This window comes from Narcine bancroftii, chromosome 2 (assembly GCF_036971445.1).
Source record: "Narcine bancroftii isolate sNarBan1 chromosome 2, sNarBan1.hap1, whole genome shotgun sequence".
Classification (NCBI taxonomy): domain Eukaryota; kingdom Metazoa; phylum Chordata; class Chondrichthyes; order Torpediniformes; family Narcinidae; genus Narcine; species Narcine bancroftii.
Window position 1 is genome coordinate 45,437,282 of NC_091470.1, and position 123,139 is coordinate 45,560,420.

The 123,139-nt window shown below is 40.1% G+C and overlaps 1 protein-coding gene and 1 long non-coding RNA gene across 3 annotated transcripts in view; both read left to right on the forward strand.

Moving 5' to 3' along the window:
• The first annotated feature begins 1,138 nt into the window (after positions 1-1,138).
• On the forward strand, positions 1,139-93,803 carry aspg (asparaginase homolog (S. cerevisiae)). Of its 2 annotated transcripts, XM_069916548.1 has the most exons (16): positions 1,139-1,455; positions 24,140-24,269; positions 25,193-25,304; positions 26,683-26,808; positions 32,994-33,077; positions 33,188-33,314; positions 50,805-50,917; positions 55,379-55,564; positions 58,182-58,295; positions 59,843-59,962; positions 62,999-63,094; positions 66,396-66,559; positions 70,575-70,661; positions 78,569-78,668; positions 78,891-78,956; positions 91,233-93,803. In XM_069916548.1, exons 1-16 carry the CDS (start codon positions 1,176-1,178, stop codon positions 91,242-91,244), a joined length of 1,917 nt encoding a protein of 638 aa, XP_069772649.1. In that variant the 5' UTR covers positions 1,139-1,175; the 3' UTR covers positions 91,245-93,803. The 2 variants fall into 2 exon arrangements, with proteins under 2 accessions (XP_069772649.1, XP_069772650.1); XM_069916549.1 differs by lacking the exon at positions 78,891-78,956 and having other exon boundaries at positions 1,140-1,455.
• A 17,973-nt stretch (positions 93,804-111,776) lies between these two features.
• Positions 111,777-123,139, forward strand: part of LOC138753484 (uncharacterized) — a 15,274-nt gene continuing 3,911 nt past the window's right edge. The window contains exons 1-2 of the long non-coding RNA XR_011351193.1: positions 111,777-111,880; positions 112,059-112,327. This is a non-coding gene — a long non-coding RNA (uncharacterized lncRNA). The remainder of the gene's footprint in view (positions 111,881-112,058; positions 112,328-123,139) is intronic.

Consider the following 123,139-nt stretch of genomic DNA (forward strand, 5'->3'; position numbering starts at 1 on the left):
ATTGAACCTGGTGTAGTTTTAGGGCCCATTTATGAACATGGCTGTGGCCCGTCCTGGGGGGTGCTGTTTCAATGCTGTACAAAGCTGGGTCAAATACACGGTCTCGGGATGTAGCCCAGTCGGAAAAAGAAAAAAGTTATGGGATTGTGGGAATCTAAAATTCCAGTTTAAATCTTGAATATGTAGTTGTACGAGATTACTGCTCCGACTACCCTGAATGTGGTAGTCTTGAGATTGGAAAGTGGGAGAGACAACAGAAGGGAATCCAGAATTAAGGTGGAGACTGTGATGGAGGAGTTTGGGTTATGAGCAAGTTGCTTCGGGGAATCGGTGCAGCTTCGACAGAAGACACAGGTCGAGAGGCTGAAGAGATCGAAGAACTTCCTGGGATGGAGAATTGGTCTCCAGTCAAAGAAATGTGAAGCTGACTCGTGTCTCCTGAGGTCAGTGTCTTGTGTGGAACAAAGAGCAATGAAACTTTTTTTTCCCAAGAAACCATATGACAACAGAAAATGAAAAACTGACTCAAGAATCAGCTGCTGTGCGGGCTGGAGGGCCAACTCGACGAAGATGTATCACTTTTATTTTTACGGGACTGCCAGCAGACCGAAGATCTTTAAATAGCTTCACTTTACATTGTCGTCTCATGCAAAAAGCGCAGTGGCTGCACGGAATGAGAATGCGGATCAGGGCTGTGTGCACGTCCGAGGACTGAATGTTTCAGAACATTGAAATCTTGCAATTGTGCATCATGGAGAACGGCTGCACTGTATATTGCAGGAAAGAGAATTTAATTTGCAATTCCATGCGAAGAGATGATTATAATGGAGATTTGGAAGCTTGGTGTAAACGAGAGGAGGGGTTTAATGAAATGTGTTGGCACAGCCAATGAAAGGGAGAGGATGGGTTAAACTTCCTCCCTCCCACATTGTATTCCTCTTGAAAATATCGTGCCCAGCAGTCTGAGAGGAAGATTAAATGTGACGACCTGGTGCAGGAGCCCGGAAGATGAGCTACGCGATCTGGAGTGAAAGGGTTGTTTATATACGAGTCTGCGAAGCCGCCAGGGGGGTGTGATTCTTGGACCGTGACGTCGGGCTCTGGTTTGATTGGCTCTGCCCACACCACCTCTTCCCCCCCCCGCCCCCCTCCTCTCCACTCCTGAGATTGCGCTGATGGCGGAAAGTCATGGCGTGGGGCGTTCGGCTTCCAGTTGCAGCATTTCTTCTCTCTCCAGCGCGCTGTCCAACACCCGGCTCGACCTGCTGGACTCGGAAAGCGCCGCCAGTCCCTGCGGTGGGTCGCGGGTGTCCCGACCCGCCGCCAACACCCAGGCACAGAGGCGGCGACGTCGGTCCAACAGCTACAGCGTGGAATCGACTGACAGTCCAATCGAGGTTCGAGTGCTGGTGATCAACACCGGCGGGACGATTGGCATGGTGTACCGGGATAACGGTGAGTGGGAATCCCCCAGACAGATCGTACACGTGTCCATAGCTTCCTTCAGGAATAGATTTCCATGAAAACTGTCCAGAACACATGATAGTAATGAGCAGGTCCCACAGCATCCATGATGAATGCTTGAGTTTCTCCAGTACTTCTGTGTTCTGCACTAGACCTCAGCATCTGTCCCGTTTCTTCTTCCCTCCCTAATGATCATGTTATATAATGTTCATGTTCCCGAATATCTTGCTTGCTGCATCCGAACAGGTACCCATAAAGAAAAACAATAAGAATAAATTACCTTAAAAGAGACCCTAACTAAATACCACAGATAGTAAATGGTCACAGTAATCCCAATGCAAAACTGTGACTTGCCATAAGGCAGACAGAGGTTGACAGGGCTTTTCTGTTTGGAGCTACGAAGGATGAAGGGCATAGACTGGGTGCAGGGCAGGACCTTTTTCACTGGGGACCTGTTTCAGGTGAGTGGAGAAAAGTTTGGGGGAGATGTCAGTGGTCTGTTTTTTTTTACACAGAGAGTGGTGGGTGTCTGGATTTCATTGTTGGGAGGTGATATGGAGGCTGGTACAAAATGGGCAATGCAATGCACACCGATGTAAGAAAAATAGAGAATTATGGGTGTGATGTAGGTTAGATTGCTGTGGAGTTGGTTTACAAAGGTTGGCACAACAGCATAGGCTACAGGGCCTATACTGTGCCCTAGTGTTCTATGTTCTGTAGCCAGTGTGGACTTGACCTTTTGAGTAAGAAGGCCAAATCTGACCTTTTCCCACAATCTAGTTTTGTAAAAATTGTTCACTCTTGCACTTCTGCTTCTTTTCTATCAAAATAGATTTTCTCACAATTTCCCACATTCATCCAATGTTGTTGCCTCTTTCCTCAGCTTGTCTATGTTCTCCTGCCCCTCTTTTGATCTTCATCTTCTCTTGTATTCCCAACAACATCTCATCAGCAAACACAGAAAAATTAAATTTTGATCACTTCCGCCTAATCATTGATCAGTGCTTGGATCATTGATCCCTGTGTTATTGCATCAGTTGCGGCCTGCCAACATTTTTTCTCCAACTCTTTGTTTTCTGTTAACCACCTTTTAATTCCTGCTAGTCCATTGGACTCCCCTGGCCTCTGTTTCATTTGCTCTCATCTTGTTCACCAATCTCATTTATCGAAAGCCTACTCCTACCATTACTGGGTGTAATCAGCAGGAACTTGAGTGGGTGAATCAAATGTGATTTCCATCGTAAATCCACATTGACTCTGCTCAATTATATTTTCAGATATGCCTTGATATCATATCCTTCAGCATTTTTCCAGCTATCTATGTCCTACTTACAAGTCATTGATTCCATTTTCTCTCTCCATCCTTTTTTTAAAAAAAACTCCTACCAATCTGTAGGGACCTTTCCAGAAGTTACAGTGGTATTTTTGAAAGATAACTGAGCACCCCCTATCTTATCAGCACCTCTTTCAAAACTCTTGAGATGAAGATCGATTTTATTGGTTTTCAGGCTCATTAGTATTATTTCTGTCACAGAACTAGTTTATTTTCATAATTTACACGATTGTTGGGCCTCTAGGCTCATTAGCAGTATTTCTGTCACAGAACTAGTTTATTTTCATAATTTACACAAGACTGTTGGTCTTCTAGAAGCTTCATGCATATTATTCGCTAGAAACTAAGTAGATGGGTGCATTGGTTACTTGAAAGTGCTGATGGATTGTTGGTCTTTATATCTACAGGTGTCAATTAGTAGAAGTTGTACACCGGCTGAAGATAGTCTTGATTAAACCACATTTGTTGTTCTGGGAACAGTTCAGACTACTACTAGGATGTTAATGTGGATCTTGGAGGGTGTTTAATACTGAAACTAAATCTTTTGAAATTTGTAAAGTTTGGATGAAGTTTATTCGTCGTTTATTGTTTGATTTCACAAGTACAACCTGATTAAAATAGTGTTCTCTGGTCCTTGATACAAAACATGTAGAAACACAACACATGCAGACAAGCAATACATAGGACAAGTATTCATATAAACAAATATTGCTTCATAAATATGAGAGTCTCAAATAGTTAATGTGAGCAGTCCCTTTGGTTGATCAACCTTCTCATTGCCCATGGGAAGAAGCTGTTTCTCAGGCTGGTGGCACTGGCTCTGATACTCCAGTATCTCTTAACTGACGGGAGTAGTTGAAAGATGCTGTGTGCAAGGTGGAAGTGGTCCTCAATGATTTTACTTGCCCTCTTTAAACAACGATCCCGGTAGATCGCCTCGATTGTAAGGGAGGGGGGTTGTGGGGGGAAGGTAGGTTCCAGTGATCCTCTCTGTCACCCTTATGGTCCTGTAGATTGACCTCCCATCCATTCTCTGCAGTAACCATACCACACTGTGCTGCAACCGGCCAGGATGCTCTTAGTAGAGCTCCTGTAGAAGGTTGATGTAATGGTGGCTGAGAGTCTTACTCTTCAGTCTTCTCAGAAGTGCGGTGACTGTTGTGCCTTCCTGACGTGTGAGGAGATGTGGTCTGTCCATGATATATCACTAGTTAAGTGGACTCCAAGGAACTTGGTTCTCTCTACTGCAGGGTTATTATGAAAGTAGCTGGAATTAAATGATCAGAAATGCCTCTTCTTGTCTAAGAATTTAATATTGGGATAGCTAGACTTGTCTTCTAAAAGGATTGGTTCTTTTTCTTTAAATTAGGCAACCTGTCTTCTGTACAATGGGTGGTAATAAAGCTCTTCAAATGACAAATGCTTTGGCAAATGGTAATTTTAAATCATGAGATTAAAGTCAGATTTTCATTGACAGGAAATGCTGTCCTTACAGAACACCTGTCTTGCAGAAATTTGACTTTGTGCAATTTTTCCCATAAATTCTTTGTTAGTCTGACAAATAATTAATTCATGGTATTCATTTAGAACTGAATTCATTAGTTTAATTTTGAATAGTGCTAGGGTCAGTGGTTCTCAACCCTTTTTCCCACTCACCTACCACTTTAACTATGGACAACCTATGGTATCCTCTGTGAATATATATGTTAGATGAAATGAAGAATCCCAGTAAGTGCAAGCAGATCCTTACGAAATGGGCAGCTGCAGAAAATGGATGGAAGTAGCATGCAGTGCTAATAGAAAATAGAGTGGTATTTCTGAAAGGGGAAGCTCAACAATTTTGGGCAATGGGTTTTTAAACTTAATGTAAAATGCTGGAGGAACTCAGCAGGTCTTGCAGAGTCCATAGTAGGATTTTTATGACTGTCACAGCTTCTGCAAACTTTTGGTGATGGTTTCATTTTTGATTTATGAAAAAACAGATGTTTTGACATTTTCCAGGAATGTAACCCAGAGACTGACTGTGTATGAAGTTGCATAGGTACAGATGTATACATTTTAAACAGGTTAACTGATTTTATCGAAAGAGTTTGAAGTGCCAAATAAACATCCCTCTCTTGTTCTTGTGTTTTTCATATTTATTTAAGGGCATGAGTTAAAACTTCAACTTCTACCGAGAAATAAGATTGAAGATCATAATGTTGAAATAAATTAAGGGAAAAGAAAATGTATTGTAATAAATTACATCTTTAATCAAAACTGTTACATAGAAAAAATAGAAATAAAATTGTTTGTACAAACAGCATCAAAAACCAATTAGAAAGAAGAATTAGACTCAGTAAATAGAAGCTGAGGAAAAGATGTCATCAGGATAATAGAAATATGAGACCAGATTGGCAGTCTGATATTGCAATCTAGTTTAAATCTCAGGGATTTGTGTCACAACTTTGGGTCTTAAAGGACAGGTTGACACAAATAAAATAATCATGAAGAAAGCCTCTACTTCCTCAGAAGTTTGCGGAGGAGCTAGTGGAGTTGTTCAAGTGAACCGGTATGGACTTGAAGGGTCGACATGGCCTGTTTCCGTGCTGTAAACGGTTATATGGTTATGGTTATATGTAGCATGCCAGGATTATCATTTGGTCAGTGTGGGGGGGGGGCAGAGGGGGGATTTCTTCCCATTATAATGGGGCTAGGTCTACTATGTGGATTTATTTATACAAGATCCAAAAGCCAGTCGTCTTTCAGGAGCTTATAATTGGCCAGAGATACCTTCAGTGGTTTTATTATATAATCTCAGCCTTTGAATGTTGTATGATAAACATGCCCAGGAATTTTATAATCTACAAGAAATCCAAAGTTTAACTTCGTTAATTTTTAAATTGGGCTATCAAGATGTTATTGCGGTAGTTTTTTTTACAAACAAGTGTGTCTGGATCTTGTTCTCTGTGATTAGTACTCCACTGGGGTCTGTATCACTCATCGCATTGCTGAGAGCTAGTCATGTGCAAGGGTCAAGTAGATTTAAGCAAATCATACAACTGAAGAAGGATGAAATTTGATATGCTCTTGGCTTGAAATGAACAGATACAAAATTTCTGCATTGCAGAAAAATCTTCAGTTAAAGTGAGCTGCTAATTGTTCACTGGCTCAGACCTTTGTTTAAGTGGTTACTTTCAATATTATAAGGGCGTAGCAGTTGAATGGAAATCTAATAACCTAGTGACGTAAGAAATTGTGCAGAGAATGCAAATTCCTATCCCAATCTTGTAGTTTAAAAAATCTTTTGAAAGTGGCTACAAAGCCTTTTGATTAACTAAAGTCTCCCCTGGTGTTCTTTTCATCCTACCAAATGTGATTCCAATTCCATATCAATGGGTATTTTTCAGTCATCCCTTGCTCAGGGGTTGTTGCCAGAGGAATCGAGGACAACTACGTGGTACTGTTGTTAATAATGCGGGAAAAAATGGATAAACTGAGTGATGAGACACCAACTAGTTTAATTGTAGGTAATTGTTGGAATCAGTTTTAAAAACCAGTAAATAGAGACACTTATTAACCAGGCAAGCTCAAAATGAAGCAAAAAAAAACTGCTGGAAGAACTCAGCAGGTATAGCAACATCTAGAGGCAAAGATGTGGTCAGTGCTTCAGTTCAGGACCCTGCTATAGAACTGAAAGTGCAGGGCCTTGGTCCTCAAACTTTTTTTTCACTTGCTTTACTAACCACAGAGCACCTATGGCATAGGAAGCCATAAGTGCTCTGTGGTTGGTAAGGAATTACTTAAGCTGGTACAGGTCGAGTGCCCTTATCTGAAGTTCCGAAAATGGAAAAGATGCAAAAACTGTATTTTTATTTTAGTGCTGACACGACGTCACAAGTGGAAAAAAAACATTCAACACCTGACTGGCCCATGTGGGGGTTCTGATGCTCTGTGGGTACCAGTTTGATTACAATAACAGTATATATATATATATATATATATATATATTTATTTATATATATATATATATATATATATATATATATATTAAAAAAACCAAAATCTTTGTTTCTGGCTGGGAAGATGTCAAATGGAGCTGGGTCCAAGTCTGCAGCATTTGCTGCAGCTGGAGTTGGCAGTTCCATTCTCAACGTCTGGTGTGGTGTTGCCAGCGTTGAAGAAGTCACCTCAGGCTCCCGGGCAGGAGTGGGGACCTCAGGCTCCCGGGCAGGAGTGGGGACCTCAGGCTCTCGGGAAGGAGTGGGGACCTAAGGCTCCCAGGCAGGAGTGGAGACCTAAGGCTCCCGGGCAGGAGTGGGGACCTAAGGCTCCCGGGCAGGAGTGGGGATCTAAGGCTCCCGGGCAGGAGTGGGGACCTAAGGCTTCTGGGCAGGACTGGGGAGGTGTTGGGGACCAGCAGGGAGGTGGTCTTCTTTTGTAAGCAGAGATCAATTTTTTTTTTTGGGTAAGTACTAAAGATTATTTCATGTGAATTCTTCACTTGTGCCTCAAAAAGTCTGCTATTGTTGTTGCTGTTTAACCCTAACCCTAAGCCTAACCCTAATGAATAACCTCCAGTCCCAAACATTTCAAATGAGTACATGACCTGTATATGACTGTAAAGAAAAAGGTTGAGAACCACTAATATAGAGGGAAGAAGCTGGTAGGTGATTAGTGGAACCAGATGATCACGTTGGAAGATGATGGGCAGTTGAAGGTTGGGGAAAGGGATAGTTATGAGATAATAACATATAACAATTTACAGCACGGAAACAGGCCATTAGGCCCTTCTAGTCCGCACCGAACCAAACACCCCTCTCTAGTCCCACCTCCCTGCACAATGCCCATAACCCTCCATCTTCTTCTCATCCATATACCTGTCCAACCTTTTCTTAAATAATACAATTGACTCCGCCGCCACTATTTCTCCCGGAAGCTCATTTCACACGTCTACCACTCTCTGAGTAAAGAAGTTCCCCCTCATGTTACCTCTAAACCTCTGCCCCTTAATTCTTAACTCATGTCCTCTTGTTTTAATCTTTCCTCCTCTTAACGGAAATAGTCTATCCACATCCACTCTGTCTATCCCTTTCATAATCTTAAATACTTCTATCAAATCCCCTCTCAACCTTCTATGCTCCAAAGAATAAAGACCTAATCTGTCCAATCTCTCCCTATACTCTAGATGCTTAAACCCAGGTAACATTCTGGTAAACCTTCTCTGCACTCTCTCCACTCTGTTTATATCCTTCCTATAATTAGGCGACCAGAACTGCACACAGAACTCCAAATTAGGCCGCACCAGCGTCTTATACAATCTCAACATCACCTCCCAACTCCTATATTCCATGCAATGATTGATAAAGGCCAGCATACTAAAAGCCTTCTTCACCACCCTATTCACGTGAGTTTGAATAGAAGCAAATCAGGGTGGGAGTTGGAAACAGACAGATGGAACTGCATGGAGCAGAGTAGAACCAAAACCTGACGGGCAGATGGAACTGGGTAGGGGAGAGGATAGGAAAGGAGAACCAAAGGAGAAGAAACCAAGGTAGAGAGGTCTGCCAATGAAATACAGATGGGACCAGCTGGGAGAGGGTCCTGTCAAGATAATGAGGGAAGGAAGGGATTGAAATGGTGAAGAGAGAACTTAGCTGGATAAGTGGGAGTGAGGCAAGAATACAGGAGGTATGGTTTACCTGAAACTGGAAGTGATTGGGATTGGGATTCAAATCCTGTGCTGTCTGAAAGGAGTTTGTGCATTCTTCCCATGCCTGTGAGGGTTTTCCCCAGGGGCTCTGGTTTCCTCCTCCGTTATAAAAAGGGGAGGGGGGGAGGTGTATGTTAAATAGGTACAAATTGGGAGGCACGGACTCATGGGACAAAATGGCCTTTTACTGCACTGTATGTCTAAATTAAAAAAAATAATTAATACCATGTTGGTTTCCCAAGTGGAAATGAGGTGTTTTTCTAGCTTGGTCTCACTGAAGGCAGAGGACAGACGGGTCAGTGTGAAAATGGGAAGAGGAGTTTAAACAACATGCTGCCAGAACTTCAAGATAGCCATTGTGAACAAAGAGACTTTGCAAATGATCATCTAGTCTAAGTTTGGTCTCACTGATGTGGAAGATCAGGGGATAGTAGATAGAATATAATTCAGACAAGTAAAAATACAAAATGCTGGAAAAGCTCAACAGGTAAAACAGTGTAGCATAGGCAAAGATACAGAACCAATCTTTTGGGCTTAAGCCCTTCATCAAAATATGAGAAAATAGAAGCAAGTGTCCAAACAAAAGGGTAGGAGAGGAGGGGTGTGGGGGTTGGTGGCAAGGCAGGAGATGATAGGTGGAGAAAGGAGGGAGGGAACAACAGCAATGGGGAGGGGGATAGTAGGGCTGTGTGGGTGAAAGAAATGGAAGGACAGGAAAGGGGGAAGGGGCTGAAAGGCAAGCAGGTTTAATGGAAAGCAGTAAAGACAATGTTCATACCACGTGGCTGCAGGGTGCCCAGCCGGAAAATTCTCATACTTTAATGAAGAGCTCATGTCTGAAACATTGGTGATGTACCTTTGCCGTTGCTACATAAAGGACCCTGTTTGACCTGCTGAGCTTCTCCAGCATTTTGTGTTTTTACTTCAACCGTGATGTCTACAGGATCTTGTGATTTATTTCAGACAAGTGTAAGGTGTTTCAATTTGGTAAGTCAAACCAGGGTAGCACTTGAGAGAGAAAGTTGTGAAATTAAGACCTCAGGGTATAGGTGCATCATTCCCTAACAGAGGCAGAGAGAGTGGTAAAGAAGGCAGTTGACACACTTGCCTTCGTCAGTTAGGGTATTGAGTACAGGTGTTGGGACCGCATGTTACAAATCTTTGGTGTGATTGCAGTTGGAATATTGTGGGCAGTTCTGGTTACCTAGCTGTAGGAAAGGTTAACTGGAAAGGGTGCAGAGGAGTTTTAAGAAAATGTTACTAATATTGGTGAGCTTGAGTTGTACAGAGAAGCTGAATAAGCTGGGACTTTTCTCCCTGAGGATTGGAGGCTGAGGAATGACCTTTAGGGCATGCAAAATCATAAGGGGTGAAGATAAAGTGAATGGTGGCAGTCTTTATCCCAGGGTAGAGTGTGTAAAACTGGAGGCTTAGATTTAAGTTGAGAGGGGAACGTTTTAAGGGACCAGCTGTACAACTTTTTCCACACAGTTTGTGGTGGGTGTAAGGAGTGAGCTGCCAGAGGAAGTGGTAGAGGTGGGTACAATTAAAACAAATTTTGAAAGATATTTAAAGAGGTACATGGATAGGGAAGATTTTAGGGGATATAGGAAAGCTTTAGATGGACTAAACAACCATTTTGCAGAGTACCTACGTCATGTCTGCTAGGCTTTAGGAAAGGTCTCACATGGCAGGATGGTCAAAAAAAACAAAAAGCCCATGAGATTGCAGGGAGAGTGGCAGATTTGATTCAAAATTGTTCCTGTGACCGAACACAAAGGATAATGATTGTCCGATGCTTTTGGGATTAGATGTCTATTGGCAATGGGATTGCACAGCACTTAGCTCTTGGTCTATTGCTTTTCAAAGGATAAATTAATGATTTGGACCAGTATTTTTGAATCTGTAGATGGTTTGTGGTGAAGCACCATAGATGAATATTACTGATGTAATAAACAAATAATAAGTAAAACAAGGTTGTAAATTTGTCAACAAAAGTTGCTGAAAATTCTCAAACATCTTGTTGAGGGGCTGGGAAGGCTCTTGAGCTGAATCTCCCCCACCCCCTACTGGGGTCTGTAGGTTTGTTCTCAGGTGGGTTTTATATATCAAATTTACTTTATTCACAAAAAAATATACAGTACAAAGTCTTTCTGCATACTTGTTTGTACATTCTGTTATTGTACATTGAAGTGTTAACCTTTGCACAGACTTTGTTAAATAAACCATTCACAGTATAAAATATATATTACAGAGCAAAGTTCTTTCACATTTATCGTGTCATATTTGTTTGTACATTTTGTTATTGTGCATCATACTGTTAACCATTTATGGCACAATTTCCACAAATGTGTTCTCCCAAGGTTTACTCCCACTTAGGTTTATGTATTTTTACTGTAAAGGATAGTTTGACCTGCTGATTTTCCTTCATCCCACTATGTTGTGCCAATCTGCATAAACCTGTTCCACAACCATCTGTTATCTCCACTTCACTTCTATCCATGTACCTATCTGAGAGTCTTTTGAATATTCCTATTATACGAACCTCTATCACCACCACAGCAAATGCATTACAGGCCCCCATGACTTTTTAAAATCTGGATGCTGACATCTCCCCTGAATTCCACCTTAAACTGATGTCCTCTGGTATTTGCCTTGTCACCCCAGGTAAAAGGTGCTGGTCCTCATAATCTTGTGTACCTCTATTATGTCACCTCCTTCTCTGTTGCTCCAAAAAGAAAAACCGGAATTCTGACAATTTTGCTTCATATGGACATGTTCTCCATCCAGGTAAATCTCTCTAAAGGATCTGCACCAGTGGTTTTCAAACTTTTTCTTTCCACCCACATAACATTTTAAGTAATCCCTAAACTGTCTCCTACAATTTAAAGTAGTCCATCGGACTTGTTATGAGCCCAGAGGACCCCAAATACCAGCAGCAATAGAAATTCACCAAGACAAATGGTTACTTAAACAAAAGTTGCTTTTAATTATCTTTAGACATGAAAATTGGATCAAACTTTAACTTATTACTATTAACTTAACCTAACAGCCCCCTTCTAATTCTAAGCGCACGTATATGTAATGTGTGTGTGTAAGTTCCGAAAAGTTATTTAATTCGCATTCCAATCTCAATTCTTATTCCTCTAAGTTTACTGGTATCAGGCAGTAAACATTCATTAATATCACATTCATGAATTTCACCAGGCTTTGCTGCTTGAAAGGTAATGGTTACCAATCAGGAAGATTCTTGTCAGTTTTCAGAGAGATATTTGTTGCTCGTTGGACACCCACAACTGATCCCTTCCAATCATCCACTTCAGTGTCTTGCTGAAGAAACTTGCCCCATCAGGGTTTTCCAGATGATAACCTCTTCCTTTCAGGTCACCACAGAGTTCCTTTTTGTTTTCCTTAATTCAAGTGAAACATTATGCAGCCAGCCATCTCCCCTTGTATGGACCACAAGGGCTTTGACCAGGCTGAACTAAGAATTCAAACCGATCTTCCACAAGCTTGTGCCAGCTTGTCATGTTCCAGTCCCAGCTGCAGCTGCTGAACTGTAGAATTGAATTCTCTCTCACTCAGAGAAAACCACATGACTCTTTTAGAACCGCACTTAGACTGTGGCTCCAGACTTAATCTTTCATGTTCGTTCATCTGTTGCTTTCCAAAACAATAATCCATTACTCTACAGCATGTCCAATTAACACCTACTTATGAAGTCCTCATAGGCATTCTTTAAAGTTTGTGCTAAGTCACTCGGAGCCTGAACTCTCTGGTTTGAGAAGAGCTCTGGCATTTTAAATGAGATCTATTTTGAAGTGTTTATATGTGACCCACACTCAACAAAACCTGCCACAATTTATCTCCTTTTCTTTTCTTTGGCTTGGCTTCGCGGACGAAGATTTATGGAGGGGGTAAAAAGTCCACGTCAGCTGCAGGCTCGTTTGTGGCTGACAAGTCCGATGCGGGACAGGCAGACACGATTGCAGCGGTTGCAAGGGAAAATTGGTTGGTTGGGGTTGGGTGTTGGGTTTTTCCTCCTTTGCCTTTTGTCAGTGAGGTGGGCTCTGTGGTCTTCTTCAAAGGAGGTTGCTGCCCGCCAAACTGTGAGGCGCCAAGATGCACGGTTTGAGGCGTTATCAGCCCACTGGCGGTGGTCAATGTGGCAGGCACCAAGAGATTTCTTTAGGCAGCCTTGTACCTTTTCTTTGGTGCACCTCTGTCACGGTGGCCAGTGGAGAGCTCGCCATATAACACGATCTTGGGAAGGCGATGGTCCTCCATTCTGGAGACGTGACCCATCCAGCGCAGCTGGATCTTCAGCAGCGTGGACTCGATGCTGTCGACCTCTGCCATCTCGAGTACTTCGACGTTAGGGGTGTAAGCGCTCCAATGGATGTTGAGGATGGAGCGGAGACAACGCTGGTGGAAGCGTTCTAGGAGCCGTAGGTGGTGCCGGTAGAGGACCCATGATTCGGAGCCGAACAGGAGTGTGGGTATGACAACAGCTCTGTATACGCTTATCTTTGTGAGGTTTTTCAGTTGGTTGTTTTTCCAGACTCTTTTGTGTAGTCTTCCAAAGGCGCTATTTGCCTTGGCGAGTCTGTTGTCTATCTCATTGTCGATCCTTGCATCTGATGAAATGGTGCAGCCGAGATAGGTAAACTGGTTGACCGTTTTGAGTTTTGTGTGCCCGATGGAGATGTGGGGGGGCTGGTAGTCATGGTGGGGAGCTGGCTGATGGAGGACCTCAGTTTTCTTCAGGCTGACTTCCAGGCCAAACATTTTGGCAGTTTCCGCAAAGCAGGACGTCAAGCTCTGAAGAGCTGGCTCAGAATGGGCAACTAAAGCGGCATCATCTGCAAAGAGTAGTTCACGGACAAGTTTCTCTTGTGTCTTGGTGTGAGCTTGCAGGCGCCTCAGATTGAAGAGACTGCCATCCGTGCGGTACCGGATGTAAACAGCGTCTTCATTGTTGGGGTCTTTCATGGCTTGGTTCAGCATCATGCTGAAGAAGATTGAAAAGAGGGTTGGTGCGAGAACACAGCCTTGCTTCACGCCATTGTTAATGGAGAAGGGTTCAGAGAGCTCATTGCTGTATCTGACCCGACCTTGTTGGTTTTCGTGCAGTTGGATAATCATGTTGAGGAACTTTGGGGGACATCCGATGCGCTCTAGTATTTGCCAAAGCCCTTTCCTGCTCACGGTGTCGAAGGCTTTGGTGAGGTCAACAAAGGTGATGTAGAGTCCTTTGTTTTGTTCTCTGCACTTTTCTTGGAGCTGTCTGAGGGCAAAGACCATGTCAGTGGTTCCTCTGTTTGCGCGAAAGCCGCACTGTGATTCTGGGAGAATATTCTCGGCGACACTAGGTATTATTCTATTTAGTAGAATCCTAGCGAAGATTTTGCCTGCAATGGAGAGCAACGTGATTCCCCTGTAGTTTGAGCAGTCTGATTTCTCGCCTTTGTTTTTGTACAGGGTGATGATGGTGGCATCACGAAGATCCTGAGGCAGTTTACCTTGGTCCCAACAAAGCTTGAAAAACTCATGCAGTTTGGCATGCAGAGTTTTGCCGCCAGCCTTCCAGACTTCTGGGGGGATTCCATCCATACCTGCTGCTTTGCCACTTTTCAGTTGTTCGATTGCCTTATATGTCTCATCCAGGGTGGGAACCTCATCCAGCTCTAGCCTTAGGGGCTGTTGAGGGAGCTGGAGCAGGGCGGAATCTTGGACTGAGCGGTTGGCACTGAAAAGAGATTGGAAGTGTTCTGACCATCGGTTGAGGATGGAGATCTTGTCGCTGAGGAGGACTTTGCCGTCTGAGCTGCGCAGCGGACTTTGGACTTGGGGTGAGGGGCCGTACACAGCCTTTAGAGCCTCGTAGAAACCTCTGAAGTCGCCAATGTCCGCGCTGAGCTGTGTTCGTTTGGCGAGGCTAGTCCACCACTCATTTTGGATCTCCCGGAGTTTGCGCTGAAGATGGCTGCATGCGCGACGGAAGGCTTGTTTCTTCTCTGGACAGGACGGCTTTGTAAGGTGAGCCTGGTGGGCAGCTCGCTTCTTTGCCAGCAGCTCCTGGATTTCCTGGCTGTTTTCGTCAAACCAGTCCTTGTTTTTCCTGGAGGAGAAGCCCAGTACCTCTTCAGTGGATTGCAGTATGGTAGTCTTCAACTGATCCCAGAGGGTTTCAGGGGACGGGTCCGTGAGGCGGGTTGCAACGTCGAGCTTTGCTTTGAGGTTTGCCTGGAAGTTTCCTCTCGCTTCGTCTGACTGCAGGTTTCCAACATTGAACCTCTTTCTGGGGTCTTTATTGTTCCTGGGCTTTGGCTTGAAGTGAAGGTTGAGCTTGCAGCGAACCAGCCGGTGGTCAGTGTGGCATTCCGCGCTAGGCATGACCCTGGTGTGGAGCACATCTTGTTTGTCACTTTCTCGCACCAGGATGTAGTCCAGGAGGTGCCAGTGTTTGGATCGGGGATGCATCCAGGTGGTCTTAAGGCTGTCCCTCTGCTGAAAAAGGGTGTTTGTAATGACAAGTCGCTGTTCTGCGCAGAGAGTGGGAGGCGGCGGCCCCAATCCAGGCACAGGGTGATCTGCGGCGGCCTCGGCCCCGGTCCGGGCAGTATGGACCGACCTAGGAGGGGAGGCAGGCCCCTCCAGCCCGGGTAAGAAACCTTCATAGGAGAAGGCCACTCCGATATAAAACCTACGACCCAAGGACCTCGCTGCCACGTCCCAGCTTGCTTGGCCACGGCACACGAACCATGGGTGTAAAGGGTGGGGCCAGTACTGCGCGCACTGCACTCCACCTAAAAGCTCCTTTGCGCAGGCCCGAGGACAGGTCCACGTCCTCCCCCTCCACGTCCTCCCCCTCCACGTCCTCCCCCTCCACGTCCTCCCCCTCCATGTCCTCCCCCTCAAAAGATGCTCACAAACTCAAGCTAGCATGCTGGAACATCAGAACCATGCTAGACAAGGCTGACAGCCACCGACCTGAACGTCGGTCTGCCCTCATTGCACATGAACTCCTCAGACTTGACATCGACTTAGCCGCTCTCAGTGAAGTCCGCCTGGCAGATGTAGGCAGCCTCCAAGAACGCGGCGCGGGCTACACACTACTGGTGTGGCAAGCCTTCGGATGAACGACGCCTATCTGGTGTAGGCTTCATGGTCAAGAGCTTCATTGCCTCCAAACTCGAAAACCTTCCGACAGGCCTCTCGGACCGAATCATGTCCATGCGACTCCCACTTCAAAACAAGCGTCACATCACCCTCATCAGTGTCTATGCTCCAACCCTCCAGGCGGAACCAGCAGAAAAGAACAAGTTCTACACCGACCTGCGCAACCTCATCCAACGTACCCCTACAGCCGACAAGGTTGTCATCCTGGGCGACTTCAACGCTCGTGTCGGCAAAGACTCAGAAACCTGGCCAGGAATCCTGGGCAAGCATGGCGTCGGCAAGTGCAACGACAATCTCCTTTTAAAATATATCTATATACCACATAAAATATAACATATTCTGTCACAGGCCCAAATGTCCAAAGTCAAACTATCTAAATTTTATGCGGATGTATCTCCTTGTTGTGATAAATGCAACAATGGAAATTCTTCATCAATTCATATGTTCTGAATATGTCAGAATTTTGCAAAATATTGGAACAAAGTATTTCAAACTTTCTCTGCACTTTTTAAAGTTAATTTTAAACAAAATCCTTTAACTGCTGTATTTGATATTGTTTGAGAGAGCAACATAACTTTAACGGCATCTGAGCTGCATGTATTAGCTTTTATTTCTCTTGTGGTTAGACAGATGGTGGTGTTCAGATGGAAGGATGTTACCTCGCCTCATCGTGCTCAATGGTTACGTGACGTCATGACATGTTTAAACTTAGAAGATTAGATGCTTAATTTCTGATTTGAATTTAAATTTTCAAACACTGTGGGGACCGATTTTGAATTACTTTCGTTATGAGCCCAAAGGACCCCAAAACCCAGCAGCAATAGACATTCACCAAGACAAGTGGCTTTCAAAACAAAAGTTATTTTTAATCAACTTCAAACATGAAAATAGAATAAAACTTTAACTTAACTCTATTTTCTTATATTATACTCTATACTAACCAAAATTACGCCCTTCTAATTCTAAGCGCATGTGAATGCAATGTGTGTGTAAATTCAAGAAAAGTTCTTTGGTTCACTGTTCAATCTCACTTCTTCCAAGTTCTCTGGTTGCAGGCAATCATCATGCTGTGCACAGAATTTAACATGTATAAGGTTCACCAGGCTTGGGTGCTTGAAAGGTAAATGTTTACCGCTCAGGAAGGTTCTTGTAGGGTTTGCAGAAAGAGATATTTGTTGCTCCAGGATTTCCACAACTGAGGTACCACCACTAGTCACCTCAGGGTCTCGCTGATGAAACTTGCCCCATCTGGGTCTTCTCGATGGTAACTTCTTTCTTCAAGCTACCACAGAGTTCCATTCCTTCCTCGATTTCAAGAGAAACATCAAACAGATAGCACTTCTAGCCATCTACTGCTCTGGAACTTGCTTTCATCAGTTTCCAACAGTTTTCCCTGGATTGCACTTTTCAGTTACTTGTCAGTGTCCCACACACTGACTGACTGAGCTGTTAACTCAACTCTCTCTTCCAACTTCAACTCCAAAGAGAGCATGTGACTCATGTCTTGCAAAACCCCCACTTACTCCAACAGACAACAGGAGTTCTTTCTTCTCAAGTTGTTCACTTGGGTAAACAATCCAGAATTGATCTTTCTGTGAGCACTTTGCAGAAAGGGTACTGATAGACAGCATGACTCCAGAGCAAGACAATGGTCAAGCATTTTATGATGTCAGTTCAATTAACACCTACTTGTGAAAGGTGCTTACATTCTCCAGAGATCTTGCAATGTGAATTCTTCAGTCTTTCAAATAAGATCTGTTTTAAAGTGTGTGTATGTGACCTACTCTGAATCTTATAAATTCTCCCCAAATATTAATATTGTTACACTTTTATAATCTTTGATTCTTTTTGAAAGTAGAAATGTTGACTAATGAGGTAATTTATCTCTCTGATTTTTAAAAAATCTGTCTTTTTTTTTGCCAAACAGCTTTTTTCTTGGCAGTGGGTTTAGATTTGCCTTTTTTTATATAATAAAATATCAATAGAATATAATCTGTTGATTAAAATGTGGGGTACCTTGGATGAAATGATGAAGTGTAATGTATCTTTTTGACTTTTAACACATGAACTCTATTTTTTAATGTGAAATTTCAGTTAATAAAAATATTGAAAAGAAAAAAAAGTGGGTTTTCAAACTTTTTCTTTCCACTCATATACCACCTTAAATAATCCCTTACTAATCATAGAGCACCTATGGTATAGGAATTACTTACAGTGGTATGTCAGCCTGAAGAAAACTGAGGTCCTCCATCAGCCAGCTCCCCACCATGACTACCAGCCCCCCCACATCTCCATCGGGCACACAAAACTCAAAACGGTCAACCAGTTTACCTATCTCGGCTGCACCATTTCATCAGATGCAAGGATCGACAATGAGATAGACAACAGACTCGCCAAGGCAAATAGCGCCTTTGGAAGACTACACAAAAGAGTCTGGAAAAACAACCAACTGAAAAACCTCACAAAGATAAGCGTATACAGAGCCGTTGTCATACCCACACTCCTGTTCGGCTCCGAATCATGGGTCCTCTACCGGCACCACCTACGGCTCCTAGAACGCTTCCACCAGCGTTGTCTCCGCTCCATCCTCAACATCCATTGGAGCGCTTACACCCCTAACGTCGAAGTACTCGAGATGGCAGAGGTTGACAGCATCGAGTCCACGCTGCTGAAGATCCAGCTGCGCTGGATGGGTCACGTCTCCAGAATGGAGGACCATCGCCTTCCCAAGATCGTGTTATATGGCGAGCTCTCCACTGGCCACCGTGACAGAGGTGCACCAAAGAAAAGGTACAAGGACTGCCTAAAGAAATCTCTTGGTGCCTGCCACATTGACCACCGCCAGTGGGCTGATAACGCCTCAAACCGTGCATCTTGGCGCCTCACAGTTTGGCGGGCAGCAACCTCCTTTGAAGAAGACCGCAGAGCCCACCTCACTGACAAAAGGCTAAGGAGGAAAAACCCAACACCCAACCCCAACCAACCAATTTTCCCTTGCAACCGCTGCAATCGTGTCTGCCTGTCCCGCATCGGACTTGTCAGCCACAAACGAGCCTGCAGCTGACGTGGACTTTTTACCCCCTCCATAAATCTTCGTCCGCGAAGCCAAGCCAAAGAAGAAATGTGAGTAGAAAGATAAAGTTTGAAAACCTACAATAGCGAAAACCTACCGGGGACAATCATTACCTAAGTTGATGGAAGGAGAAGGAAAGAAAAGAATGGACTCAGTAGAATTTCTGGTGTATTTTTGTTGAGTGACAAGATTGTCTGACTGTTTTAATGTATCCTAGATTGTATACCTTAAATGGATGGGAGGGGGGGTGGGTTTGGAGGAGGGAGTGGGGGGGGAGAAAATGTCACTGTATATGTGTGAAAAGGAAAAAGTGTGTATCATGACTAATGTGATTTATGGTGTGAAAAATAAAAAATTTTAAAAAGAAAGTTTGAAAACCACTGATCTACTACAATCACCATATAATGAGGCAACCAGAACTGATCCCAGTGCTCTAAGTGTGGTCCAGCCAGAGTTTTATGGAGCTGCAACATTATCTCATGGCTCTTGAAGTCCATCTGCGGACAATGAAGACAATACACTATACACCTCTTTAGGCATCCTATCAACTTGCACGGCAATATTGCGGAATCTCTGGATCTAGACCCCAAGATCTCTCTGTCCTCCACATTGTTAAGAATCCTGCCATCCTTCAAGTTTGACCTTCTAAAGTGCATCACTTCACACTTACCTGGATTGAACTCCATCTGCCACTTTTCTGCCCAAGTCCACATCCTGTCTATATCTTGTTGAAGCATATCATTTGTAATGTACTCATCCCTCCACTTCATCCAAGTCATTTATAAAAATAGTTATTGTTATGAGCAGGGGCGATTAATGTAATTTGATCAATTAAAAACCAAATATGGTTCAACTAATAATACTATCTTCTGCTATTTTCAATTAAGATCTATTTAAGGGACAAATTGGGCGCAATGATGATCTTAACGCAGTGAAGTAGAGACTCTGGTTTGAAAGGGGATGACAAATTTATTTCAAAAACACATTTCCTACTTCAAATGGGTTCCCCGAAACAGGGGGTTACATCAATCTAGACAAAGATGGAGGACCGATTTAGGTATACGGATTGATGAAAAAAGCTGGTCCCGACGGCATGACCAATACTATTAATGTGAGGTATAGATTGGCGCAGTACAATTTTTTTGCACCAACTATATCTTACACTGCAAAAATTACAAAACTTAAAATCTGAAATATCAGATCAAGACATTAGATGCTGCAAAGAAACAGGAACCTTTTTGCATCAACCTAGTCATGTTCCAAGGTGAGGCCTTTCTGGGAAGATTTAGGAAATCTTCTAGAACAAATCGCTAAGATCCAATTTATGCAGATACTGGAATTGTTTATATTGGGAAATATAGCAGATGTAAGACTTAAAATGAGGCTTACAAATTAGAATTTGTAAAGATTGCATTGGCAGTGTTGAGGAAACCTGGAAGTCTGATTCCCATTTAGATATAATTCATTGGAAATTGGAAATATATACTTGTATATCCCTGGAGAAAATTACTTATAGCCTTAGGAAAAAAATTTGGAGTCCATATCTTCAACACGTATGTGTAAATTCTTAATGATGCCTTGTCTCCCTGCATCCGGAAACCACCTGATATTCTGGGTAAGTCAGGATATTTGTCCCTTGGCAGGAGACTGATGAATCCAATGAAACCGTTTTTTTTGTCTCTTTTTTTCTTTTCTCTTTTCAATTCTATTGACTATTTCTCTCTTTTTTTTACCTGGGTGGATGAGAGTGGGAGGGTTAGGCATATTCTTTTCTTACTCAAAATTAACATCGAATTATAAGATTATTTTTATTTTCAAATCAACATGAATTTCATCAATTACATAAAATAAAAAGAAGTCTGTCACCTGCCAAGGCCCATATTCAATCCAGAAAAGTATCTCCTCGAGCTGCCTTGTCCACGTGCACTGTTAGGAACCCTTCTTGGACACACGTGACAAACTCTGCACATTCTGAACCTTTTACACTCAGGAGATGCCAGTTAATACAAGGGAAGTTAAATAAAGTCAAGTTTATTGTCATCTGATTGAATAAGTACAACAGTGTTCTCTGGTCCTTGTTGCAAAACATGCAGACACACAATCTGATATAACACACATACAGACCAACAATATTGGATAAATATTTAATCTATACAAATAAATAATATTGTTTGGATCTATGAGAGTCTCAGATGGTTAGTGTGAGCAGTTGCTTTGGTCGTTAAGCATTCTCACTGGCCATGGGAAATTGAAGTCTCCCATGACAATAACTGCTTTTTTTTACACCTTTCCAAAATCTACTTATCTGCTCCTCAGCATCCTAGTAGCTATTTGGGAACCTTTAGATTACTCCCAATAGAGTAATCACTCCCTTCCTGTTTCTGCCTTCTACCTACAGTGACTCAGTCCCTCCATTACGTCCTCCCTTCTGCAGCTGATACACTATCCTGATGAGCAATGCTACTCCCTCTCCCCACCCTTTACCTCCCTCCTTATCCCTTTTGAAGTGTCTAAACCCTGGAACTTGCATCAGCCAATCCTAAATGGGAGAATATTGAGTCATGGAGCAAAATTAAGGGATATTGGAGTCTCCATTCATAGGTCCTTAAAGAAAGCAAACAATGGAAAGCTTTTCTTGCATCATTCAATGCAAAGACCATAAGGAAACCTTTCAATAAGACTGAAAGAGTGGAGTGAAGATTTACAAAAGACTTGAACTGAGTTACAGGGTTAGGTTAAATGTGTTAGAACTTTATTCCCTGGAGTGTAAAAGAATGAGGGGAGATTTGATAGAGGTGCACAAAATTAGATAGTAGATAGAGCAAATGCAAACAGACTTTTTGCACTGGGGTAGGTGAGATACAAAACAGAAGACATAGGCTAAGGGTGAACATTAGGGAGAATTTCTTCACATAGATGTGGAGTATGAAACGTGCTGCTAGATGAAGTGGTGAATGCAGTGTTACGAGCCCAGAGGATTCCAAAACCCAGCAGCAATAGAAATTCACCAAGACAATGGTTACTTAAACAAATGTTGCTTTTGATTATCTTTAGACATGAAAACAGGATCAAACTTTAACTTATTGCTATTAACTTAATCTAACTAACCCCCTTCTAATTCTAAGCACACGTGTATGTAATGTAATGTAAATTCAGAAAAGTTATTTGATTCACAGTCCAATCTCACTTCTCACTCCTCCAAGTTCACCAGTATCAGACAATTCTTGTACTGTGCACAGAATTTAACATTTATTAATTTCACCAGGCTTTGGTGCTTGAAAGGTAAATGGTTACCTCTCAGGAAGGTTCTTGTCAGTTTTAAGAAAGATATTTGTTGCTTGTTGGAAACCCACAAGTGATCCCTTCCGATTAGCCACTTCAGTGTCTTGCCGAAGAAACGTGCCCCATCATGGTTTTCCCAAATGATGACCTCTTCTTCCAGGTCACCTCAGAGTTCCTCATTTCCCTTATTTCAGGAGAAATACTCTAGCCAGCCATTTCTTCTTGTAAGGACTACAAGTGTCTTGACCAGGCTGAACTCAGAATTCACATCCCGTCTTCAAAATGGGGTTTTCGACAAGCTGCCAGCTTGCCATTTTGCAGCCTCAACTGCTACTGTAGAACTGACTTTTTCTCTCTCTCTCTCTCTCTCTCTCCCTCCCCCAAAAGAGAAACCGCCTGTCACTTTTTCCTCTCTCGCTTTTAAAAACCATATGACTTCTTATAGAGCTCCAAACCCAATCTTTGAAAGATCTTATCAGTATCTGAGCATGGACTTTGTTCCATTTGCAATTCCTTATGAAGTTCTTTTCAAAGCAGTTCCATTGTCTCTGCAAAATCAATGGTGACACAATCTCTCACTTCAGCAAAGCTCTTGCATTTTAAATGATGTCTTTTGTGAAGTGTAACCTAAATTAAACCCCCACAACCTATCTCTTTTAAAGACATTTTACCCATAACTATTTTAACATATCCTGTAACAGCAGGCTCAAATGTAACATTTAAGAAAAATTTGAATGATGCGTGGATGGCTATGGTCTGGGTGCAGGTTGTTGGGATATGGCAGAATAATAGTTTGGCACTGGCTTATGGGCCTGTTTTTGTGTTGTGGTGTTCTATTGATCTGTCAAAGCAAGGATAAGCTGGAAATGCATAGGATACTGGTTTGAAGTTATGTGAGTGTAAAAGGTAAGGCTAGTGTTTTTATTTTTCACCAAAAATTCCACATAGATTATTGACCTCTGAATTATTGGTTCCTCTGGTGGTCCTAAGATCATATTGAAAAAGTGAAAATAATTTTTATTCATTCTCACAGCAGTTTAAAAATATGAGAAAGGGCATTAACCAAGGCACAGATATGGACCCCATTAGTATGCCAGATAGAATTTAAAAATTTTTAACTTATACAGCATGGTAGCGGGCCATTTTGGTCCACGTGTCCATGCTGCTCAATTTACACCCCATTAACCTACACCCCTGGTACATTTTGAATGGTGGGAGGAAACCCATGCAGACAAAGGGAGAACATACAAACTCATTAAAGACAGTGCTGGATTAGAACCCAAGTCCAGTGCCGATCACTGGTGCTGTAAAGGCGTTGCACTGACTGCCTTTGCTCCAAAACTAACTAATCTCTTGTATAAGCTGCTGCAGTCTACTTAACATTGGCACCTACCTTAACATTGCCCTGTTTACATATAAAACCAAATCCAACCTGGATAATTTCCACTTTATCAGCCTGGTTACAATCATCAACAAAATGAAGCGATTAGCAACTTTACTATCACCACTTGCGAAGGACACCTCACAAAAGAAGCATTTATTCTACCAGAACAACCTGCTTTTGATTTCATTATAGATTTTGTAGAAAAGAGCTGAAGAGAAGTAAGATTATATACATAGAGTGTGCTTTTTTTTTGCCCAGGTTCAGCCACAGCTCACTTTACTGATACAAAATACAAAAGGAAATAGTGTTTTATTTTGCATCTGTAACTACAAAACATGTGCTCAGTAATACCATGGAGTATGGCATTAAGGCACAATCGTAAGATTGAAAATGGAGGTGGCGGAGTCATGACTGGAACCTTGGAAAGTTGATTCTGGTCATCAATTCAGTTTGCACATGGTGCACTCGAATTGTCAGGAAGCAGCCACCTAGAGTCATCCTTTGGGATATTGTATCCAGGTATAATGCCGACCTTGCATTGATTGTGCACTTAAAGACAAAATTTTTTGGCCTGAAAAAGATGATAATATTTAGTTGGTAAGGTGATTTTGGAGATCAGACCCCAATAATTCCAGCCCCGTAGCTGGAGTTCCTTGGACCATTGTCCTAAATGTAGTCAATGTCAGCTGGTTCCTTTCTGTTTATTTACTTTGTTTCATTTCTATTCAGTGCTAGCACCACACGCAAATGCTTTTGTCAAGGCCCTTCGAAAACTGCCGAGTTTACATGATGAAGATTATGCTCAACAAACCAATCTTTATAATTTTTGCGAATTACCAGAAAATACCTTGGTGCTTCCGTAAGTAATTATCTTTAAAATTTTGGAAAAACTGATCTTTAGAAACCTGTGGATAATAATCTATACTTCAGCTAAAACCATATTGGACTGATTTCTATTAAAATCTGAGTAACCTGGATCACTTTATTGCAAGTGGCTCAGTTCATTGGACTCTTGTTTCATTATCAGAGTGTTTAGTTTGAGCCTCTGCCCATCAGTTTAGTGTGTAATATAGGCAGATACTTTTATATAATATTGAGGGAGAACTGTGTGGCTGGAGTTGGTATTCTTTAAAAATAGAGATCTTAGGACTTGTGCAGCATTCTGAAATGTGTGGAATTCTTGTTAATGTTCTGGCTATTGTATTTTGCACAACCATCTACAACTAAGGAGCACACTTTTCATTATGGTTTTGACAGAACCACAGCTTACTTTACTGATTCGAGGCAAAATAACTTCTCTCGGTGTCCTAATATATTGTATATTGTATGTGGAAACAATAAATTGCTCCAATTTTGAAGGTGACTTCTGATATCACCAAATTACTATGGAACCACCAACCATTACCGAGTCTAGTTGCCCAATGGAGCACTGTCTCTGCTCATAATACTGGAGACCTTTCCACTGTATAGACAACTATATAAATCATAATAACTATCTTGTTTTGAGGGATTATCTTATTGACATCTTTTCCAATATTTAATAATTGACAAACTATTTCAATATGACCATTATCTAGGTTGGATATTGATGAGTGAAAGGGCATAATAGATTTTATTGGGAGAGTAGCTTATTTCCAGTCTTGTTTCAACTCTTGCTGACAAAGAAGATCCTGAAGGTTGGATACAAAGATCATGTTTAATCAATTATCTATTTTTTGAATGTATAAGGTGTAAAAATGATGTTGTAAACACAAATAGCATCCTATTTCTTCTACTTTGCAGTTGTTCAAGGTCAAACAAAAGGATTGTGTATTCAGTAATTGAATATTCACCTTTGCTGGACTCTTGTAACATGACCACAGATGACTGGGCTAAAATCGCCATTGACATTGAGGTAAGTTGAAACGTGGGTCAGCAATTTCAGGCAACATTGGAGTTGAGTTGAATAGAATAGTAATAAATAACAAAACCTTGATATTCATACATTGAGGGAATGATCATTTGGGGCAGATCATGTGGCTCAAAACCTGGTCTGCTAGGTTTCTGCCCCTCTAAGCTCTGTGTGCGATCTGATTAGAGAGAGGAGGGGATTACTGAACTAGTCACTCTTCTATCCCAGGTTAATTTTGGATAGTGTCTGTTCTTTGGGGCATGCCTCTCTTGGGTACAGTTGCTTACAGGAAATAGTGCTTACATGGTATGTGTTTTGAAGCATAAAAGTAATTTAACCTTGGTGAATTAGATTTCCTTTGTGATCGGCAGAAAGTCAGCAATATCGGGCTCTCAGTTTTATTGAATTATTCATTGTCCATGTGCACTGGGATGGAATGAAAAACTTTTTTTAAACAAGGAAATCTGCGGATGCTGGGGTCTAATACAATTCACAAAAGTTCTGGAGAAACTCAGCACATCACGCAACATCCTATAGAAACTGAACTGCTGAGTTTTTCCAGCACTTCTGTGGAATGCACTTGGTTTTGTGTGATATTCAGACAAGTCAACCCATACTTTACAACAGGTTGTGCAAATTAAAGCAAAAATGCAGACGACAGCAAAAATGTTCAGTTGAAACAGTGCTTTGGCATTTTACTGAAAGAAAGTCCTTTTAATAGGCTGATAAACAGTGGGGAAGGAACTGTTTCTGATGCTGGTCTTAAAAACCAGGAAAGATTTTCAAACTTTAAAAGGTCATAGTTTAGATTCGGTTTTAGTAGGATTATAGATTGCCAAAAGAAGGAATGATGCAGGAATATTCCTACAGCAAGATGTCAACAAGTGTTCCCTTTTAGATAATTATTTCATGATGTAGGTATAAAATCTGAAATGTCGTGAAATGCTTAGCATTCTATTAGGTGGATGATGGAATTGGTGGATAATTTATTCATTTGTTTTAATATTTTCAAAGATCTTTAATGTGGTGTTAAATATGTAAATGTAGATATTTCTGACTGAATACCGATTTGAATGTGTCAGTAGATTTGCAAATGAGGCCAGGATCCTGAGCTTTATCTCAGACACTTCATAGATCTATAAAGTGTTAGAAACTCTATCATTTTTTTTAACACACAGGAAAGGGGCATTAAAGAGTGGGTAACAAATCAATTAAACCTCAAACTGAAATGTCTGGCATACAGCATGAAAAATGAAAGGGGGGTTTGCAGTGTTGAATAATATTTAACATCTTTATTCCTTACAATCCAACTTGCAAACCATTCTTACAGATTGGAATTTGTTAAGACGTTAATCTTGCTGTTTGTTATTCTCACCCTCAGACTAACTATAAAGGATACAGTGGCTTTGTGATACTTCATGGTACAGATACAATGGCCTACACTGCTTCTGCTCTTTCATTCATGTGTGAAGATCAAGGAAAGCCTATCATCCTGACTGGTTCTCAAGTAAGTTAGATCCATGCGATCATAGAACATTACATCACAGAAAACAGGTCCTTTGGATCTTCTGTCTGTACCAAACTGTTATTTTGCATAGACCCACTGACATGCACCTATTCCATACTGCATCCATCCATTCCCCTGTCTGATTTTTTTTCTTAAATATTGAAATTGAGCCTGCATTCACCACTTCAGCTGGGAGCTCGTTCCACACTCCACGACTGTGTGAAGAAATTCCATCTAATGTCCCCCTAAACCTCCCTTTTCACCCTTAACCTATGTCCTCTGCTAAGTGTCTCACCTAACCTCAGTGGAAAAAGCCTACTTGCAGTGACTCTAACTATACCCCTCCTAATTTTGTATGCCTCTATCAAATCTCCCCTCATTCTTCTGCCCTCCAGGGAAAAAAATGTCCTAACCTGTTTATCTTTTTTCTGTAACTCAGTTTCTCAACTCCTAAAAACATCATAGTAAATATTCTCTCGTTGCTCTCAATAGTTAGGTGGTCAAAATTGCACATAATACTCCAAATTTGGCCTCATCAATGTCTTGTACATCTTTAAAATCCCAACTCCTATTTATTCTCAATATTTTAATTTGTGAAGGTCAATGTGCCAAAAGCTCTCCTTGCGACCCTCTCTACCTATGATAATACTTTCAGGGAATTATGCATCATATTCCCAGATCCTTTGGTTCTACCACACTCCTCACTGTCCTACCATTTACCGTGTATGTCCTATGTCCTACCTTGGTTTGTCCTCCAAAATGTTACACCTCACACTTGTCTGCATTAAGTTCCATTTGCCATTTTGCAGCCCATTTTTCCACCTGGTCCAGATCCCTCTGCAAACTTTGAAAAGGCTTTCTCACTGTCCACTACACCTCCAATCTTTGTGTCATCAGCAAACTTACTGATCCGATTGACCATTTAGATTATTATCTAGATTCTAGATCATTGATATAGGTGACATGACAAAGGACCTGGCACCGATCCTCGAGTCACACCACTAGTCACAGGCCTTCAGTCTGGAGAGGCAATCATCCACTACCACTCTGGCATCTCCCGCAAAGCCACTGTTAGAACTTTCCTGATTAACCTCCCATGTGGGACCTTTTCTAAGGCCTTACTAAAGTCCATGTAGTCAACATTCACATCCTTTTCTTTATCAACTTTCCTGAAAAGATCTGTAAGATTTATTAAATACATCCTACAATGCACAAAGCCATGTTGACTATCCCTTATTACTCCCTGACTTTCCAAGTACATGTATATCTGATCTAAGGACATTTTAAATGTATCTGCCAGGGCCCTTGCAATATGTTTTGTACAGGCCTCCCTCAAAGTCCAAGAGAATACCTTGTCTGGCCCAAGGGAATGATCCATCTTTGTTTGCTTTGAGACAGCAGGCACTTCCTCCTCTTTAATCTGTATAGGCTCCATGACCTTGCTGCTTGTTTGCCTTGCTTCGCTAGACTCTTTACCAGTTTCCATTGTAAGTAACCATTTAAGATCTCCCTCATTTTTTTTCTGGTTCCATACAGAACCAGACCACTCTGATCTTCAAGAGGACCAATTTTTTCCCTTACAATCCTTTTGCTCTGAATATACCTGTAAATGTCTTTAGGATTTTCCTTCACCTTTACTGACAAAGCAACCTTGTGCCTTCTTTTAGCCCTCCTGATTTCCCTCTTAAGTTTATCCTTCATTTTTTATTTTCCTCAGGCACCTCATTTATTCCTTGTTGCCTATACCTGCTATATACCTCTCTCTTCCTCTTAACCAGATCCCCAGTATCCCTCAAAAACTAAGGTTCCTTATGTCTGATAACTTTGCCTTTAATCCTAACAGGAACATATAAACAAGAACATACAAATTCCACCTCTGAAGGCCTTTCACTTATCAAGCATACCCTTGCTAGAAAAAAAAACCTGTCCCAATCCACACTTTCTGAATCCTTTCTCATTTCCTCAAAATTGGCCTTTCTCTAATTTAGTATCTCAACCAGATGACCAGACCTATAATTATCTATAATTTTCTTGAAACTAATGGCATTATGATCACTGGGCCCAAAGTGTTCTCTGACACATACTTTGGTCACCTATCCTGTTATGATGCTTCAGGCAGACTTTGTTTATGGTTCTGTATTTACAAGGAAGAAGATGTAGTGATTTAGTTTTTTTGCACTACATTAATAATGTTACATGGACATGGAGTTTGTACAAACCATATAGATCATCATTAAGATCGTTAGAATTCTTTGTTTCCAGTAGACTTTGATTCACAAGGGCTAACATTCAAGTGTCTGTTTCCTTCACTAAAAGATCCAAAAGTAATATGGTAGGAAGCATTGTTCTGCGTAGAGCACTTTATATTGACTCTGATTTTGCAGGCAATAGCAGAAATAAATGTAGCCTCTGGTGTTTTCTTGGCAGAGCATTCCACAGATTTATTACCATCTGGGACAAGCAGTTCCTCCTCATTTCTATCCAAAATATCCTTCCTTGAAGGTTATTCCCTGAGTTCTAATCTCATCTCCAGTGGAAACAACTTTCCTGTCTCTCTATCTTCTCTATCCTTTTACTAATTTTACATATTTTTATGATTCCCTCTTCTCCTCCTGAATTCCAGTGAGTGTTGGCCCAGATGACTCAACCACTCCTCATAGGCTAACCCCTCACCTCTGAAATTAACCTGATGAACTTCCTCTGCACTGCCTCCACTGCCAGTATATCTTCTCATGTATGGAGACCAGAATTGCATGCAGTACTCCAGGTGCAGTCTCATCAGTTCTGTATAGTTGTAGAAAACCTCCAAGCTCTGAAATTCATTCCCTCTAGCAATGAAGGCCAACATACTAACTTGCCTTGATAACCTGCTCCACCTGCAAACCAACTGTTTGCAATTAATGCACAAAACTTCAAAGTCCCCCTGCCTAGCAATATACTACAAGCTTGCACCATTTAAATAATAATTTGATCTTCTATTTTCCTTCCATCATGTATGACTTCACATTTACCAACATTGCCCTCCATCTGCCAGACCCTTACCCACAACTTAACATATCTTTGCCTCTCTGCATATTCTCCATATCCTCTGCACAATTTGCTTCTCCACTTGATTTAGTGTTATCAGCAAACTTGCGGTGCCCTCCATAAAGCTTGGGACAAATAATTTTTTTTCCTTTATTTGCCACTGTGCTCCACAGTTTTAAAGTTGTAATCAAGCAATTCACATGTAATTAAAGTCAACATCCAGATTTTATTCAGGGTTATTTGTATACATTTTGGTTTGACCATGTAGAAAGTAATCCACTTTTTATACATAGTTCCCTCATTTCAGTGCTCCATAATGTTTGGGACATTTGGTTTTGCAGATGTTTGTGAGTACTTAGATATAAGAGAGCTAGGCTTGCTTCTAGGTTTATGATTACCTTTGGAGTCTGTAGTTGCCATTTTTCAAAACAAGGACCAGAGTTGTGCCAATGGAAAGCCAAGAATCCATTTTAAAGCTTAAAAGCAAGAATAAAGCAGTAAGAGACATCTGGAAAAAGGTCTTGTAGATAGATGAGATCAAGATTAACCTATATCAGAGAGATGGCAAAAGCAAACTGTAAGATCTAAAGCATACCACCTTTGCCATGGTTTGCATCTTGAAGCGTAGTCTCAGTATTCCTGTTCATGAAGTATTCCATGGACAGTAGTCATTGACATATCTATACCTGCCTCCTGAAGAGTGTTTTAGATTTGTCTGGCATGTTTGTGGATTTTTCTTCATTATGAAAAGTATTCTTCTGTCATCAGTAGTGGAGGTTTTCCTTGGAATGCCAGTCCCTTTGTGATTAGTAAGCTCTCTGTCCCTCTGTCTTTCTGCTTATTAGTTTCAACCCCCCCACCATATTAGTTTAGATCAGTGATTTTCAACCTTTTTCTTTCCACTCACATACCACTTTAAATAATTCCTATACCATTGGTGCTCGGTAATTAGTAAGGGATTACTTAAAGTGGTATGTGAGTGGTTATGAGCCCAGAGGACCCCAAAACCCAGCAGCAATAGATATTCACCAAGACAAATGGTTACTTGAACAAAAATTGCTTTTAATTATCTTAAAACATGAAAACAGAATCAAACTTTAACTTATCACTACTGACTTACTTTTAACCTAACTTAACCCCCTTCTAATTCTAAGCGCACGTGTATGTAATGTGTGTGTAAGCTCAGAAAAGTTCTTTGGTTTACAGTCCAATCTCACTTCTCATTCCTCCAAGTTCACGGGTTGCAGGCAATTCTTGTATTGTGCACAGAATTTAACATTTATAAAGTTCTCCAGGCTTTGGGCTTGAAAGCTAAATAGTTACCGCTCAGGAAGGTTCTTGTCAGTTTTCAGAGAGAGATTTGTTGTTCCAGGACATCCACAACTGATGTACTTCCATCAGCCACTCCAGTGTCTTGCTGATGAAACTTGCCCCCTTCAGGTTCTCCAGATGATAACCTCTTTCTTTCAGTTCACCACAGAGTGCTTTTTTGTTTCTCTTATTCCAAGTGAAACATTAGACAGCTAGTCCTCTCCTCTTGCATGAATCATAAACCTTTGACCAGGCCGTCTTCAAAAAAGGCTTTCCACAAGCTTGCCAGCTTGTCCTTTTCCAGTCCCAGCTGCTTCTACTGGCTGTAACACTGTACAAGTGATCTCTCCCTCTCTCTCTCTCTCTCTCTCTCTCTCTCTCTCTCTAACAACAATCTATTAGTGAAGTCTCTTGTGCACTCTTCAAAGCTCTTGAAAGGCGGTGGAGGCGATATGTCTAGCATGGGGCAGAGCTCCAGTATTTCAAATAAGATCCATTTTAAAGTGTTTGTATGTGACCTACTCTAACAAATCTTTCCCAATTTATCTCCCCAAAACATATCTATATACTCTGTCACAGTGGAAAGAAAAAGTTTGATAAACCACTGTTTTAATTGTACCTAATTGTGTGCACAGTTTCATAATTCCAAAGGGAATGGGCCATTGAAAATTTTTCCAAGCAAAATATTTCAGTTACAATTGGGTCCAGAGCCATGGTTCTCAACCTTCCCTTCCCACTCACATACCACCTTAAGTAACCGCTTATTAATCACAGACACCTATAGCATAGGGATTACTTAAAGTCGTATGTGAGTGGAAAGAAAATGTTTGAAAACCATTGGTTTAGATCCTCTCCAACAGCAATAGCAAGAAAACCTACCAGGACTTTAATCCTGGTCCTGCTAGTGATAGAATGTCGAGTTTGTGCTGGTCCCACTTCCCCAAGAACTGGATCCAGGAATTTGAAAACCTCCCTCCTGCACCACTGCTCAAGCCATCTAACTCTTATGCTATTCCTACTTTGATGTGCATGTGGCTTGTTCATAAAATTAAAATTACTACTTTTTGAGGTCCTAATTTTAACCCATCTCCTTGCTCCCTAAGCTTGGCTTGTGGGACTTCATCCCCCTTTATTCCTATTTCGTTGGTACCTCCATACACCATGACAGCTGGTTGTTCACCATCTACTTTCAGACTGCCTTGACTGTTCCTTCATATAATGCAGACAAACATGCTATGGAAGTATGCACATAAATATAGCCTGGCCTATTTTCACTTGGGTTTTCAAAATAAATTTGAATCCTGGAAAAATTGATGAAGAGAATATATTGATCAATTAACTAACTTGATTTTATAGAGACCTTTTAATGATCAAAAATGCTTTTATTTAAGTTGTCAGTTTTGCAGATATCAGTATTGCATTGACATTAAAAGTAACAATTGCTTTTTAAAATCGAACATATTATTCATTTTCAGAAATTATATTCAGAAATAAAGCCATTCTGAAATTCTTCTTTGGGTCAAGTATCCCAGGAAGTTTCTCTGTTACATTTATAGCTATGGACTTCATGGCTTTTTAATGATGGCTTGTCAAATTCCTTTTGGATGTCTAGTATTTTGTCCAGCAGAGCACCCAAAAAAATTAACCAGCCACTGGATACTTCTAACAGCTATCAAGTTGGTCTCTGCAACCAGAAAAAAAAATTAGGAAAATATAATTTTGTGACAGACAAGATAGAAGATTGAGGTTTATTTGAAAAAAGTTAGTTCCTCCACTAATTTCAAATTATTTGACCTGATGATAGGTTTTTCCTTTGTCAAATCTGTTTGTGCCATTGCTTTTCTCAGGTTCCCATCTATGAAATGCGAAATGATGGCCATGATAACTTACTTGGGGCATTGCTGATTGCTGGCCATTTTGTGATCCCGGAGGTGAGCATGCATCTTCTTTTGAAATGAAAGGTTGCTCTGGTTGATGTAGTAACCTAAAAGCTGATATGTAACCTCTTATTTGCATGACTGAATTGTTTTTAATTATTTAGGTTTGTCTCTATTTTCAACACAAGTTATACAGAGGAAATCGCGTGACAAAAATAGATTCGGCAAGTTTTTCTGCATTTTCGTCCCCAAACATGCAGCCACTTGTTAATGCTGAAGTAGAAATTAAAGGTAAATACAGTTACGCATCTTGATTGTTCTCCAAATTTGAGTATTTTCTTTCTGCACAATGAATTTGGAAAAGCGAATTCACAAATTTTGGATGTGATTTATTAACTTGGATTTTTTTAAAATGTTGGAAATCTAGAATAAAAATAGAAAATCATTGATGTGCATATTTTGAATACAATTTCTTCTATTGTATGAATTTGCTGGGCGCAAATGCATGTATTATGCCGGAGTATATTTACTTTTACATCAATTTACTTAGTTAATTAAAAACTCCTGCATAATATACTCATTATTGCAAGAGTATATTGACTTAAAAACAGGGCAGCATGGTTGGTGTAGTGGTTAGTTCAATGCCAGTGATCAGGACTAGACTGGGGTTTGAATCCCACGCTGACTGTAAGGAGTTTGTACATTCTCCCTCTGTCTGCGTGGGTTCCTTCTGGGGGCTCCAGTGTCCTCCTATCTTTTGAAACATACCGGGGGTGAGGGTTAATGGGGTGTAAATCGGGCGGCACAGACTCATGTGCCAAAATGTAACCATGCTGTATGTCTAAATTTAAATCTGCCACAGTTCACCAGTCAGCAGAGTAAACTTTTCAGAATTAATATAAGTGCATTTTACTCATGAATTCACCCTACAAATATGTTTCGTGAGATTAAGTACCGATGATAATTTTGCTTTTGACTTGCCAAAATTGATGTTGTGTTTTACGTGCACTATGGGAAGCACGGTACATTTTTAGAGTACACTGGATGGATTTTATCTTGTGTTGGTGTCATTTCCTTTTTTGTTTGAGGTAAATGCAAAATATGTTTACAAAATTAATTGGGCTTTTTAGTACATTGTAATTAAAATTTACATTTGTTATATGCTATCTTTCACAATACCACAACAGGATGGGGTATCTTGTCCTTGCTTGTACCTAATCTTTTATAAATGTGCTGAAATGGTGCTTCTTTCTAGCAACTAACCTTCATTGTAATGATACACTTTGGTATTGTCTAATGAAGGTGATTTATTAAAAAAAAATTGGAATTGCCAGTCTTTCCTTTCTAGGTAAGTCTTTAGTGTCTTTTTCGATTCAGTTTGCCACTTCCTTGGAAAAAATGTTACGAAGAATGAAATAAAATACATAAGGAGAGTGTTAGCTAAGTTTTAACCATTTAGACTTCATGTTTATAAAGTGTAGTGGAGGTGAGGGAGCATGACTGTCACAGGTAAAGACTGCAAACTGTATGATTGAGAAAGGGAGCCTTTGTGGTGGTCTGGGGTAATGTTTAATGATGATTATTAAAGCCACACCGAGGTCATTGGAGGGGTGCGAGTGGGAATTGTGGCTTTGAGTTGTAATCAAAAACTGCCACTAACAAACCAACATATAGTGTAACATCCAGAAGAGAAAGAGAGGTTAACATTCTGGGTGTGTCATTCAAGTAAGATCCAATATGACTTTTTTCAGCATTGATGCTCAATCCTGCTGCCCAAAGTGTATAGCATTTACTGAAAACTCTGGACACAGTACATCATGCAGTACCTGATGAGAAAGAACAACAGCTGATGTTTCAAGTTAATGTTCCTTCATCAAATCATTGACCCGAAACATCAATTGCTTCTTCACAGGTGTGGCCTGACCTGCTGAATATGACTAGGATTTACTATTTTTTTTCCAGTGTTTAGTATCTGTTGTGATTTACTTTTCATTCATAATATTTAACTCTGATAATAATCCCTAAATTTATCTTAAATGTTAATAGCATTGAATATTAAAGGTAACAATTTCCCTATTCTTGAATAAGATACATTTTCTCTTTCCATTTCTTACTGACTTACTGTTTATCATTAGATCTGTTTAAAATGTTTGTTTTGAATTGTTTTGACAAACATGTAGCTGTTAGACCAACTAGTGCTAAGATAATGTCCGTAGAACTTAACACCTATTGTAGAGAAGTTATTTGAACCTATAAGCAAGGAAAAATCTAAGATGGAGAGTTTCTTGAACCTATAATTGTGGACAGAGGATTGCTCCACTAGAGAAACTTTAGCTAACTTGACAGCTGATATGGATTTGTAACACAAGTGCTCTGTCTAATAAGTGTGAGCGAGTAATTAAAGTATTAAATGGAACATTTGTTTTATAAAAGACTTGAAAATTGAAAGCAAATTATTGATCTTGTGTAATATTACAAAGTTATTCTTAATTGTTCAAAACAATTCTAAATTCTAATTGTAATTCTAAATTCTAACTAACTAACTGTAGAATTAAGTTGAGTAACATTGAGAAAACAGCCACTATGTTTTTCATTCTTCTGTCCACGTTGTCACCCTGGGTTCTACTTCTCCGTCTTCCCCCCAATTTTAGATAGAGAGACTCCTACTCTCTGTACAACACCTCACCTCTCAAGCGGGGATCTCGGTGTGTGAGCCTGCCTCACCCCCTTTCAGCTAGGTTCTTGGCTAGGGCTGTCGCCCACTTACTCCTACGGGACCCTCAGTCCCAGATTCGTGATCCTGTCAAATAGGATCCTGCTCGCAGCGCTAAATTTGTTGCGGAGAAAGAATCAACTGCCTACACCAGGGTATGCTTTGGAAGAGTTTTATTAGCAAGATATCTTGGAGAGCATGCCCAGCACCCAACCTGATCTTGCTCTGCTCACAGCCAGTTTTAACAGAGTTTATATACAATAAATGGCAGTGCATTCCTGCATGTGGGCTTCCTGTTGCGGTCAACCTGACAATATTTGGGAGTCAAGTGATGGTGTAGTAGCTGGTAGGGGAATACCAGCCCTCTTCAGAAAAGAAGAAATAAAGTGAAGAAAATACAAAGTTCAAGAAATGCAAAATATAACAAAAAAAGATAAAGTAGTAGAGAAAAGAAAGAAAATGGCATCCAAGAAGGAAAAAGTAAAAACCACGGGAAGAAAAGAAGTAAAGAAGCTGGAAGAGAAAGGAGAAGGTCTTACCTGCATGAAGAAACAGGGAGCCGTCGTGGAGAAGAGAGCCCGTTCTCCGAGGTTGGTGACGACCCTGCAGAGTCACGACACCCCGACCGCTGGACTGCGGTCTTTGGGCTCTTTGGGCCAAACAAAAGTGCGCAACCCCGCACCCTAAGGAGAAGGAGAACACCGATGGGAGGGGGGCTCAGCAGAGGAGCGGGCAAACACAACGTGACCAGCTGAGGGATGCCTTACGTCAGGGCTCTCAGCTGGAAGAAGCGGAAAGCGACAGGAAAGGGAGTGAAAGGAAAGAAGAGCAGCAGCAGGAGGCCCAACAGATGAGTAGTTCAGAAGAAGAGGACCAACAGTAAGAAGCAAAGCAAGAAGAAGCCAATCAAGAAGAAGCCCAGCAAAGTGAGACAAGCAACTCATCAGGAAAGTCAGAAGAGACACAGATACAAGGAAGAGAAGAAGACACAAACACAGGTACAGACACAGAAGAAGAGGATGAAGAAGACCAAGTCTGCACAGAGAAATAGAAATAAAACAGATGGACAGAATATAGATAATTTTTTTTCAAGAACAAATGAGAGCATTAAAAGAATGGTTGACATTAGAATTTAGTGAAATTAAAAGAAAAATGAAAAGTACAGAAGTTAAAGTGAATAGATTAGAGCTGATCATGACTGAAATAGGGAAAAGATTAGAAAATGTGGAGGAGCGAGAAACGACTGTGGAAATGGAAGTGAGGAAGAAAATTGGAAGAAAGTGATAAAAAAGTTAAAGAGTCACAAGAGTTGTTAGCTCAGAAAATTGATATGTTGGAAAATTATAGTAGGTGAAGCAATATAAAAATAGTGGGCCTAAAGGAAGATGAAGAAAGAATTTATAAAAGAGTGGATCCCAAAGGTCCTGGGAATGACAGAAATACAGGAAGGAATAGAAATAGAAAGGGCACACAGAGCACTAACTCCAAAACCACAGACACATCAAAAACAAAGCTCCATTTTTGTAAAAGTTTTGAGATATACAACAAGAGAAAATATACTGGAGTGGGAAAGGAATAAAATTAGAGAAAACAATAAACCATTGGAATACAAGGGTCAAAAAATATTTTTTTACCCAGACATAAGTTTTGAACTTTAAAGAAGAGGAAGGAGTTTAATACAGCATAATTGATCCTATCATAAAAAGGTTATAAATTTATATTAAGACATCCAGATGTGCTTAAAATGTTTATCCCTCGGGAACAAAACAGACTGTTCTCGGATCCGGAGGAAGCATGAGAATTTGCAGAACACCTGCAGTACGGAAGGAGATGAAGAGTTGTAACAAGAATGAAGAATGATGATAAAATATATATAAAGATGTAAAAATAATGTATATGTAAGAACTAAAGAAGGGAAAGAGAAGGGAAGAAAGGAAGTAAGGGGAAAAAAGAGGGCGAACTTTGTTATATGTGTAAAAAAAGTCTTTTCTGGGGGAGTTGGGTGGGAGAGAATAACCGTCACTGAGAAATCAATTGACGCTGGCGAGCGGGTTCGCAATCCAAATGGACAGGGGAGTTGTGGTTGCCCGACAAGGGATAAGGGCCAACTCAGAGATGGGGGAACATTTGGGACTAAAGGAATATTGTATGTGGGAGTTGTTGAAGTATTATGTTTTAAATGTGTTGCCATACATTGAGTTTAAAAAAGGAAAACTAAGAGATGAAAATGGGGAAAAGGGGGGTGGTGATGGTGAGAAAGCAGAAATTATGTGTAAACAGGATATGATATGGCCATGTTGAATTATAGGACTATAAATATTAATGGAATATATAACCAAATTAAACAGAAGAGGCTATTAAATTTACTGAAAAAAGAAAAGAATAGACATAGCATTTGTGCAGGAAATGCATCTAACTGAAGTGGAACATAATAAATTAAAGAGAGACTGGGTACAGCACATAGCAGCAGCATCATATAATTGAAAAGCTAGAGGTGTAGCTATATTAATTAATAAAAATGTACCAATCAAAATAGAAGAGGAAATAATAGATCCAGCAGGGAGGGATGTAATGATAAAGTGTCAGATATATTCAGAATTTTGGAATTTGCTCAATATATATGCACCTAATGAAGAGGATCAAAAGTTTATGCAAGATATTTTTTTGAAGATTGTAGATATGCAAGGGAATATAATGATAGGAGGGGATTTTATCCTTAATTTGGATTCAATGTTTGATAAAACTGGACAAAAGACTAGCAAAAAGAATAAAGTGGCCAAATTTATGGTTAAATCAATGCAGGAAATGAAACTTATGGATATATAGAGGAGGCAACACCCAAGAGAGAAGGAAATTTCATGTTATTCAAGTAGGCACAAAGCTTACTCAAGGATTGATACGTTTTTGTTGTCAGCCCATATTCAAGGGAGAGTTAGGAAAACTGAGTATAAAGCTAGACTATTATCAGATAATTCACCCCTGTTATTAGCAATAGAACTGGAGGACATCCCACCAAGAACATATAGATGGAGGTTAAACTGCATGTGACTTAAAAGGCAGGAATTTAGAGAGTTTATTGAACTCCAAATTTAAATGTACTTTGAAATAAATACGGAATCAGTGAAAGAAATTTATATTATGAGATGCAATTAAAGCTTTCATCAGAGGGCAGATAATAAGTTATGTAACTAAGATGAAAAAGGACTACAATCGGGAAATAGAACAGTTGGAAAGGGAGATAGTAAGTACAGAAAAGGAACCAGCAAAAGGGATGATATGACAAAAAGAAGTGTTGGCAGACAAAAAAAAATATGAAACATTACAAACATATAAGGTGGAGAAGAACATAATGAAAATAAAGCAAAAGTATTATGAACTAGGAGAAAAAACACACAAAATGTTAGCCTGGCAACTTAAAACAGAACAAGCTAAAAGAATTGTATTGGCATCAAGGAAAAACGACAAGCAAATTACATATAATCAAATGGAGATTAATGAGAACTTTAAGGAATTTTATGAACAATTATACCAAACTGAGAACAAGGGGAAAGATGATAAAATAGAAAAGTTTTTAGCTAAAATTGAACTGCTGAAATTGCAAGAAGAGGAACAAAACAAACTGATAAAAACCATTTGAAATAGACGAAGTACAGGATATATTAAAAAAGCTGCCAAACATTAAAATGCACAGAGAGGATGGATTCGCAATAGAATTCTATAAAACATTTAAAGAGTTATTAATTCCTCCTCTCCTGGAAGTAATGAACCAGATAGAAGAAACATAAAACTTGCCAGATTCACATAAGACAGCAATAATTTCAGTAATATCAAAGATGGGGAAGGATCTACTAACACCAGCGTCATATAGACCAATATGTCTACTTAATTCAGATTATAAGAAAACAGCGAAATTATTAGCAAACAGATTGGCCGATTGTGTACCAAAAATAGTAAAACAAGATCAAACTGGATTTATTAAGAAAAGACGAACTGCGGATAATGTCTGAAAATTTATTAATTTAATTCATGCAGTTCAATGAAATAAGATGTCAACAGTTGCTGTTGCTTTAGATGCAGAAAAAGCCTTTGACAGGGTAGGATGGAATTATTTATTCAAAGTATTAATGAGGTTCAATCTACCAGAAAAATATATTAATTGGATTAAAAAATCCAGAGATCTTTCTTCAAAGTTATATAAGAAGTAAGGAATTAGGCTTCAAACTGGATGAAGCGCAAAAAAGATTTATTATGATAGCATTAGCTGTAGCAAAAAAATGTATAATATCAACTTGGAAATCGGAAGAGAGCCTGAGAATACAGCAATGCTACATGGAAATGAATAAATGTAGTCCATTGGAAAATATAACATACAATTTAAAAAATAAAATCACATTATTTGAACAAATTTGGGAACTGTACATGGAACATAACAAAGAGGGCTTGCCTCAGACTTCCACCCCCTAAAATGATAAGAAGACAAAATGACTTGATCCAGTGTGTAAAAGTAGATGACACATTTTTCTTGTTTATTTTTCATTGTGTGATGACATTGTTTAATGGTTTTATTGTATTGTCTATGTTGAATGTTTATTAGTGTTGGAGGGGTGTGGGAGGGGGGAGGGAAGGTAGGGGGGAAATAGGGAGAAAATGCCACTGTGTATATTTAAGAGAGAAATGTTTGTCTGTATTTTGGTTGATATGGTTCACAGTGTGAAAAATAAAAAAATATTTTTTAAAAACCCCAAAAAAACAAACCTGACAATAGTTTATTATTGTGAACATTTTGCAAAAATTTAATCGTTTCATAGAATTCCAAAGCTCATCATGTCTGCAGATAAATTGCAACCTTGAGGTTTCCTGTCTCGACTTAAGCAATATTCAACTGATCTCGTATGTTCTTGTAAGCAACTGATGGGTGAACCCTTAACCCTTTGTGTTCAGATTTTCCTCCACATACACCACTAGCCTACTGCAGGGGACGATCTCTGTACCTGCAGGAAGTCCACCGGAGGACAGTCTACACCTGGGCCACCTTGCCCCTAGGGGGCTAACTCCACCTACACGGCTGTCAATCGCCCAACTGGGATATAGTCCTGAGCCAGCCTCTCCTGAGCAGTCACTCAGAAGCTACCATCACGGCCACTACTGTAGCAGAGACTTTTAGCCAAATAAAGCCTGTTGTACAGTCTTCAAGTTTGTGTCTGCTTACTGCTGCTGCAGTGGATCATATATACATAACAAAATCTTCAGTATCACAATTCAGTATACTTTTTCATACAGCGGCGCCATTTTGGCCGGCTGCCCCACCGCGTGGCTTACAAGCGGGGCCGGTTCGTCTGCCTTGTGGTGAGCCGCCACACTAAAGTAAATTTATGCTCTTACAATCAGCTGATGATTCCTATAGTAAAGTGCCATTTACAAACTTTGTATTATTTATGAACTTATTGTTATTTTGTTGAGAAGATCAAATGTAATATATTCAAATTTGTCAATGAAGGAAATCTGAATGGCAGTTGTGAGGAAAATGCAGAGAACATCAGGAGGATAGACAAGTTAAGTAAAGATAGGGTAGGAAGAATATAAATTGTGAAAAATGAGAGGTCATCCATTTAACATAATCTGGGTCTTTTTTTCCAGTTAGGTTGAAGGATTTGGATGATCATGTACATAAATCACTGAAAGTTAACATGAAGATATAGCAAACAATTAGGAATGCATGGATTATGTCGATCTTTATTGTGAATCGAATATAAAAGTGGAACTACCTTATTCCAGTTATATAGGATACTGGAGAAACAGGGTTAAGAATATTGAACGCAGGTCTTGTCTCTTGAACTCTGGAAGTATAAACTTAAAACAGGAGTGCAGTAAAGGTTCACCAAATTCAGTCCAAGGATGGTAGAATTTAGAAGAATGACAGGTAATCTCATTGAAACACAAAGTTATTCTTGTCAGAATAGATCCAATGCAAATGACTCTCCCTAGAAAGCATGTTTTAAACTATGGATTTATTGTTTTAAAATAAAGTGTTGGGTATTCTGGATAGAGATGACAAACAATTCTTTTCTCAGAGGGTTTTTTTTATTATTTCATTTTAAAAATAAATATACTGTGGAGATACACTGTTGCGGAGAAAGAATCAATTACCTACACCAGGGTAATGCTTCGGAGAGTTTTATTAGCAGATATCTTGGAGAGCATGCCCAGCATCCAGCCTGACCTTGCTCTGCTCACAGCCAGTTTTAACAGAGTTTATATACAATAAATGGCAGTTCATTCCAGCATGTGGGCTTCCTGTTGCAGTCAACCTGATAATAGTTTATAATTGTAAATATTTGGCAATTTAATAATTGTTTCACAGAATTCAAAAGCTTATATGTGCAGATAAGCATGTCTGCAGATAAATCACAATCTTGAGGTTCCCTGCCTCCAATTAAGCAATATGCAACTGACTCTTGTATGTTTGTGTTCAGATTTTCCTCCACTATGAGGTGGCATGAGGTGGTTCTGCTGTCTGATACCACCACAGAAACCTGCACCAAGGGACTCATCGACACAAGGGTGTCCAGATTTGGAGTCCCTGAGTGCCTAACCTCAGACAGGGGGGGACACAATTTACCTCTGGGCTCTGGGCAGGTCTGGCTAACTTACTGAGGACACAACTCCACCACAGCACACTTATTACCCTCAGGCCAACACATTGGTTGAGTGGTTCCACAGCCACCTCAAGGCAGCCTTGATGGTCTGGCTCAAGGTTCCTAACTGGGTGGACGAACTGCCTTGGGTCCTGCAGGGGATTCGTACTGCGCTGAAGGAGGACTTCAATGCCTTGGCAGCGGAAATGGTCTACGGCATGCCTTTAATTATTCTGGGAGAGTTCCTGGCCCCCAACCAATGCCCAGAAGACCCTGTGGTGAACCTCAAGAGCCTGTGGCAAAAAGTGGGGTCCCTGTTCCCGCGGAAACCCATACCACATGGTCTGCCCAAACATAATGTCCCCAGGGACTTAAAGACTTGTTACGATGTGTTTGTGAGGAGGCTGCACACCGGCTGCCCCTACAACAAGCCTATAAGAAGTCCTACAGCGTCATCAGGGACGGTGGCTTCACCTTCATCCTCTACATTGGTGGTAAGAAGAAGAATTTTGCCATGAACTGCCTGAAGCCGGCATACATGGACTGTAATGAGCTAGTCTCCCCTCCTCCCCTGCAACGCAGGGGCAGACTGTACAAGGCTACGGACAATGACCTGGTCACCAGTTCTGGAGGAGGGGGCATTGTGTAGCGGCCCACGCACGGAGGTGTGGACCGGCCCACAAAATGGCCAATGAAAGCGGCGACTGTGTAGACCTGGGTGTGACCTGCTGCACAGTGGGAATTTGTGGAACTCTGGTGGGAATGCTGGCCAATCCCAGGCTGGTGCTCCAATGACGCAGGGTCCTGACGTCAGCGTTTTGGGCCCATGCAAGTATGACGGACAGAGCAATAAACCAGTCTTGTTTCCAAGGCTTTGGGGTACATGTCATTCTACATGCTTGCGCAGTGTGAACACTACAGGCCTATGCTTCAACACTGAATTTGATAGACTGAAATTTGAAGTAACTTTCTAGATTTTGGCCTGGACTGTAATGGTTTGGGTATATCACGTACGCGCTTGGCTGGGGAGGGATTGAGTGTTAAGGATAGTTTAAAAGTTAAGATCATAGTTTAAGAGTAAGAAATAAAATTAGTGTTTTACAATAAAGCACTGTCTGATTCATTGTCTATTGCTGCTCGTTATGTGTGGTTCATAACAATATGAAATCCCTTCATTCCTGGAATCATCCTTGTGACCACATCCTTTCCAAAATGAGGAGCCCAAAACTGCTCACAGTACCTCCAAGAGAGGTCTCACTAGTGACATATAAATCAAAGGAGAATAATCAAATCCTATCCTCCAGTTTGGATTCTGGGGACAGAATCAAAACCTGATTCTTTTGCTGTGCTCGCAAGCCCCAATTTCTTAATGTTTTGTCTTATTTTTCAATTATTGTATGCTATTGCCTGAATATTGTCCTCTTCCAGCACATTTAAAACAAAAGCTGGCCTTTTCTTTATCTTTTGCAAAGGATATATTGATTTTTTTGTAGTTATTTAAGTGCTCCTTGAAATTTATTGCAAACTTGAATGTAATCCAGGTTCACAGAGTGTGGCCAGATCATTGAAATTAGTTGACCTCTGATGACCATAAGAAATAGGACACCATAGCAACAGAAGAGAATGGAGTAGCAGTAAGCCATCTGGCCCCTTGTGCTTCCTCTGCCATTCAATCAGATTATGGCTGATCTTGCAATGGATTCAGATCTACTTATCTGCCTGTTCCCCAGAACCTTAATTTCCCCCATTAATCAAAAAATGTATGTCTTGAATACATTTCATGAGGCAGTCTCTTCTGCTTCTTTGGGCAGAGAATTCCACACATTCACTAGACCCTGGCAAAAGCAGTTCATTCTCAACCCTGTCATAAATCTGAATCTTGAGCCTATCTATATCTCCTAGTTCTTGCATCATCTGCCAGTGGAAACAACCTCTCTGCTTCCATTTGATCTATTCTTTTCATCCTTCTAAACTCCAGGGAGTATAGTCCTGGGCTACTCAATCTTGACATTATTTAACCGCCTCATTTCCAGAATCAGCCTGGTGAACCTTCTCTGCACTGCCTCAAAAGCCAGTATATCCTGGAGTCACATGATGGAGTAGTGGCTGGTCGAGTGAAACCAGCCCTCTCCAGAGAAAAGAAAAAAAAAGTTTGAAAAAACAGAGCTCAATAAACATAAAATACAGGAAGAGAAAGTTACAGAGAAGAGACAGAAGATGGCACCCAAAATTATTAAGAATTCTGTTATTAAGAATAACAGAGAAAAGGGAAGAAGGAAAATCACTGGAGAAGAAAGAAGAAGGGCTTACCTGCACGTCGGAGCAGAGAGCCACCGATCTCTGATGTTGGTGAGTCCCCACAGGAGCGGTGTCCTCCCGACCGACGGTCTTCAAAAATGGCTCTCAGAGCCAAGAAGAGGTGCGCTACTGCACATGTGCGAAGAGTTGCGCATGCGCAGTGCGCAAGTAAAAGAAAAGGTTAACGCTGGCGGGAGGGGGATTCAGCTGAGGAGTGGCCAGCTGCGGAGTGGCCAGCTGAGAGACGCTCAGTATCAGGGCGTTCAGCTGGGGGAAGTAAGCAAGAAAGAAGAAGAGAAGAGTAGTGAGAAAGAGAATGAAGGGCTGGAAGAGGGTGAGCGGCAATGGGCAGGGGACGACCTGTGGCAGGAAGCCCAGCAGTGGGTCGGCCTGCAGCAGGGGGCCCAGCAGTGGGTCAACTTGCAGCAGGAGACCCAACAATGGGTCGACCTGCAGCAGGAGGCCCAAAAGCTGGAGGCCCAGCAAGGATATAGAAGCAGCTCACCAGAGAAGGATGAAGATATACAGATACAGAGAAGAGAAGAAGATGACACAGACATAGATACAGACACAGAAGAAAAGGAGAAAGAAGACCAAGAATTTCAAAGGAAAGAAGAAGGTTAAATAGAAGGACAAAGTTTAGATAAAGCTTTTTTTGAAGAACAAATGAGGTCATTAAAAGAATGGCTATCACTAGAATTTAGTTCTATCAAAAGAAAAATGAAAAGAGCTGAAGACAGAATGCAAAGCTTAGAGTTGGTCATGACTGAAATAGAGAAAAAAGTAGAAAATGTGGAGGAATGAGAAACTGCTGTAGAAATGGAGATAAATTAATTAAGAGGGAAGTTGGAAGAGAGCAAGAAAAAAAAAATTAAAGAGACACAAGATTTATTGTCACAAAAAATTGATGTATTGGAAAACTACAGTAGGCGAAACAACATAAAAATAGTGGGCCTGAAAGAAGGCAAAGAAGGGTCAGATATGAAGGAATTTATAAAAGGATGGATCCCGAAGGTGCTGGGAATGTCAGATTCACATAAAGAAATAGAAATTGAAAGGGCGCATGGAGCACTAGTACTGAAACCGCAACCACATGAAAAACCGAGATCCATATTGGTAAAACTTTTAAGATATACAACAAGGGACAACATACTGGAGCAGGCAAGAAAGAAGGTTAGAGAAGACAATAAGCTGTTGGAATATAAGGGACAAAAAATATTTTTTTACCCGGACATAAGCTTCGAACTTTTAAAGAAGGGGAAGGAATTCAACACGGTAAAAACAATCTTATGGAAAAAAGGTTATAACTTTATATTAAGACATCCGGCAGTACTCAAAGTATTTTTTCCTGGGGAACGGAATAGACTGTTCTCGGACCCAAAGAAACCCCAAGAATTTACTGAACATTTGCAGGACAGGAAAAGAGAGGAGGAGGAGTGACAAGAAGGAAGACTGGCAAGAAAATATACAAAAATATGTAAAAATATAAAGTAAAGATAATGTATATATAAAGATTTAAAGATGGATAAGAGAAGGGAAAGAAGGGGAAAAAAAAGAGCTTTGTTATATGTATAGGAAAATAGTGTTCTTGGGGGGGGTTGGGGGTGGAGAATAATGGTCACTGCGAAACCGGTTGACGCTTGCGAGTAAGTTCGCAAACCGAATGAAGGGGAGTGTGGTTGCCGTCAAGGGACAAGGGGCAATTCAAAGAGGGTAAGTTCATTTGGGGTTAAAGGGTTATTGCTTGTGGGGATTGTTGGGGTATTTCATATTTCATGTCTTAAGTGCGTTGTCATATATTGAGATTACAAAGGAAAACTTAAAAAACAGTAATGAAAAAAAAAGGAGATGGAGGTGGTGAAGAGGCAGAAAAGAAGTGAAAATAAAGATATAAAATGGCCACGTTGGACTATATGACTATAAACATTAACGGAATATATAACCAAGTTTAAGTGTATCCCATTAAAAAAAAATCACATATAATTTAAAAGACAAAGTTACATTGTTTGAAAAAAAAAACCTGGGAACCATATATGGAACATAACAGAAAGAGCAGGCCTCAGACCACCACCACCTGAAATGATAAGAAGATAAACATGATTAGATTTAATGTGTATAAGTAGATGACACATCTTTTTTGTTTGTATTCCTTTTGTATAAAGGTATTGTTTTATTGTATTTTATATGTTCAATATTTACTGGTTTTGGAGGGGGGTGGGAAGGGGGGATGGGGGAAAAAAAGAGAAAATGTCACTGTGAATATTTAAAGAGATGGATCTGTAAATATATTGGTTGATATGGTTCATAGTGCGGTAAATAAAGAATTACAAAAAAAAAGCCAATATATCCTTAAGAGATCGGAACTATACATCGTACTCTTAAGTGCAGCCTCACCAATACCCTTTACAGTTGCAGCAGAACCTCCCTTCTCTTAAATCTAATTAGTCACAGCCAGGGCTACCCTAACAAAACAGATTTGAAATTTAATCAATATATTGCTCATATCCATAAGGTTGCTCAGAAGATACAGCTCTGGGTCGCATGTGAGGGCCACTCCTGTTACTCTTGTTAGTGTTTCAGCAATATCATGCCAGAATGATCTTACCTTAACACGACCATGTAGAATGTAGAAAGGTTCCAATTTCGACGCCACACCTAAAGGATATTTCAGATTTTAAGTTATCAATTTTTTTGTGGCGTAAGATATAGTTTTTTTTTGAAAACTATTTATAAATTTAAGATACATGCACAAAAAAACCCCACCCCTTCTCCCCCAACCCCAACTAATTCCTCAAGGGGAGCAAAAAAAAAACACATATCAATTAATTGCATCAGCTGTGTGATGTGTCAAACGCACAATACCAAAAAAAATTAGGATATTTCCAAGCCAATAAATTTCAAATAAGGCAACCACATCTGAAAAAAAAAGGTAATTATTATACAGGTTATACGTTATCTTCTCCAAATGAATACAGGATCTTAACTCATTATGCCAATGAGGCATATTCAATTCCACATTATCTTTCCATGCAATCGCAATATATTTCCGTGCTTCTGCTAATACCAGACGAACAAACGCCATCTGAAACTTATCCAAATTTAAACCATAAGTCAAAGATACAGTATAACCCAATAAAAAATTAATGGATCCAATGGTAATTTAATCTTAAATAAATCTTCCAAAAAGTTTTTAATTTTTATCTGAAATAGTTGAACTTTGTCACAAGACAAAACTGCATGTAAAAATGTTCCAGTGTGAATCCCACATCTAAAACACAAATCTGAATTACTAAAACCATATATTTTTAACTTTTCAGGAGACAAATATAACTGATGTAAAAAGTTATAATTGACTAAGCTATACCTTACATTATCACACTCTCTTGACACATAACTTCCCATTCCTCCTGAGAAATATCAAAAGATAAATCTTCCTCCCATTTAATTCTAGGTTTACTTAAACCTGGTTTACTCACCTTATCTTGTAACAAAGCATACATTTCTGAAATAAACCCCTTTTTTGATGCACCCAAAATTAAAATCTCAAACTTAGTTAATTTAGGTAGCATCATTTCTCTTCCAAAATTATCTATCACTAAAGCTCGCTCCTGATAATATACAAATAGGGAATTTGATGGTATCCCAAACTTCTCTCAAAGCCTAGTAAAAGAAAGAAATTGTCCATCTTCAAAATAATCATCGGCCACCGTAATACCCTTAGAGTCCCAAATCTTTAAATACGCATTATTTATTGAGAAAGAAATAACTTTATTCTGATATAACAGTGTTTGAGCTGTAATTTTACCCCTAGAACCTATAATTTTTTTTCGTCCAAATCTCCAACAATCTTTATATAAATTAAATTATGTACCTTTATTAAAAAAATAAAGTAGATTTGAATAAATGAAAAGATCTTCCCATAACATTAATATGCCATGTGAATTATATTAAGATGAATATTTTTCCATGTATTTAATATCTTTTTCAATCAATTCAATGTGTACTTCCAAAGGTATTTTTTTCGGGAATTGAATACTGCGGTGAGAATGTTTTTGTGGAAAGGTAAATTAGCTGGGGTAGCATTGCAGAAATTGACCTGGAAGTATGCTCTAGGTGGACTTCAATTGCCTCATTTTCAGAATTATTATGAGGCTGCTCAATTAAAATTTATTAATAGGATGGGTGGGTATAAATATTCAGATGAATCACTGAACAAAGTGTGAAGTTTTGGATTGTCATTCATGAAATAAATGGAGGAACTGAAAGCTCTAATTTGTTTTGTCCTCTAGATGGCTTCTTGGTTTCAAAAATTATGCTCACAGTCAAATACTGCCGACATATGCTTATACCTTGGGACCAAGCCAGGATCTGTAATTTTTTTTAGCAGTTTATGGCTTTAAAGATATGTAAAAATTCACAAATTAAACAAAAAAAAATTTTAAGCTCATTCATTAAATCATCTGGCATGGGATCCGTGGAACCTTGGCTGTGTGGATTTGGAATTAGCTTGCCTGCAGAAGGCAGAGGGTGGTAGTCAATGGAATGCCTTCTGCCTGAAGGTTGGTGACTAAGGTCATATGGATGATGGAGAAGGTTGTTGTAGGTTACAATAGGATAAGACTGGATATACAATTGGGTGGAGAAGTGGCTTATGGAGTTCAATCAGAAAATTTTTGAAGTTATGCACTTTGGAAGGTCAGACAAAGATGGGGTACATGGTTAATAGCAGGATTCTTAATGGTATTGAGGAACAGAGATTTTAGGGTCCAAGTCCTTACATCCCTCAAGGTTGCATTTGGTGTGCTGGTCTTTGTTAGTTGCGGAATATTGCCAATCTGTTTGGACCACTCTTGGAGTGTTGTGTTCAGTTCTGGTATCCTCGTTACAGGAAGCTTTGAAGAGCAGGCAGAAGAGATTTACCAGGATGTTGCCTGGATTGGAGAACATGTTACATGAAGCAAGATTGAACAAACACGGGGTTTTTGGAACAACAAAGGATGAGGTATAGGTAGGGGGAACAGCCAGTAGCTTATTCCTGGGGGCTACAAATAGCAAGTACCAGACATCTGTTTAAGATGGAGGAAAATTTAGTGGAGATGCCAGAACCTTTTTATATCGAGGTCCTTTGTTGTGGGCCAAAGAGCCTGTACTGTGCTATAATGTTCTATTTTTGTAGAAAGTAGAGGCATTGATGTGCATTCATCTTGATGTGCAGGCTTTAGGAGAGATTTTCTAATTTATGGACTGCACCCCCCCCCCCGTCAGGAACTTGGAGTACTTACTTTCTCTATTGCAGACTGGTGCATGGGGACCCTCACCCCATCTTCATTCAATCCACAATAAGCTGCTTGGTCTTGTTGATGTTGAGAACAAGATTATTGCTCTGGCACCACACAACCAGATTCTTGATCTGCATCCTCTACTCTGACACATCGTTCTCCATTATTCAGTCAACAACAGTGGTGTCGACAATGAATTTATAGATTGTGTTTGAGCTGAACTTGTCTATGCAGCCATGTGTGTGCAGGGAATAGGGCAGGGTACTGAGCATGCAGCCTTGGGGATGCCTGTATTGATGATAAGCCTGGAAGAGATGATGTTGATCTGCACTGATTGAGGTAGGTGGATGTGGAAGTCAAGGATCCAATTGCAGAGGGGTGTACAGTCCTGGATCCCTTAGTTTGATCACATTTTGCTGCTATGGTGATGCTGAACACTGAGCTGTAGTCAATGAGCAATAGCCTGATGTAAGTGTTCTTGTGGTCCAGGTGATCTAACGCAGAGTGGCATCTCCAGTTGATCTGTGTGATAATAGGCAAATTGAATTTAATTTGTATAAAAATGTCACATTCCAAAAATTTAAGGTGACATGTCTTTCTAAATGCTTTCTATTTGGGTAGAACAAGTAAATCTGTCACAACTTTCCTCTGTATATTTTCAGTGCCCCTGCTTTCAATTTGGGCTAAACTGCTATTAATTTGAGCCAAAGATGAAATGATGATCAGTTGTTGAACTATTCTATTTTTATTTGATTACTTGCTTCCAAGTTGCAGGTTTTGTGCTTGTTCTCTTTCCAAAGTCGAATTAATTCAATGTTGTTAAACAACAACTAAATCATGTTTGTTTTCCACATAGTAAACTGGGAGGCTGTTTGGAGACCAACTTCCACTAAGAAGTTTAAAGTACACACCAACATGAATCGAAATGTGGGATTATTGCGGCTATTTCCAGGAATTACTGCGGCCACGGTAACTGTAATTTTTTGGATTGATTTAGCTAAAAATATCTCGATAGTCAAAATGAGATGCAAATTCTAGCCAAAAAAATTTGAAAGGAAAAAAAATTATGCAGCAATATCTCTGGGATCCAGAATTCAAGCAACAGGAAACCCAATTATCTGCCAAAAAATAAATCAAGGAAATAAATGAATAAATAAATAGACAGTGGATAAGAATAAATACAAATTTAAATAAAAATTTAAAATTGTAAAATTAAATATTCTCCATGCAACACCACCCCTTGGTGAAGATGGGAGCAAACATTCAGCCAGTGGAGCACCCCAGTCATGCCCCTGCCTCAGCAGCTGTTTGAATAAAGTTGTGGATGAAGAACTGGCCGATGGCGCTGGGGCAACTCTGCCAAAGTGTCTCCCTATCCCTGCCTAGTAAGAGTATTTATCTTTATTAATATTAAGTATATTAGTTAGGCTTTATGTGTAAACTTGGAGGTGGGGGTGGGGTTAATTATGGTGGAGGCAGTTAGCGCAGTGGTACAACACTGTTATGATTTGAATTTAATTTTGCAAGTTACGGGAATTAGCTGATTAAAGTGAACTTTATGTAATTAAAAGCTACATTGCTGAATCTTTTCAAATTACATTTTGCACTGTCTTCTCTTTTAAATAGTGTATTCTTAATGCAGGTGTATTAGTTAGGCATTGGAAGAGTTTGTCTCAGTCAACTGGAAAATTCACATATCTGCCATCCACAATTCCCTTAGGTGTTGGATACCAGGAATTTTACTGTGTATAAGTATTTCCAGAACAGTAATGGTGCGACATTCACAACACTATCTGGTGCTATCAATGCCTAGGTGAGACATGAAATCTGTTCAAGTTCACAAGGAATCATTTGAAAATTATCAAAATTGTTGACACTAAATGAACAACAACAATTCTGTGTCCAAGTGGGATGGGATAGGCTGAGGGATTTGTGATATTTGATTATCAAAATGCAAAACTTTAAATTTCTCATCAAATTCTTTTCTGGCTGAAGTTATACTTATGAAATTGACTTTAAAAACAATCAGGAAAATAAAAATACCACAGATGTGGAAATAAAAAAATAAAAATTGGAAATGCTAGAAACACTCAGGAGGTAAACAATATCTGTAGAAATAGAAACCATTTAACTCTTTCCACAGATGCTCCCTGTTGTAGAGTTATGCAGCAGGGAATAGAATCTTTGGCCCAACTTATTCATGCCAGGTAAGTTACTCCCATTTGCTTGTGTTTGGCCCCTTTCCCTCTGAATCTTCCGTGTCCTTGTACCTGTCTCAACTTTTAAATGTTGTAATTGTAACTCCCTCTACCATTTCCTCTGGCAGTTGATTCCACCTACTTCAGTGTGGGAAAAGCATGTCCTTAAGGACTCCTTCTCACCTGAAACTTAAGCTCTCTAATTTTAAATTCCCCTGCCATGGGATAAAGATCCCTCAATCTTCTATGCTCCAGAGAAAACAGTTGCATCCATTCCAGTCTCTTGTAACTTAAGCTGACAGTCCTGGCAACATCCTTGTGATTTTTTTTCTCTCTCTGTACACTTTCCAGATTAGTAACATGCATCCATAACTTGGTGACCAGAAGCGTCCATTTGTGCTCTCAACCAATGACTGTACAGTTGCAAGTTAACTTCCTATATCCTGTACTTTGTGCCTTGCTGTTAAAGTTTCCATGCATTTCAAACCTTAGAATAAATTTCAGGATCACAGCCATGTTAAAAATAGCACTTTATTTGTTTTGCAAAACTTGAGAGTTCTGTAACTACAGGGCACACTGTCAGCATGCAGCTAGACCTGCAGTAAGTGAGCCTGCTAACTGGTCAGAATCCTCTGCTTATATTCAGTTGTCTCTCTTTGATCTCAGTCAGTGGTCAAGCTGGTTCCTATTTCCTATTCCTTATCTCCTATTTTCCTGAACTCTGGCATAACCACTTGCTTTGATCAAGCATTTTCGACTCTTCTAGTGGCACCCAATAAATATAGCAGACCCTGTTACTGTAAGCTTTTTCGTCAACCTGGAAATTGGAAGATAATTTGAAAATACAACAATGGTATATAAAAATGAATAAATGTATTCCATTAGAAAAAATAACATATAGTTTAAGAAATAATATTGAAATATTCGAACAAATATGGGAGCCTTACATTAAATACAATAGCGAAAACCTACCGGGGACAAACATTAGCTAAGTTGATGGAAGGAGAAGGAAAGAAAAGAATGGACTCAGTAGAATTTCTAGTGTATTTTTGTTGAATGACAACATTGTCTGACTGGTTTAATGCAACCTAGATTGTATACCTAAAATGGATGAGGGGGGGGTGGGGGGTGGGGGGGTGGTCTGGGAGGAGGGAGGGGGGGGGAGAAAAAGTCACTGTATATGTGTGAAAAAGAAAAAGTGTATATCATGGCTAATGAGATTTATGGTGTGAAAAATAAAAAATTTAAAAAAAAAGATAAGAAACTAACATTTGGAATCTGGTATAACTTAATCATGCACAAGTTTCATCCTCCTTTGTATGCAAGACTTGTGTGAGATCCAAAGGCAGAACATCCTGTTTTTACATCAAGGAGACATTACTCTAAACATTAAGCTTGTACATTTTATTTAGCTTTGTTCTTGAGACCACCTAATCTGAGAAACTCAATACTAACAGAGATTTACTCGCAAGCTATGGATGCACTGATGAGAGCCTGAAGTGTCTAGGTATTTATGATCACCACTTCATTCTCTCACAAAGCAGCAAAGCACAAGTGAATATTAAGTAAAATTGATCATCTACATTATCTACATAAAGGCAGACCTTTACTTCACACTGCCTGATAAAGGTTAGCATGCCCAAACCTTCACCACCCTTTCCACCAGTCACATGACTTTCAAGGAATTACGTATATGTACCCCTAGGTGTCACCGTTCAGACAGTTTCTGAAAATGTCAATGACTGATCTGCAATAAGTAACTTTTAAACTAAATATCATGTTTTTAAATTTTGATTGCATTAAACAAGGTTTAAAAATTATGTTGTTTGCATCTTGATTATGAAAGGCAGCAGCTATTTTACTCAGGATTAGGAGAATAAGGTTATTTGATCACTTTGGTATTGTTTTATGCAGGCAAATCTATGTTAAATAAATTTAAAAGAAATGCTTTTTTTAAAATTGGTAAGATTCTGTCCTCCGGCACTGGGAATGAACACTTCCCTTGTTGTAATGGAGCCAACAATAATAAGAATATTTATGTTAATATATGTGCGTATGCACTCTGTTCCTGCATTGTTTATGTGTATGTTGTATCTGTACATGCATTTACACTGGCAGAGAAATAGACTTGAACTTGAGAAACTGAATAAGATTGCCAGCAACTTGCATAATCTCAATGGGATGGACCTGGGAAGATGTCAGTAAACAGGGATTTGTGGGCAGTGTTGCATAAAGGAGATGATGGGGAAAAATTAATAAACATGAAACAAAAAAATTTCTTAAGTTGCAACTCATTTGATGCACAGAAAATTCAGTCAAATGGAGATGGTTTTTAATGTTAGAAATTCTGGTAAGCTGATCTTGGGCATGTCAAGTGAGGATGGCAGGGGGTTGGATCAATTTTCCATTGCATACAGTAGCAGGCCCAGGTTTCAATTAGAGGGATGGGATGGGGAGAAAGGCATGTCCGTTTCTCTGTCACCTCATCAGGATTGATGGCTGAGATCAGCTTGAGGGATTGTCATCAGCTACAAGGGAATTCTAGATATTGTTTAGATGGGATATCAGCCATTGCTGGGAGAAAAGATAACAAGATCTAAGATATAACAGCTACTCAATAATGGTCAATATTGTTTCTCTCCTTTCCCCTATGCCATGCCTTGAAAAAAAATAATTAATCTTTGACCAGTTAAAAAGTGTACAACTCCCTTTGGATGTAGCATGGGGAAAGATCTTAAACACTTCTAATTCAGTCATGACCAACTTCTAATTTTCTCCTAATTATGCCACAGTTAAGGGAAAGAAAATCTGAATGATGTGCATTTTTTTCTGCTATCTACAAATGTGATGCCATGAATGAAATAATTAATTTCTCAGTCATTGTGGTTTATTTTGTGTCTATTCAGTATAGCTTATATGAGAGCTGCTTCTATCAAATCTGATTGAGTACGGTTAAGCATCATTATTGAGCATGAGTTTATGGGAATCTTCTTGGAAGCAGTTTTGGAACAATAATTCAGAGTATAATGTGAACAGAGTACAAGATTAACTGTTGACTAAAATTAACTTGCTACCTTCTACTCAATTGTGCCAATTTAAAAACATCTAATTTTGCTTTCAAGAAATTTTATTCAAGGAATTATCCCATTATCCAATTATCAGACTTGTTAATGAAATCAGAGAGAAGCTATTGTATTACGTTAGTGTGAACTTTGCTGCAATCCTTTTACAGGTAAAAGCCTTTTTGCAAGCTCCAATGGAAGGTATTGTGCTGGAGACTTATGGAACAGGCAATGCTCCAGATAATCGTACTGATATATTGGAAGAGTTCAAGAAAGCTATCGATCGTGGAGTATTGATAATAAACTGCACCCAGTGTTTGCGAGGTTCCGTTACTGAATCGTATGCCACAGGAAAGGTTAGTAGACCTAATTAGAGATTTATGTTGGAATTTCCCACTACTACATCCTTCAACTCAAGATTTTTTTCAAAATTTATTTTAATGGTTGGAGCAACATTAAGAAGCAACATTGGAGTGTATAGCCTTCCCTATTGATCAACAATGACCATAATTACTTCCAATTAATTAATTGATTAGAAACTGTTTCTCAGTATTTTAGAAAAAATACAGGTAATCATGTGATTACTTCCCCCCCCCCCCCCCCCCCCCAGTAAGTGAAGTACGAGAAGGAGCAAATGAATGAATAATTCTGCTTTCTTCTGGGAAATCTTTCTGACTATGAGTCTAGATTCCATTCTCCTTTGCCACCTCCAGATATAAATTCTGCAAAGTGATCTCTTTTTGGGTGGGAACCTGTAGCTGTTGTGAAAACAGGAGGCTTGTTGATTGCCTGCCATTAAATTTAGTTGTAAATTGCGGGCATTTATCCTCTACAAAATTATCTCCTATTAGTTCACAAGTAGTTTGGCCAATTTTGACCATCGAATGGAGTAATACATATTATAAAAAAATGAAATAAACTATGATAGAGCATGAAAAGTCAGGCAGTGTCTTTGGTTCATTGATAATTCAGGAATCTGATGGCAACAGGGAAGAAGCTCTCCTTGTGCCACTCTGTGCTCCTCATTAGGCTCCTGTTCCTTTTCCCTGATGGTAGCAGAGTGTGGTGGCGGTCTTTGAAGATAGAGGCTACTTTTTTAAGACACCTCCTCATGTAGATGTTCTTGATGGAGTGAAGTCTGGTGTGTGTAATGTTGCAGGCCAAGTTAATAACCCTCTGAAGTTTATTCTTATCCTGAGAATTGGCACCTCCATACCAGGCAGTGATGCAACCAAGCAGAATGCTCTCCACGATACACCTGTAGAAGTTTATGAGAGTCTTCAGTGACGTACTGAACCTCCTCAGACACCTCACAAAGTATAGCTGTTGTGATTGCATCAACATGGAGGGTCCAGGACAGATCCTTGGAGATGTTAACACTGAGGAATTTGAGTTCTTTACCCTCTCCACTACTGAGCCCTGATAAGGACTTGGTCGCATTCCCCTGACTTCCTCCTGAAGTCCACAATCTTCTCCTTGGTTTTACTGATGTTGTTGTTACACCCTTCAATGCGCTGATCTATCTCCCTCCTGTATGCTTCCACATTGTCGTTTGTGATTCTGTCGACAACTGTGGCATCATCGGCAAACTTGTAGATGGCATTGGAATTGTGCCTGGCCACACAGTCATGGGTGTATAACAAGTAGAGCAGTGGACTAAGCACGCATCCTGTGTTGATGATCAGTGAGGAGGAGACATTGTTTCCAATTCATACTCACTGTGGTCTTCCAATGAGAAAGTCAAGGATCCAGTTGCGGGGATCCAATACAGAGGCCTAGAGTTTGTAACTTTTTGACCAGTACTGAGGGAATAATGGCATAGAAGGCTGAGCTGTAGTCTATGAAGAGCTGTTTCGAGGAGATCCAGAACTGAGTGGAGAGCCAGCAATATTGCATTTCTTCTTCTTCTTTCTTCTTTGCTTGGCTTCGCGGACGAAGATTTATGGAGGGGGTAAAAAGTCCACGTCAGCTGCAGGCTCGTTTGTGGCTGACAAGTCCGATGCGGGACAGGCAGACACGGTTGCAGCGGTTGCAGGGGAAAATTGGTTGGGGTTGGGTGTTGGGTTTTTCCTCCTTTGCCTTTTGTCAGTGAGCGATTGTATCGATAGGTGAATTGCAGTGGGTCCAGATCTTTACTTAGGTACGTGTTAATTCTGGCCATGACCAGACAGTTTGGTGAGAGAATGGCTATTTGGTGGGAACTCGAGACATCTAACAATAGGTTAATATTTTTGTGTGTGTCTGTATCTCGAGAAGCTTTACTTTTTAGCTATGCCCAGTTTTTAAAAAAAAACAATGCATCTTGGGTCAATTGAGTGGAAAGGTTTCCAATTGTCCCTTGAGGGACTCTCCACTTGATGTGTGGACGTATCACATGTACAGTTTACTTCAGCTGTGGCATTTTATTTTGCTTCTTAAGTATCTCAATTTGCATAATACAAATGAATAGCCACTTGGGAAAAAAACAGTACTTTTGTCAATCATCTGAAGAATTTGTGAAAGATGTAGGAAGCCAAGAGATTGTTGGAAGTTTGCCATTTAGAGCCAACAGATTTTTTTTTGGCATGTTTACATGGGTTATTCCTGAATTGATGTGTGCTTTATTTTGTTTTAATCAGAATTGTATTCAGTGATTGGTGAATTTAGCCATCTTCTAATTAAGGTAAAAATAAATAAAGTTAGAGTACACATCTCTGCTTTATTGGTCTGGTAATTTGCCTGGGCTGAATAGGTCCCATTCCTTGTATCTATTTTATTATGGTTTTATAACACTTCAGTGAAGTCGTCATTCCAGCTGATTTCAAAACTGCTTATATGAGGCAATAGTTAAAAACAATCCCAAATTTAGTAATTACTCTGGCCAAGAGCCATTGGCCATTTAATTTAGCATTAACTACTCAAAGTAGAGGAATATTTTTTTTTAAAAATTTCAGCTAACTACAAATGTATGATCCTCGAACTTTCTAATTTTAGGCTCTTGCTGATGTGGGGCTCATTCCTGGCGGTGATATGACACCTGAAGCTGGTTTGGCAAAATTATCTTATGTGCTGGGCAAGTCTGATTTGACAATTCAAGAGAAGAGCAAGGTAATGTATAGGATTTACAACTCCCATGGAATTGCAGGAAGGATACCAGCATGGGTAGAGCATTCAGCAGGAAGTAGAGACTAGGAATAAAGGTTAGATGCTGGTTACCAGTAGTATTCTGCATGGCTCAGTGTTAGCTTCTTTTTGCGTTGTATATTTGGATTGCGGAATAGATGGCTTTGTGGCTAAATTTGCAGATGATTCCAAAATAGGTGGTATAGTGGTGAAAGGCTGCAGAGAGACTTGGATAGGTTAGGAAAATGGGCAAAGAGGTGGCAGCTGAAATACAATGTTGGAAAATGAATGGTCATGTACTTTGGTAGAAGAAATAGATGGGCATACTATTAGTTAGACAGGGAGAAAATTCAAAATACCAAGGTGCAAAGGGACTTGAGGGTCCTCTTGCAGGTTGACCACCAGGTTGAGTAGGTGGTGAAGAGGGAAAATGCAATATTGGCATTTGTTTCTTTGGAATAGCATCCAAGAGCGGGGATGTATAATTGAGACTCTTTAAAGCACTGGTGTGACCTTGCTTGGAGTACTGTGTACAGTTTTGAGAAATTATGTGCTGGTGTTGGAGAATGTTCCAAGAAGATTTACTAGAATGACTCCAGAAATTGAAAGGTTAGCTTATGAGGAATGATTGTCAGCTCTTGGACTGTACTCGAAGTACAGAGGATGGGGGTGGGGGTGGGGGAAACCACCTCATAGAGGCTTTTGAATGCTGAAAGGCCTGGAACGGCATGGACTAGTAGGGCCAAAATGGCCTGTTCTGTGCTATAAGTGGTTATATGGTTATATGGACAGTGTAGGCATCAAGGGTTAAGGGGAGAAAGCCGGGGAGTGGGGCTGATTGGGTGACAGATCAGCTCGTGATAAGAATGGTGAAGGAGACTTTATGGGCTAATGAGCCTACTTCTGCTCCTATATCTTGTGATGGTCTCAGAATAATGTTCTAGTGCACTAATTTTGAAGCATCATTATGCAGTGGAGGGGTGATTGCACTTTCCTAAAAGGACTGGCACAATATTCCTGAGTATTCACTGAAAGTAAGTCAATCCCTCATTAACTAAGAGTTGCTTTCTTTTCGTTCCTCTGATCTATATTGTTCTTGTTGAGGTAGCATATAGGAATGTGGCATATTGTGTAACATGTTGCACTATTTCAGGACATTATGCCACCAGCACACTATATTGTTGCTTTCAACAAAAGACTTGCATGAAGAAGAAACAAATCATGTACAATGAGCTAATGCACAAAAGTTTTTAAAGTAGTGTAGCAGGAATATGTATTTGTATAGCATCTTGGACATAGTAAAGTTTCATGGGAGTATTCAAACATTTTTTGACACTGGTGCTAATAACAGCAGAAACTTGATCAAACAAGTGAGTTTTAAGGACTCATAGGAGAGAATTCCAGAGCTTGCTGTCTGAAACCATGACTGCCTGTTTGGAACACCATTTGATTGTTATTAAAATGAGATTTCATCTTGGATACTTGTGACTTTCCATTCCTGAACTAATGGGATTTGTTGTGGTTTAACCCAGATGCTGTCAGAAAACCTAAGAGGGGAAATGAATACAAAGTTTGGGGAAGCAAAGATCTCTCTCCGTGACAGCCAATTTATTCAAGCCATAGCTAGGTCTCTCAGTATCAGCTGCAAAGAGGTAAGTTTTGAAGATAACAATTTGATTGCACCCTTTCCATTTGGAATGCAAAACTATTGTATTTTGTGTGAACAACAAATCAAATCTCCCTCAAAAAAAAAACTGAATTGGTCAAAAAATAATTGAAAACCAGGTTTGTACATGTTGCTCTAAGAAACTTGTTGAAGCAGATCTGCATAATTCCTGTGAAGACCCTGGTCAACACAGCACAACTGCTGTCACTTTGCTGTGCACCATTAACAGTAGGTTTAACGGTGCTCCCAATAGGCACTTTCAGGTGCTCCAGGGAAGATCATGCGCTGGCAGTTGCGGCTGGGGGAGTGCAGCTGGCATGTTCAGGTGGCCGTGGAGAGGATGCCTTTCTCTCACTTGAACATGCCAGCTGATGGATAGCCGTCTACCAGCAATAGCCGACTCCTCGGGACTGTGGCCTAGTCCCGCCTACGCTGCCTTGATGTTATTTACAGCGCGTCAAGGCATGACTTGACAAACAACTCAGGCATGACTCCCACTGCCGGTCTCTCGCCCACCCGACTTGCGCTGCCGGTCTCTAGCCCACCCGACTTGCACTGCCGGTGCCTCCGACTTGTGCTGCCGGTCTCACCCCTCTCGCGCTGCCAGTCTCTCCCCTCACGCCCGCCTGACTCCCGCTGCCGGTCTCCCACCCACCCAACTCGCGCTGCCGGTGCTGTGCGTTTTTTAAAAAAACACTTATGAGTCGATGGCTGACAACGTCATCAGCCAATCCCCCGGTAGCTCAGCTGCTTTCAGCTGCCACGGGAGATATTCCGAGCAGGATATTACACCTACTGGAGAGGGGTTGGGTGAGTAGACCTACTAGCCGGGGAATCCAGTTTCAGATGGCTATCCGACATCCGCACAATGTGCGGCTCTACAGTCGGGTATTTTGGCCATCTGAAAGTGCTTAATGACACAGCAGCACAGCATAGAGGGAAATGGAGGAAAATTCACATTTCACACATTGAAGATTTTCCCCCCAAAAAATCATCTAATGAGCAACTTCTAGTATTAATGTTTTTCCTTTTGAAGTAACTGCCCGCTACAGCTTCTTCCCTCTAATGCCGGGTCTTAGCATACACCAGCATTTTATTGTATTTTCTTTTTTTTCACTGCATAATTTCTGGTATTTTAAAAACTTGATTTTTAAAATTTTGTCCTTGAAGGATGCATCTTCATTTTGTGGTTTATCTTTCAATGACACTGATGTGGGAATTGGTGATTTTGCTGCAAGCTCATGCATGCCTCAGCTAGAAAGATTGCTGTTGGAGAGATGCTTGTAGTGTCATTACGCCTTTGGAAGAGTATCTCAACAGTGTTAAATGCAGGAGAAATCATTCCCTGGTAGTTGTAGAATTCTCTAAAACATGGGTGGTGAAACTACTGCTTCCCGGCCAACTGCAGCCCATTGCCCATTTTTAAATGGCTCAGGGTGAATTTTAAAAATAACATGGGCTCTATTCACTGAGAGTTGTGGAGGAATGTTAGAAACTTTCTTGTCCCTTTGTTGATTATTTCTCCTGTTTTTATTTTGCACCCAGCTTTTTTAAAGAGTCTTATTGTATTCATTTGAATTAAAGACAGCAGATACAGAAATGCCTATTCGAATATCGTCTCTAACAATAAATTGCACTGCAGGTGCATTGCACCACTTAGTTTCAACACCAGATGTCGCTGACATTTTGAACAACTGTGAGGCTACTGTTGCACTTCTCAGTTTCAACACCAGATGTCGCTGCCATTTTGAATAACGACTGGACCAGTTGTAATGTTACTCATTGATCAAAATGTTGTCTCGGTTTTTAAAAAAAATTGTCTCAGTTGATTAAACATGATGGAACCGAAAAGACGGAAATAGCAAAAGAGTGCCGAAAATTTTAGACACACTGGGAAAATGAATGCTTTTTCACAGAAGGAAATGTGAGTGTGTTTGTTTGATTTTCAAGGAATCTGTTAAATTTAATAACCTATCTTTAATCTCTACAGATTTACAAAATGCATCATAATCATTAAGGTAGACACTTGGGCCATAAACTCTATTCACTGAGAGTTGTGGAGGAATGTTAGAAACTTTCTTGTCCCTTTGTTGATTATTTCTCCTGTTATTTTGCACCCAGCTTTTCATTTTGGACTGCTTTTTGAATGAGAGTTTTAAAGAGTTTTATTGTATTCATTTGAATTAAAGAGCAGCAGATACAGAAATGCATACTGTAATATGTGAGCGCATCAGTAAACTGCTGATTAGTAGAGTCATATTGATAGAAAATGAATTTTTAAATGGCACAGGTGTTTTCTGCTCTAAAGACACCCATTCTACCTGCAGTGTAACTGGTTGAAAACTGCCAGGCTTAATATTGTTGGGCCCATAACTCTTTGTATTTTTCTTTATGTGGTCCACAACCAAAGAATTTGGCCACCCTGCTCTAAAAGTTTTGGGAAGGTTTCTAAGCAATCTATAGTCATGACTGAGGGAAGTGCTTGGTTGGAGTTCCCAATGTCAGTAGAGTGTCCCCATAAGCAATGATGGAAGCAACAAAATAACACAACATGTTTGTACTGAGTATTCCCCAATTATAACTTTGAAATGCAGTTGATGTTTTCAAAGGTAGAAATGGACATCGTAAAAAAAGAATGATGTCTTTAGTTATTCACCATTAAGCATTTATCGATTTGCATGATGAATCTGGAAAATTATCACCAATTCAGTATTCTGGGTTCAATTGATTTTCACAATTTGTAGATGTGAAGAAAGGCTCTGATTGATGTTTTTTTCTTGGTTGAAATTTTGTAAAGTATCCTGATTATAAACCCGATCCCTGTGTACGTGAAATGATTTTTGATCACTTGAAAGGCCAGTCTTGATTGTTTAATTTAGAAGGTGGAACTGTCAGAAATAGGGAGAAGGCATTTGACTGTCAATGCTGTGAAAGATTATTTATTGATGGAGGTTCATCTTTAATGAAAGACAATTGAATTATTTTGTAGAATAAAGGCCTATGTTCTCTTTTACAATGATAGGAATTGGAAGCTATCCGAGATGCTCTCACCCCTTCATTAGCATGTGCAGCTGCGAAGACCGGTGATATAAATGCACTGGAAGCTATTAAAGATATGGTAAGATTTGGAAATAACAAATTCTCCACTTGCCAAGAATTAGAAACGAAACAAAATTCTGGAAATATTTAGATCAGCTGTCATCCGTGGAGAAACAGAAAATACAGTTCCTGCAAGAAGTTCCTGTGTGAAGATGCTTTAATTTTAATTTAGTTTGCACTTATAGCATGGGAACAGGCCCTTTCGGCCCGTGAACCCATGCTGCCCAATTACACTCAATTGACCTACTACCCCGCTACATTTTGAAACTGCAGCACCTGGCGAAATCCCATGCAGACATAGGGAGAATGTACCAACTCTTTGCTGACAGTGCCAGATGCAAACTGCGGTCACTGGCACTGTAACAGCATTACGCTAACCACGCCACCCTTTACACGAGGTTCGTTTTAGTTCCTAGGTTTTCTTCGCCCAAGGATGCTGCCTGATTTAAGTTAATGGATATGCCACAGTAGTTTGGTGCGTTTTGTCGAGAAGAGTGCCATTCATCACCCTTTCTATGCTTGGGGGTTTAATTGCTCGTTTTATCCAATTTCACAGTAAATCCAAAAAATCATGAAAGTACAACTCCTCACTCTGTGTGCTAACATTTTTCATAAATGTTGCCACTTAAATTGGTGAATGAACACTTGGATTTTTTTAATGGGAAAAAGATACAACTGAAAAGTATGTTGTATTAAAATGAGATTTACCAATTGCACCTTCCTGAATCAAGTGAATTAAAAGATCAAAATCTTATTGAACTTAGAAAAGAATTACATGGAGATCACGCTATTGGCACAGCCCAACCGGTTTGAACTGTGTTTAACTTTCTTTATAAGATGGTCACATTTTTGCATGGTGTTTTGTTATGGCATGTGGATATTCAGGTTTTTGACTAGGACCATCACTGGGAAGATAAGATTGAGGAGTTCAGGAAATGTACGCATTATACAATCTTTTTTTTAAATCGACTAATCAGATTACATTTGTAATCCCATTTTGGAACAGCTCAGTATTTAGTTAACACTGGTTAACACTGATACGAACAAGTTTCCAAAAAAACCCTAGCAAGGTACAAGTTAAAAATGGCAAATTATAAATGAACATAAATGAGCAGTAACCAATTTTAAAAGCCTTGTTTTAAATGAACATTCTAGTTTCAGTTGCAAGTAATTGATTTTGATGTTATAGTTAAAGTCAAAAAATGGGACTAGTTTGCATTCTTCAAAATTACATGATCTCACATTTTGGATGACTATTCACAGTCTGGAATCAGGGACTATTGATGAAACTGTATCTGGGTGTATTAGAACATTGAAGGAATAATCTGATTTTAGAGAGGGAGCTCTTAGCCAATAAATTTCCTTTGAGGTTCACAGTCAAAGGGTTTTGCAGCATGGAAACTGGCCATTGGGCCCAATTTGTCCACAGTGACCAAGTTGTCTTCCCAAACTAGTTTCGTTTGCCTGTGTTCAGTCCATATCCCCCTAAACCTTTCATTCCCCTGTGTCTCTCTTAAATGTTGGAATTTTACTCATCTCCATCACTTCTTGAGGAAACCTGTTTCATCTACCTCCCTCCCTACATATGAAAAAAGGTGCCTTTTAAATCTTTGTCCCCGCACCACCCCCCTCCCCAAAGCCCCCCAGTTCCAGCTTATCTAGTCTCTCCTTAGCATTCAAGGCCACTGGATCCAGTAACATTCTGGCACCTTTTTTGCATCCTTTCCAGTTCACCCTGGATTCCATGTGATAAAAGACTGGCAGAATTCACGATGATTGAGGTTAGGGACAAAGATTGCTTCAATGTTTGCTAATGGTAATTGAATCAAAGGTTAAAACTGTTTGATCCAACAAGCCAACTTTTTCCAAAGATAATTTACAGTTTGTTTGACTATCACATCCTCTCATATTTTTGACTGAAGAGGAATTCTTCATGAACATATCGTCGAACTTCATAAAATTCATTTATAGTTGCATCCAGACTATTCAAACTTGGTCTTTTGTCTCCAACATCACATTTATCTTGAACTGAAGCAGCAGTAGGCTATCGATTAAAATGGACTTGTGATCTTTTACAATGTCTAGTCATGTCCCTAGTTAGAAATTTGTTGAGCTTTTCTTTTTAAAAAACCAAGCTTGTGACACAAGAGATGCTCTTCCCTCCCCACCCAGGTTCCACCTATCCCTCCCTGCTCTCTGGCACTTCCTGCTGCAATCACAGTAGATTTAAGATTCATCACGACATTAACTAGCCCCGCTGTGTCTTCCTCACCTCCATCCAAGACAATAAAAAGATCTTCCAGATGGGGAAAAGCATCATGTGCACCTCTTCCAATCTAGTCTATTGCATCCTCTCTGTGGCCCCCTCTGCATCAGTGAGACCAAATGCAGATTGGGTAACCCCTTTGTTGAGCATTTGCACTTGTCATTGGGTCAATTGGACTTCCAGGTTGCCAGCCATTTTTGTTCCCCTTCCCATTTCCAAGGGGAGGCAAAACACACTTGAAGAAAAACTTGAAGAAAAATCTATTGTTATTCTTCTACCAGGGTAGCCTACAACCCAATTTTGAGTTCCCTTCACCCTATTCCGGATTCACAATTTTAATCTGTCCTATGTCTGTTCCCATTTTCTTCTCCCATTCCCATACTAACCTTTCACTTAACATTTTTCCCCACCACGTGTTCTTTGCCTGTCTCTCTATCCCATCTACCCCACCTTCATTTGTCCAATATCCTCTTACCTCCTGGACGAGAAATATATTTTGTTGGGAGTGTTCTAACCAAAAATAATCAAATTTTTCTTCACTTACTTCACTTGAAAGATGATTTGTATGTTATTTCATGTTTGAGCTGAAGGATCTCTTTGTCTGCTTTTCATTCTTTTCTCTCCAAGGCATGCGAAGATAGAGATTGTCAGACTCTCCTTCCTTACATCAACTTTACCTTGAGTATAAGCAGTCTGTTCATTGTTTGAATAGATCATGTTCCACTCAATCTATAGGCTTTTGTGTGCAAACCAGTAGCAATAGTGGGTTAAATCTCAGATGCCAAGGCTTTGGAGAGTTGGGGTAAAAGAAGGCATGTGCAAGTCTTGGGCAGAATTTTCACGCACTTTGAGAATAGTGACCCCAGTTTTATATTTTTTTGGCTTGGAATCAGATGAGGAAAACAAACCTTTTACCACTTGAATTAGTTACAAAGGCAGGAATACATTTTGTCATTTAGTTACAATTAATGTTATTGAAAAACTAAAATCTAAAATAACAGCATGAATGTTTCCACCTGGGAAATCTACATTTATTTTTGTCCATGCTTTACAGGGTGGGAACTTGTGCAGCGAGGATTATGATGGACGCACTCCGCTGCACGTGGCAGCTTGTGAGGGTCATCTACAAGTTGTGCACTATCTGCTCGAACATGGAGCCACTGTTTATGCCAAAGATCGTTATGGCGATACACCTTTAAAGAATGCAGTAAAATTCAGGTACGTGGGTGTAATATCGAGGGTCAGTTGTGTCACATGACCTTACCAGTTGGTACCTGGTTGGATTTCACCTCACGTGCCTATCAGAGTTGAGTCCAGCCACAGATTAGCGCACACCTGACTATTTAATCATCCAACCCATACCTGGGCTGTGCTCTCCAGCCAAATGCATTATAAAGCCCACCATGCGTGGACCATCTGTCTCTTTTCTTCCCCTGGGATGAACCCTAGCTCCACTCCATGTTGCGAACTGTGGGCGACGGTGGAGAATCATTGGTAAGGTGTGTGCTGACAAAGGGTTGGGAGCTAGAGTGTTGTACATATAAAGATCACTGTTATTGTAAGTTTAGTTTAGTGCCTGCACTGTATCAGGAGGTGGTGGGTACTGTATTGTGTTCCTTGACTGTAAAGCCATTTTTCTGCGGGTGCTTGTGAGTATCAGGTAGCTGTTGCATCTGATGTGATTGTATTGTGTGATCGTTGTGTGAGTTTACATGTGTGCCTTATCCCTGTTGCGACTTCTAGCTGCCTGTGAATAAAGATCACTTTTTTATCAGCCTGTGTTCAGATTTGCTACTCTTTGGACCTGTCAAACTTGTTTTCCCACACATAACAATGGGGGTTTGAAGAAGCTAAGTAGTCTGCTACCTCACACCCTTTACCTAGCAGAAGTTAGTGTAATTGATTTTCATTCATCAGTCTCAGTTTGTTTTGATCTTTATTGAGTGCCTCTCATAGCTTTCAAAGACTAGGGGCAGATTTGTCTTCCATTACATCTATTGAGATCATGGCAAAATAAATTGGGGAAAGATGTTTATTGGTGCAGTAATGAAAGAGTGCTGGAAGAGCCATCTTTCTGATGAATCATTAGACAATGATCTTCTTGAGTGAATCCTAAAGTTCTCACAATATGGCTTAAAGAGCAAGAGAGCTCCCCAGTCTATGTTTAATACTTAGGCTCATCATTGGACATTTCTCAGTTCTCTTTGTGCATTTCTTTACATCATGGAATTGTACTTCAAGGCAATCTGTTGGGACAAAGGAGCTTTGGGACGTTCTGAGATACAAAAAGACTCTCGATAAATAGTTGTTTGTTAATCCATGAGGCAGTTTCTCTATATTCTCTTTGCTTTGTGAATGGTGATCATTTTATTAACCATCAGCTGGAATCCAGCTACTTTGATTATTAACCTCTAATCTCAAAGAAATCCTCAGTATTGTTCATAAAGAATATGAACAAGTTTTTATTTAGTTCTACAGCACCATTCGGAAATAAAACTCTTGGCATGTATAAACAGGATCTTGATGAAGCAACATGTGCTCGTGGGCTGCATTATGTGCTTTACTTGTGTGTAGCTACTGACTCAATAGATAGACAATATGAAGGCACCTATATCTCTTTTATTGAGAAGAAGTGTCTTCCTGAAACCCAGACTAATGATGACCAAATAGATTCACCTGTGTACCTCCTGTAAATGTTTGAGAAAGATGATTTTCTCTTCATCAACTGTATCAGTTAACATTATCTGCGTTGAAGAAAGCAAATCCTCCATTTTAAAAAAAACAGTAAATGGCTGCAAATAATGTATTCATAGTGAACGAAGATGGCTACTGATAAATCTGAGTTCTCTTTAGAATTTTACTTTAGAAGAATTTTAAAAATTCATTGTCATGCATGTTTTGTTGCCGGTGAAGCAGTTTATAACCTGAGGTAATAAATTGCATCTTGGACTTTCATTTCCCCACCTGATGCATTTCCCCTTGATTTAATTTTTTTGAGGAGATATGAAATATGTTCAGGCATTCTTTCGAGGCAGAGACATAGAGAACAAGAAATAAGGAAAAAACATTGGAAAATAATCCTCACATTCCTTTTTTAATGCCAGTCCACATTTTCATAATTCAGCTGCTGCAAAACAGCAGGCACGAGGGCAGGAACTTGGACCTTATTCAACTTTTGTGGCCAGAGGTGATGTGTGCTGCATAACTGGCTATGTGAAAGAAAATCAACAAGGACACAAACTGAATACCATTTGGGCAGGATTTTTTAGATAATTATTCTACTACTGATTAGAATTAGATCAAATTGTAAAACCATCAGAAGAGACAAAAACATTGAGCTTGTTCCATGTTCACTGGTGTGATATTTTGGAAATGTCACTATAATTCTTCTGAGAATGTAGTTTATTGGCACCTGCATGTTTAAAATGTTGAAAACATTTAACTGCTTATACTTTTTAAAAATAAAAACCTCCCATTTCTACACTGTACCCTTTGCATGTTATAAGGTGTTGTAGATTGCAGGAAGGATTCCCCAGTGTTAAATTCACTGCCCGTTTGTTCTGGTCTCCAAGGCTATTCTCTCTGTGCTGCTGTTTCACTGGAAACCAAATCAGTTTGCTTCTTTGAAAAAGAGGATATAGAATGTACACAAGTTATAATTGTAGAACAAATTTCACCGCTGTATTCTCATTGCAGAAAACAAAAATTATCCAAGCACCTGCCTGGATTCCATATGTGAATTTTCTCTTTGACTGAGACACTCTGTTACAATGCGTAACTAATACACCTGCATTAATAATACCCAGTTTAAAAGACAGTGCAAAATGTAAAGTAATTTAAAAAAATACATTGCAGTATTTAATTCTGTAAAGTTAACTTTAATCAGATAATTTCCGTAACTTACAAATTTAAATTTGAATCCCCGTACTGGTGCTGTAACAGTGATGCTGCCATCAAAATGAAGCCACCCTACCCACCCACACCCACACCAAGTTTACAGATAAAGCCTTACTAATATAGCTAATATGAATAATGATAAAGGTTCTTGCCAGGCAAGGATAGGGAGACACTAGGAGATTCGCTCCAGCAGCAAGCGGCATCTGCCGGCTCTTCATCTCGGGAGCCGCCATTTTATTCAAACATCACTTTATTCAAATTTTATTCAAACAGCTGCTGGGGACAGGGTGCGACCGGGGCACTCCGCTGGCTGAACGTTTGCTCCCATCTTCACCTAAGGGGTGTGTGTTGCTTCAGAGAACATTTATTTCTACAATTTAACATTTTTATTTATTCTAATTTATCGAAAAAAATATTTATTTATTTCCTCAGTTCCTCAGCTTGGGTTTCTGGTTTGATTGAATTCCAGATAATGAGGATTCTACTGCAGCTATTTTGGCTTTGGATTATCCTATCATTGTCCCATTTTCCCCAGAACCATTGAGTACCAGTAATTTTTCTGGGTTAAAAAAATCATACGAGAAAGAAAAGATGTTCAATGTATGGAGCGTCAAGCCAGAAAATAAAACATTGACTATGGATCTCCTTCACATCAGAGAAAGTAAATTCCTCTGATCTCATCAGATTAAATCAGGAAAGCTATGGCTGTCAATTAGCTACCCTAATGAAGTTCGCTAATTGAGCACCAAAGCATTTTGGCATGCCAAAGCTCTCTGTGAATCTAGTTCTGAAGAGGGTGCGACTGCTGGGGTGATTGCCAACCCACAATTGTTTCTAGGATCCAGGAAAAACTTCTGTTCCTCAGTGGGGGGGTGAGGGAAGTAATTCGAGTATTTTGGCACCCACTAGTGGTGCCTTAAGACTGATGATTACGCAGCTCAAGGCCTAGAGGGAGCATGGAAATAGTAAGCATAAATTAGGGCAATATTGGACCATGTATCAGAAAAGATTTTAAATCAAACATTAATGAAAGGTTTGCCCTCATTTTAGCACTGGACAGAAAGGTTGAAACAGGAAAATCCACTAATTAATTTGGTTGAGATCTTAGCTCATATACAGATTGGGCCAGGACTCTCCTCTGCTAAAGTTGTCAGCCTTTGTGTCTTTGCCCCATAAAATGAATGCAACAGCTAAACTGTAAAAAAAATCTCCAGTGAAAGATCTCTTGTAGCTGGTAAGTTATGATCTTCATGTTAAAGTTGATCTCACGGAATGAGAATAAGAGTAAAGGATTGGTTCAGTTGTGCTTTAAATGTTTTGTTTCCTTTTTCTGCAGGCATACTGAGGTAATCAAGTTACTGCGGCAGACTGGAGCCCATTTTTCAAAAGATGAGGTTGTAGATGTGGGAACTGATTTGTGCAGGTAAACATGTCGTTTGTAATGTTACACTTGTAACTTGCCAAGTGTTTCCAGCATTTTCTGTTCAGAGAGGGTGACAAGTTTCAGTTTGTAAGGGTGAGCGGATCCCTGCTCACTATTGGCAGCATCTAGTTCGCTCCCACATTGAACCATCTTGTCTGTTGCCTCATGTACTGTTTTAACGAGGCCCAACAGAAACTTGAGGAACAGTGTCTCATCTTGCATTTGGTCAAGCTGCTTTCTGGACTCTTATCAAATTCTACAACTTCAGATAGCTTTCTGTTTTTGAACTGGCCATTTCGGCTGCAAGTTATTGGTGCAGTGTTTAATCTCCCCATTATCACAGACTGACTAGTAACCTTTGAAAGACTCTATGTCCTGCTCTTCTTGCCTCCACTCCCCTGCAAGTTAAAACTAACTTTTCTTTCTGAGTTGATTTGAAGGTTTCTTTTCTACCAGCAACTTTAAATTCTGTTTCCTTTTCCACAGATGCTGTCTGATCGTCTGCTTTCAATGTTTTCTGTTTTGATTTTAAAATTTATCATTTAATCTGTGTTTTAAGAAGCTGATTCACATATTTTGTCATTTGCGGAGGTGTCTGTTCAGGTGCACTATAAAACATATTTAAGTGATACGTATCAGGTGAAAAATTAATCTCTTCCCTGGCACTGTGCTAGAATTTAAAGGCTATCTTACTGGTGATTCAGTAATTTAAGTGGTTATATAAACCATATAACAATTACAGCAATTGTCAGGTTCACAATGGGCATATTTGATAAGCAATGCACATTTTAAATAAATTGTCTTTTGTATTGCACTGTAGCTCATGTATCAGAATAATATTGATCAACTCCAGTTTGATCAGTACTGATCAGTTCAATTCATCAAGTATTCTAGGTCTTGACCTTGCTGGGATGCAGAATGAAGACAGCAATAGAAACGTGCATGTGAACAGAAGTTTGTTGATTAAGTTGGTTGCTCACACAGCACTCATATGCTCAATGTCCTTTTCGATTGTCAAGAAAAAAAGCTGGTCTACTCATTTTTGGGGGAGATATGAAGATGGAATTTTAAATACTAGCTGCTTGTTTCCCACCTGAACTCCCCTTTAGAACTTGGGGGAAGAAGACATCTTAACATTTGGTTGTCCAAATGCTGCCAGATAAATCTTGGAAGGCCATTGAAGGGGAAGCAGCAAAGATCTTGGGCATTTGAGATATGTAAATACAAACTTAGTGACTTTAACTGAAAATGGAAGAAGAGTGGCCACTAAATAATTGCTCCCAGTGTGTGCAGATGATGACTGGAAATCAGCATTGATGGCCCAGAAATTTGTCTGCAAGTCCTGGAGGAATGAGAATAGTGTGACCTGTGTATGACACCCACCCACTCTGGGACTAGCTACGAGTGAAATAGGATGAATGTTTCAAGGGTGGGGCCTGCTGTATAAATACAACCATTCAATTACTCACTGCTTAACCAGTTTAGAACTTGGTGGAGCCTCATTAGGTACTTGAATTTGATTTGAGTAAAGGTAATTTCAGATTTTTCATATTTTTATTTAATAAAACAAAGAAATAAGTCAATTGGGCTGTTGAGTTAATGCTGTCTCTGAGAGAAATCCTAATAATTTCTTTTGCTTATGAATTTCCCTGCAGCCTATTGTCTTGCATTTGACCACCAAACAACAGCTTTTTTCCCCCTGTCCTTCCACAACCCACCCACCCCCACCCCCCATTCCCCAGATCCTCCACGAGCCTTCCAAATTGCAGGTACTTTCTAGTAGCCAATTAACTAAATCATTAGCTTGCATTTTTTTTGGAGGTAGAGGAAGCTGGACTATCCAGATGAAACCAGTGTTGTTGCAGTGAAAATGGGCAAACTGCACATCAGCAGCACCAGGGGACCAATTTGAACCCGAACTGCTGAAGCTGCATCTCCAGTGCCTGCGGTACCATTGTGCTGTCCAATAGCCTTTGTATTTTCTGATACATAGTTACAATAACATGGAGTATGTGAGGCCAAAATTTGCTTCCTATGCTCTGTCATTGAGAGTAAAGGATTGGGTTGGTCCAGATTTTCCGGGTTCTCTGGCAGTACTTTTAAAGTTTATTTAAGGAGGAATAAAGAAGAGATGAACAGGTAAATTTTGATAGTTTATTCATTAGCAAATACAGCATGCTTTATCAAAATGAGCAATTTTAAAGAAAAATAAAGTCAACACTTGACAAAAATGTAAATATAAAATAAAAGTTTGTCTATAAAATTCAGACGTGGAAATTCTGTAATTTTGGATTGGACAAAATGTCTAATTTGATAATACCTAAAAAAAGTGTCTATTTGGTAAATTAAATTCCACCATCAATTGTTAAAGATGCAAAATTTTGTTGAATAAAAAGATCTTTAAAGCTTTTAATTCCTGGCCGATTCCATTCTTCAAAACTGCTTCTGAAATGGAGGGCTGGAAAAAATGATTAGACAGAATCAGACTAGTGAACAAAAATCCAAAAAATTTCCTGAATTGAACCCAAATTCTTGGACTCTCTCATTATTAAATGCTTTGTTAATTTTGGAATAGAAAAGGATAAGGATGAGCCTAAAACTGTCCACATGGAAGCATTTTTAAAATATTTCAACCCAGTTAGGGCGGTCGCCTATTTTTCAAATTGTAACAACAATAACATATTATCAATATTTATTGAGGAGCAAACTAGAATGAGGTTCCAGATGCACACTTTTGCTGGCATTTATTGGCAATTGACTGTGTATTTTAGAAACTCTAAAGCAGTGGTTCCCAACCTTTTACTTTCCACTCACATACCACTTTAAGTATTCCTTATGCCATAAGTGTTCTGTGATTAATAAGGGATTGCTTAAGGTGGTATGTGGGTGGAAAGAAAAAGTTTGAAAACCATTGTTTTAATCATTCCAAATTGATTCGTTATGTGCAGTTTCATAAGGAAATGGGCCAATGACAATTTTTCTCGAGCAAAATATTTCAGTAATAATTGGGTCTAGAGCAGTGATTCTCAATCTTCCCTTCCTACTCACTTACCACCTTAAGCAATCATTTACTAATCACAGAGAACCGATGGCATAAGGAATACTTAAAGTGGGATGTGTGTGGAAAGTAAAAGGTTGGGAACCACTGCTCTACAGAGAAGTTCTGAGCAGTTTAACAAACTATGTTCATTTTGCGAAACATTATGAAGAACAAATCATCCACTTTTCCTTCCCAAAGCTGCTAATAGAATTGGATTAGTTCTTTGTTGATTCTAACTCTATCCTCATTGAATTAAAAAACAGGTGTGTTCATTGTGACATCAGGCTATCCAGAACCTGAAATAAAATTGCTTAGTGGAAGATCAGATAATTCAAGCCCCCCTCAAAGGCAACGAAGAATACACTGTTGCCGCAAAATCCTTAGAAAATATAAATTAGGACAACTCAAGTAAATGGAAAACGATTGACTTTCCTGATGAACCATGGAAATGTAGGCACCACAGAACTTCATCCCTGTTTAGCGGCTGCAATTGGTGAATTAGTTTTGGTGGTGGATTGACTGAATTGCATGCATGTTTGTAGTGAACATATGATGATATTTGTGAGCGTGTGGCGCCTGAAATATTAATGCCATCTGCTGACTGAAGAACAGAGACTGCTGGACTAATATGCTTCAGTTTCAGTATTTGGACTTGTTCGCATGGTTGGAGGCTGGCGTCATGTTATTATCAACTTTTTCAGTTGAAGTATATCAGAATGGGACATATTTAATATCTCCCAGAAAAGGTAATAATTTTCCAAATCTTGGAAGCCAACTTCGAACAAAATCAAGCATTGATCATGAAATTGACCATTGTCTTCAATGTGCCAATAATGGTGTTGGACGTCTGAGTCTTCAAACCTAAGCCCGAAACAAAGCTTTGGGTATACTGGGCCTAGTAATGGCAGCTCTCTTGCATGCTTCTGAGGCTTACAATGGTCATCTCAAAGCATTGAAGAGATGACTGTTTCTGCAAAATATTCCAAGTCAACTGGCAGAATAAACAAACGAATGTCAGCATCCTCTACGTTGAGCAGGTCATGTCATCCGCTTGTATGGCACTAGACCTGAAATTGTTCTGAGTTCTTTCACAGCTTGGTGAAAAGTGAAAAATTCAAGGATTTTCTCATCTATCTTGAGAAAGTGTAACATGCCCATTGACCTTTGGGTATCCTTGGGTCATGACCAATGAGGAGAAGGTGCAATTTGGGAATGCATTGAGAATGCTAAATCTGTTTGTTGGGACCTTACAAGTCCAGCATAAGGAGTACATCATTTCAGAAGCTGCCCCTCTTGCAGGTCCTACATTGACCTTACCAGCTACTTGGATCCCACAGAACTGGAATGGAAATAAATAATCCTCATTCCTAAAAGGATTATCAAAGAAGAGATGTTTTGTACTTCAGATAGGTGTCGGACAAATTGTAATGTGGCACGATGCCAGCATTATCAAATTGGACCAGCTATTGCCCTCTTAGAGTCGTACAGTGTGGAACAGGTTCTTTTTCCCAACTCGTCTTTTAACTTTACACAGCTGAGAAAAGACTCAGTAAGAATTCACCTCGACTTGAACTTTTTGCCTCTGGAAAGTATTCACTGGTGTCAATGAAAGATGACCTGAAATAACTCGGAGCTGTTCAGATTTCGACCAGACATTCACAGCTGGGTGATTGATTAGAAAATTTCAAAACAACTGTTTAAAGGCAGTGGCAGATTCATGATTACTCTATCTTGTTTTTAATTCCTGTGTTCTTGTAGTTTCTGCTGCTTTTGAATTTTAGGCAATGACCGTTTTGGTTGGATTTCCAACTGTACTTATAGAGATACACACAACTGCTGGGGGATCTCAGCTTCTTGCTAGCCTCCATTGTACTTGTGAAGATGCTATCCCTTTGACAGAAAGGATGGACTCCTTTGTATTGCCCAATATTTAGTTGATTCTTGACTTAGTGCTCCCTGAGCAGTGAGGGTATGTATACCTATTGGGAGGCTAGCCAATGCACCACCACTTCAATATGTGTACAAATCAGCTTCCTTGTCCACATTGCCACTCAAGTTGTTCTTCACATGGACTCTGTGACCTTGTCATTCAATGACCTGCTATCATTTTTCCGGTCTACCCCCACAATAAACATTAATTACTGTGACTCTCCTTGTAGGTTTCATCTCTTTGATAAAGTTAGTGCACGTTTTGGTGCATGCCTGCATTCAATTGGGTCATCGTGTGTATTTATCTTTATTCTCCTCTTGGTCCTTTTTCTCTACCTGCTTTAGATTGCACCATTAGTCTACTCTTTCGGTTCTCTGAAGAGAGAAGTGCACAAAGGTTATATTGTGCAAGCAAGGGATCAATGCCCAGAGCATCCTCAGTTTAAAAACTAGAAGAGATGATGGAATGAGTAGAAAGTAGGATTTGAAGAGGGGGATTCAGTATATGAACATATCATCTGTGTTAAGATTAAAATTCACAGATTAATAAATTTATAAACATCTGTTTTTGTTTTAGACATTGCCAGTGGATTGCACCTACCCCATCGCCTTCTCTCCCCCTTCCTCTCCCCAGGCCCTCTCATCTCCTTCCCCTTCTCTCCCCCTACCATTCCCACTTTGTTAAAATCAAAACTATAATTTAGGCAGATAAGAATTCCACATTCAAAAGGTCTCTGATAAATTTCTCAGCTGTACAATACTAGACATTTGACTTGGTTTACAAAACTCAAAATATGCACTTTTCTCTTATTACCGTTTGATTGGGTTAATTTAAAGAATAGCTACATATTTTATTCAAGCCAGCACAGATTGTGCAGTGGTTAAAAATATAGTTGTCTTGTTCAGATTTTTTTTGTTTAATAGATTTTTGGGTGTCCTTTATTAAACCCTAGCAATAGCTAAAATGGTAAATGAATCGCCTAGTTTGTTATTGTCCACTGCAGATTGTCCAAAAAGCTCCAAACTGGATTCCTCCATTGTTCTGACCAAGTTAGTCTTTGCCAAGAGGACAAAAGTTGTACGGAATTTCCACTCCTGGATGCTTTCCAGCGCTCATCTCTGGAAGAAGAGTACATGTGAATTTTGAGTGAGGGCAGACTCAAAGATGAAGCCAGTGGGCTTGCAAAGACTTTACAGTTGTCCACATTATACAAGAAGATCATGTAGGCAGTATTTAGGAAAATGGCTAGTTCAGGTATTTTACATCAGTAACTTCTGTTTTTTTGGTACATTTTTTGTTAATTTGATGTGATTTCTCCCATTGCTAGTTTATATTTAAAATAGATTTATGTTAAACTTGAAACACATGAATAGTCTCTACAAAACACGATGTTGCCAAATTAAGCTAATCCAACCTGACTGAACAAAGATGTGTTGATCTTCATTTACATCTGAATCTGGAATATTGCATCTATATTTGCTAGTTTCACTTTTCCATTATAACTGTGATTAATGCCTATTAAACAATTATTTGAAGATGTACACTCGCTCTAATTACATAATTAATTTGTGAATGTCTCACTATGTATAATACAGGTAATCTTTTATCCAAAATTCTGAAAACTGAAAATATCAGAAACCCAACATTTTTTTTATTGCATGTACACTATATTTTCAGATGTTTAGCTTAGTTTGAGCCAGTTAAAGTTTGAAATTTTACTTTACAACACAGGGATTGTCCTCCAGCAGAATTTCAGCAACATCGCTGAAAGGGTATTTGACAAAGGGAGCGGCTCAGGGGAGAGAGCAACAGCGCAGCTAGGGCTGGTGAGTGGGGAGAGAGCAGCAGTTCAGCTTGGGTGGGCATGCAGTGAGAGAGTGGCAGCATGACTCAGGCAGGTGAGCAGAGAGTGAGCAATGGTTCGGCTTGAGCGAGCGAGCGGGGAGAGAGCAGCAGCTCGACTCGGGTTGGCGAGAGAGGAGAGAGCAGCAGCACGACTCGGGCTGGTGAGCGGGGAGCGAGCAGCAGCACGACTCGGGCGGGCGAGGAAAGAGGATTCTATTTTTATCACTTCATTTATCACCCCCCCCATCCAAGGCTGTTGCGACCCCCCCCCCCCCTCCACACCCTGTGCAATTACTTAAAGGTACCTTTAATAATATTATTTCATTATCTGAAAAATTCCCAAGTCTGTAAAATGTCTGGTCCCAAGGATTTTGGATAAAAGATTAAGCACCTGTTTGTTGATTTTGAAGGTTAGCCATAGAAAATGCTTCAGCCCTTTTAACTTCGGTGAAAAAATGGTCTTACAAATTTGCTGTTAGTGCATTTGGAAAATGAGTTGCGCACCTTGTGAATGGAAGTATCTACTGAGGCAATTCTTTTCTTAGGCATCTACCTATGACACTTGCAAATGACCCATTGTGATGTAGAAAAAAAGAGCCTATGTCCCTATTTTTAATTTGCCTGCTCCCTTGTGTTCTTTGCAATTTGATATTCTCCCAGTGGGATTTGATATTCATTGTATGCATTGACTTGTCAGATTTCAGATGATTGGTCAGGATGTTTTTAAATATATCTCAAGTAGAAGTATTGTCCTTTAGTTATTTGATGATAAACCCTTACAAGGAACAGTAATGTGAAATTGAATTGATAATAGGTAATCCTAAGATTGCTTTTACATGCCAAGAAACAATAACATTTTCTCTTTCAGTATCCCTTCATCCTCCACCCACCATTTCAAATAATTTTTTTCGTGTCCCTTTGTCATCTACATGTTACAGATGATCCGATCTCCTATAACTGCCAATGCAATAGGTTGAAAATTTGCTAACTGTTTTTATATATAAAAAGAAGTTGGTTCTGAAAGAGAGATGGATTGCTTCTGTTTTTTCTATCTATGTGAGAAAATATGAAACGTTGTTTTGTTGGAAACAGCCTGGCTGCAAATGGTGACATCGAAGGATTGGAGGTTTGGAAGCTTGCGGGACTGGACTTGGATCAATACAGCTACGATGGACAAAATCCTCTCCAAGTCGTAAGCAAAAATTTTGAACTGTATTTAAAGAGGGAGTGGGGGAAAGCTGCATTAAAGAAATAACATTCCTCCTAAATGAGGCAAACATGATGCTTTCACATTCTTGGTTAAACTGCTCATTAGCTGCTGTTCAAAAATAGCCATTGGTGCCTCCATGATATGAATCACATTTTTTATCTGGGTGAAGCTGAGCTGTATGAATGTTTCTGCCTTTGCCTCCAGGCTTTGGCTGCTGGGAATGAAGAAGTGGTTGCATTCCTTCAGTTAGGACTCGAGCAAAACGGGCTGGTAAGAGTTTCATGTCAGTTAGGACTCGAGCAAAATGGGCTGGTAAGAGTTGCATGAAACTAATGACTGATCAAACATAATCAAAACAATTCAAAATTACAATGAAATTCCAAATCATATTATTTTGTTATACTTTATTCATGCTTTAAACAGATAAATGTGTTAACTTTCTTTGTGAGATCGGTTGATGCAGCGTGTCTCCATAATTGTTCCAGTGAAATCCACTAAATAATAGAACTGCACCCATGTGATAAATATCTACAAGTTAAAGCCATTGGAATGAGGTCCTCCAACATAAACACTTTTGTAGGAGAAGGCACCTGGATCAGATTCAACCCACACGAGGTCAACCATTTGTTTCTAGTAGTTTGATACCAAGAGACAGTTCAGATTTTTATATAATGGCTTAAAACTTCACAGAATGGAAAAACATTAAAAATAAAAAAATGGAGGCAGTGGATAAATATCAAAATAATTCTTAAAAGAAAAGAAATATTGATCAGTTGGACCAAGTATAAAATACTGTTCTTTTCCTTCATCTCTTCATTGTTAGGTTTTTCTGTTGAAAGTTTACACCTTTCCTCTTTCTCTCTCCATCCCTCCATTTTCCTCTCTCTCCCCATCTCTCTTTCACCCCAGAGTAGAAATAGCAGGATAGTTAGATGGAATATGTGGCTTGAACAGTGATGTGGGAGGGAAGGTTTCAGTTTCTTGGGGCATTGGAACCAGTTCTGGTGCAGGTGGGACCAGTACAAACTAGACATCTGGGCAGGGCCGGGATCAATATTCTAGGGAGATTGTTTGCTAGTGCTGTCGGGGAAGGTTTAAACTAATGGGGCAGGGGAAAGAATGAGGAAGGTGGTACAGAGACCAAAGCTGGAGTTAGGAAAGAGAAAAAGAAAAATAGAGGGCAGAAAAGTCAAAAGCAAAAGATGGAGAGGACACTAAATTCTAAAAGGACAATGAGGATAAGGACACTTTATCTGAACTTGAGGCGCAAATCAGTACCCAGGCATATGATTTAGTGGCCGTCACAGAAACATGTTGCAAGGTGGGCATGATTGGGAATTAAATATTCAAGGGTATCATGTAATGCAAAAAGATAGACAGGAAGATAAAGGTGGTGGGATGGTGCTCTTAATTAAGGATGAAATCAGGTCAGTAGTGAGAGATGATACAGAATGGTGAGTCCATCTGGTTAAAGATTAAGAATAGTAAAAGGAAAAAAATCACTGGTGGGAGTTGTCTATCGCCCACCAAATAACAATAGCACAGAGGCACAGGCCATTAACCGAGAGATAGCTGAGGCATGTAAGAATGGAACGGCAGTTGTCGTGGGGGATTTTAACTTCCATGTAGATTGCAAAAATCAAGTTGGTCAAGGGAGTCTGGAGGATAACTTGATTGAATGCACCTGTGATAGCTTTCTTAAGCAGCATGTTAAGGAACCAACAAGGGAGAATGCTATTTTAGATTTAGTATTGTGCAATGAGATAGGTAAAATGAATGATCTAGTAGTTAGGGACCCTCTTGGAAAAAGTGATCATAGTAAGATTGAATTTCTCATACAGATGGAGGGTGGAATAGTTAGATCTAAAACTAGTGTATTATGCTTGAAAAGGGGAGACTACAACAGGATGAGGGAGGAATTGGTCAGGCTAGTTGGCAGAACATTTGAGGAACAGTGGAAGATTTTCAAAGAGATTTTTCACAATCCTCAACAAAAATACATTCCAGTTAAAAATAAGGGCAGCTTTGGTTAACTGAGGAAATAAAGGAAAGTATAAAATTAAAAGTTTGTGTTCAAATTAGCCAAGTGTAGTTGGGAACTGAAGGATTGGGAAAACTTTAAAAGGCAACAAAGAACAAAGAAATAAAGGAAGAAGGATTCTGAAGGTAAATTTATAAATATGTAAAATGGAAGAGAGTGGCTAGAGTCAACATAAGTCCCTTGGAAGATGAGAAAGGGAGATTGACATTGAGTAATGAGGAAATGGCCGAGGCTTTGAACAAATATTTTGACAGTCTTCATGGTAGAAGACACGTCCAGTATGCCAAAGAGTGGAGATGAGGATGCAAAGGGAGGTGAGGGCCTTGATAAAAATAATTGTTACAAAAGAGATAGTAATGAGCAAACTAATGGGACTAAAAGTGGACGAATCCCCTGGTCCTGATGGGATGTATCCCAGGGCACTGAAGGAAATGGCGGGAGTTATAGTTGATGCATTGGTAGTCATTTACCAAAATTCTCTAGATTCTGGGCAGGTCCCGGCAGTTTGGAAGACAGCAAATACTTTTTAAAAAGAGATGAAGGTGGAAAACTGGTAACTGTTGGCCAGTTAGCTTAATGTCTAGTCAGGAAAATGCTTGAAGCTATCATTAAGGATGAAATAGCAAGACATTTGGAACAAAGGGGTTCCATCAGGCAGACGCAGCATGGATTCAGAAAGGGCAGGTCTTGTTTGACAAACTTGCTGGAGTATTTTGAGGATATAATGGGTACAGTAGATAGAGGGGAACAGGTTGATGTTGTATATTTGGATTTCCAGAAGGCATTTGATAAGGTGTCACATAAGAGGCTTAACAATAAGATATAGATGAATGGAGTCGGGGAAATATATTGGCATGGATTGAGGATTGATTGAGGAGTCAGGATAAAATGGGTGTTTTCTGATTGGCAACAGAGGTAAGAGGGGCCACAGGGGCCAAATCTGACATGCACCTCCCGCAGCTGTTCACTATTTACACTGAAGAGGGGACAGAGTGTAGCCAGGTTTGCAGATGATACTAAATTGAGTGGAAAAGCAAATTGTACAGATGACGTGGAGAGGCTGCAGAAGGATATAGTTCAGTTAGGTGAGTGGGCAAAGGGCTGGCAGATGGAGTACAATGTTAGTTAATGTGAGGTCATCCACTTTGGTAGGAAAAATAGAAGAGCAGATTATTAAGTGATGAAAAACTGCAGCATGAGTGTACAGCAGTTCAGCTCTCTCTCCATTGCCTTCCCTTCTCCATCACCCTCCCCCCTTTTCCCCTCTCTCTTCCCCCTGTTCCCCCTCTCTCTTCCCCCGTTCCCCCTCTCTCTTCCCCGTTCCCCCTCTCTCTTCCCCCCATTCCCCTCTCTTCCCCCTCTCTTTCCCCCACCTCTCTCTCTTTTCCCCCCTCTCTCTTCCCCCCCCTCTCTTGTGGAAGGGTAGCAGCTGAACCTGGTGGCCCAAGCCTTATGGCACCTAAGGGGAGAGGGAGGGAGAGTGAAAGGGGAGTGGAGAGAGTATAAGTGAGAGAGGGGGTGGGAGAGAAATTTGCCAGGATTTCAGATGTCAGGCCAAACCTCCACAAACTCCTGAGGAAGTTGAGACTGTGACATGCTTTGTTCACTAGGCCATCGGTATGTTGGGTCCAGGAAAGTTCTTTCGAGATAGTGACTCCCAAGAATTCAAATTTGCTTACCCACTTCTTCTCTGATTCCCCAATGATGTGATTTTATACATTTGGCTTTCCTTTCCTGAAGTCAACAATCATCTCCTTAGTTTTGGTGACACTGAGTGCAAGGTTGTTGTTGGTGCACCACTCAGCCAGGTTTTCAATCTCTCTCCTGTCTGCTGACTCATCACCTTCCTCTATACAACCCATGGTAGTGTCGGCAAATTTGTAGATGGTGATATTGTCGTACCGAGCCACACAGTCATAGGTACAAAGTGAGTTGAGCAGGGGGCTAAGAACACAGTGCTCTGCTACTGATGGAGATTGTGGAGGAGATGTTTTTCCGATAGGTGAACTGGAATGTATCCATTTCACTGCTCAGACAGCAGCTGATATGCTTCAACACCAGCCTTTCTAAACACTTCCTCACTGTTGATGTAAATGCTACTGGTCAATAGTCATTAAAGAGGTATGATTGATGCCAGTTTAAAACACCCTACTGGAGTGAGATATTGAAGATATCTGTGAATACCTTGGTAAGCTGATCAGCACAGATCTTCAATACTCGGCCAGGTACTCCATCCTGGCTGGATGTTTTCCTTGGATTCACTCTTCTGAAGACAGTACGTATGGACAGGTTGGATTATCAGGGGGTGTGAGGGAGCAGAGGAGTGTTTCTTCACTGTTACTGTCGTCAAATCGGACGTAGAATGAGTTGAGTTCCTCTGGAAGAGAAGCTTTGCTGTCTACAACTTCACCATTTTGGTTTTGTAACAGGTTATACATTGAGGCCCTGCCACACCTTTTGGGTGTCCCTTGTTGTTTACATTTTCATCCGGAACCTTCACCTCGCCTGGAAGATAGATTTTCGCAGGTCATACCCTGCTCCTTCTGGATTGATCTGAATCTCTGAACTTAAATGCCTGTGATCTGGCTCTCAGAAGGTTCTGGATTTCATTATTCATCCGGGGCTTCTGGTTGGGGGAAACTCCTGAATGATTTGGTGGGGACACACTTAGCCACAGCTGTTTTGATAAAGTCTGTGACAGCCCTAATGTAATAATTTAGAACCTCAGCTGAGTCCTTGAACACCACCCAATCCACTAACTCAAGGAAGTTCTACAGCCTCCTGCGACCATTTGCTTGTTGTCCTGATCTCCGGACCCTCTCTTTTTAGGCTGTTTGTATGAAGGCGGAAGGAGCTCTGCCAGGTGATCCAACTTGCCAAAATATGATCTTGGGAAAGAACGGCAGGCCTTTTCTTGCTGGGTCATCTGGTACAGCAGATTACATGCTGGTGGTAGTTGGGCAGGGTTTCCTTGACACAGCCTGGTTAAAGTCACTGACTAAATTTGTAGTGTGTCAGGCTGGGCCATCTCTTGTTTAATGACCACATCATTGAGCTCTGCAAGTGCCTGTTCACAATTGGCATCGGGGTAGATAGAAGGGTCTGCATTTAATCGAGATTTACTCTAAGGCAGTAAAGCAGGAGATTGACATAACTCCAATGTCCATCCACCACCCAATGTTAATGAAAAAGCCTCCTCTCCCTTTTCCAGAATCCAGGTTCCAATCCAGTCTCTGAATGGTGAAATCATCTGGTCAGATAGCAGTGTCCAGAGTAACTGACCCCTCCTGCCCGCTCCCTCCCCCTCTGCCCCTCCCCCTCCATTCACCTCTCTCTTTCTCTCAATTCAACTCAATAATGTAAAAATATTAATATTGTGTATAATATATTTAATCATAATTTCTGAACATCCTGAATTCATTGGAGTTCCTATGCAACTTATTAAATTTTTTTAAATGGGATAGTTTTAGTGATCAATCCTTTAAACAATTAAAATCTTTTTTCTCCTGGCTCTTCCCAATCTTTGAAAGCAATTTTATTGGTCTCAAGGAAACTTAAATTCATACTGTAATTAACCTAAATGGATATTGGGTAATTTTTCCTTATACCCGTGCTGCTAGATGCGGCAAATGCTTGGTGCGAATATGTAAAGTTATGCAGATAATTAAACTTGGTGTTTATTTAAGAATGAGCAGCCATTCATTTTTACTGTGAATTATTTTACTTCAAAAAATAAGGTCCATCTCTGTAAAAATGAATTGCATGGGAAATGTACGGATTTAGAATATGAATTCCATCAATGCAACTTCAACCAAATGCTTTTAATTGGCCCAAGATGTTTTTGTAATATTTTGGTTTGAAGATGTCTTCATTAATTTGGTTCCTGATTATATTCTGATTTTTGAAAAAAGGAAAGTGTCTGACTTTTTTTTAGTTTCTGATTGGTTAATGCCATTCAGGTGCAGCCAATCTAAAGACAGGACAATTCTGCATTGATATGATTACGGCATCTGTTGGTATGAGCTGCAGGTCAGGACAAACCTGATGAGCGTGATGCTTTCCACATCGAAGCATGGCCCAACCCAGCTGCAGAATTGTGTAAAGGTTCATAATAAACGATTGCATTCTTCACAATAATCATCTGGATGGTAAGGGATGTGCTGGATGGTAGTGGTGGGACTTGTTTTATAAATCTGTAACTTGCTAGACTGCAAAAGTTACCACATCCTGAGTCATAATTTTTTTGCTTGAAGTATCCTTTGCTTTTGGGAAGGGAGAACCTGCTTTTAAAATCTGCTGTAGAGGAGCAGTGTGAAATTGTAGTTTATATTATAAGCAAATACATGTAAAGAGTTGAAGGGAACTTCAAGAAAATGCTGAAATCTGTGCACAAGCTTTGCTCATCTGTAATTATTTTGTGACATAGCTTCATTAATGCTATCTGAGGGGAAAAAATTCCACCCACACTGGTTGAAAAGGATCATATAAGCATTTAATATACAAACATTTAAACATCTGCTGTCTGCTTTAAATTGGTCAGAAACGTCTCAAATTTTAGATAAAATTTCTAATTTTAGAAATGTTCAAACCTCAGAATCAGAATTTATTATCATGAATGTGTCACAAAATTTGTTGTTTTGCAACAGCATTACAATGCAAATATTGCGATAAAATTACATTGAAAAATAAATAAATTAGAGCAAAAATAAGAGAAAGTGAGCTAGTGTTTGTGGCTCATTGTCCATTAAGAAATCTGATGGCAGAGGGGAAGAAGTTGTCCTTGTGCTGCTGGGTGTTCACCTTCAGGCTCTTGTTTCTTGAAGGTAGCATTGTGAAGAGGGCATGGCCTGGGCAGTGGGGGACCTTGAGGAGAGAGGCTGCTTTCTTTAGATACCACCTCTTGCAGATGTCCTCAGTGGAGTGGAAACTGATGCCTGTGATGACACTGGCTGAGTTTACAACTGTCATTTTCTTTTCTTGTCCTGTGCATTGGCACCTCCATACCAGACAGTGGTGCAACCAGTCACAATTCTTTCTACATACACCTGTAGAAATTTGGTGACATACCAAATCTCCTCAAATACTTTGCGAAGTATTGCCACTTGGCGAGCCTTCTTTGTGATTGCATTGACATGGAGACCCCAGGACAGATCCTCAGGAATGGCGACACCCAGGAATTTGAAGTTCTTAACCCTATCCACTGTTGACCGTTTGAGGATTGATTCGTGTTCTCCTAATTTTTCCCTTCCTGAAGCCCACAGTCTTCTCCTTGGTTTTCCTGAAGTTGAGTGCAAGGTTGTAATGGCACCACTCAACTATCTCCCTCCAGTACACTTCCACATTGCCGATCTGTGATTCTGCCCACGACCAAGGTGTCATCGATAAATTTATAGATAACATTTGAATTGTGCCTAATCACACAGTCAAGGGTGTAGAGCAAGCAGCGCAGTGGGCTAAGCATGCATTTTTGAGGTGCATCCATGTTGGTCGTGAGTGAGGAGGAGACATTGTTTGTTATTTGTGCTGACTGTAGTCTTCTGATGAGGAAGTCAAGGATCCAGTTGCAGACGAGAGTGCTGTCGCCCAGGTTTTGGAACTCATTAACCAGCACTGAGGGTAGGATGGTGTTGAAAGTTGAGCTGTCGTGTAGGTGATCCGGAACTGAGTGGAGAGCCAATGCTATTGCATCTGCTGTAGAGCTATTGTGACAGTAGGTGAATTGCAGTGGGTCCAGATCTTTACTTAGGTGCAAGTCGATTTTTGCTGGGACCAACTTCTTTAGCATTTTATCATAGTAGGTGTTAGTGCTACTCGGCAATAGTTACTGTGGCACTCGCACTGGTCTCGGACTCCAGGATGATTGATGCCCTTTTGAAGCAGGTGGGAACATCCAACTGCTGCACTGAGGGATTGATAATGTCTATGAGCACCTTGCCACAGAATTTCACTACCCTACCAGGTATACTATCAGGGCCTGATGCCTTCCGAGGGTTCACCCTGTTGAACGGTGTTCTGAGTTGGCCTCAGAGACAGATATCACAGTGTGATCAGTTTCTTCATGTATTCCCTTTAGCATTGTTGAGTTGTCCTTTTCAAAGTGAGCACAAAAGGCTCATCGGTAGTGAAGCATCACAGCTATTTATGGTGTTCGGCCTTGGTTTGATGTACGTAATGGCCTGCAGTCCCTGCCATAGCTGGCGGGTATCTGGTTTTGTCTCTGGCTTCCCTTGGAATTGCCTCTTTGCTGTTGACATGGCCTTAACATTTTTTCACTAGTCTATTTTTATTGATAGCAATAAAGTAATTGTTCTGCCTGCTATAACTTGATCCCACCACCAATCACATCATTCAAGCTTTCTGAAGGGACTACTCTTTCCATGCATCCCTTGTTCACTCAATCTATCCCCCGCCCCAGTACTTTCCTCTGTACACAAGGGAGGTGTAAAACCTTTCCATAAACCACCTCCCTCACATCTGTCCAGGGATAAATGGTGAATCCAGGTGAGACTAGAATTCACATGCACCTCCAACCTCATCCATTGCATTTGGTACTCCTGAAGTACTATATCAACATCAGAGAGACCAAGCACAGACTAGGTAATCCCTCTGTTGAGAAACTGCGTTCTGTCTGCAGTGTTCATCTAGAGCACCCAATTGGAAGCTATTTCACCTCCCCTTCCCATTCCCACACTGATCTGTCCATCCTCAACCTCATCCATTGCCAGGGTGCGTGCAATAACAGCTTGGGGGTAGTTTACAGACAAATGGCATGAACGTTAAGTTCTCCAATTTCAAATATTTGCTTCCCCTCTGACTCCTTCTGATCTCTGATCTATCCCCACTTCTCACACATACCCTCCTTTCCAAACTACAACCCCCCCCCCCCGCCATCCCCTGTTGCTTAGTTTCCCCCACCTCCATCAACTCCATCTGCCCATCACTGACACTCCTCCCACTGGGTCTCTCTCTCTCTCTCTCTCTCTCTCTCTCTCTCTCTCTCTCTCTCTCTCTTCCCCCCCCCAACCCACCAAACTTTTATCTGCCAATCAATTCCTCCTTGCTGGTATGCAACTCATATGGACGCTGCGAGACTGGCTGAGTTCCTCCAGCATGAGTTTTACTACAATCACAGCATCTACAGACTATAGTGTTTCACTCCAATTATCACAGCGGCTCTCGCCCCATTTATCCCCCTTGTCTCTTTATTGCTAGCTATCTAGTTATCTCCCCTGTACACATTTAGTCCTGTGTTGATTGTCCATTTTTCTCCATAGATGCTGTCCTGGTGAGTTCCCCCATTGATATATCAAAGTGCAGGTCACACAACATCCACAGGAAGTAAAGAGCAGTCAATATTTTTGGACTGAGTCTTTTGTCAGAAATGTGGAAAATGTGGCATGCAGACACATTTCTCTTCTACACAACCACTGCCCCCCCCCCACCACAACCCTGCCAGCCGTGTCGAAGATATAGAAGTTGGAGGGGGAGAGGGCAGAGGGCTAAGGGTAGCTCACAGAGGTAGGGAAAGAGAGACTCGTGGGGGGGAGAGCAGAATTGGAAGTCAATATTGATGCTATCTGTGGAGACTGCTGCAAAGGAATTAAAGGTGTTCCTCCAATTTGCGGGCAGCCTCAGTTTGTAGTACATGAGGCCATGAGCTGGCATGTCAGTGTGGCAATGGTGTGCGGAATTAAATACATTCTAGATTTTCTTCTTTAGTTCTCCCAGTGGCTTTTTTTTGTTCCATGTCCCAGCATCTGCATTATCTTGTGTCTCAAAAGTAATTGTTTAATTGAATCAATATCTAGTTGTAATTATTTAAAACATTTAGGGTGAAATGAGAAGAAAAATATTTAAACAGACGAACAAAGCAATAACTGATTGTGACAGCTGGCTTGAGTCTTTTTCTCTTTCTTTTTATGGAATTATCTGCTCACTGCTCCCGGCTCCAATAATATTTCAGCCATTCAAGATTGTAATGCATGTAAATTAGATTATTAAAGAGCCAAATGAAACATATGGTTTAGTATTTAGAAATTTAAAAGAATAACATTAAATTATCATTGCCACTTCCTATATAAAAATAGTGGCAAGGATATCGTGCTGGTTCAGCAGGTGGAGCAAGGGGAATAGTTTGAACTTTTCCCCCATCAATGAAACAAAAATATTTGTGAAGTAACCCAATAGAAATGTTAAATTATAATGCTTAAATAGTGATTATTTTGATCGGCATGAAAACAAGTGTAAAGGAAGGTTAGTAATATATTCACAAAACAAATGGTTATAATTTGATATTCTCTGTCAAATTGGAAACTGAATTTTTTGGAGAAAGTAATATTACAAAAAAGCAAAACTAGAAATAAATGGGATATAATTTAGGATCAAGGTTATCTATGCTGGAATATTAATATAAAATGTGGAAATGTGGCTTAGTTCGCAATGTGGCCTCTTGCTACCAACTCTTTGGAAACAGATTCTTCGATCCTGAAAGTCTGTGGATACTGATCCTGGTAGTTACATCAGGATTGTGCCCTCCATTTACTCCTCAGGAAATATGCAGTGTTAACACATGATACTTCATCTTGCAGACACAAGAGACTGCAGATGCTCAAATCTGGAGCAAAAAGCAGACTGCTGGAGAAACTCAGCGGATTGAACAGCACCTGTGGGGGAGGGAGGAGGGTGGTTTGAGAAGCAGCCAGGCAGGAATGATTGACATTTCAGGTGAAGACCCTTCATCAGGATTGGGAGTGAAGAAGAAAGATGATTGGTATAAAAAGAAGGGTGTGATACAGTTGATGGATTGAGCTGGAGTGAGCAATGGTAGGCAGAAAAGGCTGGATTGGGTGGAGTCAGGAGATGAGACAGGTATGTGATAGGTGGAAGTAGATATGGAAGTGAGAAGAAAGGGGCAGATGAAGCCTGATTAGTGGAGGGGAGAATGGAGGTAGAGACGAAAGCAAGAGGGTGGTTAGCCTACAAGTGTTGGAATCTGAGGAGTAAGGAAGCTGATCATGGGAACCATTCAATGAGAGATGTGGGACAGATTGAACCAGGTGGGAGAGAGATTCTGGTAGGTGAAGATTGTGGATAATAGGTGAATGCCATTTTATTTGCATGGGTTCAGGAAACTTCATACTCTACATTTCCTGCTCAGAGATTTGAGCCCATATGCTTGAATAAAGGGATTACACAATAAAACTTCACAGAATGCTTTTGGGCTAAATATAAATCTTTATGAATTTAACTCAGAACTTCTATTAGACTCTTGCCATGGCTTCGAGAACATCTGGTAATCTTGCAAATGGGCTGAAATTTCTGAATGGAAAGCTATTTATTGCCATGTAACACTTTCAGAAAAAATAGTGCAAATTGTCCATCTGTTTGGTTTCAGAAATGTCTATTGCATAAAGTGTAGATAAAAACTGATTAAGAGCCACTGTTCTCACTCTGAAAGACACAATAATAATCATTCAATTGGATACCTTAATGCCATTGAGTTCAGGATAAAAATCGGCACACAAGATAGTCATGTCATCTGTTGTAACAATGTTTTAAGTTCAATGGAGCTGTCTAATTTCTGTGCTCCATGAATTGAAATATTTTTCTGCACAATTTGATAGTACTGTACATGAGTACCAACAGGCAAGGAAGAGAATGTTTTAGAAATTCGGTTTTGCAATGCAGTTTATTTCAATATTATGCAATTAAAATGAAATTTAGATGAAGGCATTCACAATGATGACCATTTTGGGAAATATTTCATATTTGTAAAAGTCAGGCCTTGTATGAGCCTGTTGATGCAAGATTTGTCTGACTGTATTACATTTGGGATGTTGCCAATGAGATCTCTCCACACTATCCTGGGAGTGATTGTTGAAGTCCACTCATGCATCTTTTCCCTCCCTGATTGCCCCATTTGATAGCTTTGATCCTCTGATTTCCCTGGGTCTCCAATGTCTACCCGACTCTTCCCCATCCCACTGTAGATTTGATTGTATTCAGAAACCACTCCTCAAATCCATCCTGGATAGACGGCTTAGTCCGTGACATTCTCTTTCCCCTCCCTTCTCTTTACTCCTCCCCAAAAAAGATAATTATGTCTTCGCCCCAGGATGGTACATTTCCATGCAAACTTTGTGGAAACTGAAAATGCAGCTGCCACTCAAGGGCTCTGTTGAAGTCTGCAGCAGCGACCCACAGCTGAAATGGTCATTGGCATGCCATGCAGAGATCGTATAGCCATTTATACCAGGGAACTCGTTCTAGGTTAACATCAACATTGCTGTGTCTTGGTGTACTTTTATTATTCTACAAGATCGCCTGAGGATGAAAAATGCTTTGGTGTGATGTTAAAGCATGAATCCCCCTTTCCCAACTAACTTATCTTGATTGAAGCAGAATTTATTATTGTAACAGAAAATTGTTTATCATTTTGTTTGAGTTTTATGGAACTTCTGTAACATCAAGAACATGACATTTGCTGTATTTGTTTTTTTTTCCAGCTGTTTTATTGACTTCAGTCGCATCTGCCGCCAAGTCAAATCATGACATGGGGTTGTACCCTGGATTGCAACTGGAAATTATTGTGAATATGTAAGATTCATTTGAAAATGTTGAATGAACTTTATATTGCCTCAAATCTTTTTTCAAAAAAAGTCTCGTGACATCCATTTTTTTCAGTGCAATTCTCATATATTAGATTTAAAGTTATTTGGGAGCATTTTCATAAAAATACTTCATTCCTCCACCTCCCTTGGAACAATGGAAAATAACTGAACAATTATTGATCCTGGCATGCTATGAACATTTTCTTTGCTACTGCCTGCAGTTTGTGCTTGGGGAATTGATCTACACTGTTTTAGCTGTTTGCTTCACTTCAGTGTTTAGCTGGCATTGTGCTTAGCTGAGTGTTGAGATGCTAAAAATTCATCTGATCCCTGCCATTTAGTATCAACAAGGAATTTTGCTTTACTGCTGCCATTATTATTTATCACCTGGTAGCAACTAGTAGCACTGAGAAATGCACCTTTGCAGTTTACTTCAGTCCACTGATCTGCATTTGGAAGGGTGTTATTACATTCACTTGTGCATATGAGGACTTTTTTTTCCAAAAAAGTGGATGATATACTACAAAACATTGCACATGCAGGTTCAGTCACCCAAAAGTTAATTACCCTGACCACTAGAAATTTAGGAGTAATCCTGAGAATAGTGCACACTGATATAGAGAGTTGAGTTAAAATAAACTTTGTTACATGTAATGGAGAAAGAGTAAGTATGAAAGGATTTTTGCAGAATTACCTGCCATTTTAATTGCATTAGGTGATTTTCCATTTACGGCTGGTCTGAAGCATTAAATAAAGGAACGTAGAACAGTGCAGCATAGGAACTGGCCCATCAGCGAACAATGTCTGCACTAAACATGATGCCAGATTAAACCAAATCTCTTCTGCTGTACGTGATCCAAATCTCTCCAGGGAATGAAGGGACAGGGATTGGGAACAGAGTTTCAGACATATTTAGAACATTTATGCTGCATAACATCATGACTTGAATCGGGATTCCAACAAATATAACCAGTTAAAATTTTAGCAAATAACATTTATAAAGGATTTTTGATCACACAACCATAGAAAATGTATGAATTTTAATCGTTTGAGGTCAGTCATTAGTTATGGCTGGTCTGAAACACCCCGCGTGGTTCCATCTGCCTATCACCCACACACTTAACCCACTACATTTCCTGCCCTGGCCGCTTTCTCCCAACTCTACCCCTCCCCCTACATGTGCCTATTGTTCTACATATTGCTTGCCACCCCATGTCTCACCTTCCCTCATCCCTCTTTACGCCAGCCATCTAACCCTCTATATTCTCAGCCCTGATGCAGATTCTCAACATGAGGTTTCAATAATCCTTTCACAGCAACAGCTTTCCTGCTGAGTTCCTCAGCAGATTTTTTTTTTGCACTTGTTATTAGAATTGTGCCAGACTTTACACGCACCTGTTAATCAAATATGTCAAATAACCTAGCTAGCAAAACCCCATCATCAACCTGCCACTCCCTCTAAAATGCCTGATATAGAGTGAGCTGGATTGTAAATGCTGAAGGACAAACCCTTCAGGTGTATTCTACCTAGTTTAAACTCTCTACTAAATTGAATATCTTTCTCATTTATCATGAAACAACCCAGGAGGGAAGATAAAGAGTTAACAGACATTGAAGCAGTGGATAAAAATTATGAGCACATGAGAGAAATGTTACATTTGGATGCTTATGCCCAATATTGTGACAATAAAAGATGTTGGGGTATCAACTTCTAGTTATGCATTGCCCTTATTATTCAACTACAATGACTTCAATGGTAAATATGCTCCCACAGCAGATACTTCCACACTTGTTTAGCACTTGTGATCCAAAACTTATTTGTCCTCCATAGTATTGGTTCTAAAATATGGCACATCCCATTGTAGACTTCCAATAGTAGTTCATTGCATTTCAATCTATTTATAGATTCAAGAGATCATTGCCATGTTGATAAAGAAATATGTCCCCTCTATCTCCAAATAATATACTTTTATTTGGAATTACACGAGTAAACAAACTTCTGATTTTTTTGTAAATGTGAATATATTTGAATAGCTTGGAATTTTGTGCAAATAGTTCACTCATTTTGGATAATCTACATGAAATGAAGTCCAGTGAGATTTATTTGGCTGCTTTCATATTCTGATATGAGGGTCTCTACTTTCTCAATGGATTTTATTTGATCACTAATTTTGGCATTATTCCCTTGTGATGTCTTGCATTGGTAGTTGTGTCATTCTTCATTCATGTTGATATTCCCAGTTTTCAGTTAATAGTAAAGGCCACGCGCAATTGTAATGGAATACTCCAAAACTTCAAAATGTCCCTTGGGCAGAGATTTAAAATAATTGTTGTTTTAAGATGATCATTGAGCTATTCAAGTTTTTATATATAAGTTTAGACATGCTTGTATTTGTATGTCATTTTGCTCATTTTATTTTTCCTGTTTGCTTGACAAAGTGCAAAATAAAATGCTATTTTAAAACATTTATTTGTGCCTCAGGATTTTTTTGTGTGATCTGTTTTACTCGTGAATTTTTAGAGTTTAGATTCTTATCAAGATTTGCTTAATTTATTGAATGATAAATTAATTAGATAAGGCGTCCTCATATTGCACAAGGTTTTGAATTAATATGGGACAAGGTTACATCAAGTTTCTTGGATAGAAGTGCTTAATAAGAAATGCCCAGCAAACTCCCTCAAACAGCAATACCTTAATGTCTTGATCATCGCTTGTTACTGATGGTGATTGAACAATAAATAGTGCTCAAAGTCTGCAGACATTGTGAGTGTAGTAAAACCACTAAAATGCTGGAGGAACTTGGTAGGTTTTTCAGCATCTATAGGAGGTAAAGATAGATAATCAATGTTTCAGATCTGAACACTTCTTCAAGGTATGAACAAAAAGTAAGCAGATGCCTGGATAAAAAAGCTGGGGAAGAAGGGAACAAAGGGGGGAGGGGAGGAGCACAGGCCCACAGTGATAATTGGAGTTGGATAGGAGGAAAGGTGAGAAAGGAAAGCAGGAGAAAATAATTTAAGTAAACATTATGCATGTGACAATGGATTCATTAATATTATACAACATACATGTGCACAAAAAAATTTTCTTACTGCAACTGAAAAGAAATTTTAAAAAAGACTGTGCTAGCATACATTAAATTAAAACCTTAATACATTCAAAAGGAATACAATAAATATTCAGTTACCGTAGTGCAAGAAAAAAAGGTGGTTTTGTCATAGTGCAGACTGTTTTTTGGTGGTGTTGGAGCAGTCTATGGTTAATGTGCTAAGGAGAGGTTCAAGAGACTGATAGCTGTGGGAAAGAAACTGTTGTTGAACCTGGAGATGCTGGATGTCAGGCTTCTCTGCCTTCTAGCTGAAGGTTGTAATGAGAAGAGGTCCTTTATGATATAAAATCAACATTAGGCTCTTTAGTCTTGATGATGTTGAGAGCAAGAATGTTGTTCTGGCACCACCCAACCAGATTCTTGATCTCCATTCTGACTCATCATTTCAAGTTATTTGGACCAATGATAAATGTCAATGAATTTATACATTGCATTGGAGTTGGTCAATGTCCAGTTTCAGGTATTAGAGCTCGTTTCATGACATCAACATGCAGTAAAACCCTTTATACTAAATTACAGGCATAATTAAACTTCAGAAGTATTGAATATGAAATATCCAGCAAACTCTCTCAAACAGCAATACCTTAATGTCTTCTCGATCATCACTTGTTACTGATGGTGATTGAACAATAAATAGTGCTCAGAGGAGTGAAACATGAAAGTCTGCAGACATTGTGAGTGTAGTAAAACCACTAAAATGCTGGAGGAACTTGGTAGGTTTTTCAGCATCTAAAGGAGGTAAAGATAGATAATCAATGTTTCGGGCCTGAACACTTCTTCAAGGTATGAACAAAAAGCAAGCAGATGCCTGGATAAAAAGGCTGGGGGAGAAGGGAGAAAGGGCAGGGGGAGGAGCACAGGCCCACAGTGATCAATGGAGTTGAATAGGAGGAAAGGAAAGTGAGAATTGATCGGGGTAGGGGTTGGCTCTGTGAATGAGAAAAGGAGAAATAGGGGAAGGAGAGAGACATGGGTGGGTATAATGGAAACCAGAGAAGTCAATGTCAAGGCTATCTGGTTGGAGGGTGCCCAGATGGAATATGAGGCTGTTTCTCCAGTTTGCAGGATCATTTACGTCCACTTGAGCTATTTGGGTATGATATTTCACTAGAATGCTGACATAACTGGCACTACAATACATCCCAATGACAGCACCAAGTTATTGGCAGTTTGAAACTAAATCAACCAACTTGAATGAATGTAAAAAATTGGATTGAACTGAGATTGGAACAGGAAGTATCTGACTAGGGATTAATTACAAATCAATGCTTTTGTACATAATCCACTGATTTGAGCTGACCTAGTACCATCTCTTCTTTGGCTTGGCTTCGCGGACGAAGATTTATGGAGGGGTAAATGTCCACGTCTGCTGCAGGCTCGTTTGTGGCTGACAAGTCCGATGCGGGACAGGCAGACACGGTTGCAGCGGTTGCAGGGGAAAATTGGTTGGTTGGGGTTGGGTGTTGAGTTTTTCCTCCTTTGTCTTTTGTCAGTGAGGTGGGCTCTGTGGTCTTCTTCAAAGGAGGTTGCTGCCCGCCAAACTGTGAGGCGCCAAGATGCACGGTTGGAGACGATATCAGCCCACTGGCGGTGGTCAATGTGGCAGGCACCAAGAGATTTCTTTAGGCAGTCCTTGTACTTCTTCTTTGGTGCACCTCTGTCACGGTGGCCAGTGGAGAGCTTGCCATATGACACGATCTTGGGAAGGCAATGGTCCTCCATTCTGGAGACGTGACCTACCCAGCGCAGTTGGATCTTCAGCAGCGTGGATTCGATGCTGTCGGCCTCTGCCATCTCGAATACTTCGATGTTAGGGATGAAGTCACTCCAATGAATGTTGAGGATGGAGCGGAGACAACGCTGGTGGAAGCGTTCTAGGAGCCGTAGGTGATGCCGGTAGAGGACCCATGATTCGGAGCCGAACAGGAGTGTGGGTATGACAACGGCTCTATATACGCTTATCTTTGTGAGGTTTTTCAGTTGGTTGTTTTTCCAGACTCTTTTGTGTAGTCTTCCAAAGGCACTATTTGCCTTGGCGAGTCTGTTGTCTATCTCGTTGTCGATCCTTGCATCCGATGAAATGGTGCAGCCGAGATAGGTAAACTGGTTGTCCGTTTTGTGGGCCCGATGGAGAAGTGGGGTCAACCAGTACCATCTAGGTAAATGCTGCACAAAGTGCCGATGAATATCTATCCTGGTCTTTCATCCATAACTGATATTTTTCAATGTATGATACAACATTCAATGTATGGAGCTCACAAACAACTAGAGAGGATCCAAGAACAGAGAAATTGCACAGAGACATTAATATCTTCAGATGTTAATAGAACTACTGTGTTTTAGCAGACTAGTAATAGGGTTTGATAAATAGAATAGCCAACTCAAAGTTCTCTACCATTTGGTATTACTGTAGTCAACGTCTTACAGATCAATCCTGTTGAGAATAAATTTGCAATTTCCCATCTTATTTCCATTTCGCCTCAACAAAGCTCACCACTGTCAGCAAAACATATAACCATATAACCATTTGCGGAGCGGAAACAGGCCATGTTGGCCTAATGTAGAAAAAAGGGCCATAACACTCAATTCAGACAGCTGAATGACTTTTAAAGAAAGCCAAAATGAAGTTCAAGTGCAGCTGAGGCCTACAAGACTAAAACAAATGTATTATTACTCTTTCAAAATATCAATTCAGCTTTCCAGACTGGGGCACAGGCACAATTTATTCTTCAGATGAGCTCTTACAAACATCTACCATTATACGCCCATGTGCGAGTAAGCGTAGGTGTGCCTGGTATTTTGATGTTGCAATGATTTCTGCTTTCCTCAGAAGTTTGAAACAGACAGTTATAGAAGCATTCTTGAGATTATGGAATCAATCGTTAACTCTTTTTCTCTCTCCTGACCTGAATATTTCCAGCATATTCTTGAACCACTGTCCCATTGGTTGTTGAATTAGTAAGAACTCAGTTTTGCCTATAAATTTTATGTAATCTTAATATTTTTGACAGGAGAAACCAGAAGCAAAGGAAGTGTTTTGATCAAGAAGGGTGATGAGTAAATTCCATTTTGCTCTTAAAGGGCAGAGTTGGAGTGAAATTATTGCTCAGAAGGGGCACAGACATGTATCACTTTATAAGGACATAAATTATTTATAGGCAGAAAGTGTACCATGGAGAGCATTCTCTAAAGCTTTGTTATAACATTTATGTTCTTCCTAATGAGAGTTTCTTAAATATGTATTTAAAATGCAATTATTTCGGTGAAAACTCCAGCTTTTTTTATTCATTCATGTGATATGGTTTTCACTGGCAAGTTGCAATCTCTGCTGTCAAAGCTAATTCCTGACTACCTTTGGGAGGTGTGGGTGAGCAGCCTGCTTGAACTCCTTTAGCATTTGATAGGGTCAGAGCAGGAATAACAGAGTAGCGAAAATAGCTTATGCTGCGGGTCCCGAATTTTCAAGGCTCCCCGCATTTATGTACTATGAATTATGAGCAACGGTTTTATTTTCATCTTTATGCAGCGGCTATGAGATACCATACTGATAGTCTGTGGTAATAACCCCAGAGCAGGTCTAGCTGTGTGGGAAATTATGGGTAACGAAGATGGCTATTGATCCCGCAAGGAGCCAGCCACCGGCCACTGCCATAAGTTTTGTTTTAACAAAATGTGTAAGTAGGTTTTAACAGAGGAGGGGAAGTGTAAGTGTAATTTCAGTGTAAGTAAGTTTGAACCGGGGCGGGGGTTGGGGGGGGGGGAGGGTGCAATTTCAGTGCTTACCATAGGTGCTATGTTCCATAGATATGCCACTGCTAATCACTGAAGCTAGCATATTGTTATGAATAATTAAGACTATTGCAAACTTATGAAAAAGGACATACAGGGTCAGCGACAGAATCTCGGTGGTGGTGTTGGGGGGCAGCAGTCACACGTACCCCCCCCCCCACCCTCATTGCGCATGCACCAGCCAGCAATTCATGTGCTACCATCACACTTCGCTCTCAACATGCATGCACCAGCTGGCACTATTTAGGGCCCCTTTAAAATAAATGCTACAGGCCCCACAATACCTTAATCCAGCATTGGATATGCTCCTGGATAAGGTGTTCTAGAGTATTGACTTAACTCAGTGTAAAAGTGTTAATGTAAAAGGCAGTATGGTGTATGATTGCACAGTGATAAAAACAATTTAAATCTAGACTACAGCACTGTAACAGGCCCTTCCGACCCACGAGCCTGCGGCGCCCAAATACCACCAATTAACCTACAACTCCTGTATGTTTTGAAGCATAGGAGGAAACCCATGCAGACCCTCTACAGACAGCAGCAGATTTGAATCCACTTACTGGTCATGTAATAGTGATTCCAACAAGTGGAAAGTTATAATTCCTTGGACATCCTGGAGATGCCTACAAACCTTCGCTTTCAAATAATGACCTTTCTTTTTCAATATTTTTATTAACATTGAAATTTCACATCCAAATATACAGAGTACATATGGATATATGTTAAAATTCAAAAGGATAAATTACACTTCAATCATCATTTCATCCAAGTTACTCCATATTTTAATTAGATTATATTGTATTGATATTTTATTTTTTTTAAAAAGGAAAATCTAAACTCACTACCAAGAAAGAAGCTGTTTGGCCAAAAAAAAAGACAAATTTCTTATCAGAGAGATAAATTACCTCATTAGGGAACATTTCTACCTTCATAACAAATCAAAGATTATAAAGGTAATTCAAAAAGGGTCCCCAGAGTGTTTGAAAATTTGAATTCAAATCCGAAATTGATCATCTAATCTTCTCCAAATCTAAATTTAATAAAAATGACCTAATTCCCTTTCCATCTACATTTCATCCCATGCTTTCCAGATTATAGCATTTCACATAAAGGAAAAATTGATCCTATCCTTCCCTCGGGCTCAAGCCCAAAACATTGGTTATCTATCTTTATCTTTGCTATAAAAAGTTCACTGTTTGTCCTCCTGAGTTTTTCCAGCGTTGTGATTTTACTCTCTTTCCTTGAGTTTTTTGCCAATCTGGACAGGACACCTGAATGTTGCGTTCGTCCCTGCCCTTACCTTTCCTCTGGACTCAGCTGACAAGGTCATTTACCACATTGGAATTTCCCTCTTCATGAAACCACTTCTCATTGCAGCTCAACTTGCACCACTTCCCCTTCAAAAACCACATTAAACATTCTAATTCACTTTCTGAACCTTTCTTTTTGCTCTAAGCTGTCATTCAGTTTCTTCCAGGCCTTTGGCGCATGCTGTAAATTCCCAAGAACGTTATAGTCAAGATGTTTTGTGCTGAAATAAAAATATATTCAGATGCCAGGAAATTCATTCAGGTTAGTTCAGCAAACTGGTAAGGAGATAAAGCAATCAAATACCACGTCACCAAGATAATATGGGGTGATCTCCAGATCAGTAACATTTGATATTTGCAAGTTCATGCGATGAACTAATGCATGCATTGACTTTCTTAATCCATATGATAAATTGTACAATTAAAATTAGTGGACTTTCAGGACTTTCCTCCAATTTATATTGTCAGAACATTCAAGCGATATGGAATGCATTGTTCACTGCATCTGAGAAAGCCGAACTTAGAAGTGATGTGTAATGCGCGTCGAAAGAACCAAAGATCCAAACCAAGGCTTTTATTAACTAAAAGACTGGAGCATATCACATGTAGGTTGACCAGTCTAGAATGTCCTGATCTGGCGAGGAGCAATCCTTTAAGCCCTGCCAGTAGGTGTGGCTGTGCTCTCAGCCAATCACAGTCATCCTACACTACAATCTGTACATATGTACATATACACATTGGTGATAGAATCTGTACTATCACATGATGATACTGCTTTCATGTACCAGAACCATTCTAACACTAACTGGAAATGCAATGTAATAAATGATAACCTCGAGCTTGAATTTTTAGCACAGCCTTTGTTTTGTCTCATCAGTTCCAGTGAATTGCATTGAAGTATCCATTTTAATTTTAATCTACCGAATTATCTCGCCACATGCACAAACTGCCTCTGAATGTTCCTGGTTGCATATTTTGATTCAGAAGATAAATAATAATATTCAGGAGCAATGTTTAGAATTTCATGGAGAGTAGAAAAATCCATTTTTGCCTTATTCTTACCTTAAAAGCAAAGAATAATCACAAGGCACTTTGCTGAGGGTGAATCCAAATCCAAAACTAGAACATTAAGTTTATTGCTTTAGTTTGCTTCTGGTGATTTTGCACTAACAGTTATTTTCCTTCAGATCTAATTCCTATGCTTTTTAGCAGCTGAAATATATTGTCTCATCCTGCTGTTGCCTTGTAATTTTCATTGCTGATTATGTGTTGTTTACTCTTCTCCATATAATTTATTGCTCTGTAGAGATATGTGCTCTTGTTACTGATGACAGACAGCACCTCATTCTTTGCACTATTTATGGTGTTTGGCAAGTTTTCAAAAGGCATTTCCTCTTCTCATCTCATACTCCTGAATCTGACTACCGAGTCGCGTCACACTTGACAGCTTATCACCTTTCTTGAAGATACAGCTCCTGCCATAGCAAGGTTAGAAGCCAGAACAATCAGCTCTAAATTATGAGAAAACAACATTTATTTGCAGTGTATTCTAACTGAAAAGGCAAGAAGCCGGAGTTGAATTAACTCACAGCAATCAATCTTCCACGTACTTCTTCTTGACCTTGTGAATCTCCTTTATATGGTCAATTCTATAAATATCTCCATTTTACTGCATTTCCCATTTGTTTCATCTGTGTCGTTTCTCTTGAAATGTTAGCTTATTTGATTTTCACCCTGAAGATTGCATGACTTGGATTTTTTAGAGATAATCTAGTATTAGAGTGCATTTCCATTTATAAGCAGTTCTTCTTAGGAAATGAGGCATAATGGGGTCAAATATGACTCCTGGGTGACTGATGTGGAGAGAAATTTCTAGTTCGGCTTCTCTGAGATAAAGGCAAATTATTCTTCATGCATCTATCCACTGGTATTTTTCTTTGTAAGTAGAGTCCCCATGCACTTCCCTTTTCTGAGTAAAACGTCACTTTTATCCGAGATCCTTGGGACCAGACACTTCTTGGTATATGGATTATTCTGGATTATGGAATTAAAATGGTGGCAGTACAGATTCACGCAAAACTTAAGCCCTTTTTATGGAGCGACGCCGCATTGAAGCCGGCTCAATGGGCATTGATCCTTCAGGCCCAGCTCTTGGTGCTGCTCGAGCTCAGCTGCTCCCTGGCATCCCCTCGGCTTCTCTCCCTCTGGCACCACCTCCTTGGTGCCGGCTCACTTCTCTCCCTCTTTCTCCCAGGTCGTGGAGCTCAGCACCCAGGTCCCTTCGCCCTCTGGCCCCGGCGGGCTCCAACTCTCCTTGCACCCCACTGGGCCTCCAAGTCCTTTGAGCCACGTTCTCTTCTCACTCTCTCCCCACCAGCCCACCCAAATTGCGCTGTTGCTCTCTCTCTCTCCGCTCACCTGCCCTAAGCTGCGTTATCTCACTTGCTGCCCAGCTGCATTCTCTCCTCGCTCCCAGCATTAAGTATATGTTCTGTTTTGTCACTCTTGGATCCCAAATGAACAGTCTCTCAGTTCTTCATCTGAATTCCATCTGCTGCAGTGTTTTATCCACTTATTTTATCTATTTCTGTTTGTATCTTCCTGATCCCATTTCCTATAACTTGGTAGGCCTCCTAACTTTGCATATATGATATATATATCTTCACTAGGTATAAAAAGTGTTGTGAATTTTAATTTATTCCCTTCTGTCCCAAAATGAAAAAAAATTTTGAAAAATATTTCAATTAATAATTAACTAAGCATATTATTATGGGTAAAACACTGGATTCTGTTGGCTCCATGTTTAAGTGTTTCCCCCACACCTTGATGAAGGGCTCAAGCCCGAAACATTGGTGATGGATCTTTACCTTTGCTATAAAAAGCCACTGTTTGACCTGCTGAGTTTCTCTTAACCATGTTATTATAATAAATAATTAATTAATAATTGTATTTCCACTATTTTGTCTGTCTTTCTTGCAACGTCACCATAATTTCAAAAAAAACCTGATCTTTAGTCAAGTCTTGCAAACAATTTGCTTTGTTTAATTACAGGATAAATCATTGGTTGATTTGGTGGGGGGGACATTACTCCCAAAGCTAATTCCATTCAAATTCATTCTCATTTCAAAATTTACAATATGATTATAAAATGTATGGATCTACAATTATATGATTTGCAGCAGTGCCTTCCATCGCACTCTCCTGCCACCTTGATTGATACCAAAGTTGAGTGTTCATTTCCAGCATTTTTTGATACATTTTAAGGTGAAGAAATACAATTTCAAATTATTTTTTCATCTTTTTGCCTTTAAAAAAATCTATTTATTAACACCAAAAAAAAGAACAGTGGACAAAGGAGAATGATGTCATTTACCATAGCTTGGGCCACTGCCAGCCACTTCCACTTTGTGATCAACTCTCTCCACCAGTCAATATGGTCCCCACTTCTTTTTCATTTGTTCCTTGACTGAAATCAAAATCCAAGAACACAGAATTGAAAATCTTTTTTAAATAAATTATTATTAACATGGTTAACAGGCCCTTCCTGGATACGAACCCGCGCTACCCAATTAAACCCACGTGACCAACTAACCCCGTTAGTTGACATAATCCCATATGTCTTTGGGGAAAATTTGTTGGTTGGGGTTGGGTGTTGGGTTTTTCCTCCTTTGCCTTTTGTCAGTGAGGTGGGCTCTGCGGTCTTCTTCAAAGGAGGTTGCTGCCCGCCAAACTGTGAGGCGCCAAGATGCACGGTTTGAGGCGTTATCAGCCCACTGGCGGTGGTCAATGTGGCAGGCACCAAGAGATTTCTTGCAACCGCTGCAATCGTGTCTGCCTGTCCCGCATCGGACTTGTCAGCCACAAACGAGCCTGCAGCTGACGTGGACTTTTTACCCCCTCCATAAATCTTCGTCCGCGAAGCCAAGCCAAAGAAGAAATATGTCTTTGAAGGGAAGCTGGATCATCGGGAAGAAACGCACGCAGTCACGGGGAGTGGGTACAAACTCCTTCCAGAGAGCATCAGATTTTAACCCGAGTTACTAATTGTTACTTTGATTTGGGGGCAGTGAAAGTCAAAATTCATGGAGCAAATGATTTTCTATTCTGCTGAGAGAAAGATCAGTGGAGATGGGTGCAAACTTCAAATGTTCCAACCATTGGTGGCCTATACTTTAGTGGCCTATACTTCTGGCTTTGACAATTTTAACACTTTTCCATTCCACTGTTTTATTGACTCTTACGTCAAAATTCATGAGGGTTTCGTCCATGTTTCCGATATTGGCCAAGGCAAACTGGTGTTTCTGCCAGTTACGTATAATAACCTGGTGAACCTTTGGTAGTTTCTGTGCAATGTTTGTTTTTTGGCCTAATACCAGATTTTTCCTGTTCATGAAACGATTGCTCCAACCTACTGTAGCCTCAAAATCATCACTGAGGACTGGGTGCGACTTGGCCCACTGCAGTGCAAATGTTCTTATTTTATTTCAGGTGATAATGTAGCAATCTTGCCTCTGTTCACATATCCATTCTGCAACATGATTTTCCAACTCTGGCCAACGAGTGATTCCTTTTCTCAAAGAACATTGCCTTTTTGGTATGTTTCTTAAAGTCTCTTCTTTCTTCCTCCAATCTCTTACCAACTTTTCATGCACATCAAATTTTCTTGCCGCCACACAGTTGGTGGTTTCCTTGGCCATTTCTATCACTTTTAACTTAAAGATCACTTCATATTTTCATCACGTGCTTCACTGCGTCGATGGATCCTCCATGATAGCAATCACCTCCAGCCAGCTGCCAGCAGATAAATCCATGCAATCTATGAGGGTCAACGTATACTCTGGTCAACGGCCCATTTCAGGCATCACGAGACTTGGAGGTCGATTATATGCCAGTCAATGAGGCACCTCAGGCAGCCAGAAAACTGGGGTCAACTTATATGATGGATATACCATACAACCCTTAAAATGAGGCTGAAAAAGGAGGGGGGAGGGATCGACTTGTATACTGAAATATACGGTACTAAAAAATGTTAGTAAAGAAGCTCAGTGAGATTTAGAGTTTTGAAAAAACAGATGTTTGTCCAGAATATGAAGTGATAAGTAAGTGACAACCATTTGTCTGAAACACCTGTTGGCTGCAGTTGAGGAAATATCGATATCTGGGTTTTCCTCCTCATTAGAACCGCAGTCATCTTGGAGAGTTTAATGTACAGAACTAAGCCATTCCTCCTGCAGTCAATAGCTTTAAAATGTTATTTCATTTTTATAAAGCATGCATGCAAAATTATATGCTGAATTGATAACATCCTTATGAATGCAGATCTAAGGGCTAAATCAAATTTAAAATGTGTGCAGTTTCTTGGCAATTGTAAAAAATTGCAAACCTATATAGAAGCGAAACCACCTGAACGAAGGCAAATTACTTTGATTATACTATGAATAAGGTGATTTTTCACTCTTAAAATCTAGGAACCAATGAAAGTTGTACTTCACAAACTTCACACGTAAACACTTCTCGCTTGCTGTAAGGTGTACCTCACTACGTAAAGAATGCCCAAATTGGGAGAACCCAAACATATTTGCAAAGAACATCATTTCAATACATTGATTTTAGATTTATTGTCAGAGTACCTACATGCAACCCTGAGATTGTTTTTCCTGTGGTCAAGACAGAATTACCTATTATTGGTAGTGCAAAAAATTGTACACGATGTATGCATAAACATAAACTGTGCAATAGAGGGAGGAATAAAACAAACAATATAGCGCACAAGTAAGAGTCCTTAAATGAGTCCCTGACTGAATTGTTGTTGAGGAGTCTGATGGTGAAGGGGTAGTAGCTGTTCCTGAACCTCGAAGTGCGATCCTTGATGGTAAAGGTAGCAGTGAGAACGGAGGGTCTACTGGGTGGTGTTGATACTTGATAATTGCTGCTGCTCTCCAGCGGCAGCATTCCCTATAGATATTCTCTATGGTGGCCAGGGTTTTGCCTGTGATGTCCTGGGGCTGCGTCCACTACCTGCAGGGATGTGCAGAGATATTGGTGCTACCACACCAGACTGTGATGCAGCCGGTCAGCACACTTTCCACCACAAATCTAGAAATTTGCCAGGGTTTCCAATGCCATAGCAAACCTCCGCACACTCCTGAGAAAGTAGGGGCGATGATGTGCTTTCTTCACGATGCCATTAGTGTGTTGGCTCCAAGAAAGATCCTCTGAGATCGTGACTCCCAAGAACTCAAGGTTGCATGTGATGTCATGTTTGTACTCTGATCCCCCAATGACAACTGGGTCATCTAGTTTTCCCTTCCTGAAGTCAACAAACAGCTCCTTGGTTTTGGTGACTTTGAGGACGAGGTTTTTGTTGGTGCACCATTCAGCCAAGTTTTCAATCTCCCACCTGTATGCTGACTCCTTGTCCATTTTTAAGTAATAACTGCATGTATGTAACTTTTTAAGAAATAATTTTGCATGTAATATTACAAGCTCCTGTTTTGTTTACTGTTCATTTTAAGGGTTAAAACAGGCTACAAAACATTCACAAAATGGGACTGTTATGTATAATCCATAAGAGGATGACAAAAGAACAATGACATTTATTTAGGAGAAACAGATGGTGAGTGAAATGTGATTAAAAATCATGTAATTGGGACACTTGAAGAAGCAAAATTGATTATTGAGCAACCAGAGATCTGCAAGACAGAAAGGTGAGGTAACTTTGTGTGAAATGAAAGTTTTTGCTGGTTCTCCTTGTAAGGATAAGTATTGACCTACATTGATGATTGTAATGGTCATTTGATTGACCCATATCTGGATAAAGGAAGCATTTGGATCATGTCCATTCTGATGGTCATTTCATTTGACCCGTGCCTGAATTTTGGAAGCATTGTGGAAGTCACACGTTTTGTGTGAAGAGGGGAGTTGTGACAATCATTCTTATGAAAGGACATTTCTCTTGAAGCAACTCAACAAGGATTCATGATTTTTTGGCCATCTGATCACACAGTCACTCTCTCTCACCTCCTTTGTGATTACTTCTGCACAACAATCTAAAAGTCTGAGTTTCAACACAAGATTTCTGACTGAAATTTGAATTGCCTTTCCAGAATTGTGCCTAAGATGTAATGGTTTTCTTATTTATTAAATTTTATTTATTTATTTATTTGTATAAATGAATACTTGTCCTGCACATGTTTTGCTTGTCTGTATATGTGTTATATCTGATTGGATGTCTGGATGATTTGCACTGAGGACTGGAGAATGCTATTTCATTGGGTTAACCTTGTACAATCAGATGACAATAAACTTGACTTGAAAGTAGAGGAAAAACTCATAGAGTGATTGGCAACCCACTAGCATAATAATCTTCCTTGGTCATAAACATCCTGATGGAAGTGATAGAAGGAAGGATTTTATAGACTATCAATAGACATAGTTGGGGATTCAGTGGAGATTGATAATGACGGGTAGATGATACCAATCCACTAGATATAACTATTCCATTTGACATGATGTTTATAAATCAGCGCTGTGGCTCACTTTCTTGAACTGTTGGGAGTGGGGTTAAAGCTTTGCACACACACACACACACACATGCACACGCACAAACACATTCGTGCATAGTTGGGGTTAAGTTGTTATATTATAAATAGTTATTAGTAAATATATTGTTTTAAGAATAGCACTTGGTGAATTTCTGTTGCTGCTGGTCTGTGATATAACAGTAATAACTGCAAACTGCATCCTCTGTAGCAATCTGCTCAAGAAAACCTCATGGATACTGGCCCACAACCCATAGAGGTAATCTGATTTAGTATGTTAAATACAAAAACAGGGAATAACTAAATTTGACCTGATAGCTCCCCAAAGTATTGCTTGAAGTACAGAGGAATAGCCAATCTCAAAACAAGGAGTGGGATGTGGCAAAACTGACTTTGGAAGATGCTCCAAAGTGATAGCTCCTCTATGCCTGAGACAGAAGATGCAAAGCTTTAACCCCACTCCCAACAGTCCAAGAAAGTGAGCCATAGCTCTGATTTACAAACATCATGTCAAATGGAAAAGTTATATCTAGTGGATGGGTATCATTTACCCGTCATTATCAATTGCCACTGAATCCCCAACTATGTCTATTGATAGTTTATAAAATCCTTCCTTCTATCACTTCCATCAGGATGTTTATGACCAAGGAAGATTATTATGCTAGTGGGTTGTCAATCACTCTATGAGTTTTTCCTTTACTTTCAAGTCAAGTTTATTGTCATCTGATTGTACAAGGTTAACCCAATGAAATAGCATTCTCCAGTCCTCAGTGCAAATCATCCAGACATCCAATCAGATATAACACATACACAGACAAGCAAAACATGTGCAGGACAAGTATTCATTTATACAAATAAATAAATAAATAATATTGTTTCATAAATATGAGTCTCGGATGGTTAATGTGTGCAGTTCCTTTGGTCGTTCAGCATTCTCAGTGCCTGTGGGAAGAAGCTGTTTCTCAACCTGGTGGCTGATAACCCTGTATCTCTTTCCTGAAAGGAGTAGTTAAAAGATGCTGTGTGCAGGGTGGAAAGGGTTCTCAATGATTTTGCATGCCCTTTTCAGACAACGATCCTGGTAGATCTTGTTGATGAGGGTGTGCCGGGGGAGGGAGGGGGGAAATGGAGACTCCAGTGATCCTCTCTGTCATTCTCATGGTCCTGTGGGTTGATCTCCAATCCATTTCTCTGCAGCAACTACTCTGTGATACAACCAGCCAGGATGCTCTCACTAGCACTGCTATAAAAGGAGGCCGGTAGCCTTGCCTGCTTCAGTCTTCTCAGGAAGTGCCGTCGCTGTGGCGCCTTCTTAATAAGTGGGGAGACATGTGTCCATGATAGGTCATTAATTAAATGAACTCCAATTGGTACTCTCCAATCTCTCTACTACAGAGTTGTTGATGTGTAGTGGAGGGTGGTCATTCCTGGTCCTCCTGAAGACCACAATCATCTCCTTCATCTTGTCCACATTGAGACTCAGGTTGTTATTCTCGCACCATTTCACAAGATTTGCCATCTCTTCTCTGTAGAATGACTCATTGTTGTTGTTGATGAGGCCAACTACTGTCATGTCAGCTGCAAACTTGATGACACGATTGGAGCTGGATCTGGCATGTCCTTAGCATGAACAGGAGCTTGTTGAGCCCACAGCCCTGAGGTGCGCCAGTGCTCAGAGTGATGGTACTGGCATTCTGCTACTGACATGGACTGTTTTTTTTTCCATTAAGAAGTCCAAAATCCAGTTACAGAGAGGGGTGTTGAGTCCCAGCGAGGACAGCTTCTCCTCCAGCCTTTGGGGAATGACCATATTAAATGCCGAGCTGAAGTCAATGAACAGCAACCTGGCGAATGAGGAGTGCAGCATCTTTGGGAGGTGTGCTTGGATGCATTCCATCACCAGATACTCAAAAGCATTTCCTTCAAGAACAAAGTTTGGGACATCTTGTTCAAGACTTTGGTGAGCCACATATGGAATATTGTCAACAGTTCTGGTTACCCATCTACAAGAAGGATGCCATTAAAATGGAAAGGTACAGAAAAGATACACAAGAATATTCCTGGGCTTGGAGAGCTTGAGTTAGAAGGAGCATGTGGATAGACGAGCACTTTTTTTTTCTCTGGAGTGCAAAAGACTGAGTGCAATCTTATGAAGATATATAAAATCAGAAGAGACTTGGATAAGAAGAATTTTTTTTTCCCCTTTCAGTTTTTTTTCCAAGGTAGCAGAGTCTAAAATTAGGGAGCAAAGTTTAAAAGTGAAAGGGGAAAGGAACCTGAAGTGCAAGTTTTTTTTTTCACACACAATGTGGAGGTTTTCTGGAATGAGCTGCCTGTGAAGTCTGTCAAAGTGGGTACAATTGTGACATTTAAAAGATATTTAAGTAGATACTTCTATAGGATGGGTTTGGAGGAATATGCAGGTGAACTGGGTTTGCTTGGATGGATAACCTAGTCAATGAGGATGGGTTCAACTAAAGAGCCTTTCTGTATAGCTCTGTGACTGCAAAGCCAAATATGGGTCACTTATAAACTGAGATGGAACAATTTAAAATGGGGAATGAAGAAAGTTTGGAAATGAGCAAATGTCATTCCATTCCTTATGAAATGAGGGAGAGAGTATACAGAACTACTGATTTGTTAGCCTGACATCTGTAGTTGTATGACAATTTCTTGAATCTATAATGAAGCATGTGATAACAAAACAAATAATCATGTCATGCGTTCATGACAATAAACCCGATTCTTATTCTGATACTTTGGAAAATAATAATGATTGAACAGAGTTGGCATGGTGTTATGAAAATAAAATTATTTTAACTAATCTATCAGCGTTCTTTGAGATTGTGTCTAGTGGAGCAGATGAGAGAGTAATGGATATGGTGTATTGGTATTTACAAGGCTTTTGATATGCTCCCACATAAATAGAGAATAAGATTGGAACACCTAATTGGAGATTAAGAATTGTTTTGCAAATAGAAACCAAAAAGAAGTATAAAACAGATTTTTCTCAAAATGACTGACTAGTGGGGTACTATAGAGACTGGTAATTCAGCCCCAACTACTCACAATCTATATCAATTTTGCCGAGGAACTAGACATAACACTTCCAAGTTTACTGATCACATGACACCAAGTGGGAATAACACAGTTATAGACAAGCTGAGTGGACAGCGAAGGGAGATGCTTACATTATAACCATATAACAGTTTACAGCGCGCAAACAGGCCACATCGGCCCTTTGAGTCCACGCCGGTTCACTTGAACAACTCCACTAGTTCCCCCCTCCCATAACCCTCCAACCCCATATAACCATGGAAGCATGGTTATTCACTTTGGTTGAAAAATAAATAATGTTTGAACATTTTTTAAATGGAGAGTGATTAGGAAATATTGATGTTGAAAGGATCTGGGTTTCTTTGTTTGTAAGACACAGAAACTTAATATCAGGAAGCTAAATGGCCTTTATTGTAGCAGAATCCCGCCAAGAGCAAGGATGATTTACTGCATATGTATGGGGTTTTGATAAGATCACACCTGGTGATTTGTGTACAGTTTTAGTCTCTTGATCTAAAAAGGGATGTAATTGTTATGGAGGGAATGCGGTCTGGACCCTGATATGGAAGAAAGATTGAATAGTTTAGGGTTCTGTTTTCATAGGTGAAAGATTGAGAGGCGACCTCAGTGAAATAGAACATTCATGAAAGGCTGGAAATCACGATCCAGAGTGGATGTTTCTACTTACCGGGGGAGCCTCAAATCAAGTCTCAAAGCACAAACTCGACCTGAAATGAGGAGCAATGCCTGCTTAAATAGCGGAGAAGCTTTTTACTGGGAGCAGTGCCTAAATAGGGCTCAAGGAATTATAACGATCCTTTCCATCCAGTGGACAGTATCTTTAATCCACTAGCATCAAGAAGAAGGTACAGGAGCATCAAACTCAGAACTGCCATGCTGGAGAATAGCTTCTTTCCGCAGGCTGTGAACAGTATCCTGTAACTGTGTAAATCACCCCAAATATTTGTATATATTTATTTATGATCATTATGTAGTGTGTATTGTGTGTGCACCGAGGGCTGTGGAGGATAGATACCCGCTGGATAGATACCCAGATACTGGAGGAATCCAAGGATGTGTCAACAGGGTCCGAAGCTGGAATTTGAATGGCCGAACGGCCTATCCCCACTTAGTTTTCATCTTGAGAGCCCAGTTAAGCAGATGGCGGGGGGGGGGGGGGGGGGGGATGTGTTTGGTCCGAAACCTGACTGCACCTCCCTGCACCCCTGTAACAACTCGGTGTTGCCGGATGGAGAAGGGGCGTCCCGACCCCGAGCTGAAGCGCAGCAGCAAGTGGACCCGAGAGACAGAAGGCTTCCCCCAGTTGACTTTTGGTCGCCAGCCGACGACTGCAGACAAGCAGGTTTTGGAGGGCGTGTCACGCCTTCTGCTGTCCGCCCCGACTCCACTTGTGCCGTTTGGGTGGGGGTTGCTCATTCAGCACCAGCGGCTGCCTCCCCGCTCCCCGGCCGAACCCGTTCAGGTGCCGCACAGCTGGGTCAGGCGTGGCTTTCGCCCATGAGGTGAAGCGCCTTCCTCCACGCCCTTCTCCCAGAGAGAAATTGCAAGAGGTGATGCAACCTGGAAGAACTGGTCAATCAAGAGAGGACTTCATTCCAGCGGATCCTGCGGCTCGCAACTGGCGCTATAAAAACGGAGCTGCGAAACTCACCGTGGGACAGGAGGAAAGCAATCGAGTCTCAGAAGAGAGCAAGGGGGGGAAGCTGGTGGAAGTGGTGAGTGGGAGCTGTAGTTTACTCCCCGGAACTTTTCACGGTGTTTGCCACTGGTGGCAGGGAACTAGCAACTGGAAGCCGGGGATGGGCTTCTCAAAGGAGGGGTTGGGGAGAGTTGCTGGAATGATTGGAAGTGAATCCCTTCACCTCTCAGTTCTTCTCTCTTTCTCTTTCCCAGCTGCCAGGCGGCCGCGTTGAGCCCCAAGACGAAGAGTTCGGGAAGGGGGTCTCCGTGAAGTCTCCCTGATGCAGTGGTTCTAAGCAGTTCAACAGTTCTCTCCCAACATTGTGAAATGTTTAGGACCACTTGATCCGGAGGACACTGAGCGTCGAATGGTGCAAGCCTGCAGCCAGCTGAAACCTGCACTGGGTGTTGACCTGAATCCGTGTCTGCGTGGCTGAATTTGCATAGTGTCAGGCGAGTTAGATTTTATGTAGAAGAAGCAGGTGAGCCGGAGTCCCACTCTCAACACATTGCTGCTGTTCTGCTTTGCCAATCTGTATCCAGTTGCTGCAGTGACGAGGGACTTTCCTTCCTGAATATTTTCTCAATCATATAACACTCAAAGGTAGAAAGCGGCCGTTCGGTGACTGGTGGCGACTGGTAGCCGGACCCTGCTCTTTTTTTTTGTCCGTGACATGGTATGGGGTCACGAACGTTTTCAAATGGGATTCGTTTCGACAGCGGTAAACGGACACCATTTGGGCAAGCAGCAGGTTGTCCTGCCATTAGTATCCACCTTTTATTTCAAGGTGCTCCACGTGGCAGTATAATACATGCTCCAGTGAGTTGAAAGGGAGCTGCAAGTCTGCATGTCCCCTGCTCCGACCACAACCCGGACAACGATCTCAGGGAATCTTTTATTTCCACTGCTTTTCCCAAACCCACTTTATCACCTTGGGATCCTGCATCACCAAACCTCTGACGAGTTACTCCCAAGAGGAAAATCCCAAGCTTTCTTCACTGCTGGTAACCGTTCCCACGTCCCTTCCAAGGTGTTCCTCTCTTTGACCAGCTGAGCTGATCTATACACTTCTAGCTTCCATGCTGTTTATAACAATTAGGCTATGTTGGTCTGATGACCGAAGTAGCTGAACATTTCAAAGAGAATAGACCCCAAGCGACTACAGACGGTGGAAGAACTGGGTGAGTCAGGCCGCATCTCCGTGCAGGGAGCGGAGGAGACCCTGTTCAATGCGCCGATACCTTGCAGTAGAGCAGTAAAAACGGGGCCACAGAAGACGCTGGAAGTAAAAAGTGAGTTGGTGCCTGATCCAGTCGAGTTCCTTCAAGGCTTTCATGGAAAGGGTGAGGTTTGATTGCTGGTAGGTACTAAACTGGTTGGAAGCAGCCGTGACCATTGATACACAGCATTGGCCATCAGGAGATTAAAAATAATATATTTTTTTAACATCGACGGTCCCGTCGCGGAGAGCACGAAGTTCCTCGGTGTGCTTACCAGGGATGACCTATCATGGACTCGCAACACCTCTTCATTAGTCAGGAAGGCGCAACGGCGTCTGCACTTCCTCGGGAGGGTTGAGGAGGACCAAGGCCCCCATCTGGACCACCAATTATTATAATGGTAGCTGCAAAGCATCAGGCTGGAAGTCTAGACAGAGGATCATTAAAACAGCTGAGAGGATCACTAGGATCTCCCTTTCCTCTATAGACTAAATTTACTAGGAGCAGTGTCTAAATAGGGCTCAAGGAATTATAACTATCCTTTCCATCCAGTGGACAGTATCTTTAATCCACTAGCATCAAGAAGAAGGTACAGGAGCATCAAACTCAGAACTGCCATGCTGGAGAATAGCTTCTTTCCGCAGGCTGTGAATAGTATCCCGTAACTGTGTAAATCACCCCAAATATTTGTATATATTTATTTATGATCATTATGTAGTGTGTATTGTGTATGCACCATGGTCTGGAGAGATGCTATTTCGTAGGGTTGTCTGTGTACAATCAAATGATGATAAATTTGAAATTAACCTTGATAATCAGCTGTAATCCCTGCTCCAAATGGTGATTCAGAAATTCCAGTAAGAAAGGGGCTGCTGAGAGACTCCTCCAGTGTAAGTAGTTTGATTTTTGCTGCCATGCCTTGCACATGAATATGAAGTACTGGATGTTGACCAGAGCAAAGTTCGATCGAGGAGTTGACGTTTGCAGGAAGATGGTGTGAAATAATAGTGCCTGAGGTTTACATAGTTGTGGTTGTTCCCTCCCAGAACATGCTCATGGTTGTTACAACCTGAACAAGTTGTTTAAATTTTTAAATATGACATTAAACGTAATAATAAAGAAAAGAATGTTGTGAAATATGTTAGAAAACACAATGCACTGAATCAAAATCAATCAGAACTTTTATTCGAACTCGCACCTAGCCCAGTCTTGGTTCACCTGTCATAACAGCAGCTTGTCTCATAGCACAGGTAATATATAAAATTATTAATGCCAATTCAGAACCATAAGGAAATATTTGGGTAAATAATCAAAAGCTTGATTAAGGGTGTGTATTTTAGGAAGCATCGAGGAAAGAGACGTGGAAGCAGAGGTTTATGGACTTTGAAACTTGTGGGCTGAAAGTACAGCTGTTAATGGTGGAATGATTACATTTGGCAAAATTGTAACACCAGAGGGGGAGGTTGGAAATGAACAGGATTTGAAATTAATGCCATACTTTGCTGAGTACCCGTGTAAGTTAGCAAGCACAAAGATAATGGAGAAATGGAACGGTGCCAATTCAGACAAGGGTGAGAGAGTTTTGGGAAACTCATGAGAGAGGTCAAACCAGGACCATTAAACGTGGAGAATATTAGGGTTCAGAGGTATCAATGGTAAAGCTGAGAATCTAACTGACAGGCAGAGGAAAGTTGTTGAGTATGTTACACAAGGTGAAATAGTTATCGTTTCTGGTGGTGTCGATACGGCATCTTGTACATGGAGGGGCCATATATTCCAAAAAGGTAAACAGCAATTTAGTTCCCAAGAGTTAGTAGGGAGAAGGAACTGATGACCAGGAAATAAAACTTGTGACAAGACAATAGCTTTCTTCATTCAATATGTAGCTGCAGTCTACTTAGAAACAGCAAGTATTGCTGAAGGAAAGCAGGGTCTTGTACATGTGGAAAGATTTATTATATTTTGGACAATCATTATGGTGGGCAGCATGTAGTTGAAAAACATAGGTTAAGGTGTGGAGCCTGTGGTGTTTGACCACAAATTATTTCCTGCATATCAACAGCTTTATTTAAGATTATCATCTGTAATCTCCTCCAGATCCACACACATCTGACATCACTCTCATCCTCCAATTCCAGACCCTTGCTCATTCCTGTTATTTTGTCACTCATTGAAGAGTAAGGAAATATTGATCAGAATGGGGTTATAAACCTGAGTTTGAGAGGAACAGGATTCTGATGAAATATAACAGGGAAGATGTTGAAAGAATGTTTCCCTCGATCGGAGAATCTGGAATTAGGAATATTGTTTCAGGATAATTTATGACTTAAGCAAGACATGAGGATTGTCGTGAGTCTTAGAAATTCTTTATGCCTAAGATCTGTGGATGCTGCATCATTCAAGGATAAGAAATATCTTTGGATTATGGGATATTCAAGGATTATTGCAGTGGTTCTCAACTTTTTTCTTTCCACTCACATACCACTTTAAGTAACCCCTATGCTATTGGTGCTCTGTGATTAGTAAGGGATTGCTTAAGGTGGTATGTGAGTGGGAAGGGAAGGTTGAGAATTACTGCTCTAAACCCAATTGTTACTGGAATATTTTGCTTGAGAAAAATTCTCAATGCCCATTAACTTTGGAGTTATGAAACCATGCACATAACAAGTCAATTAGGTATAATTAAAACAGTGGTTTTCAAACTTTTTTTTCCACCCACATACCACCTTTAAGAGACATTACAGAGCACCTATGGCATAGGGAATACTTAAAGTGGAATGTGAGTGGAAAGAAAAAGGTTGAGAACCATTGGATTATCGGGATCAGACAGAAAAGTGGAGGTAAGGTCATGATCTTACTGAATAATGGAAGAGGGCCAAGGAGCCTTCTGTTTTCTGTGGCCGCCTGAATCTAGAATTCTCCATTATCGTGATCCATGATCCATCTTAGTAAAATTTTTGAGGTATATGACAAGAGAAAATATACTGGAGTGGGCAAGGAATAAAGTTAGAGAAGATAATAAGCCATTGGAATACAAGGGTCAAAAAATATTGTTTTACCCAGATATAAGTTTTGAACTCTTAAAGAGGAGGAAGGAGTTTAATACAGCGAAATCGATTTTATGGAAAAAAGGTAATAAATTCATGTTATTTGCCTCTCCACCTTTACCTCCAGCTATTTGCCAAAGTGTTCAATCAATATCTCCTTCTCTTGCTTGGTTTCAAAATGGCTTACTACTCAGTCATAATTTAATCATGTAAAATCCATCGGTCCCGGCAAGGATTTTAAAACAAGGTGTGAATTATACTTGCAATCCATTTTATCTTTCCTGTTACTTTTGTTTATCTCCCACTGTTTGGATCAGATGTTGATCCACCTAGAACAGAAATGTTCTAGGATGTGTGTAATTGGGTGATCACAGCAACAGTCACTTGTATTGTAAATGTTCCCCTGCTAATGCAATTGGCATTTTTCCCTTCATTAAAAAGAGATTGGATTCTAAAATTATGGAGGTTCTGTTGCAACTGTACAGGGTGTTGGTAAGAAATCACCTGGAATGCTAGTAAAACATGAAAGTCTGCCGACACTGTGGTTGAAGTAAAAATACAATGCTGGATAAACTCAGCAGTTCAAACAGTGTACTTCATGTAGCAAAGAAAAAGATACATAACCAATGTTCTGGGCTTGAGCCCTTCATCAAGGTACGAAAAAATGAAGGCAGGCACCGGAATAAACCAAACCTGGAATTTGTGTACAGTTCAGGTCCCCTTACGTTGGAGGCAATAAAGTGAAGAGTCAGGAGGCTAATTCCTGGATTAAATTTTAACTGTACACAAACAACATGGTAACAGGCCCTTTCAGCCCATGCTGCCCAATTAAACCTAATTGACCTACATCCCCAGTGTGTTTTGAATGGGGGGGGGGGGGAGGAAACTGAAATACTCAGAGGTAACCCATGGATACATGGGAAGAAAGTACAAACTCCTTACAGACAGTGTGGGATTTGAACCCCTGTCGCTTGCACTGTAACAGCATTGCACTACTAACTGCTATGCTAACTGCGCTGCCTGGTTGAGAGGGTTGTCCTACTAAGTAAAACTAAATAATTAGTCCTTGAGTTACTTAGCATTTAGAAGAATGAGGTGTAGCCTCATTCAAACATACAATATTGTAAGGGGTCCTGACAAGGGTATATGCTGGATGCTTCTCCCTGTGGAGAGTCTCGAACAAGGGGCGTAACCACAACCTAAGGGGCTGTGTCCATTAAAATTTCTTCATGCAGTGGATGGTGAACCTTTGGAATTCTCTGCCTTAGTGGGTGGTGGAGTGCTGGAGTATTTAAAGTGGAGGTGGATAAATGTTAGTCGATTGACGAACAGAGGTCAATGGAGAAATAGCACAGAAGAGGAGTTGAGACCAGCATAGATCAGTCGTGATCATATTAAATGGAGGGCAGACTTGCAAGGCCTGATGGCCTACTCCTGCCCCCACTATCTTGTGTTCATTCCATCTACTCAACTCCCTATACCTCAACCTCCCTCTCCTTTAGGGGTAATCCATTTGAATTAAAATGCTTCCCTCCTTCACTAAGGGATTACATTATCTGAGGAACCAAAGGCTTGATTTCCCAGCAAAATACCTGAGCCATACCCTTATCTGTCCAAATGTTCTTTTCTCTTCAGTAAGATATGGCAAAGTTGTAACTACAAAAATCCCTTAGTTGAAGTGACTTCCTTTCAGCTCTTGAATTCAATATGAAGATATCAGATCTATTTCTATCTGAATTATTCACTCCCACATGGTAAACAGCATTTGTTTCCTCACCTCCCACTGGCATTCAGTCAATCTCAGGCAAAACATTCCATTCGGTTTTCTTTGAGTGCTACTGTCGCAAATTCCAATGGTAAACCAAATGATTCAATTCCTTGCGCACAACTTGACTGATGCTATTAGAGAAACACAAAGACAAAAGATGCTGGAGTACTGAAGAAATTGAGCTCTGGAGGAAGGTGGTGGTGGAGGAGGACTGGTTGGGTCTGTTGTTGAGAAAGAAATTAATAAGGGTTTTGAGGTTCTGGGGGATGGAGGTGTACAGTGATTGGATGTCCATGGTAAAGATGAAGTGGGCGAGTTCAAGGAACTGGGAGTTGTGGAAGTAGTGGAGGGCCTGTGATGTATCCCAGATGTAGGTGGGGAGGGACTGGACTGGGAGCGGGGGACAAAATGAAGTTGAGGTAAGCGGATGCCAGTTTGGTGGGGGTGGAGCACGTATAAATCTGTCTTTGTTCTGCCCTGGGGAGGAATGATGAGTGTGCATTCAAGAAACGGGGAAGTTGAAAGAAGAAGAAAAGTCACCGGAGAAAAAAGAAGGCCTTACCTGCACAAAGGAACGGAACTGTGGTGGTGAGGAGTGCCCAATCCCCGAGGTTTATGCCTGCCCTGCGGAGTCATGACCTCCCGACTGTTGGACTTCAAAAATGGCTCTCGGAGTCATGACCTCCCGACTGTTGGACTTCAAAAATGGCTCTCGGAGCCAAACAAAAGTGCGCAACTGTGCAATCAAAGGAAAAATACCGACGGAAGGGGGGCTCAGCAGAGGAGCAGACAGCCACAGCGCGAACAGCTAAGGGATGCCCGACATCAGGCTGCTCAGTTGGAGGATGAGGATGGCGGCAGTGGAGGGAGCAAAGAAACAGATGAGGGAGAAAGACGGCGGGGTGACCGACAAGAGGATCAACGGCAGGAGACCCAACAGACGGGCAGTCCAGGAGGGGAGGACCAACATCAAGAGGCCCAGGAAGAGGAGGCCCAACAAAGAGATATAGGCAACTCATCAGGAAAAACACAAGAGACACAGATACAAAGAAGAGAAGAAGACACAAACACAGGTACAGGCAGAAGAAGAGGAAGAAGAAGACCAAGATCTTCACAGAGAAATAGAAGGTAAAACAGATGGACAGAATATAAATAAAGCCTTTTTTGAAGAACAAATGAGACCATTAAAAGAATGGTTATCATTAGAATTTAGTGCAATTAAAAGAAAAATGAAAAGAGCAGAAGATAAAATGCAAAGTTTAGAACTGGTTATGACAGAAGTAGGGAAAAGAGAATGTGGAAGAGCGGGAAACAGCTGTAGAAATGGAAGTAAATGACTTTAGAGAAAAATTGGAAGAAAGTGACAAAAAAATTAAAGAGACACAAGAGATGTTATCTCAGAAAATTGATATGTTGGAAAATTATAGTAGGTGAAACAACATAAAAATAGTGGGCCTGAAGGAGGGTGAAAAAGGTGCAGACATGAAGGAATTTATAAAAGGATGGATCCTGAAGTTCCTGGGAATGACAGAAATGCAGGAAGAAATGGAAATAGAAAGGGCACACAGAGCATTAGTTCTGAAACCGCCACCACATCAAAAAACCAAGATCCATCTTAGTAAAATTTTTGAGATATACAACAAGAGAAAATATACTGGAGAGGTCAAAAAATAAAGTTAGAGAAGATAATAAGCCATTGGAATACAAGTGTCAAAAAATATTTTATTTACCCAAACATAAGTTTTGAACTCTTAAAGAGGAGGAAAGAGTTTAATACAGCAAAATCGATTTTATGGAAAAAAGATTATAAATTCATGTTAAGACATCCAGCCGTGCTTAAAATATTTATACCCGGGGAGCAAAACAGACTGTTCTTGGATCTGGAGAAAGCACAAGAATTCGCAGAAAATTTGCAGGACAGAAGGAGAGATGTAACAAGAATGAAGAAATGTAAAAAAGATGTAAAAACAATGTATATGTAAAGAACTAAAGAGGGAAAAGAGAAGGGAAGGAAGGAAGTAAGGGGAAACGAGAGAGCTTTGTTATATGTGTAAAATTTTAAAAATGTTTTCTGGGGGGAGCTGGGGGGAGACGGAATAACCATCATTGCAAAATTTGTTGACGCTTGTGAGCAAGATCGCAATCCAAATGGAAAGGGGAGTTGTGGTTGCCCGGCAAGGGATAAGGGGCAACTCAGAGAGGGGGGAACATTTGGGGTTAAGGTATTATTGGGTGTGGGAATTGTTGGAGTATTTTATGTTTTAAATGTGTTGTCATACATTGAGTTTAAAAAGGGAAAACTAAGAGATGAAAATGGGAAAAGGGAGGATGGAAGTGGCGAGGAAGTGGAAAAGAGATGTAAGCAAGAAATAAGATGGCCATGTTGAACTATATGACTATAAACATTAATGGAATACATAACCAAATTAAAAGGAAGAGGCTACTAAATTTACTGAAGAAAGAAAAAAAAATAGATGTAGCGTTTGCGCAGGAAACGCATCTAACTGAAGTGGAACATAACAAATTAAAGAGAGACTGGGTAGGACATGTAGCGGCAGCATCCAATAATTCAAAAGCTAGAGGTGTAGCCATATTAGTTAACAAAAATGTACCAATCAAAATAGAGGAGGAAATAATAGATCCAGCAAGGAGGTATGTAATGATAAAGTGTCAGATATACTCAGAATTTTGGAATTTGCTCAATATATATCTGCACCTAATGAGGAGGATCAAAAGTTTATGCAGGATATTTTTTTAAAGATTGCAGACTCACAAGGAAATATATTGATAGGAGGGGATTTTAACCTTAATTTGGATCCAATGTTGGATAAAACTGGACAAAAGACAAGCAAAAAGAATAAAGTAGCCAAATTTATGGTTAAATCAATGCAGGAAATGAAACTTATGAATACATGGAGGAGGCAACACTCAAGTGAGAAGGAATACTCATATTATTCGAGTAGGCATAAAATATACTCAAGGATTGATATACTTTTGTTGTCGGCCCATATTCAAGTGAGAATTAGGAAAACTGAGATTAAAGTTAGACTACTATAAGATCATTCACCCCTGTTATTTGCAATAGAACTGGAGGACATCCCACCAAGAACATATAGATGAAGTTGTAACTTAAAAGGCAGGAATTTAGAGAGTTTATTGAATGCCAAATTAAAGCATATTTTGAAATAAACACAGAATCAGTGAAAGACAAATTTATATTATGGGACGCAATGAAAGCCTTCATTAGAGGGCAGATAATAAGTTATGTAACTAAGATGAAAAAGGATTACAATCGGGAAATCGAGCAGTTGGAAAGGGAGATAGTAAGTACAGAAAAGGAACTAGTAAAAATGGATGATATAACGAAAAAGTGAGAATTGGCGGACAAAAAAAACCCAAAATATTACAAATGTATAAGGTGAAGAAGAACATAATGAAAACAAAGCAAAAGTATTAGGAGCTTGGAGAAAAAACACATAAAATATTAGCCTGGGAACTTAAAATAGAACAAACTAAAAGAATTGTATTGGCATCAAGGAAAAAGGACAAATAAATTACATATAACCCAGCAGAGATTAATGAAAACTTTAAGGAATTTCATGAACAATTATACCAAACTGAGAACGAGGGGAAAGATGATAAAATAGAGGAAATTTTAGCTAAAATTGAACTGCCAAAATTGCAAGAAGAGGAACAAAACAAACTAATAAAACCATTTGAAATAGAGGAAGTACAGGGTATATTAAAAAAGCTGCTGAACAATAAAACACCAGAAGAGGATGAATTTCCAATAGAATTTAATAAAGCATTTAAAGGGTTATTAATTCCTCCTCTCCTGGAAGTAATGAGCCAGGTAGAAGAAACACAAAACTTGCCAGATTCATGTAAGACAAGCAATAATTTCAGTAATACCAAATATGGGGAAGGATCCACTAACACCAGCATCATATGGTCCAATATCTCTACTTAATTCAGATTATAAGATAATAGCAAAATTATTAACAAACAGATTGGCTGATTGTGTACCAAAATTAATAAAACAAGATCAAACTGGATTTATTAAGAAAGATGAACAGTGGATAATGCCTGTCAACTTATTAATCTAATTCATGCTGTTCAAGGAAATAAGAAACCAACAGTGGCTGTTGCTTTAGGCGCAGAAAAAGCCTTTGACAGAGTAGAGTGGAACTACTTATTTAAAGTATTACAGAAGTTCAATCTACCAGAAAAATATATTAATTGGATTAAAGCATTGTATAATGGACCGTTAGCGAAGGTAGCAGTAAATGGATATGTATCAAACCAATTTAAATTAAGTAGGTCAACTAGACAGGGATGTCCATTATCCCCCTCATTGTTCGCCCTAGCAATAGATCCTTTGGCAGAACTGATAAGAATAGAAAATAAAATAAAGGGGATAAAAATAAAGAAGAAGTATAAAATCAACTTATTTGCATATGACATCATGGTATACCTAACAGAACCAGAGATATCAATAAAAGAATTACATAAGAAATTGAAGGAATTAGATCAACACAAAGAAAAGTGAAGTGATGCCAATGAGTAATGTGTATTATACAGAATTTAAAAAAGAATCACTATTTAAATGGCAAACACAAGCAATCCGATACCTAGGGATCAGGTTAGATAATAACTTAAGCCACTTGTACAAACTAAATTATCAGCCACTAATAAATAAATTGCAGGAAGACTTAGAACATTGGAAAGAATTACCGCTAATGTTGATAGGGAGGGTAAACTGCATTAAAATGAATGTCTTCCCAAGGATACAATACTTATTTCAAATGTTATCAATTCCCTTAACAGAGAAATTCTTTAATGAACTAAAAAGAATAATAAGGAAATTCTTGTGGAAAGGGAGGAAACCGAGGGTAGCATTAGATAAATTAACAGAGAGGTATAACCAAGGTGGTTTGCAGTTACCAAACTTTAGAAACTATTATAGAGCCGCACAATTCAGGTATTTATCAGATTTTTACCAGACAAGGGAAAAAGCAGACTGGACTAAGATAGAACTAGATAAAATAGGGGAGAAGATTCCGGAACATATACTTTATAAGTGGGATGAAAAGTTGGTGCAATATAAAAACTCACCAGTATTGCATCATTTACTTAATATATGGAAGAAGATCCACTTAGAAAGGAAAAAAACGAATTACCAAATACCAAAATTATTATTGACGCAAAATCCACTAATCCCGTTTACAATAGATAACCTTTCCTTTAGAGAATGGGAG

What these genes read in the sequence shown, in the direction of transcription:
- aspg (XM_069916548.1), top strand. Translation starts at nt 1,176, where the DNA reads ATGGCGGAAAGTCATGGCGTGGGGCGTTCGGCTTCCAGTTGCAGCATT. An exon ending in TCATCCTGACTGGTTCTCAA is followed by an intron (nt 26,809 to 32,993) that starts GTAAGTTAGATC and finishes TGCTTTTCTCAG; the next exon opens with GTTCCCATCTATGAAATGCG. An exon ending in GTGGGAACTGATTTGTGCAG is followed by an intron (nt 70,662 to 78,568) that starts GTAAACATGTCG and finishes TGTTGGAAACAG; the next exon opens with CCTGGCTGCAAATGGTGACA.